The 144,179-nt window shown below is 42.0% G+C and overlaps 1 protein-coding gene and 1 long non-coding RNA gene across 2 annotated transcripts; one reads left to right on the forward strand and one right to left on the reverse strand.

Moving 5' to 3' along the window:
• The first annotated feature begins 5,302 nt into the window (after positions 1-5,302).
• On the forward strand, positions 5,303-119,704 carry LOC139581065 (GPI ethanolamine phosphate transferase 2-like). Its single transcript, XM_071410429.1, has 14 exons — positions 5,303-5,761; positions 6,012-6,217; positions 13,282-13,491; positions 13,766-13,954; positions 44,429-44,567; positions 48,955-49,167; positions 59,078-59,295; positions 62,797-63,072; positions 76,384-76,820; positions 83,050-83,241; positions 98,803-98,937; positions 99,153-99,327; positions 102,262-102,422; positions 116,490-119,704. The coding sequence occupies exons 1-14, from the start codon at positions 5,608-5,610 to the stop codon at positions 116,710-116,712; spliced, it is 2,928 nt and encodes a 975-aa protein (XP_071266530.1). The 5' UTR covers positions 5,303-5,607; the 3' UTR covers positions 116,713-119,704.
• On the reverse strand, positions 106,240-108,159 carry LOC139581066 (uncharacterized). The gene is made up of 4 exons (XR_011676140.1): positions 107,908-108,159; positions 107,721-107,812; positions 107,058-107,626; positions 106,240-106,938 (listed from the first exon to the last, which is right to left on the reverse strand). It is a non-coding gene; the product is annotated as an uncharacterized lncRNA (long non-coding RNA).
• Positions 119,705-144,179: the final 24,475 nt, after the last annotated feature.

The following is a 144,179-nucleotide window of genomic DNA, read 5'->3' on the forward strand; positions in this document are numbered from 1 at the left end:
GTTCAACACCATAGTGGCCTCAAAGCTCATCACTAAGCTAAGGACCCTGGGATTAAACACCTGCCTCTGCAACTGGATCCTGGACTTCCTGACGGGCCGCCCCCAGGTGGTAAGGGTAGGTAACAACACATCCGCCACACTGATCCTCAACACGGGGGCCCCTCAGGGGTGCGTACTCAGTCCCCTCCTGTACTCATGACTGCACGGCCAGGCATGATTCCAACACCATCATTAAGTTTGCCGATGACAGAACAGCCTGATCACCAACAACAACGAGACAGCATATAAGGAGGAGGTCAGAGACCTGGCCGTGTGGTGCCAGGACAACAACCTCTCCCCCATTGTGATCAAGACTAAGTAGATGATTGTGCCATACAAGAAAAGGAGGACCAAGCACGCCCTCATTCTCTTCGACGGGGCAATAGTGGAGCAAGTTGAGAGCTTCAAGTTCCTTGGACAAATTAACATGGTCCAAGCACACCAAGACAGTCGTGAAGAGGGCACGACAAAACCTATTCCCCCTCAGGAGACTGAAAAGATTTGGCATGGGTCCTCAGATCCTCAAAAGTCATACAGCTGCACCATCGAGAGCATCCTGACCGGATGCATCATCGCCTGGTATGGCAACTGCTCGGCATCCAACCTCAAGGCACTATTGAGGGTAGTGCGTACGGCCCAGTACATCACTGGGGCCAAGCTTCCTGCCATTCAGGACCTATATACTAGGCGGTGTCAGAGGAAGGCCCAAAAAATTGTCAAAGACTCCAGCTACGCAAGTCATGGAGTGTCCTCTCTGCTACGACACGGCAAGCGGTACGGAGCGCCAAGTCTAGGTCCAAATGGCTCCTAAACAGCTTCTACTCCCAAGCCGTAGGACTGCTGAACAACTCATAGAATGGCCACCCGAACAATTTGCATTGACAACCACATCCACGGACATTGGTTTTTGGTACGGTCCAGACCAATCGTAGACGTTTATGTTTGATTCAGATTTGGTGCGGTCTGGACCGGCCTTGATTTGGCCCTAACATAGACGTCTATTAATGACTTATTTTCAATTTTCACTCAGGACCAAAAACTAGCCTGATTTCAACATTCGGAAAACATGTATTTTCAACATCCGTAAAAAAAAAAATCTCACTTCTATTCAGAGATGAAAATGAACCTGATTCCAACATCCATAAAAAAACATATTTATTAACCCTCGGAAAAGATGCCGTTTCATCGTCCTGGAAAATATGTATTTTAAACATAAGGAAACTACCTTTTCACCTTTCATTCAGAACCTATATTGAACCTAACTTCAACGTCTGCATGGCTGGCCTCTAGGCCCCTCTATATCAATCACTGAATGCCTCGATCTAATCGAGGGCCTTAAAGACAGTTTCAGTACATTCAGAGACAATTCTAAAGGTGATTTTGATAAAATCGTTAAAGTAACAGATGATTTGATGGTCAAAAATGAAATCTATGACTGGGATGTTAGCTACCAGTTCCTGAAACAAAAAACTGCCAGTAAGGTTTGTTGGACTCGCATGTTACATCTAAAGTGGGAAAAACAGCCCCGGTTTGGCACAACTTGCATTTACAGGCATTACGGAACGAGATATTGAACTAGCAATTTATGGAACTCAACAGTCATTTTCAGAACGAGTCATACGGGATAACGAAGGAGGCTGCATCTGCCTGCCTTCCCCAATCCGACTCATTTGGTCAACGGATAGTGATACAGTCTCCCATTATGCATTATGGCATTTCTGTGGAGGATGCAGAACTAACTGTTTTTGTACAGCAGCTTAAATTAAGTGTACAAGAGGGTCAGACGCCCAGCCAATCTGTTTGGCTACTTTAGATTAAAACATATATCTATTTTTAGCAGCCTATCATGGGATAGATGCACTTGATTCAGCTGCCCGGTATGCGTAGTGTTCCCATTTTGAAAAATGTTATGTCTGAAACTACAAACTCAGCCTACCCAGCGGGCCCTGAGAGCTAAAACAGGTGCAACTGTAGGTACACCACTGGCCAGTCAGATAATGTAGTTTAGGTGTCTACAGCAGTTTCCACACGTCCACAGCAAAGTTGATACTGACTGTAGAGCAGGCTACTGTAATATTTCAAAACTACGCCTAGAGCGAGATTGTCAAATTGTCAAATAATACTGTCAAATAATGGGTGCTGTTTTTATGAATGAGTAAAAAAACACTACAATGCTGTTTTTATGAATGAGTAAAAAAACACCACAATGCTGTTTTTATGAATGAGTTTAAAAAAACACTACAATGCTGTTTTTATTCAACAGTTTTAGAAATCATGAAACATGCTTCCCCACTTCGACCCTCCCTCCACTGAGACTGACCAGTGAAAAAAAAACATTTATGTTCAATTTATGTTGTGCCTCGCAAGTAGTAGGCTACAACAACTGACCTATTATCAGTTGTATCATATAGCCTAGCTTGAGACTCCAGTTTCGACATATAAGGGACTCAATGTTATTTGTAGTAAGGGGTAGGCCTACATCGAGAAAATCAGACCACCTATTACAGTATATATAATAATAGGCAAATGCGTGAAACAATATTTTTTTCCAGTCAATCATTTTTAGGAAGTAAATTTCATTGGAAATAAAACTTTGCCCTGTGCTTCTCCACCCATTCACTCTAGTTAGGCCTCATAGGCTAATGTTCATTTCACTGATATCACACGATACATTGCGCACTTGATCTCCGCGCCCAGAAGATAATTGAACTCGGCTCGCATTTTGTCTCAGAAAGTGATCCTGACTAAGAAAAGGTTGGCGACCACTGATCTAGTCTATATAGGCTGTGGCCTATTATTAATCATATTAGCATACTGTTAGGCTATAATTTATGTTTCCTTTGATGCTGTTTAATATGCAGCGTGTGTCCTAATGCCTTTGGGCCAATGAAGTGTCTTTTGAACGTCAACATTCAAATAGTCTAATGAACACATTTCATATATGCAATTGGAAGAATAATCATTTGGTTGTATTTATTACATTCTTAGGTAACATTAGAGTAAGAAAGTGTATTTCAAATAACACAATAGCATTTTAATTTGTTTATGTAACTGTAGGATACACTTATAAACGAAAACTCAATAAAACACCACAATTCATCATTTAAATAAACACCATCACAAAGACATTTCATTATTTAGTTGCTAAGGGCAGGTCTTAAGGAACATGTTATTTCGAAATTGAAATAGAGCTCCAGGGTTGATTTTTAAAAGTTGACTGGCCATTATCAGCTTAAAAATAGTAAAGTAATAAAAAAATAACATCAGTTTTGATCCCGAAGAAGTTAACTTAATGAAGCTGCCAGTTGAGGACTTGTGAGGCGTCTGTTTCTCAAACCAGACACTTTAATGTACTTGTCCTCTTGCTCAGTTGTGCACCGGGGCCTCCCACTCCTCTTTCTATTCTGGTTAGAGACAGTTTGTGCTGTTCTGAGTAGTACACAGCGTTGTACCAGATCTTCAGTTTCTTGGCAATTTCTCGCATGGAATAGCCTTCATCTTTCAGTACAAGAATAGACTGATGAGTTTCAGAAGAAAGTTCTTTGTTTCTGGCCATTTTGAGCCTGTAATCAAACCCACAAATGCTGATGCTCCAGATACTCAACTAGTCTAAAGAAGGCCAGTTTTATTGCTTCTTGAATCAGTACAACAGTTTTCAGCTGTGCTAACATAATTGCAAAAGGGTTTTCTAATGATCAATTAGCCTTTTAAAATGATAAACTTGGATTAACTAACACAACGTGCCATTGGAACACAGGAGTGTAGGTTGCTTACAATGGGCCTCTGTACGCCTATGTATATATCCCATTAAAAATCTGCCGTTTCCAGCAACAAAAGTAATTTAAAACATTAACAGTGTCTACACTGTATATCTGATCAATTTGATGTTATTTTAATGGACAAAAAATGTGCTTTACTTTCAAAAACAAGGACATTTCTAAGTGACCCCAAACTTTTGAATGGTAAAGTATATATATATATATATTTTGCTGCTGCATTTTGTCCATTTTAGGTTGCTAGCCTACAGTATAGGCCTTGGCCTACCTTGCAATAATTTTTTGTCAACTTTAAATATTTTACATTTCCCCCACTAATAGTTATAGCTAGAATCCTTAATTGAAACAATAGGCTAACAAACAGGACACATCAACTCTGTTATGGTAAAAAGCTCACTGATGGGTCTGGAGAAATGTAACCACTCTCAAATTCATAGACCAAGCTATGGTTACAAGGACTGACCATCCATGATATTAAAATTATAGTTTTAACCATGATTTGGTGCTATACAGTGTTTGTTTACATCTACTTTGTTTACAACCATTGGAGTTAAACAAGCTTATATTTTGGGTTCTGTTGGGGAATGACAATTGAACTATAAGCTCATGATGCATTTATAATCTTCATTATACTCTGGATTGTCCGAGCCCTGAATGCTGATTGGCTGAAAGCCGTGTTATATCAGACCGTATACCATGGGGATGACGAAACATGTATTTGTATTGCTCTAACTACATTGGTAACCAGTTTATAATAGCAATAAGGCACCTCGAGGGTTTGTGGTATACTCTGCGTTGCGTCGTGCATAAGAACATCTCTTAGCTGTGGTATATTGGCTGTATACCACACCCCCTAGGGCCTTATTTCTTAAATAATCAATGGGTACATATACTGTACAATTACATATGCAGAAATGAAATACCGATTCTAACTTTAAGGCTATGATTGGGGAAGGGAGCTGATCTCAGATCTGTAGTGGGGACAATTTTACCTCAAAGCTTTACAAAAACATTACAGTAAACCATGCTCCACAAACTGTTATCTGTTCTTACCAAACATTACATTTTTTTTTACCTTAATTTAACTAGGCAAGTCAGTTAAGAACAAATTCTTATTTATAATGACGGCCTACACTGACCAAACCCAGGCCAATTGTGTGCCCTCCTATGGGACTCCCAATCACAGCCGGTTGTGATACACCCTGGTTCGATTCCAGGCTGTATGTAGTGATGCCTCTAGCACTGAGATGCAGTGCCTTAGACCGCTGCACCACTCGGGAGCCCAAACTAAATATTTTCTATTTTGACCATTCAACATATCACAATAATTAAATACATTAAACTTGTAGTTATTTAAAAAATCATAAATATCAATACAAGTAATCTTTCCAAAGCATATTTCTCTGGATGTATCGTAATTATTCTCGAAGTCCACACAAATCCCAGTTACGTTGTTTGACTGCTTCGGCTATCCGTAGCTAGTTTAAACCAACCCGGAACCAAGTTGACAGCTCCAGTTCCTGAAAGCATCACTTTCAAATGGTAGAAACAAATGTTTTTCGGTGGTGATGAATATGCCACAAAAACATACATTTTGTTATTGTAAATCGATTTTTTTTTTGCAAATTGGGGCGAGTTAGCTCGCCAGTGGGAGAGCCATTCATTACATCAAGCTAGCCACTTCCTTGTAATGCAAGAGTCAGAGGATTAAATCAAACACTGCTGTCAAGGATAACGTTTATCCTTTCATGTCATAGCAGTCAACTAGCTAGGTAGCTAGCCTGTCAGCAAAATGAGGGTACGTTCGTCGGTTTTTGCCTCGTTTTGTCTCATACTCCAAGTATTAAGCGTAGCCTTGTTTCTTAGGGGATTTTTCCCAGTCCCTGTCAAATCATCTTTTTCATCGAAAAGCAAGCTGTCAGATCTTCCGGCTGAACCATTCACAGGTGTGTTTTGTTGACATTCTTTTCTCTCTGGCTAGCTAGCTATACTTACAATTAGAGTGGTACTGTTATTCTTAGCTGACTATATTGATTTTCTGCATTGGATAGCTAGCTACTTGCTTGAATGATGACAAGTCAAAAAAGTTTTTATTTTGTTCACAGAATAAATGTTACCCTACCCATTTGTTCCTCAGTGTTGTCTACAATACCTATAATGTGTTGATAACTGTGGCATTTTTTTTGGCATTTACAGGGAGCTCCCCTAACTCATCCAAGGTCCCAGACCCCCTGTTTAAGAGAGTGGTGATAGTGTTGATCGATGCGCTCAGGGAGGACTTTGTGTTTGGTCCCAATGGGAGAAAGTACATGCCGTACACAAGGCACCTAGTGGAGAGGGGCTCCACACACAGCTTTGTGGCCAAGGCAAGACCTCCTACAGTTACAATGCCCCGAATCAAGGTACGAAGTAAAACACCACCATAACTCACTCTCATTTGTGGTGCAGTTATTTGTAGAAAAAGAGAACTCCCACAACTCACAATATTGCAATAAGTGTGCAGAGGTAATATTGTGTGCAGGATGATCTTTTCTACCTTGAAAATGCTGCTTTGTGACAGTGTCTGGTGAAATGTCGTGGGTTGTCATGTGTTTGGGTTCAAAACCTTGGATGAAGTGTGTTGAACTGACTGGGCACATATGTCGAGCTTTGGTTGATTCATTGATTTGAGTTCTGGCCATTTAAAAAGTCCTAATAATCCTTTTTCTTTGAAATCATCTTCAAAATGAGACACTGTTTCAACTGTTGTCTTGTTATAGATCTATTTGAATATAAATACTTATGAGTATTAGTCTAGCTATAGATTTAATGACATGCGTGGTATGTGGTTCAAAGAGACACAGAATACGTGTACCCTACCACCTTTTTCTGACAGTTGATCAAATTACTCTATAGCTACTTTCAAAATGTCAACGCTCATTTACCATAGCTAATTGGGCCTAATAGATCATTCATAGGTTTTAATTCAACACCTGCCAAAAAAATTGCCTACCCTGAATAAGCAGTAAACAACAATTGGCACATCTTTGTATTGAGACGTTCTCATTCATACCAGAAGGTGGCAGTGCAAGTCTGCCATCATGGAATGCTGCATCTTTCCAAATCACTGCAGTGCACCCAATCAACTGGTATGACATGGCCAACTAACCCAAATCAGAATCACCCAGAGACACAGCCCATTCATTAGGAGTACACCAGCCAGCCTCTGGCTGTGTGACAGGAAATACATCCCAGAAAAGGCAGTTTGGGGAGGGATGTAATTGAGTGAATTGTTGAGGAAAATAAATATTTCAGTGGATATACTGGCTGAATTGTACGCTGTGTATTGCTGCCCTTGTGTTTTGAGGCACACAGGGAATGGCGTGACTTAGGCCCAGTTTCCTGTTGTTGATAATATGTACAAACACACACAGGGCCGGCTCTAGCCTTTGGGCCCCCCACCTCGCGACAAAACATTTTAGTGGCCCACCGCTTGACGGTGGAGAGAGAAATTCAAGTTTTAAAGCAGGTTTCCTGCAATTCTACACATTTTGTAATGACTTATACCATGTTAATGTGATATTGGAGTGAGAATGACTAACAAAATGAATGGGCGCCCCCTGGAGGTCAGGGCTCCTGGGCACGTGCATTGCGTGCCTGGTTGGTATTCGGCCATGATTGCTACAGGTTTAGATACAGTAGCTGGCTAGACTAACTACCAATTTAAAAAATAGTTACCTGACATAGCTAATTGAGTGATTTTCAGAACAAGATAACCGTGTATGCACAACCAAATGTGGAAATTTCACCTGATGTATTCTACTATTCTAACTCTAAATAGTAAGTTGAGACCCCGACTGAGCCTAGCGCTAGGTTGCCCTAAGCGACCACTTATATGGCTTGTACCTGGAACTGGCACTGTGCTCGCACACGCACTCAGAGTCCCATTCCAATTCCTTGACTATTTTCACATCTCCCGCCCACTTAAGTGATAAGAGAAAGTCTTTTCAGGACAAAACAATGCCTTTGCAGGTAAAGCCACAGTGCGTCCAGAAGACCCAATCACCGACTATGCTCACTCACTAACTTTGGCCGACTAAGCTGTGTTGGGAAGACCTTTGCTTTGCAGACAGGGAGTTCTCTTATAGATTAGATTGTGTGGGGTTTGTTCATTTGTCAAAGGTGGAGTTGGGGCCATTTAAAAACTTTTATTTGTATTTTTTTTAAACATAGGTCCTACTGGTAATTGTTGAGGTGAAGACCAAGCCTGTATTTTGACCTCTGTCTATTCTTGGAAGCCTTTTTCAGGGTCACCACACTTTATTGGCTTTGCTGTCTCAAATACTGCAGATAGTAGCGTGTGATGCAGACTTAATAACTCTGAATAACTCTTCACCCAAATGAGGTGAAACGTATGTTATTAAGCGAAGACCAGTGAGTGAACACAAGCTCACCACAGCCCTAGTGGACCAGTGGCGCTTCATGATTCCCCGATGATGAACGATTGGCCAGTGTGACTGCACGCATCATCGACAATGACCCGTTTGCTCATCACTTCTGTTGAGAAAGTTGTAAATGAAAGTTCATCTCTACTTATCACGGGGTCAAGGCTTTCGCACATTCCCTTAGGTTGCATTGTTGAAAACACTGTTCTGTGTGGAGGAAATATTTGGTGTCTTTTGCTCAGATTTTACAAATTGCTCTACACCTGCTCAGACTCGTTAGCATTCCAAATACTTTCCGGTGGCCAGTGGTAGTTTTTTGATTCTGAAGAATTTCCTCACATATCCTTTCATTGGAATGGACACATGAGAAAATATGTTTTTTTTGTGGCCGATTGTATAAGCCGTCGGTTTCACTGTAACAAGAACATACAGCTAGCGGAGAGGAGTTCTGGTGAATCTCTATTGAACACATTTTAATAGGCCTGGGCTAACTCTGGGGAAACTGGGCCAAAATAGTGAAGACCTGTCTGCTCACGATGACCCTAAGTTGGATACAACTTCCATGAGGGTCAGCAAGGAATTGCAGCATTTGGAAATGCCAATATGGATGAGTGGGTCTATGAGAAAGAGGTTTTGACTCAATCAATAACTCAATCAATACGTCGCAGACATTATTCGCCTTTTAATTCCATTGTAATGGGAAGAAGTGGGGAGCTTTTCTTTCTGTCTTTGCTTCAGATACATTTGACATATTCATCTTAATGTACCTTTCCTTTGTGTCGCTTTGTTCACCCGTAGTGATGTGCGTGGGTAGTCATTCTATTTAGTAAATTATGAAGATGACAATTGCTCAGGGACGGGGGGAAATAATATTGGTTTCTGGAGAGTATGTAGGAATATATGAAAATGCCCTGGGAAAAGAAAGCATATGATCTGCATTACTAAGACTCTGAACCAACCAACCATCCAAAAGACCTAATATTTAGTCGTTATCCCAAACACAAATCAAAAATCAAAATCAAATGTATTTATATAGCCCTTCTTACATCAGCTGATATCTCAAAGTGCTGTACAGAAATCCAGCCTAAAACCCCAAACAGCAAGCAATGCAGGTGTAGAAGCACTGTGGCTAGGAAAAACTCCCTAGAGGCCAAAACCTAGGAAGAAACCTAGAGAGGAACCAGGCTATGAGGGGTGCCGGGTGGAGATTATAACAGAACATGGCCAAGATGTTCAAATGTTCATAAATGACCAGCATGGTCAAATAATAATAATCACAGTAGTTGTCGAGGGTGCAGCAAGTCAGCACCACAGTATTTGGTCACGTGTTTTCGGGCTAAACCACATCATGCTTTGAGAGTGCACTTATTGGACCCACTTCTTTTTTCGCCAGTCTTTGACTCCGCCTTATTTAACATACAATGCTAGCTGCATTTTCAAGGCCCTCCCTTAGTGCTAAGCCTTAATAATGCATGGTGCGTTCCAGCGTGTTCCCTTAACATACTGGTGAGGATTACTTTGGGTCTGACACAGACTAATATGTTTTTGTGTCAGGTCTATGCTTCCTCCAGAGCTCAGTCAAGGGTTTCCTCTGTTCCTCCACCAGGTCCCAAAACTGGATCTTCTCTCCATCGACTCCAATGCTCAACCAACATATTTATTTTGCCTACCAGTCATATCCTCTGCAGGAAAGGGAGCTTCTCCTCAACAAGTGTTGCGGTTTTTCCCAGCCTACCAATGATGAAATCGTCAGAAACCCTGCTTGAGACAAACTTTTCTCTTGCATCTGATTTGAGTGTGCGCTTTCTTACCACATCTAAGAACGAGACGGTACAGGTTTCAACTGAGCTCTCTGTCACAGACGGAGGGTTGTGTGGTTCGTGTGAGCTGCCAAGTGAACCATCATAGATGGATAGACTGATGTTGTCTCTCGAGAGTTTGTGTAAATATCCTACGTAAGATCAAAAGTTAAGCATCAATCTAAACTATTCGCTGACTTTTGCAATGTAGGCCTCGCTTGAAAATGATGCATACCTTACCTCCAATCAGGGTTTGAAGCTGTAGCAGAGTAGAGATCTAAAGATATCCATTTGGACCACCTTGGGGTTCTGAACCAGGGGCATCATACACCCCAAAAACCTGAGGGGGCACAGAGTGCGTGAGGATGGCTATATAGGATGGCAACACCTGAAACAGCCTTGTCTTGCAATCTAGAGCCATAATCATTATGCTTAATTCTATTTAAAAAATATGTATGTTTTCCTGCATATCTAAGCATACCTCTTAAGCTGTCTGTATGGTGATGAAAAAGAACTGATGGTTCTTTTTTATAAAGACACTAAATATGCTTCTGTGCATCACTGCTAAATCCGGGTAAAAGATTGAAAGGAATGTGAGCCTTATTCAGTCCAATTTAGTTATTGCTTGCTTATTTTCTAAAGTCTACCAACCTTGCCAGCAGTCATGCCAGCTAAGATAGTTAGACAAGCTAGCTACTCTAACTTGATTGATAGCCTGAAATGTTATAGAAAATGCGCTGACAGAGGGGATGCAGGATTTCTTTTGCTTGACTTTAGATTTGTTTCTGCTTATAATTTCTGACATTTTGGTAGGCTATTTGTTAGTCAACTTAGTCTATGATTAGATACATGCAGCTTCTCTTTTGTCATTATATGTTACCCTACAAGACTAAATTAACCTTTGCAAGAAAAACAAAAACAGGAATGATTTTCTGGGCAAAATGTCCTATTTTACATCATTTTGACCGGTTGTAAGGAAATAGAAAGCTGTGAAAACGACCCAACATGTTTCTGATAAGATTTCAGGTCGCCCTTTATAACGCTGATGAAGATAGCTAGATACCGCCTGGAGAGGTGCTAACTGCGAGTTCACATTCTCTTAAGATGGGGAAATAAATCAATAATATTTCTCCACTCCTGTTCCTGAGTAAAAAGTTAGCCTACATTTGGTGTATCATTTTAATGCAGGAAATGCTTAATTTAGCAGGAGTTAATATTAAGGTTATTTGAGAGGTTATAGACCTACAGTCAGTGTACAGTCATTGTTCAGTCTCCATTGAACCCATCTAAACAGTAGACTTCTGTTGCCTTGACGTGCCATAGGGCCATTTGAAGTCAAATTTGTTTAGCACCTCACAACCATCACACATAACATAGCCGGCACTGCTATCATACTATGGCTGACCCTGTAAAACAACACATTTCACTGCACCTATCCGGTGTATGTGACAGTAAAACATATTTTTTTACCACTTCACCAAATCTTTCCCAAACATGACTTTTCCCCTTTTCTTTATTTTCAACTCTCCATTTCGCAGCTTTTCTCTTGTTGAATTCCGCTCCTATTTGCCTCCGTGGATCAACATGATTAACCTTTTCTGCCCATTTCCAAAAGCAATTGGCATGTAGGCGATTTAGCACGCGTACAGTTAGGCCCTGAAGTTTAGGCTTATGAACTAATGACAGACGGCCTAAAATAATGGGGAAAAAGTCAATGTAGCCTGTACATATACAGTGGGGCAAAAAAGTATTTAGTCAGCCACCAATTGTGCAAGTTCTCCCACTTAAAAAGATGAGAGGCCTGTAATTTTCATCATAGGTACACTTCAACTATGACAGACAAAATGAGAAAAAGAAATCCAGAAAATCACATTGTAGGATTTTTAATGAATTTATTTGCAAATTATGGTGGAAAATAAGTATTTGGTCAATAACAAAAGTTAAATACACTTAAACACTTAATTGAAGAATCCCATTCCTACTCCTACTAGTAGTAGTACTGTTGACCAATCACCGACGAAGGGGCGTAGACTTTGGCAACAGAACTTCAACTTGCCTCAAGTATATATTTTTTCCGCTCGAACAGCCGGAAAATCCCTGCCGGAACACCGAAACGAACAAAAACATCACATAATGTTGTCATAATATATGCATAAACTGTTTCAACTGGGAAGCATGCAACAGCCTTAAATGTAGATAATTCTGATAGTTTTGCTTGAATTACAAAGGCCAGCAGGTGCTTTTGACACTGTGCTTTTGACATGTGCAATTGGACCAAAGCACGAGCACGAGAACAATTTTGTGGAAAAAGAAAGGCATGGAATCCATATCATAGTTTAGTTTAGACTAGTTTGCTTCCTTCTGTGAGGCTGGCTCAAGGTTATTTGCCCCAGAATGCCTGATTGTGAGAAATCACAGTGATTATGCAAAGAGTTGCTGTAAACACTTCAGAGTGAAAACATGTTGATATGCCTCGCTTGTGACAGGCTAGTGAGATACTGCCAACAACATCTTGGCCTATATGTGTTTCTTTATTGGCTTTAACTAGCTGTGGAGGACACAACATTATGTAATACATTATGTGATACAATAAATAGTCATAGTCACTATCAATCCTCCATAGACAGGCTACTATTATGAAAGTATTCTCATTACATAATACAGTATTTCATTTTTTTATCGTAAATAAATGTGTCGTTAAGTGATTGCTTTGAACACCATCTTACACCAGTTTCCCATTGTAATTGCTGTAGCTCCGGTGTTAGCCTTGTTTTACTGCAAATTATAGTTGAGTAAATGGAGATGCTAGCGTAACGAAATAACACTGATACTTTGAATAACGATGATATTTGCTGACTACACCTGACAATTATGTTGCACAATTAGCCTATTGCTAGCTTTACATATAGTACCAGTCAAAAGTTTGGACGCACCTACTCATTCCAGGGTTTGTCTTTATTTTGAGTATTTTCTACATTGTAGACATCAAAAATATGAAATAACAGTGTGCAAAGCTGTCATCAAGGCTACTTTGAAGAATCTCAAAAATAAAATATATTTTGATTTAACACTTTTTTGGTTACTAAATGATTGCATATGTTTTATTTCATAGTTTTGATGTCTTCACTATTATTCTACAATGTAGAAAATTGAAGAAATACCATTGAATGAGTAGCTGTCCAAATTTTTGACTGGTACTGTACCTAGATTGACAAACTCCCTTGGCCCTCCTCCTCCCTCTAGGCCCTGACCACAGGCAGTATCCCAGGTTTCATCGACGTGGTGATGAACCTGAACTCCCCCGCACTGCTGGAGGACAACCTCATCTGGCAGGCCAAGACGGCGGGCAAACGGATGGTGTTCTATGGGGACGACACCTGGGTGAAGCTCTTTCCAAAGCACTTCATGGAGTATGACGGCACCACCTCTTTCTTTGTGTCCGACTACACTGAGGTCAGTCATGGTCATTGTCTGTTTGAAGGTCAGGGTCATGCCCTTTAACCTTTGCACTCTCATTGATTTTGTTTGTTTGATGTGATTTTTTTGTGAAGATGTGAAGATTCCGTATCATATTAGCTCAACTTTAATCTGTTTCTATTACATAATATTTCTTACATACTATACGTAAAGAGTTTCTCAAAGGTCTGATTCAGAAACAATGACACATTCTGGATTGTGTCTTGGTGTTAGTCTTTTGTGTTGACATGTCCCCGCTGACTCTTACCAGGTTGACAACAACGTGACTCGTCACCTGGACGGCACGCTGAAGAGAGACGACTGGGACATTCTGATCCTGCACTACCTGGGCCTGGACCACATCGGCCACATCAGTGGACCCCACAGCTCCCTCATCCAGCCCAAACTAATGGAGATGGACGACATCCTCAAGAAGATTCATGGCTCCCTCATCTTAAAGGTATAGAAGACTACTTTTCAATAGCAAAATAACACATACAGTACCAGTCAAAAGTTTGGATACTCATTCAAGGGTTTTTCTTTATTTTGACTATTTTCTACATTGTAGAATAATACTGTATTTTTCTTTTTATTTCACCTTTATTTAACCAGGTAGGCTAGTTGAGAACAAGTTCTCATTTGCAACTGCGACCTGGCCAAGATAAAGCATAGCAACTCGGCACATACAACAACACAGAGTTACACATGGAATAAACAAAACATACAGTCAATAATACAGTAGAACAAAAGAAAACAAAAAGTCTATATACAGTGAGTGCAAATGAGGTAAGATAAGGGAGTTAAGGCAATAAAAAGGCCATGGTGGCGAAGTAATTACAATATAGCAATTAAACACTGGAATGGTAGATGTGCAGAAGATGAATGTGCAAGTAGAGATACTGGGGTGCAAAGGAGAAGATAAATAAATAAATACAGTATGGGGATGAGGTAGGTAGATGGGCTGTTTACAGATGGGCTATGTACAGGTGCAGTGATCTGTCAGCTGCTCTGACAGCTGGTGCGTAAAGCTAGTGAGGGAGATATGAGTCTCCAGCTTCAGAGAATTTTGCAGTTCGTTCCAGTCATTGGCAGCAGAGAACTGGAAGGAAAGACGACCAAAGGAGGAATTGGCTTTGGGGGTGACCAGTGAGATATACCTGCTGGAGCGCGTGCTACGAGTGGGTGCTGCTATGGTCACCAGTGAGCTGAGATAAGGCAGGGCTTTACCTAGCAGAGACTTGTAGATAACCTGTAGCCAGTGGGTTTGGCAACGAGTATGAAGCGAGGGCCAACCAACGAGAGCGTACAGGTCGCAGTGGTGGCAAAACAGATGGCACTGTGATAGACTGCATCCAATTTGTTGATTAGAGTGTTGGAGGCTATTTTATAGATGACATCACCAAAGTCGAGGATCGGTAGGATGGTCAGTTTTACGAGGGTATGTTTGGCAGCATGAGTGAAAGATGCTTTGTTGCGATATAGGAAGCCGATCCTAGATTTATTTTTGGATTGGAGATGCTTAATGTGAGTCTGGAAGGAGAGTTTACAGTCTAACCAGACACCTAGGTATTTGTAGTTGTCCACGTATTCTAAGTCAGAGCCGTCCAGAGTAGTGATGCTGGACGGGCGAGCAGGTGCGGGCAGTGATCGATTGAATAGCATGCATTTAGTTTTACTTGTGTTTAAGAGCAGTTGGAGGCCACGGAAGGAGAGTTGTATGGCATTGAAGCTCATCTGGAGGTTAGTTAACACAGTGTCCAAAGAAGGGCCAGAAGTATACAGAATGGTGTCGTCTGCATAGAGGTGGATCAGAGAATCACCAGCAGCAAGAGCGACATCATTGATGTATACAGAGAAGAGAGTCGGCCCGAGAATTGAACCCTGTGGCACCCCCATAGAGACTGCCAGAGGTCCGGACAACAGGCCCTTCGATTTGACACACTGAACTCTATCAGAGAAGTAGTTGGTAAACCAGGCGAGGCAATCATTTGAGAGACCAAGGCTGTCGAGTCTGCCAATAAGAATGTGGTGATTGACAAGAGTCGAAAGCCTTGGCCAGGTCGATGAAGACAGCTGCACAGTAATGTCTCTTATCGATGCCGGTTATGATGTTGTTTAGGACCTTGAGCGTGGCTGAGGTGGCACCCATGACCAGCTCTGAAACCAGATTGCATAGCGGAGAAGGTACGGTGGGATTGAAAATTGTCGGTAATCTGTTAACTTGGCTTTCGAAGACCTTAGAAAGACAGGGTAGGATAGATATAGGTCTGTAGCAGTTTGGGCCTAGTGTGTCACCCCCTTTGAAGAGGGGATGACGAAGACATCAAAACTATCAAATAACACATATTGAATCATGTAGTAACCAAAAAAGTGCTATATAAATCAAAATATATTTTAGATTCTTCAAATTAGCCACCATTTGATTTGCCTTGATGACAACTTTGCTCACTCGTGGCATTCTCTCAACCAACTTCACCTGGAATGCTTCTCCAACAGTCTTTGTGAAGTTCTCACATATGCTAAGCACTTGTTGGCTGCTTTTCCTTCACTCTGCGGTCCAACTCATCCCAAACCATCACAATTGGGTTGAGGTCGGGTGATTGTGGAAGCCAGGTCATCTGATGCAGCACTCCATCACTCTCCTCCTTGGTCAAATAACCCTTACACAGCCTGGAGGTGGGTTGGGTCATTGTGAAAAACAAATTATAGTTCCACTAAGCGTGAAAACAGATGGGATGGCGTATCATTGCAGAATGCTGTGGTAGCCCTGCTGGTCAAGTGTGCCTTGAATTCTAAATAAATCACTGACGGTGTCACCAGCAAAGCACCCCCACACCATCAAAATTCCTCCTCCATGCTTCACGGTGAGAACTACACATGCAGAGATCATCCGTTCACCTACTCTGTGTCTCACACAGACACGGCGGTTGGAACCAAACGTCTCAAATTTGGACTCGTCAGACCAAAGGACAGATTTCCACCGGTCTAATGTCCATTGCTCGTGTTTCTTGGCCCAAGCAAGTCTCTTCTTATTGTTGTCCTTTAGTAAGGGTTTCTTTGCAACAATTCGACCATGAAGGCCTGATTCACACTGTCACCACTGAATAGTTGATGTGTCTGTTACTTGAACTCTGTGACGCATTTATTTGGGCTGCAATCTGAGGTGCAGTTAACTCTAATGAACTTATCCTCTGCAGCAGAGGTAACTGGGTCTTCCTGTCCTGTGGCGGTCCTCATGAGAGCCAGTTTCATCATAGCACTTGATGGTTTTTGGGTCTGCACTTGAAGAAACCTTCAACGTTTTTGAGGTGTTACGCATTGACTGACCTTCATGTCTTAAAGTAATGATGGACTGTCATTTCTCTTTGCTTATTTGAGCTGTTCTTGCCATAATATGGACTTTTACCAAATAGAGCGATCTTCTGTATTCCACCGCTACTTTGTCACAACACAACTGATTGGCTCAAACGCATTAAGAAGGAAAGAAATTCCACAAATTAACTTTTAACAAGGCACACCTGTTAAGTGAAACACATTCCAGGTGACTACCTCATGAAGCTGGTTGATGGAATGCCAAGAGTGTGGAAAGCTGTGATCAAGGTAATGGGTGGCTTCTTTGAAGAATCTCAAATGTAAAATATACTTTTTGGGTTACTATATGATTCAATGTGTTATTTCATAGTTTTGATGTCTTCACTATTATTTTTCAATGTAGAAAATAGTAAATATAAAGAAAAACCCTGGAATGAGTAGGTGTGTCCAAACTTTGGACTGGTACTGTATATTGTTCCAATCAAGATTCTAAGAACAGTTTTTAGGGATATGCGGCACTATTTTTGTCTGCCCCAAAACATTGAAACTGCACCTTTCCATTTACACATTTCCACGAAATCTCCTGCTTATTTTCATCCTTTTTGTAATAAGGTTTAGGATATCAGTTATGACAAGTATCATCATTTATTTGTGGGAGAATGTCCTGTTATGATTAGCGCTTTTGAAACACTCAACAGTCGTTTTCTTGTAAAAACATGTATAGGATCATGACTGGAAATGGTGTTCTTGTGCATATTTAACCGCGCCAGCTATTTTACTCTCTCTTGCGCTTAGGCAACAGGGAGCTCTGAATTAAATGTTCTTGAAAGCCTCAGCTCCAAACTTCCCCAGTAAAAGCCTGCTGCTGTTCTTTACACAGTACCGTTGTGACCTAAATATAGTCAGCCCATTGTGGTCCCATAGGGTGTCTTAGAAGCTCAATGAAAAAACCCACAAAGTATGTTCCCTCAGATGGCTGAGATGACTAGTAGACGTTCAACGAGTTTCGAGGTATAAAACATTCCAGTGACTTTCATAGCCTTGCCGAACTAGCGATATCCTTTTTCTTCACTCTGTGTCTGTGCCGTGATATAAGAAATGACGCATTGTGCAAAGTGGTTGGCTGGGATAGGGAGAAAAGGAAACGTAGGCTCCCATGGCTCCACGGTAAAAAGGTAGCCAGAGCTTCTTTTTTAAGATGGAGCAAAACTCATCTGGGACTAACTTTGTTAGCTTGATTGCTAACAGCTTAGCTAGCAGCTTATCAACAGGATAGATCAATAACTTTTATAAAAATAAAAAAAAATCACCTTTATTTAACCAGGTAGGCCAGTTGAGAACAAGTTCTCATTTACAACTGCGACCTGGCCAAGATAAAGCAAAGCAGTGCGACAAAAACAACACAGGATAAACAATCGTACAGTCAATAACACAATAGAAAAATCTGTATACAGTGGGTGCAAATTACATAAGGAGGTGAGGCAATAAATAGGCCAATAGTGGCGAAGTAATTACAATTTAGCAATTTACACTGGAGTGATATATGTGCAGATGAGGACGTGCAGGTAGAAATACTGGTGTGCAAAAGAGCAAAAAAACAAAAACAAATATGGGGATGAGGTAGGTAGTTGGTTGGATGGGCTATTTACAGATGAGCTATGTACACCTGTAACGATCGGTAAGCTGCTCTGACAGCTGACGCTTAAAGTTAGTGAGGGAGATAAGTTTCCAACTTCAGTGATTTTTGCAATTCGTTCCAGTCATTGGCAGCAGAGAACTGGAAGGAAAGGCGGCCGAAAGAGGTGTTGGATTTGGGGATGACCTGTGAAATTTACCTGCTGGAGCACGTGCTATGGGTGGGTGTTGCTATGGTGACCAGTGAGCTGAGATAAGATGGAGCTTTACCTTGGCCAGGTCGATGAAGATGGCTGCACAGTACTGTCTTTTATCGATAACAGTTATGATATCGTGTAGGACCTTGAGCGTGGCTGAGGTGCACCCATGACCAGCTCAGAAACCAGACTGCATAGCGGAAAAGGTACGGTGGGATTCGAAATGGTCGGTGACCTGTTTGTTCACTTGGCTTTCGAAGACTTTAGAAAGGGAGGGCAGGATGGATATAGGTCTGTAACAGTTTGGGTCTAGAGATGAATTAACATCGGCATAGTCATCTTTAAAAGTCTAACAAAACTTCTGTGAAAGACAGTATAAAGTGGAACAGCTGGAGCGGAGAGCTAGAGATTTTTTCTCCTAGCCAAGTTCTCTGATTGGCTCATCTCCAACCTCAGATGGTTGAGTCAAAAACCACAATGTACTAACTAGAAGCCTATTTTTGCATATTTTAGGGTCGTTTTTTGTAACCGCGTGCAGGTTGGCAGGTCTGCAAATGTCACAGTGCTGCAGTCTTTAATCCCTTCCCCTCCAGAAACTGTAGCTCAGATTGTGCGTTGTCCCACACTGCAGGTACTGGCTTCTCCTTTCTACTCAGGGAAGGCCAAAGTAGGACTTCAACAAAATAGGACTTCAACACTTAACAAAGAGCTGCTGTTAGTTTCAGAATGGGTGGCAAGGAATAAGTTAGTCCTAAATATTTTGTATTTGGGACAAATCATTCACTAAACCCTAAACCTCAACCAAATCTTGTAATGAATCATGTCAAAATGTATCAAGTTGATGTGACTAAACTGCTTGGAGTAACCCTGGATTGTAAACTGTCATGGTAAAAACATATTGATACAGCACTATCTAAGATGGGGAGAAGTCTGTCCATAATAAAGTGCCGCTCTGCCTTCTAAACAACCCTATCAACAAGGCAGGTCCTACAGGCCCTAGTTTTGTTGCACCTGGACTACTGTTCAGTCGTGCGGTCAGGTGCCCTTAATTGTACACGGAGAGCTAACATTAATGATATGCATGTCAATCTGTCAAGGCTCAAAGTGGAGGAGAGATTGACTTCATCACTACTTGTTTTTGTAAGAAGTGTCGACAAGCTGAATGCACCGAGCTGTCTGTTTAAACTACTGGCACACAGCTCGGACACCCATGCTTAACCCACAAGACATGCCACCAGAGTTCTCTTTACAATCCCCAAGCCCAGAACAGACTATGGGAGGCACACAGTACACTACATGGATAGATAAAACTACACCTTATTGAACAGCGTGGACTGTGAGGAGACACAGGTACAGACACGCATACGGACATGGACGCTAGCACACCCACTCTACACACACGCACATTGGGGTATTGTTGTACGGTGGTATCGTGCATTTTGTGTTGTGGATAGGTAGTGGTGTAGCAAAGTTACATGATGTACTGTTTTATCTTTTGTTTTATGTTTAATGTAAGTGTCTTGATGTGTTTGGACCCCAGGAAGAGCAGCAGCTAATTAATTGGCAGCAGCTAATGGGGATCCCTATTAAAATCCAAAAAATACAAATATAGCTGTATGTCAACAGTAGGCTGCTAATGATGTCATAATAGTCAGTTCACCAATGACAGCATGTTGAATGAATGGCAGCCTAGTAGTCAGACCTAACTTGATGGATTAGATCAGGGATGGAGATCTGGAACAAGCTCGTATAGGCCTAGTTCCATTGTTTCATATTCCAAGTTGACTACAATTAACTAGATTACTAAATGGCATCCAGTAATTGAATTATTCCGCATGTTCTCGTCCAACAAAATGAAGACGCCACTTTATATTTTCACTCGAATATTCACATAGACACCTAATAATTTGAAAAATGATTATCCCTAAATTAAACTAGAACAATGTGTAGGTGTCATTGAGACCACCTCAATTTCATTTAGTATGAAACACAAGACTTCTGTGTTGCAGAAATTAGTTGATGGCAGGGTCAGCAAAAATGTAGGTGGGCCAAAATGTAGGCACTCAAATCATCATTAAATGATCATAAAAGCATAGCCTGCCCTATACACTGCTGTAATCAAACCCTCTATGCTGCCACACCTGATTCAAACCTGATCTACCTTGATTGGCCTCTGTAACAGTGATTAACATCAGAAAAGCCTGGCCTCGTTGCACCCCCCTTTGGAGCAATGACGTGTATTTTGAACATCAACATTCTAACAATCTAACAAATAAATGTCATATATGCTATCAAAATAATAAATATTTGGTTGTGTTTATGAAGGTCTTAAGTAACATATGAAATCAAATGTATTTCAAAGAACAAAAGAGAATTTTCATTACTTTATGCAACTGTTGGCTACAAAAAAACACAATTCAAGTGTTAAAATTAATTAAATAGACACCAAAGACCATTCATTAATGATTTGTTAAGGGCAGGTATTACAGAATATTATGAATTTAAGAAATGCACCTCAAAAGAATAGAATGGCATATTTTGAGTTTAAATACACTACATAACCAAAAGTATGTGGACACCTGCTAGTTGAACGTCTCATTCCAAAATCATGGGCATTAATATAGAGTTTGTCCCCCCCCTTTGCTGCTATAACAGCCTCCACTCTTCTGGGAAGACTTTCCACTAGATATTAGAACATTGCTGTGGGAACTTGCTTATTTTTCCAAGAAAATGTACTTCCTAAAAAGTATTATCTATTTACATTGACTGGAAAAATATATATTTTTTCATGCATTTGCCTTTTATCATATATGATAAGAGAGGTCCGATTTTCTCCATGTAGGCCTACCCTTTATTATAAATAACGTAGAATCCCTTATATTTCAGAACTTGAATCTCGAGCAAGACTGTATGATAACACTGGTAATAGGACAGTTGTTGTAGCCTACTACATTGCCTTCAGAAGGTATTCATACCCCTTGACTTATTCCACATGTTGTTGTGTTACAGCCTGAATTCCAAATGGATTAAATAGTTTTTTCTCTCACCCGTTTACACACAATACCCCATAATGAGAAAGTGAAAACATGTTTTGAGACATTTTTACAAATGTATTGAAAATGAAATACATAAGTAATCACACAATACATGTTAGAATCACATTTTGCAGTGATTACAGCTGGGAGTCTTTCATGGTATGTCTCTTAAGAGCTTTGCACACCTGGATTGTACAATATTTTCCCATTATTCTTTTCAAAATTCTTCAAGTTTTGTCAAATTGGTTGTTGATCATAGCTAGACAGCCATTTTCAAGTTTTTCCATAGTTTTTCAAGCCAAGTTAAGCCAAAACTGTAACTCGACCACTCAGGAACATTCACTGTCTTCTTGGTAAGCAACTCCGAGTAGATTTGGCCTTGTGTTTTGGGTTATTGTCCTGCTGAAATGTGAATTAATCTCCCAGTTTCTGGTGGAAAGCAGACAAACAGCTTTTCCTCTAGGATTTTGCCTTTGCTCATCTCCATTCCGTTTCTTTTTTTATCCTGAAAAACTCCCCGGTCCTTAACGATTACACCCATAACATGACACAGCCACCACTATGCTTGAATATATGGGGAGGGGTTTCCTTCCTCTCCGGCAACTGAGTTCAGAAGGAGGCCTGTATCTTTGTAGTGACTGGGTGTATTGATCCAACATCCCAAGTGTAATTAATAACTTTACCATGCTCAAAGGGATATTCAATGTCTGCTTTTTTATTTTAACCAATCCACCAATAGGTGGACTTTTTTGTGAGGCATTGGAAAACCTCCCCGGTGTTTGTGCTTGAATCTGTGTTTGAAATTCACTGCTTGATTGAGTGACCTTACTGATAGTTGTATGTGTGGTGTACAGAGATGGTCATGAAAAAATTATGTTAAACAGTATTGCACACGGAGTGAATCCATGCAACTTATTATGTGACTTGTTAAGCACATTTTTGCTCCTGAACTTATTTAGGCTTGCCATAACAAAGGGTATGAATATGTATTGACTCAAGACATTTCAGCTTTTAGTTTTTTATTAATTTGTAAACATTTTGAAAATATAATTACACTTTGATATTATGGGGGTATTGTCTAAGCCAGTTACCAGAAAATTTAAATTTAATCTATTTAAAATTTAGGCTGTAACACAAAATGTGGAAAAGGTATGAATACTTTATGAAGGCACTGTACTTGCGAGGCACATCGGAGCATAAATTGAGAATTTTTTATTTTATTTCACTGGACTGATGGTCAGTCTCAAAGGAGGGAGGCATAGAGTGTGAGTCAAAGTGGAAAAGCGTGTTTCCTTTCTAAAAGGTATTTTCCTGGTTAAATAAATAAAAAAGTGTTCAATAAAAACAGTGTTGTAGGAAAAACAACTCACTCATAAATACACCCATTTGCTGTATTCTCTGACAATCTCTCGCTCTAGGCATGGTTTTGAAATCTTACAGTAGCCTGCTCTACAGCCAGTATTCATTTTGCTGTGGACGCGTGGAAACTGCTGTAGACACGGTGATCTAAGGTATCCGATTAGCCAACGGTATGCCTACAGATGCACCTATTTTACTGTCTGGGCTCGCCAGGAAGGCAGAGTTTGTATTGTCAGACAAATAAAATGGTTCAAAATGGGATCACTTCAGTTACCCGGCATGCAAGGTAGCTGAATTAGGTGTATCTATCGCATTATTAGCACAGAAACAATTTTTATTTATTTAATAAAAATCAAAAGTAGTTTGGCTGGGCGACCAACCCTCTTGTAACTTTCGTTGAAGCTGCTGTACAAAAACAGTTAGTTCTACGTCCTCCACAGAAATGCCATAATGGTTACTGAGTTGCTGTATCGCTGTAATTTTACCAAACGAGTCGGATCGGGGCAGGCAGGCAGCTGCGGCCTCCTTCATGATCCCGTATGATTGTTCTGAAAACGACTGTTGAGTTCTATAAATTGCCTGTCCAATATCTCGTTCCATAATGCCTGTGAATCCGAGTTGCTCCTAACGGGGGCTGCTTTCCCCACTTTAGATTGTAACGTGCAAGTCCCCAGACCTTGCTAACAGTTTTTTGTTTCGGGAACTGGTAGCTAGCATCCCAGTTGTGGATTTCATTTTGACCATCAAATCATCTGTAACCTTAATGATTGAATCAAAATCACCTTTAAATGTGTCTCGTATGTACTGAAACGGTCTTTAAGGCCCTTGATTAGATCGATGCAATTAGTGATTGATATAGAGGGGGACTGGAGGCCCTTCATGGGGAAATCACTAATATCAAATAACTTGGCAAATGCTCCAACATCCTTTTCTATATGCGGTTTCTTGAACAAATGTAACAGTGAGATTTGTTTGGCCATTTTATGTGGTTTTGTTTGCCAAGTCTAGCTAGCTAACAGTGAGTGGCCTACACAGTATAGCCTAGCCTACACAGCTGTAGCTACTGTTTACTGCACATGGTATCACTGTGGAGTGACATGTGCCAGAACCCACCAATAATGTTTTCAAATTGATAAGCTGATTTGTTTTAGTTTTTCCCTGGTAAATAATCAAGCATAATGCAAATGCATTACATTGTCCTACATGGAATAGATTTCATGTACAGCACTAGATTTTATGTAGATGTACTTCTAATGTAAGACGTCTTTGAGTGTCTGGAAAGGCATCTGCCAAATCAAATATATTATTGTTGTTATTATTATTGTTTTATCTGATGGTGTATGCATGTTTAGGACAGTGCTTGACTTGGATAGAAATAGATGTCGGTACTCATTTTAGGTGTCGGTACTGTTTATATTTAGGTGCAGAATTTTCTCAATACTTTTGAGCTAATATTCTATAGGAGGTGCAGGAACTCAAGCAGAAGAACATTTTAGCTGCTGGTACTCATTTCCTGTGAGCTCCTGCTCAAGTTAAGTACTGTGTTTAGATAAAGATACAAATATTGTCCAATCTTATTGGGTGAACTTGGCTCCCAAGTCCACCCGTGCCTACGCCCCTCCTGTGGCTACATTGTTTGATATCATTTAAGACTCTAGGTTTCAGGAAATGGCAGCTACAGGTTTTTTTAAAATGCAAAATGCTCCAACTTCCAGACCTCCACCTACCCAACATTAGGCACCACCTTGTCAGAAAATCTTAGGGAGAGCCCTGGTTGTACATTTAAACGTATTTCCAGTTGTCTACTGAAGAGTAGTCAATTACCAAGCCCCGGTAAGACTCTATTACCTACCATTTCTACTGAGACAGTCTTCTGCCAACATTAGGCTAAAAAGGTGCATTTGCCTATGATTTAAGCAGTGTGGGTGTCGCACGCGTGCCATCGTGGGGTCCTGCCGCCGCTCTGAAGTGGTATTTTAAAAAATTATTCATGGTTGGCATGTCCGCATTCGTTTGAAGACATTTGTTAAAGGACAAGCTAATTGTTACTTATAAAAAGAGAGGTGGAGGGACTACAAAACATGACTGAAGATGATCATGCTGACTAAGGCTGGGTTTTCTAAACCATTAGCCTTATTACTTGAATGATATAATTTGATGTTTGATTTAGTTGAATATATGTTTTCTTGACCATCAAAGGTTGTACAGCGCTGTGAAAAAGTATTTCCCCCCCTTTTTGTGTTCACTCAGGTTCCCTTTATCTAATATTAGATTTTGATTGAAGACCTGATAACATTCAGTGTCTAGAAAATTCTAAAATACAGAGAAAATTTCAAAGGGGACAAATACTTTTTCACGGCACTGTATATCCTAACTAAACAGGATATTGGTTGATGCTTTGCAAGTTGCAGCCTCTTAATCGTTTAGGGATAAAAAATACAAAGAAATCTGCAACAAAACGAATGGCTCAGAAAGCCAACTCCGCCCTGGCACATCTATGGTGTTGTTCTCTCATTTGCACAATTTGATTTCACGGCATGTGTTTTCTACTGTGCTGAAAGCAGCCCTGTCAAATATACTCTTGCTGCTGGGTTCTCACGAGTCTACGATAAAAGGGATTACGGAAGCAAAGAGAACCTGGGCTTGATCAGCGTATGTCAGCTCCCATATACCAGCCACCTTGTTTGTCTGTGTCTGTCACCTGCCATCGCCAAATCCACCCATCCCCGAAACAACAAGAGAGCAAACGTTGCAGGCACAATTTGCCATGTATGTGCGTGTCAAAATCCTGTCCTCGCTCTTTTAAACTGTGTCTGTTCCACTGAGGTTTCAAAAGATGACTCTCTTTCTCCCCTCTGTTTTAATGGCTGCTGAAGGCAACCCCCCTCCCCAGAAAATAAATAACAGGAGGGATGCCACCAAATATACTTATTGTAAGTTTAGGATGGCTGATACATTTTAACCAGACCTAGATGTTCTGCAGATAGTCGAACAAATTCTACAATACGTACCTCATGTAATGTCAGTCATAGGAACCCTGCACGGTGCACAGCTCCAGTCCTTGAAGGACACATTGTATTCCCTTGTCATTCTTGCCAACGCTGTATCAAGGGAATAGTTAATCCAAAGTACACTATTTGCGTTTCGTTTCCTGAGACTGATGTACAGTGCCTTCTACCGTGTACAGTGCCTTTAGAAAGTATTCACGCATCTACATTTTTTCCACATTTTGTTTTGTTACAACCTGAATTTAAAATAGATTCAATTGAGATTTTTGGCCGCTGGCCTACACACAATACCCTATAATGTCAAAGTTGAATTCTGTTTTTAGAAATGTTATCAAATGAATGAAAAGCTGAAATTCAACCCCTGTGTTAAGGCAAGCCTAAATACACAGAGTGTACAAAACATTAAGGACACTTGCTCTTTCCATGACAGACTGACCAAGTGAATCCGGGTGAAATCTATGATCCCTTATTGTTAAATCTTATTGTTAAATCCACTTTAATCAGTGTAGATGAAGGGGAGGAGACAGGTTAAAGAAGGATTTCTAAGCCTTCAGACAATTGAGACGAGTATGTGTGCCATTCAAAGGGTGAATGGGCAAGACAAAACATTTAAGTGCCTTTTTAATGGTGTATTGTAGTACACTTTAGGTGCCAGGTGCACAGGTTTGTGTCATGAACTGCAACGCTCCTGGGTTTTTCATGCTCAACAGTTTCCCGTTTGTATCAATAATGGTCAACCACCCAAAAGACATCCAGCCAACTTAACACAACTGTGGGAAGCTTTGGCGTCAACATGGGCCAGCATCCTTGTGGAATGCTTTCGATACCTTGTAGAGTCCATGCCCTGACGAATTGAGGCTGTTCTGAGGGCAAAAGATAGGGGTGCAACTCAATATTAGGCTGGTGTTCCTAATTTTGGTACACTCAGTGTAAGTTCAGGAGTAACAATTTGCTTAACAAGACACATAAGTTGTATGGACTGAAATAATAGTGTTTAACATGATTTTTGAATGACTACCTCATCTCTGTACCCCACGTACACAATTATCTGTAAGGTTACTCAGTCGAGCAGCGAATTTCAAACACGGATTATACCACAAAGACATGGGATGTTTTCCAATGCCTCGCAAAGAAGGGCACCCATTGGTAGAAAATGAAAAAAAAAGACATTGAAAATCCCTTTGAGCATGGTGAAGTAATTAATTACACTTTGAATGGTATATCAATACACCGGGTCACTACAAAGATACAGGGGCCCTTCCTAACTCAGTTGCTGGAGAGGAAGGAAACCGCTAAGGGATTTCACCATGAGGCCAATGGCGACTTTAAAACAGTTACAGAGTTTAATGGCTGTAATAGGAGAAAACTGAGGATGGATCAACAACATTGTAGTTACTCCAAAATACTAACCTAATTAACAGAATAAGATAAGGAAACCTGTACAGAATTAAAATATTCCAAAACAAGCATCCATTTTGCAATAAGGCACTATTCTGCAAAAAAATGTGGCGAAGAAATGTCCTTATGTCCTGAATACAAAGTGTTATATTTGGGGCAAATCCAACACAAAGAATCACTGAGTACCACTCTTCATATTTTCAAGAATGGTGGTGTCTGCATCATGTTATGGGCAAGGACTAGGGAGTTTTTTATTATAAAAAGAAACAGAATAGAGCTAAGTACAGGCAGATTCCTAGAGGAAAACCTGTTTCAGTCTGCTTTTCAACAGACACTGGGAGACAAATTCACCTTTCGACAGGACAAATTCCTAAAATAAAAGGCCAAATGTACACAGGAGTTGCTTACCAAGACGACCGTGAATGTTCCTTAGTGGATGAGTTACAGTTTTGACTTAAATCAGCTTGAAAATCTATGGCAAGACTTAAAAATGGCTGTCTAGCAATGATCAACAACCAACTTGACAGAGCTTGAAGAATTTTTAAGAACAATGTGCAGATATTGTACAACCCAAGCTTTTAGAGACAACCCAGAAAGACTCACAACTGTAATCGCTGCCACAGGTGATTCTCACGTATTGACACAGGGTTAAATACTTATGTAATCAAGATATAATATGTGTTTATTTTTCTTAAATTCTGTACAAATGTTAGAATTATTCTTCCACTTTGACATGTCTGAGTAATGTGTAGATTGTTGACAAAAAAGAAAATCAATTAAATCCTTTTAAATCCCACTTTGTAACATAACAAAATGTGTGTGTGCACTCTCCGGGCCAATCAGTCTAGTCCTGGATCCAATAGCTCAGCAACACTTGATTCAACTACTCCTAGGGTTTGATGACCTGGGTTGGAACACAATTGTAGAATTAAAGAATGGCAAGTCCCACACTTACCCGTACGCTGAGCATGAAGCAGAAATAATATATTAGACATCGCTGAACAGCTTTTCTTCCTCCCAAGATCAATCTCAATCACCCAGATCGAGAAGACTTGACTGCTCATTAGAGTGGCAGGGGGGGACATTTTTCAAACAAAGCAGTAAAGAATTAGCCATGAAACAAGATCGGACTCTTGTACTCTACACTTTTTTGATAATGCATTTAGTTTTTGCACTTATCCTCCGATGTCAATCAAAGGAGAGCATAACTAGTCTATTTAAACGTCCTGACTTGAAAGGTAAAAACACACACAGGAACTGGAATACAGGAATTGAATTGAGTTTGAATTTAATTGGAAGTATGTTTACCGGCAAGAACCAATTTCTCGTATACACTGAATGTTCGTCCTTCGGTGTATAGAAAATAATTGGTTCTCTGAGATTGAAAACATGCCCCTGCAACGGATGTTTTTGGGATTGTGTTAACGTTAAAAGGTAAGCTCTTACGGCTAGGCTGCATTTTTCTAAAACCTTGAGGAAATCAAATTGATCACCAAATTGTTGCATAGAGCAGGGTTTCCCAAAGTCGGTCCTGGGCCCGTCCCTGGGTGCACATTGTGGTTTATGCCTTAGCACAGCTGATTTGAAATAATCAAAGCTTGATGATGAGTTGGTTCTTTGAATCAGCTGTGTAGCGCTAGGGCAAAACCCATAACGTGGACCCAGTTTGAGGAAACCCTGGCATAGACCACCGTTCAATACACACTGATGGAGAAACGTGCATTTTCTATTAAACGTGGAGAGGTTTGTGCATGACCGATTCACATCCTCAGATGAACTACCGTCTCTTAAAGAACCAGCAGTGCTTCTGTGTGCGGCATTTTGTAATACAGACATAATTTGATACCAGATTGAGTTTCACTTCTCTTGAATGTAACCATGTAGGAATCTAGTCATTATTCAGTGGGCCTCTAAATTACTAAGTCTATGCGCTTTCCGGGGCACCCGATCCAGCCAATCAAATTGCATTTTTTCTTTCACGTACATAATCACTTCATCAATTCTATTTCTTATTGGTCTTTTGGAAAGAATGTAAGTGTTGAGTCTTCAGATGAATTGTGGGCAATTCCATGGTAACGGAATTACGCTTTGACTTATGTGCTAAAATATGTGCTAAACAAAAAAACATTGTTTTCAAAGTTAAACCATACTCTATGCACAAGGACTACTTTAGTGGAATTTAGTGGGAAAACGTTGGTAACGGAATTAGGAAAAAATCTCCTGCAGAAAGAATGGGTGTCAGCTATGACATGGCGCCTTGAAAACAACCTATTGAACTACAGTAAGTGAAGTGGATTTATACCCGGTAATGGAATTACAGTAACAGAGTTACATCATGGCTCCCTGATCTGTACTGCACAAAAATGCAAAATTATGGATATTTGTCTGTCTCCTCGTTTTTCACAAGTTTTGACATCACATTGCAGCAGACCACAGTAGAGTACAGTGCAGTACAATACAGCACAAAAGAGCAAAGTAGTGTTCAGTACAGTACAATATACTGTGCTCTACTGTCCTATACTGTACTATATTGTACTCTACTGTGCTCTACTCAACGTACTGTACTGTACTGCCCCACAAAGACAAAACACAGTAACTATGTATTTTTCTGTCTAGACAGACAGCAATTTCCGATACTATCATAACACAAGGCAAGACTCAGATGCAGACACAGGAGGCAGATGGTTGGAGTCTTAGATGTTTAATAATCCAAAAAGGAGTAGATAAGAGAATGGTCGTGGACAGGCAAAAGGTCAAAACCTGTTCAGAGTCCAGGAGGTACAGAGTGGCAGGCATGCTCGAGGACAAGGCAGGCAGAATGGTCAGGCAGGAGGGTACAGAGTCCAGAAACAGGCAAGGGTCAAAACCAGGACAACTAGAAAAAGAATAGCAAAGGCAGGAGAATGGGGGAAAAACCGCTGGTTGACTTGGTACATACAAGACAAACTGGCACAGAGAGACAGGAATTACAGGGATAAATACACTGGGGAAAACATGCGACACCTGGATGGGGTGGAGGCAATAATGAGGACAGGTGAAACAGATCAGCGTGTGACAGATACTCCATGATATATTCTGATCAACTGGCTTGTTCTTGTGTCTGAACTAAATACCACATTAATCAGACAATATACCTGGCCATTACAACAGATCAAAGATTTTTGACCAAATTCATAGGTACTGCATTTTATCTTTGTAGGGCATTGTACCCTACTGTGCTCCACTAACTGTACTCTAATGTACAGTGTTATCCAAATATGTGAAACATACACTGAGTATATCAAACATTAGGAACACCTTCCTAATATTCACTTGCACCCCCCACCGTTCCACAGGGATGCTGGCCCACAGTTGGCTTGATGTCCTTTGGGTGGTGGACCATTCTTGATACACTTTAAACTGTTGAGCATGAAAAACCCAGCAGCGTTGCAGTTACTGACACAAACCGGTGCGCTTGGCACCTACAACCGCAGTTGTAGGCACTGAAATATTTTGTATTGCCAATTCAGCCTCTGGATGGCACGCATACACAATATATGTCTCAAATGTGTCGGCTTAAAAATCCTTTTTAACCTGTCTTCTCTTCATCTACACTGATTGAAGTGGACTTAACAAGTACATCAATAAGGGATCATAGCTTTCACCTGGATTCACCTGGTCAGTCTATGTCATGAAAAGAGCAGGTGTTCTTAATGTTTTGTGTACTCGGTGTACGTACAGTGAATTCGGGAAAGTATTCAGACCCCTTTACTTTTTCCACATTTTGTTACATTACAGCCTTATTCAAAAATGTATTAAATGCATTTTTTTCCCTCATCAATCGACACACAATACCTCATAATGACAAAGCATAAACAGGTTTTTAGACTTTTTTGCAAATGTATAAAAACTAAGGAACAGAAATACCTTATTCACATAGGTATTCAGACCCTTTGCTATGAGACTCAAAATTGAGCACAGGTGCATCCTGTTTTCATTGATCATCCTGGAGATATTTCTACAACTTGATTGGAGTCCACCTGTGGTAAAGTCAATTGATTGGACATGATTTTGAAAGGCACACACCTGTCTACATAAGGTCCCACAGTTGCATGTCAGAGGAAAAACCAAGCCATGAGGTTGAAGGAATTGTCCGTATATCTCCGATACAGGATTCTGTCGAGGCACAGATCTGCGGGAAGGGTTCCAAATAATGTCTGGTGTATTGAACGTCCCTAAGAACACAGTGGACCTCCATCATTCTTAAATGGAAGAGGTTTGGAACCACCAAGACTAGAGCTGGCCACCCGGCCAAACTGAGCAATCGGGGGAGAAGAATCTTGGTCAGGGAGGTGACCAATAACTCGACCAGAGTTCCTCTGTGGAGACTGGAGAACCTTCCAGAAGGACACCCATCTCTGCAGCACTCTACCAATCAGGCATTTATGGTAATGGCCAGACGCAAGCCAAGACAACATAGGAGTGGCTTCGGGACAAGTCTCTGAATGTCCTTGAGTGGCCCAGCCAGAGCCCGGACTTGAACCCGATCGAAAACCTCTGGAGAGATCAACCCCTTCCAACCTGACAGAGCTTGAGAGGATCTGCAGAGAAGAATAGGAGAAACTCCTCAAATAAAGGTGTGCCAAGCTTATAGCGTCATACTCAAGGATGGAATCACTGCCAAGGGTGCTTTAAAAAAGTATTGAGTAAAGGGTCTGAATACTTATGTAAATGTGATGTTTTTGATTTGCAAAATTTAAAAAAAAAAACGGTTTTTGCTTTGTCATTATGGGGTATTGTGTGGAGAAAGAATCAATTTCATTATACGGCTTTGACGTAACAAAATGTGGAAAAAGTCAAGCGGTCTGAATACTTTCCGAATGCACTGTATATGATAGATTCAAATTTGGTCCAGTCCGGGTCCGTCTGTGGACGTTAGCATCAAGGCCAGGGTGGAATGACCGCATTTCAACTACTTTTTAATGTCCATGGACGTCCGGTGTCGGTTGGTGCTCAGTGGATGATGATGCTGGTTAAGTAAATGGAAAGAGAGAGTAGGTGTCAGTAAGAGCTGGGAGAGGTGACATTAACTGAGGGTGAGAGAAAAGGCAGAGAGAAAGGGAGGGGTTGTCCAGACTGACTGTTTTAACAATCTTGGTTTGACCTCCAGACAACAGAAAGACAGAAAACAAAGTATACCGTGTACCAAACATTAGGAACACCTTCCTAATATTGAGTGAAAAACACAAAAACATGTTTCCACCAGCACAAGTATTTATACCCTTCTTTAGGCGGAGTCTCCTCCTATTTCAAACTAGAACCCAGCAAGGTGTGTGTGAGAGAGAGAGAGAGAGATCCTCTTTGAGTGGCATGCCTATAATTTAAGACCCACACTGGCATAATTAGACCTAGGCTAGAAAATGGCAAATGGCACTCATAGAAAGCTGTGAAGAAGATGCACATTATGGCTGGTGACGTTTCCTCCTGCTATGATTATGTACAGTCTTAGCCCATGTTCTGCTTGGGTAGCTCTATGTACAGTTGAAGTCGGAAGTTTACATACACTTAGGTTGGCGTCATTAAAACTCGTTTTTCAACCACTCCACACATTTCTTGTTAACAAACTATAGTTTTGGCAAGTCGGTTAGGACATCTACTTTGTGCATGACACAAGTAATATTTCCAACAATTGTTTACAGACAGATTATTTCACTTATAATTCGCTATATCACAATTCCAGTGGGTCAGAAGTTTACATAGACTAAGTTGACTGTGCCTTTAAACAGCTTGGACAATTCCAGGAAATTATGTCATGGCTTTAGAAGCTTCTGATAGGCTAATTGACATCATTTGAGTCAATTGGAGGTGTACCTGTGGATGTAATTCAAGGCCTACCTTCAAACTCAGTGCCTCTTTGCTTGACATCATGGGAAAATCTAAAGAAATCAGCCAAGACCTCAGAAAATACATGGTCGACCTCCACAAGTCTGGTTCATCATTGGGAGCAATTTCCAAATGCCTGAAGGTACCACGTTCATCTGTACAAACAATAGTACGCAAGTATAAACACCATGGGACCACGCAGCCGTCATACTGCTCAGGAAGGAGACACGTTCTGTCTCCTAGAGATGAACGTACTTTGGTGCGAAAAGTGCAAATCCATCCCAGAACAACAGCACAGTAAAACGACCTTGTGAAGATGCTGGAGGAAACAGGTACAAAAGTATCTATATCCACAGTAAAACGAGTCCTATATCGACATAACCTGAATGGCCGCTCAGCAAGGAAGAAGCCACTGCTCCAGAACTTCCATAAAAAAGCCAGACTACGGTTTGCAACTGCACATGGGGACAAAGATCATACTTTTTGGTGAAATGTCCTCTGGTCTGATGAAACAAAAATAGAACTGTTTGGCCATAATGACCATCGTTATGTTTGTAGGAAAAAGGGGGAAGCTTGCAAGCCGAAGAACACCATCCCAACCGTTGTGGGGGTGCTTTGCTGCAGGAGGGACTTCACACAATAGATGGTGTCATGAGAAGGAAAATTATGTGGATATATTGAGGCAACATCTCAAGACATCATTCGGGAAGTTAAAGCTTGGTCGCAAATGGGTCTTCCAAATGGACAATGACCCCAAGTATACTTCCAAAGTTGTGGCAAAAAGGCTTAAGGACAACAATGTCAAGGTATTGGAGTGGCCATCACATAGCCCTGACCTCAATCCTATAGAAAATTTGTGGGCAGAACTGAAAAAGCGTGTGCGAGCAAGGAGGCCTACAAACCAGACTCAGTTACACCAGTTCTGTCGGGAGGAATGTCCAAAATTCACCCAAATTATTGTGGGAAGCTTGTGGAAGGCAACCCAAAACGTTTGACCCAAGTTAAACAATTTAAAGGCAATGCTACCAAATACAAATTGAGTGTATGTAAACTTCTGACTCACTGGGAATGTGATGAAAGAAATAAAAGCTGAAATAAATAATTCTCTCTACTATTATTCTGACATTTCACATTCTTAAAATTAAGTGGTGATCCTAACTGACCTAAGACAGGGGCTTTTTACTAGGATTAAATGTCAGGAATTGTGAAAAACTGAGTTTAAATGTGTTTGGCTAAGGTGTATGTAACCTTCCGACTTCAACTGTATTAGCATTGTTTTCACAATCCGACGAGGATACAGTCTGTAGACAACATGTCATGTTTTAATGTTTGCTTTGAAATTCAAGGTGACATTGCTCCCCATTTTTAGTGAAGTGATGATGCATACAGCACATTTCCCCCAGTGTGATTGTTTTCACTCTCATGCAGTATTAATGTTGCACTGTCACTATACAGGACTGAGCATTGCTTATTAGGCGGGTTCCTTAACCAACAATGCTTTCTTATGCATGAAACCATGCAAGAAAAGCGACGGATTGGACTCTATCCCCTTTTCCATTGCCTGTTCCATTCCCTAGTACAGTGGTTTCTAACACTTTTTGTCCTAAGCTCATTTAATGTGATTTCCAGACTGGTGGCTCTCAGATCCCTTCTTAGCACCGGCATGCACGCACACACACAAAAATGCTGGGATTTGCTTTTCATCCTCTATGTTCAGTGAAGATTATTCACTGTTTGTGGCTCATTCTTTTTAGTTGGTTTTGATTCTACGGTTTGTCTCCTCTTGATCTCCTGTTGTACATTTTTTGTTTTCGTTGTTTTTTTCTGGATGTACAGTAGTATATTTATATAAAGCAATTAAAGTACACGCAACTCCTAAATACTGCGTTGAAAATCTGTTTTAAATCATTAATACAAATGTGTTACTATGATCTGTGGAATAATGTAATTTTGAACAGAATTAACCGTTATTTGTCATCTAAGCTAGGAATACCATCACAGTCTCACAGATGACAACATCTAGTGGTTTAGATATCCATCAATCTAGAAACCAACCCAAACTCAGCCATGTCCTTGGAGCTAATCTTGGTTCGGAGCAGAAGATTGCTCTCCCTGCGACCGCAGGTCCAGCTCCACAGAAGCCTCTGAGTGTATTCAAACAGGTTGCTGGTCCACCTCCCAAGACGCCTCTGGGTGCGGTCAAACACTTTGCCGAACAGAGAGTTGACCCACGGTGGCTGGACAGTGACTATGTTCCTGACCACGCTCCTCTCCATGCGTCTACAGTCGATGTGGGACTGCAGACTGAGTGGTGGATGGACGGACAGGCGATTCTAACTCAGACAGATGTTTGGGAAACACCCAGCATCTCAGTGCTAGAGGCGTCACTACAGACACCCTGGTTCAAATCCAGGCTGTCTCACAACCGGCCGTGATTGGGAGTCCCTTAGGGCGGTGCACTGTTGGCCCAGCTTCGTCTGGGTTTGGCTGGTGTAGGCCGTCATTGTCAGAGATCCAAGATGGCGTAGCAGTCAGGCGTCTTTGTCTTCGTCTTGTCGTGTCCCGTGTATGTATCTTTTTTTCTTCGCACATATTTCGTATATATTAAGAAATATATTTTTTAACCTCAACTCCAACATACTCTCCTGCAACCAGCCTCAACCAATGTGGTATGGATCTGCTATTTTATTTTATTTTAGAACCGGAACCCCCAACAAAAGCTAACCAGCTTACTAGCTACTAGCTAGCCGTCATCAGCTAACCTTTAGCCCGTACAACTCCTGCCAGTCTGCACAGCGCGATTCAACCCAGAGCATACCAGACTCTTTTTCCCCACATCTCCGGATTCCTACTGCAAGCTCTGAACCTTTCCACCTGGATCATCGCAGCTAGCTTGCTGCTATCCGAGTGGCTACTCCTGGCTAACATCTCTGTCCCAAAGCAAGCACAAATTAGCCTGGAGCTAGCCTATGCTAGGTCCATCTCCCGGCTAGCTGAAGAGGTCCATCAGCCACTCCTTGGGCTACAATACCTATTTTGCCAATTGGCCTTAACCCCTTTTACTGCCGATACGGAGCCCCGCCGATCCATCACGACTGGTCTACCGACGTAATCTGCCCGAGGGGGTTTTCAACAGGCTCCTCCATTGCGACGTCCCCTAAATGCCATTCTGCTAGCCTGCTAGCCGCGGCCCGCTAGCTGTCTAGAGCATATCAGACTGTTAGCTGAAGAGGTCCATCAGCCAATTTTCTTGGGCTACAATGCCAATTGGAATGGACCCTTTTACTACACGGAGCCCTGCCGATCCATCACGACTGGTCTGCCGACATAACCGCCCGAGGGAGCTACAACTGACTCTTCCATCGCGACGTTCCCCTAAGGCCCTTCTGCTAGCCCTGGCCCGCTAGCTGTCTGAATCGCCGTGTCTCCAGCACACCTAGCTACTCACTAGACTCCATGATCACTCGGCTACGCATGCCTCTCCCTAATGTCAATATGCCTTGTCCATTGCTGTTTTGGTTAGTGATTATTGTCTTATTTCACTGTAGAGCCTCCAGCCCTGCTCAATATGCCTTAGCTAACCCTTTTGTTCCACCTCCCACACATGCGGTGACCTCACGTGGTTTAAATGGTGTCTCTAGAGACAATATCTCTCTCATCATCACTCAATGCCTAGGTTTACCTCCACTGTATTCACATCCTACCATACCATTTTCTGTACATTATGCCTTGAGTCTATTCTTCCGTTCCCAGAAACCTGCTCCTTTTACGCTTTGTTCCGAACGCACTAGACGACCAGTTCTTATAGCCTTTAGCCGTACCCCTATCCTACTGTTCCTCTGGTGATGTAGATGTTAATCCAGGCCCTGCAATGCCTGGCTCCACTCCCATTCCCCAGGCGCTCTCATTTGTTGACTTCTGTAACCGTAAAAGCATTGGTTTCATGCATGCTAACATTAGAAGCCTCCTCCCTAAATTTGTTTTATTCACTGCTTTAGCACACTCTGCCAACCCGGATGTCCTAGCTGTGTCTGAATCCTGGCTTAGGAAGGCCACCAAAACCCCTGAAATTTCCATCCCTAACTATAACATTTTCCGACAAGATAGAACTGCCAAAGGGGGCGGCGTTGCAATCTACTGCAGAGATGTTCTGTAATACTATCCAGGTCTGTGCCCAAACAGTTTAAGCTTCTACTTTTAAAAATCCACCTTTCCAAAAACAAGTCTCTCACCGTTGCCGCTTGCTATAGACCACCTTCTGCCCCCAGCTGTGCCCTCGACACCATATGTGAATTGATTGCCCCGCATCTATTGTCAGAGCTCGTACTGTTAGGTGACCTAAACTGGGACATGCTTAACACCCCGGCCGTTCTACAATCTAAACTAGATGCCCTCAATCTCACACAAATTATCAATGAACATACCAGGTACAACCCCAGATCTGTTAACTCGGGCACCCTCATAGATATCATCCTAACCAAGCTGCCCTCCAAATACACCTCTGCTGTCTTCAACCAGGATCTCAGTGATTGCTGCCTTATTGACTGCGTCCGTAATGGGTCTGCGGTCAAACGACCACCCCTTATCACTGTCAAACGCTCCCTAAAACACTTCAGCAAGCAGGCCTTTCTAATCGACCTGGCCCGGGTATCCTGGAAGGATATCGACCTCGTTCCGTCAGTAGAGGATGCCTGGCTATTCTTTTAAAAGTGCTTTCCTCACCATCTTAAATAAGCATGCCCCATTCCAAAAATGTATAACCAGGAACAGATATAGCCCTTGGTTTACTCCAGACCTGACTGCCCTTGACCAACACAAAAACATCCTGTGGCGTACTGCATTAGCATCGAATAGCCCCCGCGATATGCAACTTTTCAGGGATGTTAGGAACCAATATACACAGGCAGTTATGAAAGCAAAGGCTAGCTTTTTCAAACATAAATGTGCATCTCTAGCACAAACTCCCCAAAATTCTGGGACACCGTAAAGTCCATGGAGAATAACAGCACCTCCTCCCAGCTGCCCACTGCACTGAGGCTAGGAAACACTGTCACCAACGATAAATCCACGATAATTGAGAATTTCAATAAGGATTTTTCTATGGCTGGCCATGCTTTCCACCTGGCTACCCCTACCCCGGTCAACAGCCCTGCACCCCCCACAGCTACTTGCCCAAGCCTCCCCCATTTCTCCTTCACCCAAATTCAGATAGCCAATGTTCTGAATGAGCTGCAAAATCTGGACCCCTTCAAATCAGCCGGGCTAGACAATCTTGACCCTCTCTTTCTACAATTATCCGCCGCAATTGTTGCAACCCCTATTACTAGCCTGTTCAACTTCTCTTTCGTATCCCTAAAGATTGGAAAGCTGCCGCGGTCATCCTCCTCTTCAAAGGGGGAGACACTTTAGACCCAAACTGTTACAGACCTAGAGTTGAAGTCGGAAGTTTACATACACCTTAGCCACACATTTTTAATCTCAGTTTTTCAAAATTCCTGATATTTAATGTTTTAGGTCAGTTAGGATCACCACTTTATTTTAAGAATGTGAAATGTCAGAATAATAGTAGAGAGAATGATTTATTTCAGCTTTTTATTTCTTTCATCACATTCCCAGTGGGTCAGAAGTTTACATACACTCAATTAGTATTTGGTAGCATTGCCTTCAAATTGTTTACCTTGGGTCAAATGTTTCGGGTAGCCTTCCACAAGCTTCCCACAATAAATTGGGTGAGTTTTGGCCCATTCCTCCTGACAGAGCTGGTGTAACTGAGTCTGGTTTCTAGGCCTCCTTGCTCACACAACCCACAAATTTGCTATAGGATTGAGGTCAGGGCTTTGTGATGGCCACTCCAATACCTTGACTTTGTTGTCCTTACGGCATTTTGCCACAACTTTAGAAGTATGCTTGGGGTCATTGTCCATTTGGAAGACTCATTTGCGACCAAGCTTTAACTTCCTGACTGATGTCTTGAGATGTTGCTTCAATATATCCACATAATTTTTCTTTCTCATGATGCCATCTATTTTGTGAAGTGCACCAGTCTCTCCTGCAGCAAAGAACCCCCACAACATGGTGCTGCCACCCCCGTGCTTCACGGTTGGGATGGTGTTTTTCGGCTTGCAAGCATCCCCCTTTTTCCTCCAATCATAACGATGGTCATTATGGCCAAACAGTTCTATTTTTCTTTCAGCTGACCAGAGGACATTTCTCCAGAAAGTACGATCTTTGTTCCCATGTGCAGTTGCAAACCGTAGTCTGTTTTTTTTATGGTGGTTTTGGAGCAGTAGCGTCTTCTTTGCTGAGCGGCCTTTCAGGTTATGGCGATATCGGACTCTTTTTACTGTGGATATAGATACTTGTGTACCTGTTCCTTCCAGCATCTTCACAAGATCCTTTGCTGTTGTTCTGGGACTGATTTGCACTTTTCGCACCAAAGTACGTTCATCTCTAGGAGACAGAATGTGTCTCCTTCCTGAGCGGTATGACGGCTGCGTGGTCCCATGGTGTTTATACTTGCGTAATCTAAATCTTCCCGTTTATGATAGTTTTTTCCTGCATCACTAACGACTCCTTTTACCTATTCCCTGCCTGTACTTTAGCCTTTCGGATTTCCTGTTATCAACCTATTGCCTGATCTCCCTGACGACGTTACTAGCCTTTTCCCTGCCTGTACTGTTGCCTTTTTGGACCCCCTGTGTATGACTTTCTGCCTGCCCCAGGACCCAGCTACCTGCCTCCTCCTGTGGTCCTTTACAAATACACACCTGCTGCGCCCTGCTCTTGAAACCAGCTCTCTGTCTCCCATCGTGTTCATTACACGTACTGCGCTGCTCTGCCCCAGAATCATTAACCTAATATGTTTTACTTGACAATTGTTTCTGGTGTTCTCCCTAAGATCTGGAACGTTACACATATCCACCCCCTATATAAAGAAGGAAATCCTTCTGACTTAGATAACTACCATCCCATTTCTAAAGGATCTTGCCTTTCCAAACGTTTTAGAATCCGTGGCCAAGTCTCAGCTAAGAACTTTTTAAACTTTTCATTCTATTCTTAATGTGCACCAGTCTGGTTTTAGACCTGGGCATAGCACCGTTTCAACTGCTACGCTTGTTCTAGATGATGTGTTAAATTGCTTATATAAAAACCATTGTGCTGCCTTATTTATAGACCTTCCCAGGGCCTTCGACACTGTTGACCATTACATTCTCATTCAAAGGCTGAATGAAATAGGCCTGGATCAGGCTTCTTACAGGTGGTTTGAGAATGATCTGGCAACCCATGGACGTCTATGAGATACCCATAGACTTCGAGTCATTGCGCTAACGCTGGTTAGCATTGGCTCTTGAAACTACCTATAACTTCCTTCATACTGGACATAGAGACATAAAAATGGTATCCACAAGATCATCTGACTCTGGGAAAATCCCAAAGTACCCATTTAAACCACAGGTGACAGTTTTATTACTCACCACTTCATCCTGTATCAAAAGGCTGGCTGGTCCTCATTAAGGTCCCGTAGATCACTTCGTTATTCCCTTTTTGTTTACTCAAGCTTCCCTACTTACCTAACTCTGCTGTTAAAATATAAAAACATGAGATACCAAACCCGTTCACAAGGTTGGTTAACTCTTGACGTTCCTTGAGTCTCCACCGAACTAGATAAATCCACTTTTAGTTTTAAAGCACCTGAAACCAACTAAAAAATACATTGCAATTGTATGTTCTGGTGCTGCTCCTGCAATTAAAATGATTGATTGGGGACCTTCTTATTGACGAATGTAATAGTTTTTCTTAAATTTGTGGTGTAGTGGATTTTACTTGTTTTATATATTTTTTTTGTTGTTGAGAATTTGCTCCTATGAAATTGTATATGCAGGGCTCCCTTGTGAAAGAGACCCTGGTCTCAAAGGTGACTCCCTGCTTCAATAAAAGTTTTTGCTCTCAGTTTGCTCTCAGCCTCAAGTGATGGTGTTTCTGTCTTATCTGAAAGGGCGGAGCGTTCCCTTATCAAACACACACAGGCCAATACTTTTCCCACAGTAAACTCTGGTCTTATCCATGACCCAACACATTCATGGTGTGTTTATTACCGTTAGGCCAAACCAAATGACATTACATTGTCCGTGCACCATGTTATTGTATTGAATGGTTCCAAAGTGTATGTCATTGTTCCTGTATCATATTGAAGCCCAAGTATCAATATGTGTATTGAATCACTAAAGATACACACCCATAGAATTATCTATGGGTCAATTCCATGGACAACTGAGGCAAGGCATTCTCCATATTATTATCAACAAATAAAAGTATACCTTGACTACTTGAAATGAAATATTTTGAGAACTTGAATGTAGAAAGTCAAAGCGGAACCTCTTCAAGGTAGATAGTCTTCACAGAAAGCTTGGCCTGATAAAGGGGTCTCTCATCACTCATGGAAAGAACCTGAGGCCTCTAAGGGGACCTCAAAGAACATGTTTGAAAATGTGATCAATGATTGTTTTGGGAAGGTAAAACATTTTCCTTGCAAAACTCCCAAAGGAATTCTCTGCGGATACTGTGCATTTTTAAAAGGTGAAACCAGAATATTTCAAACTTCAATTGTGAGTCAAAGCACTTTGAGTAGTCTGTTTCAAGCCACAGAACAATCCATAAAAACATCCTCTTTTTGCCACTACCCAGAGAACTTCCATGCATTTATCCATTTTGGTATGACATTCCATGTCACTATGACATTCAAAGGCATGAAGTCCACAGCTTTCAATAGTGGTCTTGATCTGGCGCATTCGCTATGGGTTCCTGAGCAATCAACGTTTCAGCAAAGACGCTCAGACTTCCGAGAACGTTTGTCATTTGGTTTGAAAAGTATTGATTTTCTTCCCATTTTTAAAGCTCTGTTGAGTGCTGACCTCGGTAATAGGAGGTTGACATGCAGGACAAGGCCATCCCTCATCCTTTTACCTTTTCCTTTTTCATTCTTGCCACAATTTGCCTCAGGGTCAGCCCCTATTCTCCTAGGACATCACTCTCTCACGTTATGATCTAAACTCTGTAATGGTGCTGCAAATTGCACTCCCCTTCACCCACACAACTTGCCGTGTGAAAAGTTGAAGACAAATTGTCTTTCATTGAAAATGGGATGAGTTTATTTTTTGTTGAAAAGAAGCAGTTCGTTGGTGTCGTGTTGTTCATTCCGCTTTGTGAAACATTTACAATTTGTTGATTACTCCCAGAAGCTTGGCATTAAATCAATCGGAATAAGGCATGGCAACATATGTATTGGGTAGGCTACAAATGAGCACACTTGCAGTACCGCATCGTAAATCACAATGGCTGCCTCAGTGCAGGGGAGGGAAAGGAGCATTGTTCTCTTTCCCCTGTTTCTTTTGCTCTACCTCCTTAAAGACTCAACTGAATGAATAACCCAATCCAGGGTGATAAGGCCACTCTTTTTCTTCGCCCGCGGTTCATCGATCTTCATTCCTGACAGACTTTTCAACGTTTGTCTCCTTGCCTTCCACCAGACTGCAAATGCAACTTCCGACGTCTGGCAGGTTGACGCTCTCCTGCTGGTGCTAAGCACCCCGCTTGAGGAGGCCTTGGGTTTGTTTAGCAGAAATACAAATTGCCTGGCAGTCAGGAAAGCTCACAGAGTGGTGGTGGCGAGCAGGTCCCTGACTCGCTGCTTAAACACCAATCAAAGTTGGCCAAGTGTTGTGGGGGCTCGAGGCCTCGACTTAACTTTTCTTAATCTCCAGACTTCATCTATGGGAGTTGTGTCCCTTTTTCCGCGCAGCGCAAATGACTATTACGTAAAGCCCAACTGTCTTTGCGTTTGCAGTTAATACTGTTGTTGTGATTCAGTATTGCTTAAGTTCAGTATTGCTTGAGTTCAGTATTGCAGTATTGCTTCATGTATTATTTAATAGGCCTAGACATTTTGGTGAAATGTGGCTTATTGAATTACTTGGATTTACTGCTGCAGTGCTACTAGCTTCCTTACTAGCTACCTGGTGAGTTCTGAGGAGCCTGACATGGGTTTCCCAAAACCCGAAATAACTTTCTATTGAAGACGCAGTCGGAATTTCCCGCCACCCGATAGTTTGAAACTGTGGCTTTGGGAAAAATAAAGCATGTACCAACGAGTGGTTGATATTCATGGTCGCATGACAGCATAATTATATTTGGAATGGCCACAGGTGACTTTGCCAGATCACGTCTCTCTGCCTCCTCATGCATATACTGTACAGTACAGATTCAGCTCTCAGAGAGGGTTAGCTTATTTTTTGGGGGTAGTATAATCTACCAGGAGATGGATATAATAGTCTACAGTAGATGACACTTTTAGCATGAACTGCTCATGAGAGTAGCTGGCTATGCAGGCTGCTGACGAGGAGGAAGGTTTGGAGCGTAGCTCGCTCACTTAAAATGCCATTGATTTGAAAATAGCTGGCTTGGTTAGGGCGAGCAGCTAAACCTGGTAGGGACTCAGGCTTTCGTTAGCTTGCACTGCTAAAGGAGGCAGGCTAGTTTGGAGGAGAGTGCCTGAGAGGTTCTTTGAAGTGAAACGGCGCTAACCACCTTCCATTCCCTGAAGAGAGAGTGAGCCTAGCCCCTCAGGCGCTGTTTAGAAACTCCACTGTTTCGCTCCAGTGAATGGAGGACATGAGGTGAGGCTGCTTCTTCCAGCAGCAGGCCTCTATTTCAAACAGATATTTCCACGAGCCCCATTTCTCCGCTGACTGTGCGTTTCTATTACCTGTTGAAGCCCACACTTTCTTCCTGATAAATCCCTCGTAGGGAGTTGAGTAGAGATCAGATGACCGTGGCTAGAATTTTAAAGTAGCCCTGAATTGACTGCACAAGCGGAACAATTGTTATTTTACAATGTGAATATATGAACCCATTATGCTTACAAACTGCCGAAGGGATACAATAGAATTACTGCTGGCACTTTTAGGCTGGCATTATCTGTGAAGGATAGCCTATTGAGGCTGATGAAGACAGAGTTTTTCCCTCCCCAGACTCAGTCTTATGTCATGGGCCACTTACTGAATATATGCTAAGTTTCTGATAAATGGCCATATGTCAACATTTGGTCTGCTTGTGTCCCATGTGTCCTCAGGAGACAGAGGGTGCACTACCCTACCTGCTGGTGCTGTGTGGGGACCACGGGATGTCCGAGACGGGCAGCCACGGGGGCTCGTCTGCGCATGAGGTCAACACCCCCCTGGTGCTCATCAGCCCTGCCTTCAAGAGGAAAGGTAAGCACTTTCATTGGCTCTCCTGTTATCCTTTAGCCTGTCAGTCTCAGTCTGTCTTGCTGTCAGTGCACAACTAGGCACATTCACACTCGTGTTCAAATCCATACCACAGCACGGCTCCATAACGATATAGTGAAAATATCGTAGCTTCGGTCCACCCCTTTTATATGCATTTTCATTTGTTTTCACATAGCCACATTTTTCCTGAGTGAGGATTAATATATCTTATGATAAGCAGGGGCCTACTCCAGAGTGCCTGAGCCACACACGCATACACGCCTGGATAAATACAGTTGAAGTTAGAAGTTTACGTGCACTTAGGTTGGAGTCATTAAAACTAGTTTTTCACTTCACACTTTTCTTGTTAACAAACTATAGTTTTGGCAAGTCGGTTAGGACATCTACTTTGTGCATGTAATTTTTCCAACAATTGTTTACAGACAGATTATTTCACTTATCATTCACTGTATCACAATTCCAGTGGGTCAGAAGTTTACATACACTAAGTTGACTGTGCCTTTAAACAGCTTGGAAAATTCCAGAAAATGATGTCATGGCTTTAGAAGCTTCTGATAGGCTACTTTACATAATTTTAGTCAATTGGAGGTGTACCTGTGGATGTATTTCAAGGGCTACTTTCAAACTCAGTGGCTCTTTGCTAGACATCATGGGAAAATCAAGCCAAGACCACAGAAAACAAAATTGTAGACCTCCACAAGTCTGGTTCATCCTTGGGAGCAATTTCCAAACGCGTGAAGGTACCACGTTCATCTGTACAAACAATAGTACGCAAGTATAAACACCATGGGACCACGCAGCCGTCATACTGCTCAGGAAGGAGACGCATCTGTCTCCTAGAGATGAACGTACTTTGGTGCGAAAAGTGCAAATCAATCCCAGCAAAGGCCCTTGTGAAGATGCTGGAGGAAACAGGTACAAAAGTAGCTATTTCCACAGTAAAATGAGTCGTGTATCGACATAACCTGAAAGGCCGCTCAGCAGGGAAGACGCCACTGCTCCAAAACCGCCATAAAAAAGCCAGACTACTGTTTGCAACTGCAGATTGGGACAAATATCGTACTTTTTGGAGAATCGTCCTCTGGTCTGATGAAACAAAAATAGAACTGTTTGGCCATAATAACCATTGTTATGTTTGGAGGAAAAAGGGGGAGGCTTGCAAGCCGAAGAACACCATCCCAACCGTGAAGCACGGGGGTGGCATCATCATGTTGTGGGGGTGCTTTACTGCAGGAGTGACTGGTGCACTTCACAAAATAGATGGCATTATGTGGAACGAAAATGATGTGGATATATTGAAGCAACATCTCAAGACATCATTCAGGAAGTTAGCTTCTTCTTAATAGGGGGCGCTGTTTTCACTTTGGGAAAAAATCGCGCCCAAATTAAACGGCCTCGTACTCTGTTCTAGACCATACAATATGCATATTATTATTACTATTGGATAGAAAACACTCTGAAGTTTCTAAAACCGTTTGAATTATATCTGTGAGTAAAACAGAACTCATTTGGCAGCAAACTTCCAAACAGGAAGTGAAAATTCTGAAAATGGGGCTCTGTGTCAGGGCCTGCCTATTCAACTGGCTTATATTTATGGATCTGTATGTACTTCATACGCCTTCCACTAGATGTCAACAGGCAGTAGAATGTTGAATGGGGTGTCTAGCTTGATCTGAGACCGAATGAGAGCTTTTGGAGTGACAGGTCCGCTCTTTTGGCAGTAATCAACTGCGCGCCGGGGAACCTCACATTGTCTTCTGAAAAGCATCAGGTATACACGACGAAATGCTCCGGCTCTGATTTTATTGGATACATATGAGAAGAACATCATAAAGTAGGATTTTCAACCGAGTTTGACCAGTTTATTCGACGTTTATTGGGAATTTTGGAATTTTTCGTTCCAGGCGCAAAGATTTTTTGGACATGTGCCCTCCACATGGTTAGCCAAGTTTCTAATTCGACAGAAGAAATGGACATTCTAAAACAAAACAACGATTTATTCTGGAACTAGGACTCCTTGCACAACATTCTGATGGAAGATCATCAAAAGTAAGAGCCTTGTTGGCTCCAACAAGGCGGAGAATAGGTGAGCGCTGTCTCACAATATTGCATGCTGTATGTTGTACTAAAGTTATTTTTTTAAATCTAACACAGCGCGGTTGCATTAAGAACCAGTGTATCTTTCATTTGCTGTACAACATGTATTTTTTAGTAAAGTTTATGATGAGTTCTTTGGTTAGATTACATGACTGTCCAAAATATCTCCGGACAATTTGGTGCATCATGGCTACATATTCACAATGTAAAACCAGGATTTGTACCTCTAAATATGCACATTTTCGAACAAAACATAAATGTATTGTATAACATGATGTTATAAGACTCTCATCTGATGAAGTTGTCCAAAGGTTAGTGATTAATTTTATCTCTATTTGTGGGTTTTGTGAAAGCTATCTTTACGGTGAATAAATGGCGTTGTGTGTTTGGCTATTGTGGTGAGCTAATATAAATATATATTGTGTTTTCGCTGTAAAACACTTAAAAAATTGGAAATATTGGCTGGATTCACAAGATGTTTATCTTTCATTTGCTGTACACCATGTATTTCACGTTGCTCTCTGTAATTATTCTGGCTGTTTTGGTGCTATTTGTGATGGTGGCTGCAATGTAAAACTACGATTTATACCTCAAATATGCACATTTTCGAACAAAACATAAATGTATTGTATAACATGATGTTATAAGACTGTCATCTGATTAAGTTGTTCAAGGTTAGTGATTAATTTTATCTCTATTTGTGGGTTTTGTGAAGCTACCTTTGCGGTGGAAACATGGTGAAAACATGGCGTTGTGTGTTTGGCTACTGTGGTGAGCTAATATAAATATATATTGTGTTTTCGCTGTAAAACATTTTAAAAATCGGAAATGATGGCTGGATTCACAAGATGTTTATCTTTCATTTGCTGTATTGGACTTGTGATTTCATGAAAATTATATTATATGATATCCCTGTCGCGTTAGGCTAGGCTATGCTAGTCAGCTTTTTTGATGAGGAGGATCCCGGATCCGGGAGGGCGACTCGTTAGAGGTTAAAGCTTGGTCGCAAATGGGTCCTCCAAGCATACTTCCAAAGTTGTTGCAAAATGGCATAAGGACAACAAAGTCAAGGTATTGGAGTGGCCGTCACAAAGCCCTGACCTCAACCCTATAGAAAATTTGTGCGCAGGACTGAAAAAGCGTGTGCAAGCAAGGAGGCCTAGAAACCTGACTCAGTTACACCAGCTCTGTCGGGAGGAATGGGCCAAAATTCACCCAACCTATTGTGGGAAGCTTGTTGAAGTCTACCTGAAACGTTTGACCCAAGTTAAACAATTTAAAGGCAATGCTACCCAATACTAATTGATTGTATGTAAACTTCTGACCCACTGGGAATGTGATGAAAGAAATAAAAGCTGAAATAAATCATTCTCTCTACTATTATTCTGACATTTCACATTCTTAAAATAAAGTGGTGATCCTAACTGACCTAAAACAGGACATTTTTACTAGGATTAAATATCAGGAATTGTGAAAAACTTGAGTTTAAATGTATTTGGCTAAGGTATGTAAACTTCCAACTTCAACTGTAAATATATAAACACACACATACTCTCTCTCACAACGGAGCTCTGACTGTGAGAAACGATGACGTATTTCACGTACACACAGACACCACCATCTCTCAGCTGAGCTCTCACACTGTGAGAAGCGGTGACGTCTTGACACCGTGTGAAGAGGAGCTCGTTAACATCTCGCCGCTCCGTGACGAACGTGTCGGTGGCCGTCCATGTGAATGTGATAATTGTTTCCTCATTCGCCACATATATTGCCGAGATCACTCCTCATCTACGTGGGTTTATTTCAGGCTGATCAGATTGTCCTGAGAGACTGGCTGAGAAATGATGGACAGGCTCATGCAGTAGCTTGTACTGTAGGGCCTCTGAGACGTGAGCAGAACACCAGAATTCATCTTCTGGATTAACCTGTCAACTCAACTGTCAGTATTAAGATTGACCTTTTATCAAACCGAGAAACTGGACACAGCATTGATAAAATATAAATATATGTTGTTGTTGTATTTTAAGTTGTGCTCCACAAACTAAATCAATAATTATTTTAAAAATATGGCATGGTAGGGGTTGATTAGGGATTCAAATGTTCTGCCCTGTAACTTCTCAAATGATTTTGAATGGGACTGAATTGTGTGTCCCCAGAAGGTCATTTATACAAGACTGTGTGTCTTTGCCTGTATGCCTCCTTCCAGGCATGTGTCTCTATGTCCTGAGATACTCCCCTCAATCTATCTCCTCTCTTTACTCCTTATAACCAGTGGGGATGGAAAAGCCGCCAACAGTAGAGCAGGTGGACCTGACCCCAACCTTGGCCCTTGGTCTGGGCCTGCCCATCTCCCAGAACAGCGTGGGCCGCTTCATCCAGCCCGTGGTGGAGGACGCCTCGCTCAGGGACCAGCTACGCTTCCTGCACCTCAACGGCCACCAGCTGAGCTGCCTGCTGAAGGACAGCATGCCAGCCTATGAGAAAGGTAAGAGGGAATGGTGCAGTGCAGTGGTAGTGCCAAATCAGAGCAGAGAAAGGTTAAATCAGCTCCCAGCCTCCCAAATCTACAGAGTTGTCCGTGTCTACAAAGCTAATCAGAAAAAGCCAAGGACAAGTAGCTAAATTCAAGTGTGTTACTAATACAAACACAAGCAAGTATACAGGCGCTTAGGCACATACATACCATTTGTGGCGTGGGCACACACACACACACACACACACACGCACGCACGCACGCACGCACGCACACACACACACACACACACACAGCATCTGGCCCTGGAATCCTTTAAGTCTGTAAATAAATGTATTGACACCCACAAAGGATTCAACAGGGTTGAGTCACAAAGATTGCCTTTGGTTGCCTATCTCCAGAGGACAATCCGGCCCTCCTTTCCCCTCTCTCTCTTTCTCTGTCTGCACACACACACACAGCCCCCCTCTGCAGGGTTCTACACTCTCCTACTTCTATTATCTTACTGAATCACTGTCAAAGAAAGAAACAAATAGAAAGGATACGATTATCCACCTTAAGGGGTTCTTCCTCTCACACACACACACACACACACACACACACACACACACACACACACACACACACACACACACACACACACACACACACACACACACACACACCGCCCCCGTAGTTCCATTTCAATCTTGGCTGCTGTGTTTAGGCTGTGTTGTTTACAGGTCAAAGTGAGGCTGTGAGACACAAAAGAAGAAGCCTGGGCCCATATCCACAAGCATCTCAGAAAAGGTCCTAGGAATCCCTTTTAAGACAACAAACCTCCCAGCTCAGAGTAGGTTTTAGGATAATGTTAAGACACTGCTCAGACAAACTCTGAGCCAGGAGTAAAATTATGTCTTAAAAGTTTATCTCATCTGGTAATCACGACACTTTGAGGTACTGCGAAGGAAAGATAAGGATGTTTCTCATTGACATTGTTGCAAATGATGGGGAATAACCAATCGTGATGAGGCATCGCCAGCTGCAAACTCTGTATCACGCTTTAGACAACCACAGTGAATGTGACTGGACATCAAATATTGCAATGGTAAAATGTTTGATAAGCTGTCTGTCATTTTCGCCTGACATGATCACTTTGCCTATTCTTAATTATTGCCTAATATGTTGGCATGCATACTTTTATTTATTTTTATTTTACAATTCTGATGTTTTGAAAATGTTACCATTATATCAACACACTCGTCACTCTCATTTTACAACTCTAAATCGCTCTGGCACAGTAGGCATCAAATCACTTGCCGATAATGTTGTATATAATGTTCCATACAACATTTGAAAGGCCTATCATTTTCACTGAACACAATCAAAGTTAACATAAGCTCTAGATTTCCTTCAATTGCCCAATTTATAGGCATGTCCAATTTAGGCATATTTTTTAACAACGTGAAATTGCGCTCCAAATGGATAACTTGAAATAACATGATAACAAAAAAAATTACGAAAAACATTAGCGTAATGGTTATGACCATTTAGTCGTGTCATGTGAAATGGGCCTTCTGAAATCATTGTCAAAAGCGCCAGAGATACTGTTGCATGTAGGTCTACATTATTTATGGGTTGATCATATAGAAAAATCAAAGCATTATTTTAACAACACCATTTTTAGATTATCAAGACCTGATTGTAACTCCTGACTGCTCATGAGCTATCCTAAATGTCTATTGACTAGGTGTGACTCTTATGACCACAGATGCCTCATGCTTACCTTTTATTTCTGCCCATAAGAGTAGGAGTAAAATGTCTCTCTTCTCAGCACTTAGGACCAATTGTCTACTCTGAGATGCTAATAGACCCTGTGCTTGGTCTATTACAGTGGACGATCTGTAATAGGTCATTTAGACAGTCTCTCTTCCCAGTTTTCAAAATTGCTCCTGCACTTTTATGTGGTTCATCTTCTAAAAAAGGGAGGTCTCAAATGTGCAATATAAATGTACAGAAATAAAGTGGTACAGAGGTAAAAGGGGTTCACATGCAACTCCAGGGTTGTGGGTTTGATTTCCTCAGGTTCCCCATGCTGTGTATGTTAATTTAGGCGCTATTTGACATGTCAGAATCCCTTGATGATTCTCTGCGGGTGTTCCAACTCGACAGTATAGGAACATATTCCATATTCATTGGAGGCACGGTTCCCACTTCAGAATGATCTGTGATCTGGATTTTGAAAAAGGAAGATCCTTGTCGGGGGAGAGATCCGTAGAGCGCGTGTGGGGCGTGTCTGTGTTTGCATGTGTCTCTCGTCGGAGTACTTGAACCTGATCAAAGCCACGTCTCACAACGCAGATTTGTGTTGGCGAACGTGGCTGCATTTACAAAGGCAGGCCAATTCTGATATTTTTTTGTCACCGATTAGTCTTTTGACCGATCGGATCTGCTTTGAGAAAGATCTGATAGGATTGGTCAAAAGACAAATATCAGAATTGGACTGTGTGTGTAAACGCAGCTTGTGTCAAAACAAGCCCTCTTGCGACACACATGTTCTTTCACTGAGTGCTATGCCACATACACTCCTCTCCATATGTATTTGGACAGTGAAGTGAATTTGTCAAAATACTTATGACATCTTCAAATGTGGGTACTAGATATATAAAGTGCTTTCATTTAAAAACTGTAAAACAGTTTTGTATGAAAATACCCTCAAATATTATGTGACATTCTGTGCTGTTGCTTCATATGAAACATGGTATCTCAAATCCAGAATGCTGGAGTATAGGACCAAATAAAAATGTTTAGCTTCACTGTCCAAATGCATATGGAGGGGAGTGTAAATAGACGCATAGATACACACGGACATACACACGTGCACACACACACACACACACAGTTCTACATAGTTAGAGTGTAAGATTGTGTTTAAATTAAGTATGTATTTTAACAGTGACGAAAGGTATTAATTATGGAATTTGACGACAACAACACATACACCACACCTGTGTGTGTTACCTGGCAGACTATAGCATAGAGCAGTATTTCTCAATTTATTGCATGTTCTTGCATAATTTAATGTGATTTATTTTATTTAACCTTTATTTAACTAGGCAAGTCAGTTCAGAACAAATTCTTATTTACAATGACAGCCTACCAAAAGGCAAAAGGCCTCCTGTGGGGACGGGAGCCTGGGATTACAAAAATGTAATAAATAACATATAAATATAGGACAAAACACACGGCATGCCCAATGAGACAACACAACACTACATAGAGACCTAAGACAACAGCATAGCAAAGCAGCAACACATGACAACACAGCATGGTAGCAACACAACATGACAACAACATGGTAGCAACACAACATGGTAGCAGCACAAAACATGGTACAAACATTATTTGGCACAGACAACAGAACAAAGGGCAAGAAGGTAGAGACCCCAATACATCACACAAAGCAGCCACAACTGTCAGTGAGAGTGTCTATGATTGAGTCTTTGAATGAAGAGATTGAGATAAAAACTGTCCAGTTTGAGTATTTGTTGCAGCTCGTTCCAGTCGCTTGCTGCAGCGAACTGAAAAGACGAGTGACCCAGGGATGTGTGTTAAACACTGCCCTAAGTAGATGGGATGTCAATCCACTTGTATTCCCTCTGCAGTGGTATTCTGACTGCATTGTGAACGTTTTCCTTGAATAATCATCCTAGATGAACTGGAGAATTTGGGGCACCGATGTACCATAAATCAACCATAGCAGCTTCAGCTTATTATTTTAGCAAGAGTGTGTCTTCTCCTCCTCACAGATTTCTCAATCATCTTTTAATCACAGCTTTTTGTTCCGTAAGTGAGGTGCGAAGAAACTATCTTCAGAATGCCTTAAAGTTCAGATTGTTGGTAGAGGACTTCACTGAGGAATGAGGTAGTTTTTTTTTTGATTTTGTGTTTAGATTTTTTTCTTTATGGGTTCCCTAATGCTCCTGCCTTGATTGTGTAATTGCTTGGTCTTGTCATGCAGGGCTCCCTCAAAAAAGAAACCTTGGTCTCAATGGGACTCCCCCTGCCTAAATAGAGGTTAAATAAATATATGTTCATAATTTGATCCAAGTCACTGTCTATCAATTCACCGCAACCCTTTCCCCTCCATCTCTTTCCTCCTTTTATTTTGGGACTCCGGTCTTAAGTCACACTCACACCCACAACCACCCATGGGCCTCTAAAGGATGAATGCACATTACTGTAGAAAAATACATGCTAATCAATCACAGTGGCTGCTTATTGCCACTGTAATTTAAAACATATTTATATTGCAGTACAGTAGCTCAAGAGAAAGGAGAACTCACACAGGCCTTAAATTACTATTCCGAGTTTGATCTAAAATTGCTGCCAGGAAGGTCCTTGTCTAAACTACAGATTATTCAGCTACATTTTTTCACTCGCTAGTTTCCATAGTGATTCTGGGACAACTTTACAAGCAGTGGACCTAAATCTTGAGTGTGAAATCTGGCCATTACAACTGAGATATTAACCGCAAAGCATCCTTGTGAGATTGTCCTTACTATATATACGATGGACATGCGTAGACATCTACACAAACAACCATCTCACACCTACAGCAAATGTCTTGACAAAGCACAGACAAGACATGATGAAGATGCTAAATTCAGTCAGTGGCGTGCGTACCTCATCTATTTTTTTCTTCTTCTTGTCTTTATCACATATTTAAATTACTGGACCTCCTTTGAGAGGCTTTTCATTTGTCCTCAGTAAAAGGAACAGAGGACCATATGGACTTGTTAATCTATGAGAAATCTCTGATAGAGAGAGTTGGGCGATTGGAGAGAGTGGCTGCTCTTAAAAGAGAACTCTGCAAGGTTGTGGTTATTGCTGTCCCTGTCAGTCACCTTGATTAAGGCAGCCTTAATGCAAGTTAAATAAAGGTTACATTTACAAAATAAAATGTCACATCCAGCCGAGGACCAAGCAAGTAATCTGATCCTAAATTCAACCACTCGCTGTAGTAGGCTAAATTACAGTGTGGCCGAACAAATTGGACTGACACAGTAGTGCCTTTATCAAGGCTTACACATGTGCTTCTCAAGGTGAGCATACATGAACAACTACATACAGTGCTGGAATGAAAAAGATGCTGGTACACACTTTTAGATGTTCCCATTTTAGTGCGATTGGGAGTTCATGGAGGGGCGGACATTGGGATTTTGTCATGACTGTGACCTCTGACTGATGTGTGTCACGAGTGTTGATCTCAAACCGAACACTTGGCCCCTAAGCCCTTTAGTGAGTGGCCGTTTGTTTTTGCTGTTGTGTTCGATAGTGATCACTCGACTCTGCAAGTGTTTTGGCCCAAATGAGCATTGAGATGATGAACACTCGACATCCCAACTGCCACTTATGAATATTCCAAAATGCAAAATCCATCCGTGAGCATCTATCTTGTAGCATGACTCACTTGCTATGAAACACGGGCAGTGAGGACCCCGGGGCAGACACAAATGCATAGTCTGATAGACAGTGAGAAAGTTGTCAAAACAACAACATCTCTCTACTCCTGCATAAACTATGTGCAATTATGTTGGTCACCAGTGATTTCATCTGCTGGTTTTAGCTTGTTGTAGCCTGCCTGCTGCAAGCTAGCTTCACTGACAAAAACAGGGATGGAATTGTATTTAGCGCTAGCTAAGGATGTTGGTCACTTAGCTGATAAACAGCATATAGGTTGTCACTATACTACGACAGTTTGACAGCTTGCTGAGGAAGTTGTAGACATGTTTCCAAAGCGCCAATCGTTACGGTGTAATGTTGGGGTCAGCTAAACACACAGCACAGCAGCAGACGCCATACTGTACTGACTCCGGGCAGAGAAGGTTGTTTTCTGTTTCATTTCCAGGCTGTGCCCATGGAGATCCTGGTTCGAGTCCAGGCTCTGTCGCAGCCGGCCGCCAACGGAAGACCCATGGGGCGGCGCACAATTTGGCCCAGCGTCGTCCAGGTTAGGGGAGGGGTTTGGCCGGCAGGGATGTTCTTGTCCCATCGCGCTCTAGCGACTTCTGTGGTGGGCCGGACGCATGCACGGTGACACAGTCGCCAGGTGTACGGCGTCTCCTCTGACACATTGTGTCAAGAAGCAGTGCGGCATGGTTAGGTCGTGTTTCGGGAGGACGCGTGGCTTTCGACCTTCACCTCTCCCCAGTCTGTATGAGAGTTGCAGCGATGAGACAAGACTGTAACTACCAATTGGATACCACGAAATTGGGGAGAAAAAGGGGTAAAAGTATAAAAATTATAATAATTTTAAAAAATGTCTAAATCCCTATCCATGGATAAGTTCATCTAGTCAGTTGTGCTGAATGCCTTCGACTGAAATGTGCCTTTCGGTTACTGGCCCAACGCTCTAACCACTGAAAGGGCCAAATATAGCTAGCTAGCTAGTCACTGGAAGACAACAACACAATGAGATGCAACAATTAAAGTTTTTTCTTTCAATAATGAAGTTTGACTTGTGATGTGATTGGTCTGAAGCCAAATCAAAACTACCTTTCCTTGACACTTTTTCTTTTGGTGTGCCAGAACCATTCACAGCTGTGTTCAGTCAGTTTAGCTCATTGGCTATAATTAGGGAGGCCAAATGCTTGCTGGCTTCCCTTGCATTCAATGCTACGGGGGCAACAAAGTCATAGTCTTTCTGACCAGACAACACCAGATAGATACACAACACAGCGGGGGGCTGTTTCGTTCGCTTGGCTGCTTTCTCCGGTGAGATACATTCAGCAGCCTCTGGCAAATTGAAGAAAATTTGTGAAACACAGAGAGCCGAAATATACAATAATTTGGACGTTTTTAAAAAAAAAAAACGTTTTTCTTTCTCATAGATTTGATGCCACTGTAGCTAACTAGCTAGTTCACTTGCTCATGGAAGGAGCATAGCATTTAGTGTTTCACTAGATGGTTTGTTAGTTTCTCTTTCGTTTCATATGAATTGAATGGCTCAGGCTTAGCTAGCAAGTTAATAATGGACAAGGTTTTGTGTAACGTTACATGATCAAACTTCAAATATACACTAAACTCCTAAAGCCTTCCGCATGCTTCCGTTCGGCTGGCGCCTAACCGAAAGAGTGTGCTCGCATACTCCTTTAATAGAAAATAGTACTGTTTGTCCATCTTGTCCTCAAAATAGTCAGAATTAATCTAAGATAACTCAAGAAATCTGTCATTAAATTTGTCGTTTTTCTGTGGATATTTTAGTCGCGCAATTTTACATCTAACTAAGATGTTTGGTGCAGTATTTCTCAAGTGAAAAAATGTGCATGAAAACCATTTGTCTGTTGTTGATTTGACAACAAACACTTCAATGAAGAATCCCATTGAAGAAAACACTCTTTACTTACTTTTAAATGTTCATATTTTTAAATATTCATTTGGATTCTTGCCGAACCTAATACTCTCAGAGAATCTCTGTATTCTGTGCACCCGAATGGAACAGAGGAGCTGGAAACTAAACCTTTTGATTAGGAGATGAAACAAACACAATCCAGGGCCAAATTCAATCAACTCAACCATATAACACTTTATTCTTACTCTGCGGAGATGAAAGTTTGCTTTCTTCACATGCTCAAAACCAGCGCTTACAGTGCGATTCAAGAAGTACACTCCCGCATGTTAGGCCTAGTTCAAACATGCTTTCTTCCTGAAGGGAAATAGTGTTACTTTAAAACAGTTACAGGCCAGTTTATATAACCTGTACTTCTTATTGCAATACAGCGCTTTTCCCATCTAATTTCTTTGTTCTCCAACTGTCTGTCTCACTGGCGGCTGGTCTTTGATTGATTGAGCTTATTTATTTGTTTCTCTGGAGTGGAGGAGGTACAGAGGTACGAATGAGGGGAACAGGAGGGCACCAGAGGTTTGTGTTCTTGCTGACGTGGCTCATTTCTGTCCTAAGTGCCGTAGCATCCCCTTCTCCGAAAACTTGGCCAGCCACCTCAGTGGGAAGGCAAAAATAACACTGATGGTTTCATGACTCAGCAATATGACAGTGGATTATTGAAGAAGTCCTCGACTTGTTGGATTTATTTGTACTACAAGTGAAGTACCGCCCTCAGCCTCATTGACAACTCCCACTTCTTTTGATATCTGTTCTTCAAATGATTAGATCATTTTTTTGTGTGGATTCAGCTAAAGCTGAACCATTGTTTCATTAAAATATATATTGAACTTTGCATTTCGCAAAATTGGGATAACAGAATAATTAAATGATTAATAGTGAGCGTTATCAATTATGGCTGTGACGATAACAGTATCTCAATACTTTTTCCATGGCTAAAATTAAATCACAAAGCAGAGCAGTAATAATCGTATTAGGAGACGATGGGGAGGTGATTAAAAAAGCTTGTCCATGCCAGGCCAGGGCATTCATCTCTCCTAACCTATGATCAATTCATTAAATTACAGTTTCATTATGAATGGATGGCGTGTCATTTTCGCTTATGTTTGAGGAATTTGTCACCTGAGTAATCAAAGCGGGACATAGGGTGGATCCTGTGTGTAGTATACAGTAACTGAATGAGTAAATTAATTAGTTCTTATTGTTTCTGTAATTGGTGTTTAGCAGTATAATTGGGTACATTAACTGCAGTGTTAGTGTCTGTTGAAGAGGCAGCTGTTGTAGGATGGGGATACAATTGTAGAGTTTTGGCAGTATAGCTAGTAAATAATTAATAAAGACATATACTGTATATGATCTACTTTTTAGAGCTAGTCTCCTCGAAATATGTCATATTTATAGGCTCTATGTCTGTCAACCAACAATGGGTCACGTTCATCAAACTGAATTACTTTGTTACTTTTTCGTGTCCATCAGAGATGAACTGATGAAAGTGTAATGACAGTTCATATTAGAGTATACAGCCCATGTCTATCACTCTCATTTACACTGTATTTTTAATATCTTTGATTTGCTAATAACTTCAGGCATCTTGTGGATACCTAAAAAGGCCATCCTCTGACCAATCCCTCTTTCACTTTAACTCTGACCAAGGACCGTTTGTATTGTTTGATTCATGCCTATGGCGGAAGGCTCGTATATTTCCACCTCCGTTCCTGTGTCCGACATAATCACAATCTCCATTTATCATAGTTACGCTCATATGACTCAGATAGAGGCGCCAGAAAACTTGACGCCAGAACGCGTCAAGTTGTACGCGTTCTCGAAGAGTTGGACAAAGCCAAAGCGAAGGGTTGTTTTTTTATACTCTACTTTTGAATGTTATTGTTCCCAAAATTAAGGCTGTGATGGTCCTGGACTTTTGGAACGATCATGACGGTCATTTTGTTTTCATGGCGGTCTTCATCCATAATCGTTGGCTACATGATTATACAATTACCATGCCAGCCATACCCAACATGCAATTTTGGGAGGTTCTTAAAATGCTTGAATGAAATGAATACAGAAAAGTTAACCATGTTGAATGGATTTATTTTAATATCCTGGCTATGAGTTGGCGATGTTAAGTGAATTACGAGTGGACTAATGGAGCTATAAATCTGCATACAAATGATATGGAGTGAACGTGCTGTTGATTGGTTATCGATTATACTTTTCTCCAAGTCTCCGGCGCAAATGATTTGAGCATGTTTCGTTAATTAAATGTGTGTAAATCATTACCCGTGGTTTCTTACTAACACGGGAGTAACTATTATTGTGTGATTGCCGCTGTACAACATATACAACACATTCTTGAAAGGTGCCTCTGTTAGTTATTGTGTGTCTACCTTTGCAACTACTACCACCACTAGTAGTAGTTAGTTTATTGTTCATGTGAAATTGATTGACATCTTATATCACTCACACTTTGGCATAACACCTTCCTTTCCTCGCCCTCCTCTCATAATTGTCTCCCTCTCTCCTCTCTCTCGCCCACAGAGGAGGGTTATGAGCAGTTCCGCATGGCGGAGAAATCCCATGGTAACTGGTTGAAGCTGGTGGTGGAGGGCAACACGTCAGAGGTGCTGAACAACATTGGGAAGAAGGTGCTCAAGCAGTACCTGGAGGCCCTCAGGGTCATGAGCGCGGCCCTCAGCAAGCAGATGGGCAAATACGACATGTATTCCATGGTGGTGGGCATGGTCCTCGTCTTCCAGGTGGGTAGTGGGGTGTTGCCCCCCAGACGCTTGTGTCAGTTTGGGATTTTCCCCACGAATGGTTAAGGTTAGGATTGGGGGGGGATGGGAAACCTGACCCTAGGTCTGTACCTAGGGGAACTTCACCCCAGAGCTGGGAGTGAGGGACAGGAAGTGACATGATGATGATGATGATAGTGGTGATGATGTAGTCGGTAATATCTTGTGTGTGTATATAAATATTTATATATATATATACATATATATATATATACATACACATGTACTTTGCATGCAACCCATAATAAGACTATATGCAAAGTCTATTAAAATATTATCTGACTCCATAAAGACAATTTAGCAGTGTGCAAGCAGGACTGTTGTTGAGTTACAGGAATAGGCTATCAAGAAATGTCTGAGAATTGAATGATCAATGCTAGTAGATTTAAATTGCAATCTGAATCAATTCACATGCAAGGCTAAACCACAAGTTTCAAGTTATTACTGGCATTATTCTAGGCATGATCGAAGCGGGAGAGAGAGAGAGAGAAGTCAAGGTCCTAAAGACCATGCCACAAAAGGTCCATGGGGAGGAGCTAGAGAGAGGCAGTGTAGGTACCTCACCAAAGCAGGACATGAGCAAAAGAGAGAGACAATTCATCTAAGACCAACGTATAACCATATGACCTGTTTGAATTCAAAATCCGAGTCGTTGACCAATAGCAGACTCTAAAAGTGAACTTCCAATCAGATATCAGACGTGCAGCATGTTATCACAACAGCACCTCTGCTTCCCAGAGATGTGACAGAATGGGGGGTTGTTGAGAACAGCACAGATAATTCAGCATGACTGAGAAACACAATTGAATACTTGAATACGGTGTCGTCAGAGACATGTCAGGGGCTGCCACTACATGCTGATCATGATGACGATGAACACTTGTATGCATTATACCAAAAGTGTTATGTACAGTACATATGCATGCCAGTGCATGGTATGTGTGTGGCCGTGGTGGGATATTGCTGATGTTTGTCATATTGAATGGTATTAGCCTAAATGAGCACGTTGCATTGTAAACTGGTGTTATGTGGTACATATCACACACAACCCACATCCAAATATTAGCATTTTAAGATGCCAATTCTGCTGCTGAAGAGAACCAATATCTAGGGAATATTCATAGAACACAATACATTTTAACGAACAGTTTTAATGTTGATATAAGGCTTGACTTGACTTAATCCCATGGTTTACTTTTACAGAGAGTGTCGATATAGCCTTCAATTATTAAAATGACCTCGAGCTAGCGTGAGAATAACCATACAGTTGGAACAGCACTTCGCCAGAGTTCTGATTGGATAACAGATCGTTCTGTTTCCTCTGTCTGTGATAACTTTAGATGCTGCCTTGATCTTCATTGCCGCTACCAAACACTTGAACAAAAGGTCTCTAATGAAGTGAGGTGTGTGTGCGTGCATGGGTGCCATATTGTTTAATTATCGGGTTCAAATCTAATCAAATGAAATGTTTTTGTCACGTGTTTCTGTAAACCACAGGGGTAGACTAAAAGTGAAATACTTACCTATGGGCCCTTCCCAACAATGCATAGAGAAAGAAAATGGAGAAATAATTGAAAAGTGATAACACGTAATAACAAAAGTCATAATAAATATATTGTGAGTAACGATAACTTTGCTATATCATGTTACATGGGATACCAGTACCTATTTGATGTGCAGGGGTGCAAGGTGATTGATTTAGATATGTACATAACTATAAATAAAGTGACTAGGCAACAGGATAGATAATAAACAGTAGCAGCAGCGTATGTGAAAATAAGTCAAAATAAGTTAGTGCAAAAAGGGTCAATGCAAATAGTCCAGGTAGCTAATTGGTTCACTATTTAACTAACTATTTAGCAGTCTTGTGTTTTGGGAGTAGAAGCTGTTCAGGGTCCTGTTGGTTCCAGATTTGGTGCATCGGTAGCAAGTTAAATGGTTTAGCGATGCTTTAAAGGTCAAAACATCTTTATACTGCTCTTTGTTGAGCAAGCATTTCTCCAAGTAAACTTTTTCTGGGGGCGAAGGGGCACTCAGTAACAATACAACTTTCCAACTTTCCTGGGCTTGTACGACAAATCTTCCATGTGAACAATATTGGATGGGGCAATTCCCATGCGTTCCCTTCAAAACAAATTAACAGAAAAATCTGCTGTGCTCTCATGCTGACTGTTGCAGTCACAACTTACGTTCATTTGAATGCGTTTCATCTTGGAGACGGGGCTTTCATATGCAAAGAGGTCATTTGCCGGTAAAAGCGGATAACAATAATCATAAGAAAATCACAGAACGTGTTGGCATTTGCTCACTTTTTGTGTACACTATTTGTGTAAGGGTTTGACTTAACGTTGGACCGTTTTGGATCATTGGTGGAGCTGTGAGATGTTTTTTATGAATTGTTTTTATAGAATATACTGTATGTTGTAGCCTCCTGGGTTTAGAAGATTGCCTCCGCTTTTAGAATTTGCTTAGCAACAGTAAATACTGTACGCACCATAAATAAGATATGAACGACAAAGGTTTAACCTATAAAAATGCTTTGCATTTATTCCAGTTTGTACTCAAATTTCAGGTCAGTTTCCGTTGAGTTCACTGGGTTTGTTGTCATGCTCTTGCGCTTTAAGACCGTTTCCCTACAAGTTATTTACTTCTTTTCAGAAATAAAACTGCTAATTGCAGCACGACATAGAACGCTCTGCATAGACTCCCCAGCGAGTATTATTGGGAGCAGTTGGGAAAGTTGACAAAAATATCCCAAACTCTGAATAGAAACTAAGAAGTGTCCCTCGAGAGGCGACTGCCTTCTATCAGGAAGAGAGAAGCAGAGAGAGAGAGAAAAGAGGCTGTTTCCAAAATAAAAAGTTGGACTTGTCAGCAGTTGGTCCCAGTCGATACTCAAGGACAAGGCATCTAGTCTTCTCTCCACTGCACGGTCCCTGATAGATTTAGTCCGTAGAGAGGGGAAGAGAAAGGGAACTACGTAGTAAAAGGACCTGGAACTCTTGTCTCTTGTGTTCCACGTACTTGTTTACTTTGAAAAGAAAGAGCTTCCATATTTGCTTCCAAGATGGCACATTGAAAGGTTCCAGTTGAAAGACTTCAGTCAAGCCAAAATCCAAATGCAAAGATAGGGAAGTACACAAATTATGCTTTTGCTTGGACTCAATCCAAGCCACATCAACCACAGATTGACAAATGTCTGTACTCTGTTCACACATTGACTCCAGTGTTACCTCGTAGTTTGCCCATCTATCCAGCCATCTCTCTCCATCTTCTGTGTCCTTTACTGTATGACTCATTGACCTCATGCAACATATTGCAAAGACTTGTAGCTATAAAGGTGAGCTCGGTCTGTCCGGTGTTTTTGCATTATGTATGTGCATATTTGCACACCCTTGTGAGTCTGTTTTTGCTTACATCCATGACTGGACTGAGTGTGTCCGTTCCTCATTCTCTCTCCAGCTCCTTCTCCTCCTGCTGCTGGCCATGCCCGAGGCACTGAGCGGCGCGTCAGAGGTGGATCTCCCTGTGTCCTCGGCTCTGCTTTCGCTGCCCTTCTACCTGCTGTGCCTGCTCCTCTTCTCCGTGCACATGCTGGTGTGCACGTCGGCCGAGAGCGCCTGCTACTTCTGCAGCCTCTCCTGGGGCCTGGTGTTCGGGGCAGTGGTCCTCTACTCTGGCCTGCTCTGCATTCTGGTATCCATGGCAGCCAGGAAGGGAGCAAAGCCCCCTGGTAAGGTGAGTACATTGTCTGAGAGCCATCTCCAATGAGACACTAGTAGCTATTGGTCTTCTACAGACTGGTCAAACTTTACGCTCAACCTAGTAATTAATGGTCGTTTTCAGACCACTTTTGACGTCTGACCTTGGAGAGAACTATCACTTGAAGAATTAGGCCAGTGCATTTTCTTCTCTGACCCTCCCCGACCACAGTAGCCTATTCCCTGCCATCGACATTATACAGACGTTCTCAAATTTGTTGGTATACTTTCAGCTCATTGAAATAATGCTTCGTTCCTCCTGAAAAGTGATGAAATTCATTTGATCATGTATACTTGCGTGCCTTTGGTATGTCATAGAATAAAGCAAAGAAGCTGTGAAAAGAGATGAATTATTGCTTATTCTACAAAGATATTCTAAAATGGCCTGGACACATATGTTGGTATCCCTTAGAAAAGATAATAAAGGATTTGATTATAGTGATATAACTAATTTAATTAGTATCACACATGTCTCCAATCTTGTAATCAGTCATTCAGCCTATTTAAATGGAGAAAAGTAGTCACTGAGCTGTTTGGTATCGTTGTGTGCACCACACTGAACATGGACCAGAGAAAGCAAAGGAGACATTTGTCTGAGGAGATCAGAAAGAAAATAATAGACAAGCAAGGTAAAGGCTACAAGACCATCTCCAAGCAGCTTGATGTTCATGTGACAACAGTTGCAAATATTATTAAGAATTTTAAGATCCATGGAACTGTATCCACCTCCCTGGACGTGGCTGTAAGAGGAAGACCCCAGATTGAACAGATAAAGAACCAAGGATAACTGCCAAAGAGATACAAGCTGAACTCCAAGGTGAAGGGCATCCTGACTGGTTGCATCACTGCCTGGTATGACAACTGCTCGGCCTCCGACAGCAAGGCACTACAGAGGGTAGTGCGTACGGCCCAGTACATCACTGGGGCCAAGCTTTCTGACATCCAGGACCTCTATACCAGGCGTGTCAGAGGAAGGCCCTAAAAATTGTCAATGACTCCAGCCACTCAAGTCATAGACTGTTCTCTCTGCTACCGCACGGCAAGCGGTACCGGAGCGCCAAGTCTTGGTCCAAGAGGCTTCTAAACAGACTTCTACCCCCAAGCCATAAGACTCCTGAACATCTAGTCAAATGGCTACCCAGACTATTTGCATTGCCCCCCCGCCCCACCCCTCTTTACACCACTGCTACTCTCTGTTGTGATCTATGCATAGTTACTTTAATAACTCTACCTACATGTACATACTACCCCAATTAACCGGTGCCCCCTGTACATTGACTCTGTACCGGTACCCACCTGTATATAATCTCGCTATTGTTATTTCACTGCTGCGCTTTAATTACTTGTTACTTTTATCTGTTATTATTATCTGTATTTTTTGAAACAGCATTGTTGGTTAGGTGCTCTTAAGTAAGCATTTCACTGTAAGCTCTACACCTGTTGTATTCGGCGCATGTGACTAATAAAATTTGATTTGATGTCAGTTTCTGATCGCACCATCCGTTGCTTTTTGAGCGAAAGTGGGCTACAAGGAAGAAGATCCAGGAGGACTCCACTTTTGAAAGAAAAACATAAAAAAGCCAGACTGGAATTTGCTAAAATGCATATTGACAAGCCACAATCCTTCTGGGAGAAATGTCCTTTGGACAGATGAGTCAAAACTGGAGTTTTTTGGCAAGTCACATCAGCTCTATGTTCACAGACGAAAACATAAAGCTTTCAAAACATTAGAGGAGGCTCGGTTATGTTTTGGGGTTGCTTTGCTGCGCCTGGCACAGGGTGCCTCGAATCTGTGCAGGACACAATGTAATCTCAAGACTATCAAGGCATTCCGGAGCTGAACGTACCGCCCAGTGTCAGAAAGCTCTGTCTCAGTCTCAGGTCATAGGTCCTCCAACAGGATAATGACCCCAAACACACAGCTAAAAGCACCCAAGAATGGATAAGAACAAAACGTTGGACTATTCTGAAGTGGCCTTCTATGAGTCCTGATCTGAATTCTATTGAACATCTATGGAAAGAGCTGGAACTTGCAGTCTGGAGAAGCCACCCATCAAACCTGAAACAGCTGGAGCAGTGTGCTCAGGAAGAGTGGGCCAAAGTACCTGTTAACAGGTGCAGAAGTCTCATTGAGAGCTACAGAAAACGTGTGATTGCCTCTAAAGGTTGCGCAACAAAATATGAAGTTAACGGACCCATCCTTTTTGTCCATGCCATTTTCATTTGTTTTATTATTTACAATATTATGTTGAATAAAAAAAATCAAAGCAACGTCTGATTTCTATTAAATATGGAATAAACAATGGTGGATGCCAATTACTTTAGTCAGTTTCAAGTTATTTCAGAGAAAATTGTGCATTCTTCGTTTTTTGTGGAGGGGTACCAACAAATTTGAGCACGTCTGTATATATTGAGCAGACAGGTTAAATAATTGCATTGCATGTTGATAAAAAATACACCGTTTGAGACAAAAGGTCTTCGAAATGATGCTGTTCTTTCTTTGTAATTACTTATTTCTGTCCCTGCAAGTCATACTATTAAAACCATGCAACATAAACAGAGGTGAATAATTAAAATGAATTAGTCTTTCCAGAAAAAGTTTTAAAGACAAACTGTTTTTTTCTACTTCTAAGTCACCAGTGTCATTAAGCTTTCTTAATTATGTTTGAAAAAGTGGACTCTTCTCTCTCTCTTCTGGGAACTAACAGAAACATATATATATATTTTTTTTTTTATCATTAGGATAGATACAGTGCATTCGGAAAGTATTCAGACCCTTCAATTTCTTTTCCACATTTTGTTACATTACATCATTATTCTAAAATTGATTAAATAGTTTTTTTTTCACAGTACCCTATAATTATGAAGCAAAAACAGGTTTTAAGACATTTTTGCAAATGTATTAAACATTAAAAATGGAAATACCACCTTTACATAAGTTCAGACCCTTTACTCAGTACTTTGTTGAAAAACCTTTGGCAGCGATTACTTCCTCGAGTCTTTTCGGGTATGATGCTACAAGCTTGGCACACCTGTATTTGGAGGAGTTTCTCAGATTCTTCTCTGCAGATCCTCTCGAACTCTGTCAGGTTGAATGGGGAGCGTCGCTGCACAGCTATTTTCAGGTCTCTCCAGAGATGTTCGAACGGGTTCGGACTCTGGCTTGGCCACTCAAGGACATTCAGAGACTTGAACCGAAGCCACTGCTGCATTGTCTTGGCTGTGTGCTTAGGGTTGTTGTCCTGTTGGAAGGTGAACCTTCACCCCAGTCTGGGGTCATGAGTGCTCTGGAGCAGGTTTTCATCAAGGATCTCTCTGTACTTTGCTCCATTCATCTTTCACCCGATCCTGACTAGTCTCCCACTCCCTGCCGCTGAAAAACATCCCCACAGCATTATGCTGCCACCACTATGCTTCACAGTAGGGATGGTGCCAGGTTTCATCCAGATGTAAAGCTTGGCATTCAGGCCAAATATTTCAATCTTGGTTTCATCAGACCAGAGAATCTTGTTTCTCATGGTCTGAGAGTCCTTTAAGGTGCCTTTTGACAAACTCCAAGCAGGCTGTCGTGTGCCTTTTTAGAGTGGCTTTTGTCTGGCCACTACCATAAAGGCCTGATTGGTAGAGTGCTGCAGAGATGGTTGTCCTTCTGGAAGGTTCTCCCATCTCCACAGAGGAACTCTGGAGCTCTGTCAGAGTGACCATCTGGTTCTTGGTCACCTCCCTGACCAAGGCCCTTCTTCCCCAATTGCTCAGTTTGGCCGGGCTGCCAGCTCTAGGAAGAGACTTGGTTGTTCCAAAGTTCTTCCATTTAAGAATAATGGAGGCCGCTGTGTTCTTGTGGACCTTCAATGCTGCATAATTGTTTTGCAACCCATCCCCAGATCTGTGCCTTGACACAATCCTGTCTCAGAGCTCTATGGACAATTCTTTCGACCTCATGGCTTTGTGTTTGCTCTGACATGCACACAGCTTTGGCCTACTACGCTTTGACCTACTACAGTAGCTTTAATGGTATTGTACTTCAAACTATATGTAGGCAGGTTTCTTAGGTTTCAAACCTCATCAAACAGCCTACTTCATACTCTTCAGAGGGATAATGGACATTACAGTGTACAGCTATTAAAATGTATACAATATACAGTACCAGTCTAACGTTTGGATACACCTACTCACGTAAGAGTATTTTTTGTTGGTGCTATTTTCTACAATGTAGAATAATAGTGAAGACATCAAAATGATGTAATAACACATATGGAATCATGTAATAACCAAAAAAGTGTTCAACAAATAAAAATATATTTGAGATTTGTGATTCTTCAAAGTAGCCACAAGTAGCCACCGCTCGCTTAGTGGGACTATCATTTGTTTTCGTCAGGGCAATGACCCAAAACACACTGGCTGTGTAAGGGCTATTTGACCAAGAAGGAAGTGATGGAGTGCTGCATCAGATGACCTGGCCTCCACAATCACCTCACCTCAACCCAATTGAGATGGTTTGAGATGAGTTGGACCGCAGAGTGAAGGAAAAGCAGCCAACAAGTGCTTAGCATATGTGAGAACTTCTTCAAGACTGTTGCAAAAGCATTCCTCGTGAAGCTGGTTGAGAGAATGCCAAGGGTGTGCAAATATCTTTATTTGTTTACACTTTTTTGCTTACTACATAATTCCATATGTGTTATTTCATAGTTTTGATGTCTTCACTATTATTCTACAATGTCGAAAATAGTAAAAAATAAAGAAAAAACTCTTGAATGAGTAGGTGTGTCCAAACGTTTGACTGGTACTGTATATTGTATACATTATAATAGCTGTACACTGTAATGTCCATTATCCCTATGAAGAGTATGAAGTAGGCTGTTTGATAAGGTTTGAATCCTAAGAAACCTGCCTACATATAGTTTGAAGTACAATACTATTATAGCTACTGTAGTAGGTCAAAGCGTAGTAGACCAAAGCTGTGTGCTGGAAAACATTGGTAGAGCATGGATGGAATAGGCATTGTGGTGCTCATGTGAATTTTATGTCTTTTTTGGCTTCAGACCATGCCTACTTCTCACTTAAAACATATTTTTTTGTTTTTAAATTTCCATATTTTTTACACAATATTATTATACAACATTATAATACAGCATAACACAGCAATAAAAGTTAGTTAAAAGTAAACAGTAATCACAAATGTCAACAGAAATAATGTAGTTGTTAGTATTTATTTAATATTAACAGCTGATTTTCCAGAGGGAAGCAAAAAAACAGAAACTCACTTAAGCCAATTTGGAGTAAACTGGGGTAAAACATGTCCTGATTTCTCTTAAGACAATCGAGCAAGCCCCTGGAACCTAAAAGTTTACTGAAGAAAGTCCTACATAACCTGTAAACAAAAGTGAATTATCACTAAATATAGCATTTACAACCAAATGTACATTGGTCAGATATAGTCAACTTTGTAAATACAATTCAGGGATGGCCACAATTGCTCTTGAGAAGCTGCAGTTTTATGCAGGCTTTTTTTGTTCAATCCCAGTTCTAGCACACCTGATTCTACTATTCATGGTCGTGATGAACAGCTGAGGTCTTGATGAACAGCTGAGTAGTAGAATCAGGTGTGGTACCACTGGACTTGAGAAAAAAAACATGTATAACCCTGTGGATTGTCAAGAACAATTTTGGCAACTCCAGATACAAACAATGCTGAGAAACCCCTGTAAAATACAAGTACCAAACACTCTTAAGAAAAATATATACACATTTACAAATCTGCTCTAAATCCTTTAACTACAAATGTTCTTAGTCATTTTGTACACAGCTGTCCAACTCCAGTGAAAGAGGACACATTCCCTCATTTATATATGACAGTATAAATATGAAAACAGATGGGACTATGCACAGATTTGGAACAGAACATACATTTTAAGTATTGATAGTGTGCGAATGACCATGTGTATGGTGTGCATTGGAATTGGCATAAGTCAATTGTCAGCTCCACATGGGCCAGCTTGCATGTATTTCTCTGTGACAAGCGCATGCCCACAATCCTCTACTCTGCCATAAAGCACTGTGTCCTTGGGAAGTACCGTAGAGATGGCGTGCATCTCATGGATGAGGGCAACAACCTCTTCCTTTAGAGTCTGAAAGCTGGTCTCTCCTCCATTCTAGCAAGACACACGCAGTAGTACACACCACCAACACTCACTGCCACTTGTCTGCCACTCTACAAACCCAAAGGCTCTTTTAAGAGCCACCTAATTAATGAAAGTGTGTGTGTGTGGGAGGGGGGCTGTCAAAACTATAACTAAATGATGGTCAAAATGTTTCCTCTGGGAGACAAACCCACAGTCTTCAGATCCACAGGCGGTAACTCTAACCGTTAACACACCCTGTTCTTAAAACATTGATTTTGACAGACCATTTAAATGGACGGATTGGAAGCGTTCATTCCAAAATGATGTTGGTCATTCACTCAGTACTGATTGAACATTTATTTAGCCTTCTTGGTTAAAATCTTCTTGTTGAAAACAGACTCATTTTATTACGTAGCTGACCAAGTTAGCAAGCATGTCATTTTCTTTTGACTGCGCACAGCATAGCGTACAATTTAACTTAGCGACATTTGTGGGTTTTCGAGCATGAACTGCTCTTTTCAGGTCCTGCCACAACATCTTAATCAGGTTTAGGTCTGGACTTTGACTAGGCCATTCCAGAACTTTAAATGTGTTGCTTTTGAGCCTTTCTGATGTAGAATTGCTTGTGTGTGTTGGATCATTGTCTTGCTGCATGACCCAGCTACGCTTTAGCTCACAGATAGATGGCCTGACATTCTCCTTTAGAATTCTCTAATACAGAGCAAAATTCATGGTTCCTTCAACAAGGGAAAGTCATCCAGGTCCTGAGGCAGCAAAGCATCCCAAACCATCACACCACCACCACCATGCTTGAATGTTTGTGTGAGGTTTTTACTGTGGAATGCGGTGTTTGGTTTTGCCAGACATAACAGGACCCATGTCTTCCGAAAAAGGATTGGCGGGCAATGATTTACATTGGCTCGTTTGATGTTCCCGGACAACTTTTAGACACAGTGCCAACGGCGGGGAACACTGCATCGCTTCCAATTATTGACCGGATGTGTCTGTGATGAACTGAAGTGAGGTCCCGCCGCTGGATGCGCCGCGACAGGTTTACTTTTTGTGTCTATGTCTGTGTCAGCATGCCTTCAGAAACCGAAGGGGGGGGAGGAGGGAGCCTTGTGGGGTTCCTTTTGTGTGACAAAGCCAGACGGTCTGGCAAAAAAAAGTCGAGTTATAATGGTTATGTCCTGAATGGCACCCTATTCCCTATTTAGTGCCCTATGGGCCCTGGGCAAAAGTAGTGCACTATATAGGGGATAGGGTGCCATTAGGTAAGCAGGCAAAGACTTGGGTGACAAACTGCCCTATTGATGATAAACGCACGTAACGACCAGACGAGATCTCCAGCAGTGTGCCAGTCTGCTATTGGATTAGCATATACAGTCAGGTCCAACATTATTGGCACCCATGGTAAAGATTAGCAAAAAAGACTGTATAAGATAAATAATTCAAATATTGAGCTATATTATATGCAAAGAAATTGTGCGAAATTATATTAGTTTTTACTAATACAATTGCTCAGAGAAAGAGATTTTGTTTCACAAGTAAATATTTTTCTCAAAAAGATATGGGTCAAAATTATTGCCACCCTTGTTTTCAACACCTTTCAATACCTCACCTTGCGAGGAGAACGGCACTGAGCCTTTTTCTAAAACCTTTTATGAGATTGGAGAACACATCGGGAGAGATCTTAGACATTCCTCCGTACAGAATCGTTCCAGATCCTTGATATCTTTCGTCTGCGCTTATGGACTGACTCCTTCAATTCAAACCACAATTTTCAAGTGCGGCGACTTAAGATGGCCTTTCCGAATGCTTATTTTGTGGTCAACTAACCATTTCTTTGTGGATTTTGATGTGTGCTTCGGGTTATTGTCTTGCTGGAAGATCCACTTGCAGCCAAGATTGAGCCTCCTGGCAGAGGCAACCAGGTTTTTGGCTAAAATGTCCTGGTATGGGTAAAGTTCACCATTGACCTTAACAATGGTCCCAGGACCAGTGGAAGCAAAATAGCCAATAACATCCAAGATCCTCCTCCATATTTACAATAGGTATGGGATTCTTTTTGCATTTGCATCTTTCTTTAGATGCCAAAACCCACCGCTGGTGTGCAAAAGAGATATATTTTCATGTCATCCAACAAAGGTAAATGCTTGACGTTTGCTAAACAGCATTGGCACCTGGATCAGAACCGGTGCTATGTTTAGATGACATGAAACTAGAGCTATTGGCCGTGCACACCAGTGGTGGGTTTGGCGTTGAAAGAAAGATGCAAATGCAGAAGATACCCCCATACCTACTGTAAAATATGGTGGATCTTTGATGTTATGGAGCTATTTTGCTTCCACTGGTCCTGGGGCACTTCAACGGCCTGGATGCCTCTGCCAGGAGGCTGAAACTTGGCTGCAAGTGAAGAAATGGTTAATTGACCGGGGGGAAAAATTGGCCGTCTGTCTCCAGACTTTAACCCCATTGAAAACCTGTGGTTTGAATTGAAGAGGGCAGTCCATAAGCACAGACAAAGAATATCAAGGATCTGGAAAGATTCTGTATGGAGGAAAGGTCTAAGATCCCTCCCAATGTGTTCTCCAATCCCACAACTAAGGTGAGGTATTAAGAGATATAAAAAACACAGGTGCCAATAATGTTTACTCCTATTAAAGGACCTCCTATTGGAGGACCAAAAAAAGCCGTTACCGATTATTCGGCCGATTTTTATATATATAATTGTAATAATGACAATTACAACAATACTGAATGAACACTTTTATTTTAACTTAATATAATACATACATAAAATCTATTTAGTCTCAAATAAATAATGAAACATGTTCAATTTGGTTTAAATAATACAAAAACACAGTGTTGGAGAAGAAAGTAAAAGTGTAATATGCGACATGTAAAAAAGCTAACGTTTAAGTTCCTTGCTCAGAACATATGAAAGCTGGTGGTTCCTTTTAACATGAGTCTTCAATATTTCCAGTTAAGAAGTTTTAGGTTGTAGTTATTATTTGACTATTTCTCTCTATATCATTTGTATTTCATATACCTTTGACTATTGGATGTGCTTATAGGCACTATAGTATTGCCAGCCTAATCTAAGGAGTTGACAGGCTTGAAGTCATAAACAGAGCTGTGCTTCAAGCATTGCGAAGAGCTGCTGGCAAACGCAGGAAAGTGCTGTTTAAATGAATGCTTTTGAGCATGCTGCTGCCTACCACCGCTCAGTCAGACTGCTCTATCAAATATCAAATCATAGACTTAATTATAATATAATAAACACACAGAAATACGAGCCTTATGTCATTAATATGGTCAAATGCGGAAACTATAATTTCGAAAACAAAACGTTTATTCTTTCAGTGAAATACAGAACCGTTCCGTATTTTATCGAACGGGTGGCAACCCTAAATCTAAATATTGCTGTTACATTGCACATCCTTCAATGTTATGTCATAATTATGTAAAATTCTGGCAATGAATTACTGTCTTTGTTAGGAAGAAATGGTCTTCACACAGTTCGCAACGATCCAGGCGGCCCAGACTGCTGCATATACCCTGACGCGAATGCGCTTTTGTTAAATCATCACCCGTTTGGCGAAGTAGGCTGTGATTCGATGATAAATTAACAGGCACCTCATTGATTATATGCAACGCAGGACAAGCTAGTTAAACTAGTAATATCATCAACCATTTGTAGTTAACTAGTGATTATGCTAAGATTGATTGTTTTTTATGAGGTAAGTTTAATGCTTGCTAGCACCTTACCTTGGCTCCTTGCTGCACTCGAGTAACAGGTGGTCAGCCTGCCATGCAGTCTCCTTGTGGATTGCAAGGTAATCGGCATCCAAAAATGGCGATTACCGATTGTTATGAAAACTCGAAATCGGCCCTAATTAATCGGCAATGCTGGTCGACCTCTACTACCAGTAATTGTGTACATTTTCCTATCAACGGAACATGAAATACGGTAATATGCTATGCCTCCCGGAGTCATGTCTGAACAAGGACATGGATAATATACAGTTAGCTGGGTTTTCTATGCATCGGAAAGACGGCAGTGTCTGGTAACATCGTGGGGGTGGTGTGTGTCTCTTTGTTAACAACGGTCTCTAATATTCAGGAAGTCTCAGCTTATCTTGAGATGTTCTAACTCGCCTGAGTTGGATTACCTCATGATAAGCTGTAGACTATATTATTTACCAAGAGTTTTATACCATATTTTCCCATAGCGGTCTATTTACCAACACAAAACTATGCTGGCACTAAGGATGCACTCAACGAGCTCTACAGGACCATAAGCAAACAATAAAATACTCATTCATAGGCGACACTCCTAGTGGCCTGTGATTTTAATGCTGAAAAACTGGAATCTGTTTTACCTAATTTCTACCAGCATGTCATCTGTGCAAAATAATAAAACAACTCTAGATTACCTTTACTCCAAACACAGAGTGTTTGGAGTAATACAAAGCATTACAAATACAAAGCTCTCCCTCGGCCTTCATTTAGAAAATCTGACCAGAACTCTATTTTCCTGATTCCTGCTTACAAGCAAAAACTCAAACAGGAAGTGGTCCGATGAAGCGGATGCTAAGCTACAGGACTGTTTTGCTAGCACAGACTGGAATATGTTCCCGGGATTCATCCGATGGCATTGAGGAGTTTACCACATCAGTCACCGGCTTCATTAATAAGTGCAGTCTGTAATAACTACATGTTTCAAGCAAACCACCGTAGTCCCTGTGCCCAAGAACGACAAGGTAACATGTCTAAATGACTACCGCACCGTAGCACTCACATCTATCTGTAGCCATCAAATGCTTTGAAAGGCTGGTCATGGCTCACATCAACACCATCATCCCAGAAACCCTGGACCCCCTCCAATTCGCATACCGCCCCAACAGATCCACCGATGACACAATCTCTATTGCACTCCACACTGCCCTTTCCCACCTGGATAAAAGGAACACGCACGTGAGAATGCTGTTCATTGACTTAAGCTCAGCGTTCAACACCAACTGGATCCTGGACTATTTACATTGACCCGCTTTTATTATAATAATGAATTTGTTTATATTTTTTGCACCTACACGTACATATTACCTCAACTACCAACACTGCTGTTACTCTGTTTATTATCTATCCTGTTGCCTAGTCACTTTACCCCTACCTACATGTACATATTACCTCAACTACCAACACTGCTGTTACTCTGTTTATTATCTATCCTGTTGCCTAGTCACTTTACCCCTACCTACATGTACATATTACCTCAACTACCAACACTGCTGTTACTCTGTTTATTATCTATCCTGTTGCCTAGTCACTTTACCCCTACCTACATGTACATATTACATCAACTACCAGCACTGTTGTTACTCTGTTTATTATCTATCCTGTTGCCTAGTCACTTTACCCCTACCTACATGTACATATTACATCAACTACCAGCACTGTTGTTACTCTGTTTATTATCTATCCTGTTGCCTAGTCACTTTACCCCTACCTACATGTACATATTACATCAACTACCAGCACTGTTGTTACTCTGTTTATTATCTATCCTGTTGCCTAGTCACTTTACCCCTACCTACATGTACATATTACCTCAACTACCAACACTCCTGCTACTCTGTTTATTATCTATCCTGTTGCCTAGTCACTTTACCCCTACCTACATGCACATACTGTATTACCTCAATTGCTTCAACTACCTGGTACCCCTGCACATTGACTCGGTACTTGTACACCTTGTATATAGCCTCATTATTGTTATGTTATTGTGTTACTATTACCTTTTATGTATTTAGGTAGTGTTTGTCTTTGTAACTCTGCATTGTTGGGAATGGGCTTGTTAGTAAGTCTACACCTGTTGTATTTGTCGCATGTGACCAATAAAATGTGATTTGATTAGAATGTTGTTCCTGACTGTATATAGCCAAGGTTTGCCACTTATTTTGGATAGCCATAAGCAGACAGTACATTAAATCCCGGCCCAACCCCAAGAAATCTGATAAATTGGCAGATGTGAGACCATTCCAGGCAATTCAAGTACCCTCGGTCCCTCAGCTCAGGGACCTTGACGCAACAGAGGGAAAGAGGGGTGATGAAGGAAGGAGAGATGAACAAAAGAAAGGGTGTTTTTTTCCCCCCCTTGACTTGGTTTACACAAACAGAGTTCTGCTTACACATTCCGTTTTCCCCTCTGCTGAGCTTGCGGCACGGTGCGTCCCTCCCGCTGATGCGTGAGCGGCACTTGGCGAGGAAGAGCCCCTCCCTGTGGAGCAGCGTGTTACCGTGACACGCTACGGGAGGCCGTCATTCCCCCTGTCCTGCACACAGCTGTGTTTATGGAAAGTGATCACCGCACCTTCTTTTGTTTGTTTAATAATTCATTTTATAATGTTTCCTTCACTCGTACCATTTTGAGGGAGTGTGAGAGATGGGAAATGAATACTAAAATACAGACAGTCAATAGATTTCAATAGTCAGTCAATAGATTTGAGTGGCCCTGAAGCACGTTGCACACACTCTGTCTCTGTGTGTGTTAGCTGCTGTCCCCAATGACAGTGTGTTAACTTAGTGGAATCAGAGTAGTCCACTTACTCACTCTGTCAGGTTCCCCCTGAGTACTGAGTCAACAACAAGCCACAGTTCACAGGACCAGGGGGAGTAATTTACAACTCAGTGTGGGGCCGAAAACACACAGACACACAAACATATGCATTGTCCTAGAATAGAAATAGACTCTCTCTTTGTTGTTGTTGTTTTGCTTTCTAACAGCTTAGGTCAGGATTTTGGGAACGCCATCAAAAAGCCTTCTCTTTCTAGGTTGGGGCATCTGTGCTCCCTGATATGTTATTGTGTTAAAATGACTTATTTTTTATACCATCCCTCCATCTCCATTCACTTGTGTTACTCTATATAGGTTTACAACTAGAGCATGTATTGGCCATGATTTTAGTTGCAGCCTTTATCTTGATTGTTTTGGTAAGTTTTTGTTACTCTGTGTTAATTGTATTGCTTTGATGTGAAGTCAACTCTATGCTGTGGTTTGGCCAATGTGTTTATGTGTGATTAGTAGTTTGTATTCCAGTAGCGACCATCTTCTCTTTGTCTCCTTATCTCCTGTCCTCCATTCCTCTCTCCTTCTCCCCTAGTCTCCATCCCGTGCCGGCGGCGGTGGGTGGTCGCTGTCGGAACTTGACGTTCTGCTCCTGGCGGGCACAGCTGGCCACACCCTCAGCCTGTCGGCCAGCAGCTTCGTGGAGGAGGAGCACCAGGTCTGGTACTTCCTGCTCAACACCCTCTGTCTGGTCGTCTTCCAGGACGTCTGTCGCAAGTACTTCCGGGAGCGCAGTGCCAACATTGGCGTCATAGGGTGTTCGGAGGACGAAGACCGCCTCCCTCCCTCCAAAGAGGGGGATGAGGTCGCCTCAACGTTGACTAATTTGGGGGTGACGGGCGCAGATTCAGAGAGGTGGCTGGCCCTGGCAACCCCGCTGCTTACCCTGGTGTGTTGTCGTCTGCTGCGCTCACTCAACCAGACCGGGGTGCAGTGGGTTCATCTGCCTGACCTGGGACACTGGCTCAACAGGTGGGTGTGCTGAGGTTTGAATAGACTGGAATACTTGCTATTTATTGTTGTGTGTTACTTCACACAGGATAAATGTTGTCATGTAAGTGGAGTGCCATACACTACCATATAGTGGTAGTTGAATATATTACATTTTCTTCATTTGAAGCGGCCTTTTGGATAATATCAGCGTTTTTGTTAGTTTGCTTTTTGCCAGTTCAGATCCACTATTTGATACGTAGATCAGTTCATTAAAGCAACATTTTGCATAATTCTGCTTTGTAAGGCCTTCGGCAGGGCTTTCATTGAGAAGCGGTAGAACAAGTCTACTGCTTGAGTATAACAGTTCCTCCATCTTTTATTCATACCCCGATCATACACTCAGATCTGGGCCTGGTTTCCAGCTTTTCACGATGCATCGTTACTGAAGTGCAACTCTACTTCTGAGTAAAATCTGTCGTTCTGCCCTTGAGCAAGACAGTTAACCCACTGTTCCCCGGGCGCCGAAGACGTGGATGTTGATTATGGCAGCCCCCCGCACCTCTCTGATTCAGAGGAGTTGGATTAAATGCAGAAGACACATTTCAGTTGATGCCATTCAGTTGGACAACTGACTAGGTATTCCCCTTTCCCCTTTCCATTCACACAACACAGGAGTGCCTTATTAGCTTGTGAAGGAACCATGTAGGGGATTACAGTTCTAGAGGGCTGACTCACAGGCAGTACTACGGCTGTCTTCCCAGTCAGTTATGACTATGTTGTATAAAAGGTATACATATAGCTCATGGTAATACTGTTCCATAGGTCTCAACCCGCATGGTCTCAAGTCTTAGCCTGTCCAATGGACTTCAGGTCCTGAGCTCATCCTCGTTTCCAACATGATTTTTCCTCCTTCCTGTTAGAGTTATGGTAGTACAAAAACTCCCGCTATGACCTCTGCTGAGTTATCAAATGAGCAAAATGACAATGTAAATTACGCAGGCTCCACCGCTCGCCGCATGTGGCAGGGGCTACAGTCCATTACGGAATACAAAGGAAGACTCAACCGTGATCTGCCCAAATGATGCCTCTCTACTAGACCAACTCAATGCATTTTATGCAAGCTTTGAAAACAGCAACGTCGTGCCGGGTGGGATGGCCGTCACCGACCCAGAGGATTGGGTGATCTCGCTCTCCGAGACCGACGTGAGAAACATCTTTAATCAGGTCAACACCTGCAAGGCCGCGGGACCGACGGTAATCCAGGGAGCAATCTCAGAACAGCTGGCAGGCATATTAGGGTACTTTTCAACCTCACCTTGTCCCAGTCTATAATCGCCACATGTTTAAAGAAGACCACTATCATTCCTGTCCCCAAGAACTGAATTGCTTTCCACACTACCCTCACCCACTTAGATAAGAGGAATACCTGTTAATTGATTACAGTTCAGCGTTCAACACCATTGTCCCCTCCAAGCTCGTCACCAAGCTTAGGACTCTGAACACCTCCCTCTGCAACTGGATCCTGGACTTCCTCCGCCACGCTATCCCTCAACACAGGGGCCCCACAGGGGTGTGTGCTTAGTCCCCTCCTCTATTCCTTGTTCACCCACAATTGCGTAGCCACGCACGACTCCAGGACCATCATCAAGTTTGCTGACGACATGACGGTGGTAAGCCTGATCACTGGCGACGATGAGTCAGCCTACAGGGAGGATGTCAGTGACCTGGCAGTGTGGTGCTAGAACAACAACCTCTCCCTCAATGTCAGTAAGACCAAGGAGCACACCCCCATCAACGACGGGGCTGCAGTGGAGCAGGTCGAGATCTTCAAGTTCCTCGGTGTCCAAATCACTGAAGACCTAAAATGATCCAAACACAAGCGCACGGTCGTCAACATGGCGCGACAGCCCCGCTTCCATCTCAGGAGGTTGGAAAAGTTTGGAATGGGCCCTCAAATCCTCAAAAAGTAAATGTCTGGTGTGGCAATAGCACCGCCCAGGACATCACTGGGGCACATCTCCTTGCCATCCAGTACATCTACACTGAACGAAAATATAAACGCAACATGTAAATGTTGGTCCCATGTTTCATGAGTTGAAATACAAAATCGCAGAAATTTTCCATACGCACAATAATCGTATTTCTCTTCAGTTGTGTGCACAAATGTGTTGACATCCCTGTTAGTGAGCATTTCTCCTTTGCCAAGATAATTCATCCACCTGACAGCTGTGGCATATCCAGAAGCTAATTAAACAGCATGATCATTACACAGGTGCACCTTGTGCTGAGGACAACAAAATGGCACTTTATAATGTGCAGTTTTGTCACATAACACAATGCCACAGATGTGTCAAGTTTTAAGGGAGCGTGCAATTGGCATGCTGACTGCAGGAATGTCCACTAGAGCTGTGTCCAGAGAATTTAATGTTGATTTCTCTACCAAAAGCCGCCTCCAACGTTGTTTTAGAGAATTTGGCACTACATACAACCGGCCTTACAACCACAGACCACGTGTAACCACACCAGCTCAGGACCCCCACATCCGGCTTCTTCACCTGCGGGATTGTCTGAAGGGGCTGAGAGAAGTATTTCTGTCTGTAATAAAGCCCTTTTGTGGGAAAAACTAATTCTGATTGTCTGGGCCTGGTTCCCCAGTGGGTAGGCCTATGCCCTCTAAGGCCCATGGTTGCACCCCTGCCCTGTTATGTGAAATCCATAGATTAGGGCCTAATGAATTTATTTCAATTGACTGCTTTCTTTTTATTAATTACAATCTTTGAAATTGTTGCATGTTGCATAAATCTTTTTGTTCAGTATATATCAGGCAGTGTGGGTCGGAAGGCCCAGAAAAATTATTAATGACTGCAATCATCCAAGCAATAGACTATTCTCTCTGCTTCCGCACAGGAATCAGTACCGGTGCATAAAGTCTGGCACCAACAGGCTCTTGAACAGCTTCTATCCCCAAGCAATAAGACTGATAAATAGCTAACAAAATAGCTGACACGGACGATCTGAGTAGACCTTGTATCTTTATTGACATTTTATTGTTATTTTTGCACTTTCTCTATGCACACTCACTGGGCCCTACACACACTCTCTCACACACACACACACACACACACACACACACACACACACACACACACACACACACACACACACACACACACACACACACACACACACACACTCCATCATCATCTGCTCACTCACACATAATATGCACATACATTTATAATGACTCTACACACGCACACACACAGCCACTCACATACAACCTGCTGCTACTCTGTTTATCTTATATCCTGTTGCCTAGTCACCTTACTCCTATACATATCTACCTCTATCACTCCAGTATCCCTGCACATTGTAAATATGGTATTGGAACTGACCCTGTATATAGTATGCTTACTTACTTATTGTGTTCTTCTTATTTCAATTTTTTTATAGTATTATATTGTCATTGATTATTGCATTGCTGGATGTTGTGTTAGCAAGAAAGGCATTTCATGTGACATTGAAACTTGAAACTTTCATATGCTGGTTTTCCAATCGAGTCTTTCACCTAGTTTGCTTAGCTGCACCGTACTCACTCCCTCACAAATCGGGTCAACGTGCTTCATTGTCTGCCCATGTATTGTATACACTCAGTCATTATTCGTCCTTGGAGAGCTCCCTCAAGGCTGCAGAACTGCCACACAGACAGATGGCTAGTCCGGGCTTGTCTCCCAGTCTAAACCAGGTCCCATTCCACCCCATTAGATATGTGCTCTGGCCAGCACAGTGAATCAAGACTCAGTTAATTGCTTGGTTGGATGCGAGAGGAAGGAAGCCTAAATAAAGAAAAACACGCAAAAAACTGCGGGTTTTTTTTTCTTCCCACAGGATTATGTGACTTGGACGTAGACACCCAGGGAAAGTTAATTTGAAGTATATGGTCAGCCCTGGAATGACTCTTCACATAATATCATTGAATGATTTGCTCCTTTAACAATTTTGCAGCATCATAACAGTTAGAGCACTCAGAGGTTAAGTCTTAAAAAGATACGACCAGTGAAGTTCCGACAGGCCAGAAAACTTGCAATATGTCAATTTTCTTACCAAGCTTCTTTGCAGCATTGCCTAGGCAAAGTAGACTCTACAATATATGGACAAATGTGAAATCCAATCTACCTCAGGGCTCCTATTCATTTTAGCAGACACAACATGGCGTATAAAGACTCAGAGGTTATACTAAGCATGAAGTGCTCAGACATGACGTGCTCATGACAAGTCTTGACCATATTATAGTGCATTGCCCGCATGGCCTCCAACTAAATTGTCACCATGTTTCAATAAAACGTCGACATTCAATAGTCTGACTTCAAAGCGAGTGAGATTCTGAACATACAGAAAACTTGGTGAACCTACGGTACTATACCTTGGCAAAGGATTTAGGCTAATGAATGAAATAAGATTCATTGTATAGACCAAGAGAAAGTGCATTGAGTGTTATCCGTTAGAGCCTGTTGTCTGTTAACTTACCTTATTATCTCTACAGCACCATAATGGTGGCTAGTTTCCGCACAGCAAGGATATAAATACAAGTGGAGGAACTCCCGTAGGAGCTAAAAGAAATGAATCATATCTTTGGCTGTCTCTGCAGGTAGCATTAGTCTGTTCCTTTCCTTTGTATGTTAAAAACCTCTCTCTGACTTCCCTGTAATTCTTACATTTTACATTTACATTTTAGTCATTTAGCAGACGCTTTTATCCACAGTTAGTGCATTCATCTTAAGATAGCTCTTTGAAGAGGTAGGGTTTAAGATACTCTTTGAAAAGGTTGGGTTTTTAGATGTTTTCGTTGAAGATGGGCAGGGTCTCTGCTGTCCTAGCTTCAGAGGGAAGCTGGTTCTTCAGTGAAAAAAAGCTCAAGACAGATTTTAGGGCCAAGATAACAAACCGTAATTGCCTCCGAATCAGAGCCGGAATAAGATTGTTATCCATGAAGCATCGTACCCTCGGATTCTCGGAGAGATGTACAAAAACATTCCGTCTGGCAGAAAGTTTGAGGAGCCGTCGGTGAACCCGCTGTTCTCATTGTTGAACCCAAGGTTTTTCTGTTCCATTAGCATTCTCGCGGTGACACAAGTAACAAGATGAATGCCTTGCGCTGGGGGCACCAGGGTCAGCGTATTGTGGATTTAGAATTTCCTTCTCGCCGTCATTAGCTGGCCTTTACCCTGCCTGGCGCTGCCCCTTTTCCCATATTCCCCCTGTTCTCTGCGGAGTGGGTACACTGGGTAATGAGCTCGGGCATCGTTCCTCCTTCATGTTCCCCCAAGGTGTCCGCCTGTTCCCCTTCCCTGACCCAACCCCCTGCCCCGATACTAGGGCTATACTGTTCTTCTGGCGTAGCTGGGCTACATCTAAAAAGTTGAATGTGGTCTCCTCTTCCTTGTCTCCTCTCTTTCAACTGCAGTGATATGAATGCAAAGAAGGGTACATGCAAATAAAAAAAGTAGATGCTTACTGGGAAGTTGCTATCACCAGTACAGTTCTTTCTCATCAGAGTAGATGATGTGGAGGAAAGGAGACAAAGAAGGAAGGTCCCTTCAAGCTATTGTACCACACACCTTCTTACTCTATTGCTTGCCTGAGATTTTCCCATTCTCAACTTGTTTAGGATTAATTTCCCTGTCCCAACTAACATTGAATGGGTGTGTTTAGACAAGAAAATGTAGCCGAAACAGCTTTACATCAGCTGCTGTAGCCAACATCATTACAGACTTTTCCCCTTAGAATACTATGGTGATTTGATTTGAATATGGCCATGTTTTGCCCTTGAGTGACTTCTATTAGAGTACTTGTGAGAAATGGACTTGCAGATGTGTGATCTTTCGCATTACTCTAATGAAGGTGTAAATCTTGAGCCAAGGACTTTCTCTAATTTCCACTAGCCCTTCCTTCCTACATAGAGAACAGTGGGACCTGAGTACAGTGAATGTGCTATTCTTAGTTAGTACCCCCCTCCTATTTTTCAATGTATGACTGAGGTGTGAGTCCAAGGAAATAACCTCCTATGGAAAGATAAGGGCAACATTTTACCAACGCAAAATGCCTCTGAGTTCTGCAACAAATAGCTTAATGATTACAATATTACAGCCCTAAACTGCAATATTGCTGCACTAAACTGCAATATTGTTCGAAAACGAATTACTCTAATTACTGTGTAATTAGTGCAGTTTTACAGTGGTTTAAATGTTCATCTGTTCTGTCTCTACAGCTCAGAACACAAGACGGTGCTGTCCTTGTTGGCCGCCATGTCATTGGCTCTTATCTACTTCCTGGTCCAGGGGCGATGTTCCTGGGTCTCCAAGATTGCCCTGGCCCTCGGCCTTCTGGGTGTCTACAGCTACCGGGCGGCTGTGGGCAACGTTGTGTTACCATGGCAACATTCCGGTGGAAACATGTCCAAGTAAGTTTTCGACGACTATTATGTGGCAAGTGATTACTCCTTCCCAATCGCCTTTTAATGCAATTGAGGTTTTGCATCAAATCTGAAGAAATGCTGTATTGCATTTATCTGTGTTTGTTGAGCCTTTTGATAGGTGATCACATCATACTAGTTAATGAAGGCTATTGCCAAAACGGGTCGCCGAAAAATGTGTACTATGTCATCCATTTTGTATGATATGTTTCGTCCTCTAAAAAAAATTTGAATTCCAATTCGTACAATATGTTACAAATTTGTAAGGGCTTAAGATCCCGGACTGCATCTTTAAGGCCTACATCGGGATAAAATACACAACAATACACAGAGGAAGAAAAACTAGGAAAAGAAGACGAGCACTTTGTTTACCCCTGTGCTTTTGATTTCTAAAATCACCAAATGTGGAGCTCCTTCGCCCTGCCACTCGGATCAATGCCTCCCTGCTTGCCTGCCTGCCTTACTCCCTCCCTGCCTCTCACCAGCCCACTAGCCAGCTGCAGCCCGTCTACAGCCCCCCTGCAAGAACACAATGAGTACGCAGGTGCTACTGCCCAGTTATCCTGCCCCACTGCCCAGTTATCCTGCCCTATATTTGACAACGCCACCATGCAAAGTCGCCCAGTCATTAATCACCACAGGAAGTTGTTTATGCTTGCGCCGTGGCAACCTCCTGGCATTCCCATTAAGTTGAGTCCACAACAGCAACGGCCCCAGCTCGATCACTCGCAGTCAGGCTAATCTGGTAGCATGAGACCCCTTCATCCTTTGTGCCTCATCACACTGACCCACATTGCTGAAAGAGGGTCTTCCACACTGACTCGCTATGATAGTTCAGGCTGCATCTTTTTGTGTGTGCTTCGTAAGGCAGTTGGGCTTGACTGACAGCAAAAAAAATTGGCAAATTGAGATTTTTTAATGAGGAAACAATTCTTGGTATAGCTCTCTATGCAGTAGTTTTTTCTCCCAATAATAACTTAATCATCCTTCTCCTGTCCTTAGCTTTAAAATCATACAGAATACCCTGTGACATTTTCTGGTATTTGCTGTAAGTAGCTGGTAGGTAGGGATTGAATGCCCACATTTATTCCTCCCTCTATTTCTCCCTCCTTTCTTCTATTATTTCATCTGTTTCACGTGAGGAAATGTTCCATCAAATGCCTCCAAAAGAGCATTGTAGAGTCAACAAAAAACGGAGGGAAAAGGGGCCTTGGAATTTATGGGTCTCCTGCTGTCTTGCGTTTCGCTGTCGTGCCGCCCGTCCTCGGCCTGATGAGTGGCCATGATTGATATGGCCCGGCAGACGCTGTCGAGTCATACCCCCTACCAGATGGGGTCATCAATCAGACCGTTTTTGTCATTTAGAAAAAGCGGAATTGTCATGTACCTCCGGCATAAGGAAAGCCATTCTGGGAAGTAATGTGGTTTAAGAGGCACTTTGAATCATCAAGCTTTTTTGTAATAGTCACACCTTCTTTTATTTTTTTATCACTTGTGATTTTGCTGTTGTTCATTTTTTGTTTTCCCATGTAGTTTTATACCGTATAACATTTTACCTCACACCATTATAGCGTCGGTAGGCCAGTATTAAAACTGGTCTGTGTATGTTGTACCACATTTTAACATTGACATTTTAGTCATTTATCCGACGCGCTTACCCAGAGCCCCTTGCAGTTAGTGCATATATCTTAAGATAGCTCGGTGAGACAAACACATATCACAGTCGTAGTAAATACATTTTCCCTCGAAAGTAGCTATCAGCAAAGTCAATGCTAGTAGGAAAATACTGGTGCGGGTTCCCACACATTGACTAAGGTGAGACTACTCATTCTCACTAGTTCAGCTAATCCTAAATGTAATCAAAATTGTTGGTTTTTTTGGGCTACATCAGGTGTCACAAAACACATATGATTGGCTCTCAATGTGAATGTAATTTGTGACATACATACAGTACTGAATGTATTTGGAGGGTGGAGTACTCCAGTCTTTGTGACCAGCCTTTATCTGCCCCACTGATATGACCCATCCTCTTGTTAAATGACAACGTGGAATCATATCTCAGCCCAGTGCAGTTAATGTGAATTACAGGAGTGGCTTAAGGGCCGGCGTTGTCTCTGTGATGAAATACATCTCCCGGGCAACCCTGCGAGGCTTCTGTGTTATCTGAACACACCTGAGTTGCGGTGAAATGCATGGAAGCGTTTGTGTTACAGCACCATACTGAATAGAATAGTACTATAATACTTTATATATTATATCAGAAATGTGTACTTTGTGGTTCTACTCCCAACTCGCCCAGATAACACACAAACACAGTCCAATCTTGAGAGCAGCACAGGGTGTCCCGAATTTTGACACCCCTGTGTTTTGGGGTTAAGTGCCTTGCTCTATGGCACAACAGCAGTGGATGTTGCACCTGGGATCTGAAACCAACAACTCCTCAGATTCTACTTTTTAGAGAAATAGTGTAGTCAAAATCTGTATTGTAGTCAAAGCGAAATCTTATTTTCTTCAGCAGCCACTGCAAGACGAGTATGTACTGTCAAATGTTACTCGTGATAAGATATGGGACTGGAGCAAAAAGTCCCTTTTAAAAATGAAGCGAGGCACCAGAGGTGACACAATGCTGGCAAAAAAATGTAGAGGATACTTGCATTGTTCCAAATAGCATTATTGCATAGTTACGTTACTAGTCCCTGAGATGCCATAACAATACAAATGTTCTCCCGAACATCACTTAGCTCCCAGCTGTAATTCATTTCCCTTGTTCTGGAGATTTTGTTTGATATCCCATCTTTTTATAATCCCCTTCCTGTGAGGAAAGGTAAAGATTGAGAGATACTTAAGCAATGTCATATTTCTCATTATTCTAGACAACCACCTTGTGTTCAGAGAGTGGCTGAGTAGCTAGGAACGTTTCAATGATATGTCAAGGTTATTGTTTGATAGTTTGGACCTTTTAGTATAGGAACACTTGCTTCGAAGCCGAAGAGTTACCACTAAGTCTGATTTATTTTCCAAAAATTACTCACAAAAACTCCACTCCAGAGCACATAGAACTGACGCATCACATCGGTTGTGCATCCCTCATGAAGATGCAAATTAATTCTGACTCTCATCGGATTCTCCGAGTACACATGCATGCACTTTGCACATTACACACACACACACACACACACACACACACACACACACACACACACACACACACACACACACACACAAATACACACACGAGGTGATTTCAGGTGTCGTGGATGAGGGGTTCAAAGTAAGGCTGTCTCTCTGTCTTTTAAAGACATGCCTGGATAAGAGTGAAGCTCTCATTGTTCATACACACATTCAGCCTGTAGCCTTTTCATGATCTCCTGTTCTAAGCTTCCCTCTGTCACAATCATAGAATTAGTTCAGAATGTTCATGTTATATACAGTGCCGGCAGAAAGTATTTAACATTTTAAGTGGATTACATTGAGATGTTGTGTGACTGATCTACACACAATACCTCATACCCCATAATGTCAAAGTGGATTTTTTTATTAAATTCAATTAATGAAACATGAAAATGTCTTGAGTCAATAAGCATTCAAACACGTTTTCGTCATTCCTAACTCAATTTCCGGAAATGAATCAGGAATTTCACCATGAGGCCAATGGTGACTTTAAAAACGTTACAGAGTTTAATGGCTGTGGTAGGAGAACTGAATATGGGTCAACAACATTGTAGTTACTCCACAATACTAACCTAATTGACAGAGTGAAAAAAAAGGATGCCTGTACAGAATAAAAATATTCCAAAACATACATCCTGTTTGCACTAAAGTAATACTGCAAAAAATGTGGCAAAGCAGTTCACTTTTTGTCCTTAATACAAAGTGTTATGTTTGGGGCAAATACAATACAATACTGAGCACCACTCTCCATATTTTCAAGCATAGTGGTGGCTGCATCATGTTATATGTATGCTTGTAATCATTATGTACTGGAGAGTTTTTCAAGATAAAAAAGAAACAGAATGGAGCTAACCACAGGCAAATTCCTGGAGAAATACCTGGTTCAGTTTGCTTTCCACCAGACACTAGGATATTAAGGCCAAATCTACACTGGAGTTGCTAACCAAGAAGACAGTGAATGTTCCTGAGTGGCCTAGTTGAAGTTTTGACTTAAATTGGCTTGAAAATATATGGCACGACTTGAAAATATATGTCTAGCAATGATCAGCAAACAATTTGACAGAGCTTGAAAATGTTGAAAAGAATGATGGGCAAATATTGTACAATCCAGGTGTTCAAAGCTCTTAGAGACTCACAGCTGTAATCACTTTCAAAGATGAGTCTAAGATGTGTTGACTCTGGTGTGAATACTTATGTAAATTAGATATTTCTGTATTTAAATGTCAATACATTTCCAAACATTTCTAAAAAAGTTTTCTAAAAAAGTTTTCACTTTGTCATTATGGGGTATTGTGTGTAGATGGACGAGAGGAAAAAAAGCAATTTAATAAATTTTGAATTCAGGCTGTAACACAACAACATGTGGAATAAAGGGGTATGAATACTTCCTGAATTCACTGCATTTCAACATTCTCTTCAATTTTTGTTCAATTGTTCACAAAATGAGTTCATTTTTGTGTGGCTATGATCTCTGTCAAAACCAAATCTATTCTCAAAATTGAAAGGCCTTTGAGCACCCAGGATACTACTGTTTGTCAGTTTCTCACGTTGTCCCTCTTACCGCATGCTACTCATTAGCAAGTAATGAACGTGCAGGTGACTATTTAAACTGTTCTCCCGAAAAGTGACAGAAAATGATCATTACCTAATCATCTTTCCAATCCACTGATACTAATGTGAGGTGTCTTGGCAGGTGTCTCTGATGGGTTTGGCGACACGTCCTCTCTCGAGTGATCCATTGTGCTTCACTCTCCTAGATGGTAGGGCCCGGGACGACACCAGTATCGGGAATATTTTTTCCCATGGCAAAAATGAAAACACGAAGCAGACGCATCTATTTGGTCCTTTAACTTTTACTGCCTCAGAAACCCGGATCCGGGAGCACCCCCCACCCCCCACACACTGATTAGCATAGATAGCATAGCTTCAGAAGTAGATAGTAGCATCTAAATATCATTAAATCACAAGTCCAAGACACCAGATGAAAGATACAGATCTTGTGAATAAAGCCACCATTTCAGATTTTTAAAATGTTTTACAGGGAAGACAAAATATGTAAATCTATTAGCTAAACACGTTAGCAAAATACACCACTATTCTAACTCCATCAGTTTCTTACTCCTTCAGGTGCTATCACCAATTCGGCTCAACTAAGATATTGATAGCCAATAACCTATAAAAAAAACCATCAGATGACAGTCTGATAACATATTCATGGTATAGGATAGTTTTTGTTAGAAAAAAGTGCATATTTCAGGTAGAAATCACAGTTTACAATTGCACCGACCATCACAAATCCACTAGAATTACTAGATAGAGCAACGTGTATGACCAATTTACTCATCATAAAACATTTCATAAAAATAGACAAAGCATAGCAATGGAAAGACCCAGTTCTTGTGATTTCAGACCATATTTCAGATTTTCTAAGCGTTTTTCAGCGAAAACACAATAAATCGATAAGTTAGCATACTACATGTTCCAACGTTACCAGAGCATCGATTCCAGCCAAAGAGCGCTATAACGTAACCACCGCCAAAAGATATTAATTTTTTCACTAACCTTCTCAGAATTCTTCCGATGACACTCCTGTAACATCATTTTACAACATACATATACAGTTTGTTCGAAAAGGTGCATATTTAGCCATACAAAACCGTGGTTACACAATGAAAATACTAGGAAATCAAGCCTCAATATGTCTGACGTCATCTATCAGAGTGATCTAGTTTAATTAAAAGCTAATCATATACTTGACTAAAAAATACAGGGTTGACAGGAATCGAAAGACAAATTAGTTCTTAATGCAACCGCTGATTTACATTTTTAAAATTATCCTTACTTTTCAATACAGGGTTGGCCAAGTGAAGCTATACCAAACAAAATGGCGATGTATGCGTTTAAAATATTTCGACAGAAACACGGTTTATCATATTAAATATTGCTTACTTTGAGCTGATCTTCCATCATATTCTTGGGCAATGTATCCTTTCTATGTTATAAACGTCTTTTGGTCGATAGATGTCCTCTGTCCTTCGAAATGTCCATCACCAACGACCGACACCCTAAAGCGTGTCCAAACTTTCAGAGTGCACGACAAAGAAATTCCTCAAAATCGCACTAAACGGATATAAATTGATATAAAACGGTTAAAATTCACTACATTATGATGTTTTTAACAACTATAACGACTGAAAACATGACCGGAGAAATACTGCTGGTTAGAAAACGATTTGGAACGAGGCAGGTCCGATGGCCTTCACGCTTGAGGCGCACGTTGAGAAAGAGGGGTCTCTGTACATTTTTGTCATTTATAATGGCTGTGAACGTCCCATAGACTTCATTGAAAACGTGATGACGTACAGACACCCAGAGGAAGACGTAGGTAGTGTCGGTTTCTTCATAGCATTCACTGTGGCCTTATAAACAGACCCCAGATCAGAGGTAAAAATTTCTGAAATCTGAACCCTGTCATGAAAAGTGCTGTAGAAATTGTTCTGTACCACTCAGAGACAAAATTTCAACTCCTATAGAAACTATAGACTGTTTTCTATCCAATAATAACAATAATATGCATATTGTACGATCAAGAATTGAGTACGAGGCAGTTTAATTTGGAAATGTAAAAAAAAAAATAATGCTAACAGCTCCCCCTATTGACAAAAGGTTAAAAACCTATTTTATGAAAAATCGTGTGTGCTGTAGCTTGGAAAATAAATAAATGTGACTCTGGATGACAACATGATGATGTTTGTTTCCAACATTTGGGCTGTTTTCCTAAAGAAGTTTGGTATTTTATTAGGATCCCCAATCGCTTTTGCAAAAGCAGCAGCTGCTCTTCCTGGGGTCCACACAAAACATGAAGCATGACATAATACAGAACATTAATAGACAAGAACAGCTCAAGGGCAGAACTACACTAACAAGTATTGCGATGCTGGTATCGTCCCGGCCCTACTAGATGGCTGTTCTGGCTTTTTGATGACTGACCTCAGGACACACCCTTCTTTTCATTCAAGACTGTGGGATGTTCCCATCACTGTCATCAGTCAAGTTAACTAGGATACACACCTTGTTCAATAACCATTTATTAATCCAATTTTTTTTACTTTTAGATTGTGGGAATTGTGAGCTACTACTGCACTGTTGGAGCTAGGAACACAAGCATTTAGCTACAACCGCAATAACATCTGCTAAATATGTGTACTGTATGTGACCAATAAAATGTGATTTGATTTGATTTGTACCAGTTATACAGGTACTGTAGGAAAGCAGACAGACAGAAAAACACAGACTGCAGTCCATGGTGTCCAGAACAATACAGAATCTTCCTCTTGTTTTTTGGTATGGACTGTCAGTTTATTAATGTGTTATTAGCATGGTTGTTCTGCCGGCGTCTAAATGCCAGGGTTACATTTCTGTGTGTGGTTTCCCCCGAGAGCATTTGCCTCATCGCTGCAGAGAGCGAGAGGAGGCTGGCATCACGTCTGCATTTGCTCGTTCTGTACCCATCTGTGCCGCTCACCCCAAACCACACACACTGGCCTCAACGTGGCATTTGTTCGCCATAATCACAGCTCATTTAATTTGCTGATTGTGTTGCTCAGAGCAATAGCATCCAACTTAAGCCCGCACACAGGCACCTATAGAAAAGCCAAGACACCACCACATTTACCTTCACACACAAAAACAGACTCCTCTACCTCCTCACATAGTCAACCCAGCTAACAAGTCAGCCCAGCCCCCCCAGCCATGCTTAGAATAAATACAACAAAACAAGGATTTCAGCTATGCTTAGCATAACAACCAAGAAGGGCAGGGATTCTCTCCACATCTGATCTGTGTTTAGATAAAACATTTGAATAATATAAAAGTGAGAGATGTAGCTAGGGCACAACTCCAGGGTTGCAGGTTGCAATACAAACCCAGTGAATGAATAATACATTGGCAACACCTGCTTGACTCGCTCTCCTAGTAAACCAGACCCTTATTCCACTGCTATCACTAGAGGCTCCTTAAAATTCAAGGATGTTTGGCCCCTTTTGGGGACACGCTGTCAGTCTAGTGCGTGTTTGACAATAAGGCGGCACTTGAGTGTTTATACTTTTATAGACACCTTGTGAGGAAGTGAGGTTTGCCTGGTGACGTCTTTCCCAGCAGGCTAAACAGGTTTAAATGACATCATAAAACCAGTTGTACTTTCATTATGAAGTCATTTCAAGCATGTTTTGCCCACTAGGTAAGAGTAGTTTTATTGATAATTACTCTGCCTCTCCTTCCCTAGGTACAGCAGCTAGCAGTAAAAATGGCCTAATCCATGCTTATTGTTTAGGTGCACATGTACATCTCTCTATCACACACGCACGCCCGCACGCACGCACACACAGACACACACACACACACTGAACTAAGGATTGCAGGGGGTTTGCTGTTTGGCAGACTGACTCTATCTGCACCCTGTCACTCCTAAGGGTCCTCACATTAAAAACTCCTGACTCTTGTTCACACAACCCTGTCTCCATGGTTACCTGCCAGGAGGCTACGTGGCATCTACTGTTGTCGTACCTTTTCCCGATGAGCGATGACGCAGAAAATGTTCTGCGTGCCATAATAATAGGCACAGAAATTATGATTCATTCATCCGTATGGATTTTAGTCAAAGCAGATGTCCTTGCGACTTCTGCTATTACTAATAGCACACATGAATTTGAATCAAGAGGCTGGGAAACTGGCTTGTATTTATCTTTTTGGACTTATCTTTTTTACGAGGTTGTTGGTGTTTGTCAGAATTGCAGAAGTGTGTAATCAGACCAGTCTAGTTTGGTCAGTGTCAGAATTAGAGGGCACACCTCAGCTGAAAGGAGAAATGACTGTACTTGCCTTCATCATATCAATTGCTAGATTGGCTTGCCCTTCAACTCCCCACCTTGTCTAGAATCCAGCGGTATTGTATCTTGTGTACATGGTGCTCGCTCAGGTCTTAAAATCTGAAAACGTTATGGACAAATAGCAATTTTTAAGACATAAAAAAATATGGAATTGTACACTACAGTCTGGAAAAAGTCCAGGGCCTTATTTATAAACGTTGCGTAGGCATGCGCCACTTTCTAAGCAAACTTTGGGATTTATACAATTTTAAAAAACTTGCTCGGAGAATGTGTGGTCCTCCACGGACACTTTGACCCATACGTACGCACATAAACTGGATAAATTAGAACTGCGACTCCGATGGCGGAAGGATGAAACTAGAAACGCTTTGAAATTGATACCATTGTGTTAAATAAATCGAAATATTACCTCTGACGTATTATATATGAAGAGTTCCCTGGAGTGCACACAAAAAAACACACAAAAAAACAGATTTAGGATAATAAATACAAACGGAGATATCTGTTTTTGCAAAAGAACCCCTCAAATATGTTGTACAGTTTAAATTGGGATCATATTTAATTGGATCTGTAATTATTAAACAATACATGCATGTTATGAAATGTATTCTCATAAATAATAAGGTGAACATTAGGACAAATTACGTTTAAACTGATGCCGTTTTCGATGCCTTTGTCGGGCAGATCCGAGTGCACAGTTTCATATATTGTTATCACATGTTCGTTGCGCAGAACTGTCAATGTGATAATGGCCCTGTCATTGTCAGTTACAATCAGGGTAATTACCACACCTGAAGGTGTTACGCAATTGGGTAGCTTTGACAATCAAATGGATGGGTATTAAAAGGCATGCAATTACAATGCGTAATGACGCACAATGGCTGCTTTGGCACTGTTGGAAGATTTGGCGAATGGAAGAATTCGGAGAGAGCAAATTCTCAGAGACCAGCAAGATTTACTGGCCAATGATGATGAGTGGCTTAAGAGCCGGTTCCGATTACCAAGAGCTGTTCTCTTGGATCTATGTGCTGTAGTGGGACCAGCTTTACAGAGAAGCACCCGCAAAAACCAAGCCGTGCCTGTCCCACTTCAAGTCCTAACAACCCTCGGATTTCTGACACTTTTCAAAGGGATTGGCTGACAGGTCAGGGATCTCTCAGCCAACCTTTAGCCGCGTTATGCCAGACGTGTTAGGAATTATAATTGGATTGACGCACCTCTACATAAAGTTTCCTTACACGGTGGGTGAACAGGCAAATAAAAAAGTGCAATTTGCAGCAATGTCCTGGTCTCCCAAATGTAATCGGTGCTATAGACTGCACTCATGTTGCTATAAGGGCACCGAGTGATGATCAATTTGCTTTCATTAATCGAAAGCGTTATCATTCCATTAATGTCCAAATCATATGTGATGCGGACATGGTACTGACTAATGTAGTGGTTCGGTGGCCTGGGTCAACCCATGACTCATTCACATGGAGCAACAGCAGTGTTGGGTGCAGCCTTGAGACCGGAGCTGTGCGTGATGGCTGGCTTCTAGGTACGGATGAGTAATGTAGAAATTCTAAATCAATTGCAACTTTTCTCTACTGCAGTGCCTAACCAATTCACTAACTTTGCAGGCGACAGTGGATATCCTCTCAAGCGGTGGCTGCTCACCCCTTTCACCAATCCACAGAGCCCCGAGGAGAGGAACTACAACGTGCGTCATTGCCAGGTACGCGCTGTTGTGGAGCGCACCATTGGGCTTCTGAAGGGCAGATTGCGCTGCCTCGATTCCTCAGGCGGAAACCTTTTGTACAAGCCCGAAAAGGTCTGCGACGTTGTGATGGCGTGTGCTGTGCTACATAATGTGGCACAGCTAAGGAATGTGGCTTTACCCCCTGACACTGTTGGTTGTGTTGGCCCCGACCCCTATCCCCAGGCGTTTGAACCAAACGCAGCTGCCGTGCGGCAGCGTGTGGTTGTGATGCGTCGCTTGTAAGAACACAATGTATGGAAACAAATAACACTATTTATTGAGTAATTCTTTCAATGTACAGCTTATGTCACACACAACATTTTTTATTTGCTTCAACTCCTTGGCAACTTCGTTAATAGCGTCGATGGTGTCTCTGCATTTGCAGCACTGTGTCTGTGAAGACACGGCCATTGGTGGGTTGTGACGCACAAGGTGCTGTGGAGACGCCAGGGCTGGGCGCACTCAGCTCCTGCTCAGCTGCAGCACCAATGACCCCGCTGGAACACTCAGCTCCTGCTCAGCTGCAGCACCACCGACCCCGCTGGAACACGCAGCTCAGCTGGAGCACCACCGACCCCGCTGGAACACGCAGCTCAGCTGCAGCACCACCGACCCCGCTGGAACACGCAGCTCAGCTGGAGCACCACCGACCCCGCTGGAACACGCAGCTCAGCTGGAGCACCACCGACCCCGCTGGAACACGCAGCTCAGCTGGAGCACCACCGACCCCGCTGGAACACGCAGCTCAGCTGCAGCACCACCGACCCCGCTGGAACACGCAGCTCCTGCTCAGCTGCAGCACCACCGACCCTGCTGGAACAAGCAGCTCAGATGCAGCACCACCGACCCTGCTGGAACACGCAGCTCAGCTGGAGCACCACCGACCCCGCTGGAACACGCAGCTCAGCTGCAGCACCACCGACCCCGCTGGAACACTCAGCTCCTGCTCAGCTGCAGCACCACCGACCCCGCTGGAACACGCAGCTCCTGCTCAGCTGCAGCACCACCGACCCTGCTGGAACAAGCAGCTCAGCTGCAGCACCACCGACCCTGCTGGAACACGCAGCTCAGCTGGAGCACCACCGACCCCGCTGGAACACGCAGCTCAGCTGCAGCACCACCGACCCCGCTGGAACACTCAGCTCCTGCTCAGCTGCAGCACCACCGACCCCGCTGGAACACTCAGCTCCTGCTCAGCTGCAGCACCACCGACCCTGCTGGAACACGCAGCTCAGCTGCAGCACCACCGACCCTGCTGGAACACGCAGCTCAGCTGCAGCACCACCGACCCTGCTGGAACACGCAGCGACTAAAAACAATAGAAAATGTCACAATTGTTTGTGTAAATAAATGTTTAAACAACTTGAATGCATTTGGTTTATTCTTTTCAAACAAGGGAATACTAATTACATACCTGGATCATCCAGTGCGTCTTGCATGTCCGTGACCCCCCCACTCAGGAGGGATTCATTAATACCGCCAAGTCGCTCATCAAGGGAGGTTGAGCTCCGGTGTCCACTTTCCCCCACCCGTGGCACAAACACTTTGTCTGTGTAAGGCTATTCGCCTTTTGGCCTACACTTATATCGGACCATTTCGTTTTTATTTCTGAAAGGTTCCGACCTTCTGAGCCAACAGCATTCACAGCGTTCACATGCTGCCACTCTAACTTTTTGGCATTTGTAATGCCCACACTGCTCCGGTGTCCAGCAAACAATATATTTTTTCTCGCTTCAACCTCCCCTACAAGAACACTGGGTGAATTTTTTTTTAATTTTTCTTTCTGTTGGGATTTGTCGTCATGCAGTCAGTAAGGATGAATATTAATTAGGAGCGTTTCACTGACTATTTATAAGCAACTATGGGCGTTAAAAGGATGGGATAAGACGCTCGCTCACGTGTGGCAAATTTCAAGTTGATTGTGATTTATTAAGGGAAACCGGCGTGTTATAAATCAGAATATTTTTGTGTGTAAGCACTTTCTGTGTTTCGTCCGTACGCCACCTTTTGACGCGAATCCTCCGCACAGTTTTATAAATGAGGCCCCTGGACTTTTTTGAACGAAATAGATACAAGATAGATGAATATTAAAATAGTCTATGCCAAGCAAGATGGGCCTAAAACATTTCAGTTCTTGAAGAACAAAATGTGGCATTCGATCAGCACTCGCATGAACAATGAATCAGTCATCTCCGTCAATAATTGCTGCAAACGAGAAAGGTCGAGGTTTTGACAATGTGTCCGTTAGCTTGGGGAAAAGTCTGGGAAAAGTCTGTATTTTTATTATCTGACATGGGCAAGCTCACTTTGTATTGGGCCTCAGTCCAACATTCTTTTTATTCACCTTTCCCAGGTTTAATCAGAGTACACTAAGCTCTATCCACCTACCCTTTATACTGTCAAATGGATTGATCATTGTTATTTTCCTCTGGGCCCATGGGAGAGTAAAACACTCTTAAATAAACACATTTTACTAGCGTTAGCGCAATGACATGCTTGCTGTTTCCATAGACTTCCAGTCATTGAGCCAACAACTATCCATTTTAAAGCACGTCTCGGCAGAAATATACAATATAAAGTATTCAGACCCCTTGACTTATTCCACATTTTGTTGTGTTACAGCCTGAATTCAAAATTGATTAAATATGTTTTTTTTCTCACACCCATCTAGACACAATACCCCATAATGACAAAGTGAAAACATGTTTTTAGAAATGTTTGCAAATATATTGAAAATAAAATACAGAAATATCTCATTAACATATTGAGCTCAGGTGCATCTAATTTCCTTTTGTCTTCCTTGAGATCTCACTACAACTTGATTGGGGTCCACCTGTGGTCAATTCCATTGATGGACATGATTTAGAAAGTGACACACCTGTCAATATATGGGCCCACAGTTCACAGTGCATGTCAGAGCAGAAATTATACCATGTCCAAGGAACTGACCGTAGATCTCAGATAGAATCTTCTTGGATATGTCTGTATCAGCTTTGCACATCTGGATTTGGGGATTTTCTCCCATTCTTCCTTGCAGATTTTTTCAAGCTCTGTTAAGTTAGATGGGGAGAGGCAGCATTCTTCAAGTCTTTCCACAGATTTTCAATGGGATTCAAGTCTTTGCTTCAGCTGGGCCACTCAGACTTTCACATTTTTGTTGTGAAGACATCCCAGCTTGGCTTCGGCTGTATGCTTGGGGTCATTGTCATGTTGGAATGTAAATCTTCACCCCCAGTCTAAGTTCTATGCACTAAAGCAGGTTATCGTCAAAGATTTGCTAGTATTTGGCTCCATTCATTGTTCCCTCTATCCCTGCCAGTCTCCCAGTCCCTGCTGCTGAAAAGCATCCCTATAGCATGATGCTGCCACCACCATGCTTCACGGAAGGGATGGTGTTAGACGGTGATGAGCTGTGCCTGGTTTTCTCCAGACATAGCACTTTGCATTCAGGCCAAAGAGTTAAATTTCTGTTTCATCAGACCACAGAATCTTTTGCTTGATGCTCTGTTTTTTGCGTGACTTTTTGCTACCTCCAGGCATGCTGTCATGTGCCTTTTTCTCAGGAATGGCTTCCGTATGGCCACTCTCCCATGAAGTCTAGATTGGGTAAGTGCTGCAGAGCATGTTGTCCTTCTGGTAGGTCCTCCCATTTCAGCCAAGGAATTCTGTAGTTCTATCAGAGTGGTCATTGGGTTCTTGGTCACCTCCATGACCCAGGCCCTTCTTGCCTGGTTGTTCAGTTTGGTCGGAAGCCAGCTCTAGGCAGAGTCTGGGTAGTTCCATATTTTTTTCAATTTCCCAATGATGGAGACCACTGTGCTCTTGGGAACTTTCAACTCTCTAGAAATGTTTTATATATGATATTTTTTAGTTTTCTACTCCGCTAGCCAGCACCTCGCCTAAATAGGTGTGCGTTTCTTTTTCTTCTAGTTTATTTATGATATATGCCTCATCACAATATTATCTCTGAGATCTACGGACAGTTCATTGGACTTCATGGTATAGTTTCTGCTCTGACAACTGTGTGTAGTTAGTTGTCAAGTAGTTATATAGACAGGTGTGTTTCTTTCTAAATCCTGTCCAAACAATTGAATTGGCCACAGGTGGACTCCAATCCAGTTGTAGTGACAAAGGAAATTGGATGCACCTGAGCTGAAAGAGTGCCATAGCAAAGGGGTGTGAATATTTATGTAAATTAGATATTTCTGTCATTCATTTTCACATTTCTAAAAACATGTTTTCATTTTGTCATTATGGGGTATTGTGTGTAGATGGGTGAGATTTTTTTATTTATTTAATCCATTTTGAATGCAGGCTGTAACACAACAAACTGTGGAATAAGTGGGGGGTATGAATAAGGGGTATGAATACTTTCTCAAGGCACTGTATATATTTTTTAAATTACATATTTTTTGCAGCAGTGGCAACAATTTTTTTTATGAATATATGTGAAACACTGCTGCCATTCTTCACCAAAACTGCTACTGCAGATGCTTCTGTATTTTTAAAGTGTTGTGTTAGCAGTAGAAACTGGAGAACAGCTAAAAAAAAACATGTACGGACAAAACATGTTCCATCGACAAAAAAGACTCAAGAGAAAGTAAGACAAAACTAAATCTGAAAACTGGACCTGGGGTTAGTAACAGGCTCTTGGGCATGCAGATGGAGTGGCCAGCCCTTGGACACTCGCGTTCCTTGAGCAATGTTCTCGACAGGCTAACCACTTCATCTGATCTCTTTTCTCCTCAGGGGGACGATGAAGGCGCGCTTCGTGTACGTCTTCATCCTGGGCATCCTCTTCACGGGCTCCAAGGACCTGCTGAGGTCCCAGGTCATCACAGCCGACGCCCGGCTGAAGAGCAGGGGATTGTGGGAAATCTACAGGTAGGTAGCCTACACGGCAAGTAGCCTACAGAATAGAGAGGCGAGCTAGCAATCGGTAGATGGCAATTTTGAATCGTGTTCAGATTTTCGTCTGATATTCGTGTACATTGTTTTATTCAGACTTTATTGAACCATGCGAGTCAGTTTAGAATAAATAATTGTTCTTATTTATTCATATTGCATAGTTATTGGACAATAAATACGTCTTCTTACAGTGGTGTGGTTCTGTTGGTGGCCCTGTTGTTCCGGGCACACAACCTGCCGGTGCTATGCTGCTGCCTACTGGTCCAGTCTCTGATGGCCCAGTTCATCTGGAAGAAGCTCCACTACGATGCTGCCCAGACCACCATCATGCACTACTGGTTCGGACAGGCCTTCTTCTACTTCCAGGTAACAGGCGGTTAGATTATAGAGTATTCATTGTGGAGTATGTTTCTTGTAACCTGGCTATGACTTTTTAAGAAAAAGTTTGTCGCCTTGGCATGTGCGAGCCATAAAGGCTCATACAGTGTTTTTCACTAGCGCCGGCTGTCGGCTATACAACCTATTACAGACTCATTTTCAGCCTGGTACTTTTTCCACTTAAATGAACTAGGCTACTTTTCAATTCGCTAGTCAGAAAATAGTCTGCCGAGCCCGGTCCCGCTAGAATGAACGATATGCATCTTCTATTGATAGGAAAAGGCGCCTGTCAATCACAAAGTGAGCGATGACAGGGAAACACTGCTGGTTTGACAGTCTGCTGTCTGTCCCGCCTCTCGGTACCTGGGTCTGTGTGTTGTGTGCGCTGTGGTTGCAGGCACATTTCTTTACACAGAGGGAGAGAGTGTGAATTTGTGCATCCTAATGTAATGTTAGTGAATTTGCACGTCCCATATAATGTGGTAATAATTAGTCGAAATCCATTTAGCCTATTGTTTTCTTGCACATTAATTTATGTTCTTTCGCGTGCAGGGTACGACATTAACTATGGCCTGCTGGCCCGAGGCCAATGGAAAATTTGTCGGTAGGGCTAGTGGATCTCCTCTGTCGGGCCAGTAACTTTTCAGCACATTTTTGCATTCCAGTACAACATTTACCTGCTCTGTCACAGTCTACCATTGAAAACCATTGAAGACTACACAGGTAAATGCCATGCTATTTGTATTTGAGCAATATGATTGGCCATTTATAACCACGCTCCTGCGAGTCACATCTTCTCGAGCACTTGAGCAGTACACGAGTTGATGTCTTCACACAGCAAACGCGAGCTGTCCAATGGAAAAAGAAGCACCCATCAATCTACTCACTGAGCTTATTTATTTTAGGGAAAGTGATTCACAAAAGTAAACCTTCAATAGGGAACACACTAGCAATATGCTGGCTACTGTTGATAGAAAGCTGGAAAAAAACACCTAGCATTCCTCTTGGCTAGCCTACTGTAGCCGTGTCGTTATCTAGTGGTGGAGAGTCGACTCCAAAATAATAGATTCTTTGACTCCTTTCCCGTCAACTCCCAAGATTCACTATTTTTGCAACGGAGGAGAATGAGTAGGGTGCCGTTGGCTCTCTTTCAACTGTTCCCGGGCAGATGTAAGACAGCGTGTATGCCATGATGTGGGCAAGGGGTTTGCTGGTATAGGCAGGCATAAGCTATGGAGAACGAACACAATTGCCCACATCATGGCATACACGCTGTCTTACATCTGCCCAGTACAGTTGAAACCGGGATTCATCCATGAAGAGCAAACTTCTCCAACGTGCCAGTGGCCATCAAAGGAGAGCATTTACCCACTGAAGTTGGTTACAATGCCAAACCTGAATCAGGTTTACCTCTAGGAGTTTGCCTGTGCTTAGCTCTATTCCGTTTCTTTTTTATCCAGAAAAATTCCCCAGTTCTTAACGGTTACATGCATACCCATAACATGATGCAGCCACCACTATACTTGAAAATATGCAGAGTGGTACTCATTAATGTGTTGTGTTGGATTTGCTCCAAACATACCACTTTGTATTCAGGATATAAAGTTCATTTCTTTGCCACATTTGTTGCACTATTACTTTAGTGCCTTGTTGCAAACAAGATGCAGGTTTTGAAATATTTGTATTCTGTACAGGTTTCCTTCTTTTCAGTCTGTCATTTAGGTTAGTATTGTAGACTTACTACAATGTTGTTGATCCAGCCTCAGTTTTCTCCGATCACAGCCATTAAACTGTAGTTGTTTTAAAATCACCATTGGCCTAATGGTGGAATCCCCGAGTGGTTTCCTTTTTCTCCAGCAACTGAGTTAGGAATGACGCCTGTATCTTTGTAGTGACTGGGTGTATTGATACACTATCCAAAGTGTAACTAATAACTTCACCATGCTCAAAGGGATATTCAATGTCTGCTTTTTACATTTTGACCCATTTACCAATAGGTGCGCTTCTTTGCGATGCATTGGAAAACCTCCCTGGACTTTTTGGTTGAATCTTTGTTTGAAATTCACTGCTCGACTGAGGGACCTTACAATTATCTGTATGGGTGGGCTACAGAGATGAGGTAGTCATTCAAAAACCATACATTTATTTTGCAAACTGAGTCCATGCAACTTATTTACTCCTGAACTTATTTAAGCTTGCCATAACAAAAAAGTAAACGACTGTGATTACTTTCTGAAGGCACTGTACATGATCCACTCAAATATGGTGTTGGGTTTGTCCGTTGGAGGGTGGCGTTGTCATGCTCTTTGACAGAACGGGCCTTGTCACACACGGGTCCTTTCACACACACACATACACACCCAGGTGAGAGAGAGGGGAGCTAGTGGCCTTCATCAGCCAGTGAATTAATTCAGCTCCCGCTGCAGTTGCCGAGAGCTCTTCCATCACATCTGTGTCACTCCTGAGCCCTCGTCAGGAAATGGAAAGGGGAATGAGACGGAGCCGAAGAGAGTGGGGAGGAGGAGAGATGAGGTGGAGGGGAAGGGAGTTTTCACCCAGTCACTGCAACCCTTACAAGGCCAGAGAGTTGACAGACAGCGAGCTTTGAATAGCTAGCTACCTGGGAAGTGGAGGAGCATGCAGGAGACTGACACATTTTATTCATATCAGCTTCTGACTTCTTTCAAAAGTTAACATTGAGTGTATTGTGCAATCTTTGTATATATATATGTTAATTTTACCCAAGGTCAGCTACACTAGCTACATTAGCTAACTTCTGTACTTTGTCTAACTAAGTTCCTTTAGCGACTTTACTTAGCTACTTTGTCTACTTAGTAAGTTAGCTAAGTAAGTTAAGGTTAGTTGTGAAAATGAAGCTTAATAAAATGTACGTCTGCTGTTTGGCTGTATGTCTGTCTGTAGGGGAACTCCAACAGCATAGCCACTGTGGACATCTCGGTTGGCTTTGTGGGACTGGAGAGCTACGTAGAAGCCCCGGCAGTCTTCCTCACCGCCCTCAGCACATACGCCGGGCCCCTGCTCTGGGCTTCCCACCTCGTCTGCTACCTCAGCTCCGAAAACAGGTCAGTTACTGTACACTCACGGCAGTGAATGTCATTAGTGATGATTCATTCAGAAGTTAATTCATTCCAACTTACACTGATTCACAACAGCCCAGGAACCAGCTAACCATAGAAGAAGTAGAAGATTTGGCAAGATTTTTTCAAATTAGTTATTATTCCAGTATAAAATGAAAAGCCTTGAAATTGATTATTTAGGATGCCCATATACTCACAACATTGATTCTGCTGTCGAAACAGTCCAGTTATGGACTTTCAATTAATTCACAGAAATTTAATTGAGCACGACCACACCGTAATACATAAAGCCAATAGGGGGAAGAAACCCAAAAATTTCAACAGAGACAAAGGAGTCTGTATATTCCTCCCATCTAGCATGAAACTGCAGTGTGTAATTATTGGGACAGGATCATAATGCGATGACGATGGTGAAGACGTCGACGCCTTGGCCACGCGCCAATTTATTATGGAATTAAAACAGCAGTGCAGCAAGCTACCCCTGGATGTTATATGTAAAAGATGCAAGAGATTGTTTCGAACATTTTGTACATCGTTGTAATGCTTGCGCCTCTAATAGATTTTCTCCTCAATTCATACGAAAGGTTAGTCACCTAGAGCACAATTCAAAGAGCATAACTTAAAAGAAAGAGAATATTAATAAATGAGCAAAGTGTGCTACCCCACGTCTTGAATGTAGATACATTACACTATGCATCACAGATTGTGTGTTAAAGAGCGCTGTTAGCAAAGTTATGGAATGGAAAGAAGGGATGGGGGACGCAGATGAAATCAGAGAGCTGTTTGTGGGTGGACGTTTATTTTTATTTTTTTTAAAGGGGCCTTTTATCATTAAGCTCCTGTAAGCCTCTTTGTTACTGGCATCTAATTCCAATTAGGCTGAGTGATAACTATCTTCATACTGCAATCAAAGCAGTGTGTAAAGCCCAGTCCAACATGGGGGCCTCCTTCTCTCAACTCACGCCAGCCTTTCAATAATTGATAAAAACGATGGCTGCTGAGTCGATCCTCCCTTCAGGAGCCCTCCTCTTGGTGAGGGGAAAGACGATTTACGCACACACACATACAGTGCCTTCAGGAAGTATTCATACCCCTTAACTTATTTTGTTGTGCAACAGCCTGAATTCGACATGGATTTATTTGATTTTCTTCTCACCCATCTACACACAACACCCCATAATGACAGAGTGAAAACAGGTTTTTAGAAATCTTTGCAAATTTATTGAAAGTGAAATCGAGAAATATCTCATTTACATAAGTATTCACACCCCTGAGTCAATACTTTGTAGAAGCACCTTTGGCAGCGATTACAGCTGTGAGTCTTTCTGGTTAAGTCTCTAAGAGCTTTCCACAACTGGATTGTGTAACATTTGCCCATTTATTATTTTCAAAATTCTTCAAGCTCTGTCAAATTTGTTGTCAAATCATTGCTAGACAACCATTTTCAGGTCTTGCCATAGATTTTCAAGTAGATTTAAGTCAAAACTTTAACTTGGCCTCTCAAACATTCACTGTCTTCTTGGTAAGCAACTCCAGTGTAGAGTTGACCTTTTGTTCTAGGTTATTGTCTAGGTTATTGTCCTGCTGAAAAGGGAATTCAGACTGAATCAGACTGAATTTTGTCTGTGCTTAGATCCATTCCATTTTTTTTTATTCTCCTGAAAAACTCCCCAGTCCTTTAACAATTACAAGCATACCCATAACATGATGCAGCCACCACTATGTTCAGCAAATTTTTACTCCTGAACTTATTTAGGCATTCCATAACAAAGGGGATGAATACTGATTGACACAACACATTTCAACTTTAAATGTTTTATTAATTAGTATTTTTTTTAAATGGAAAACACAATTCCACTTTGACATTATGGGGTATTGTGTGTAGGCCAGTGATAAAGAAAAAGCTATATTTAATCCATTTTAAATTCAGGCTGTAGCACACCAAAATGTGGAAAAAGTCAAGGGGTGTGAATACTTTCTGAATACTTTCTGAAGACACTGTCCTTGTCAAATCTGTGCAGACTGCACCCAATTGGAAAATAGATAGTGCAAACACATTGCCAGGGCTGGGATTCTGAGTGTCAAAAGGGGTCAATTCTCTAAAGATTAGTAAATTCAACTTCTTTAGCTCCAGAGATCTAGAGGTGGTATCCCTTAACGCACATCCTGTATCCCACACTCCTTTACAAGCAGTCATCCCTCTTTAATCCTGCTCCCTGGAGGATAGGGTCAGGATAGAGGTAGCGCACCAGATGAATACTAAAGCCAGCCCAAGAGGAGGACAGGAAGTAAAGTGAGAGGGGGTATGGGACAGGCTTGGAAGCGCATTACTAATGCCTGATCTCATTTCCAAAGAGGGGATGCCCTTCAATTACTACCTCTTCAGATAGCTTCAGGTAGAAACCTTTGCCTAGGACATGACATTAACACTAGAACTGTCTTAGGCCAACAGCCACCGACGTCTGATTTTGTAAAAAATAAAAAATAAAAAAAAAATGCGCCAAAAAATAAAAATGCCCTCCTCCTTCCCTGACTTTTCCTAAATATTTATGTTTTTTTAAATAAGACAAATGTGCCAAAGGGCATTGGTACCCATGCGTCTCTCTCCTCACGGAATGAATGTCGTCACTGGTTGAATCTACAATTGAACTTGATCAAATGGATTACACTGTAGTGTTTTTATTGTACGAGAAACTAAAATAGGCTTACGTTTTTCACTAGGACTTTGTGGAATTATACAAAACATATCCTTGAGTCCATCTTAACTATTTTAGTTGTATTTTTAGATGGATATATTTCCACTAATAATTGCCTTGGTGCATATCCTTGAGTCCATCTTAACTATTTTAGTTGTATTTTTAGATGGATATATTTCCACTAATAAAAGCCTTGGTGCTTATGATTGCGCGTCTTGCAGGTTGATATGCATCTGATGCGTATGCTGAAGGGGACGCCCGGCAACGTTCTCTAGCGGGTACTTATAGGCTGAAAGGCCGTTCATTTCTAGTGTTAACAGACAGCTAGTTTGCCAGATGCCAGGCAGGTGTCTCCTGCGGCATAGGAATGGGGATGTATAGAGATGAGAGATGTGACCACCACAGCAAAGAGAAGACAAATGTATTTCTACTGGTTATGTAGTTCTGTTATGTAATCATGCGTAGTGTTCTTCATGACACCTGTGTATTCTGTTAAAACATGTAGATGTCAGGCATAAAATTAGGTGGAAAAATCTGAATCCCTTGATTAATTACATATCTGATAAATCCGACCCCATGTCTGAGTAATGTGGCCTGTTCTGCATTTCAGGAAGTGATGTCACTGAGTACTGCCCCTATATATGTAACCGACCGGCTCAAATTGGTCTTATGTAGCAACATTTGAAATTGTGTGTTTTACATTGGATAGAAGTAGAGACTCAGAGCTACAAAATGGTATATCATACACTGCATTTTTTTTTTTACAATGACGGCCTAGGAACAGGAGATTCGGTTTAGCGACCTTTCGGTTACTGGCCCAACGCTCTAACCACTAGGCTACCTGCCGCATTTGAGGAACAATGGGGAAGTAATTCTGGTTTGAAAGTTGACAAACTTGTAAAACTCACTTTTGAGAAAATGGCCTTTGAGTATTTTGGTATCTAGTGAAGAGCTCTCCTTTGTCTACACCAATTCAGCATTGCTCACACCCTCTTAAGCTAGCCCCACCCATCTCTTTAAGGATTCACATATGAGGTCATGTTCTAAACAGTGAGTAGTGTAGTAAAGATTAAGACTAAAAGTGTAGTAGTCTACAGTAAGAAAAATTCCAGGTAAACAGAACGTGTCCAGGTAAAAATATTTAATAAATATTAGATGACACTTACCCAGACACACTTGTCTAAATTGATGGGTCATGTGAAAGAAATGCTAAAACTGCCAGCCACATCTTGCCAAAGTGGATGGGTCTCTACAGAAGGTGTAAACGGTACAGCCAAATGGTTACTTGTATAGTAGTAATATCAGAAATAGATAGTGTCAATATAAAGAAAATATACAGTATGTACACAAACAATATCAATAACGATAGTGACAGATGAAGTGGTTGTATGCATACAATCAGAGGTAAAGTGGCTGAGCAGCAGGATAAATAAATAATATAGCAGCAACGTATGGCGTGTGTGTTAGGAGAGAGTCGTGTGAATAGAGGTACTTCAGATAGTGCTGAGGACTGCTCCGTCCGAACCATGCATGAAGAAGGGAATCTACATTCGGAGAGCCTGTTTCTGTCCTGCCCTGCATGTTTCTGTCCATGCAGGGCATGTGATGTCCATAGCCTCTTCGTCGCAAAACTCCCTGATCTTCTCAAAAATATACATTTGTCTAGCTGTGTCCAGTCTAGGTGGTGCTTGTACAGGCAGACCTTCTATGGGAGGAAGGATGTCAGCGTTGCGCAGCAGCTGAAACCTGGTCCCGACTGAGAACGCTCCTTGGCGACAACAACACCAGGCTCCAGAGCATCGAAGCTGTAAAACAGGAAATAACAAAAAGAATTAAGACATTACAACCTTGCACAACATCAATTCATCTCCCAAGTTTAGATAAGAAGAACAACCTCATACAATGCACTGAAAAGGATATTCACCTGAAGTGCTGGTACTGCTTGAACTGTGGCAGCAGCCTGAAGTACGGAGTCAGGTGTTGTTGCCAGACATAGCTTTCCACCAGCAACGTACCATCCTCCAGTCCAACCAGCTGTGGGATGTTGACCCCTGTCACAGTGCTGTCTTTCACAACACCAATAAATCTCAGACACAGTGTTCACTCTGGTCTTTCTGAAGTGCTGCTTGATGAGGGCGAAGCACCAGTCGGGGGCAAACTTGGTGTGGCCTGTGATCAGGAAGTGAAGGTCCAGACTGTGGTGGAGCTTGTGCATGGTCGCCAGGCACAATACCAGAGCACCAAATTGTTGTTTTGGCCACTGCAGCTATCACAATTCAGGTCCACACGTGTTTCCACAACTCCGCAGTTGGTAAAGAAATGGTGCATGTAGTTGATGACTGAGCTGCTGCCTTTGCTGGATGACATGCCTTCATCAGTCAAGTAGTTGACTTGTTGTGGTATTCCTTCACAGCAGACACCAAACAAGCCACACTTGCGAGGAGTTAAAAAGTAGATGGGACCTGGCTGCATAGGGTCAGAAGGATAGTGCACCTGCAAACAACAAAAGAACATTAAGATAATGAAAAGAAAATGTAATGTAAAACGTGATATAATTTTGTAATGCATCATTACAGGTTTCACTTACCTACAAATGTGCAGAGCAGCAGCACTGCCTACAGAAACACCATCTTGGAAAGTGGAAGTTAAAATGATCACACAGCCCGACTACACGTACCTCTGGAAAATACAGAAATAATGTGAGATCAATAAAAGTAGTGCCAGTCATGTTGGTCAGTTAAATAATGAAAACGTGTTGTTTGTGCTTTACATACCAAGTGTTCAATTCCTTGTAGACGCCACACTGCTGCTTTTGTCACATGGGATGGCAGCAGCTTTCCACCAAAGTGTTTGTGTCCTGGGTGGCGTCCTTATAACACTATTGCATTATCCTCTGTGTAGTTGTTGATGACGTTCACCACTCGCTGCAAGTCCTCATGCTTCAGTGTAAGCTGTGCTTGCTTGGGCCAGCTCTCTTTTTGATGGGAGACATTAGACCAGTCTCCTTGAATGACTGGTGGAAGGGAATCAGGCGTGTTCTACTGATGCTGAAAGACAAATTCCAGAAACAAATATTATTATACAGTAGATCGCCGTAATCACCGTCAGACACACCTGGCCAACTTGATGGCTCATGTAATCATCTGGCGTAGTGGAGTCTTTTGTTTAGACATGCTAGCTAAACAATGAATCTGAATCTTAATCCTAATCCATAGAGTACTAGCAATACAAACCGATTGTCATAGCTAGCTAAAGTTAACCAAATAGGTGCAAAGTTAGCTAGTAAACATTAGGCCATAACTAGCCATGTGAAATGGCATTCTGAGATAACGTTACTACACACAGATCATAAACATAATGTTAGCTAACGAGCCAGCCATCTAATGTCAGCTAGCTAGCTAACAGTATTCTTGAACTTGCAATGAAAACAACTTTCTGACAAAATTAGAAACGTATCTGATGATACTACATGGATGAGTGCTTCACGGCAGACTGCAACCCCTTTCATTAAATAAGACGTCCTGTGCCGTTTCCGTTGCTTGGCCCGTTGTTGTGTCAAGTCACTCTGGTTCAAATTGACCGTGTACAATGCCATAAAAATCATCTTAAGCTTTAGCCCCCACCCAAACTCTGACCATTTAACTCGCCCTAGCAGAGCTGGTTAGGCTGTTTTCATGTTATCCAGAGCGTTGGTGACTAACTGTGCTCCTAGCAACAATTTAATTACGCTTTTCATAAATTCATCAGTTATTCTGCACTCTGGCACACAGACGAGTGCTCTGAAACAGTTGTTGCAGTGATGTTCTATTGAAATGGATACTTGCATAGTGGAGTCTTAAGTTTTAATACGTGATTCATAAAAAAAAAGCTGCGTTAGACAGGATTACCTATTGGCCTGCTAAAATAGACAGAAGCGTGCTATATGGCAGACCAATCCAAACTCATCTCTCGGCATGTCCAGCCCACACCTTATCTCAGCCAATCATGGCTAGCGGGAAGGTTTTTAGCTTTTTCTGTGGCTTCACCAACTAAATCAAATCAAATCAAGTTTATTTTATATAGCCCTTCGTACATCAGCTAATATCTCGAAGTGCTGTACAGAAACCCAGCCTAAAACCCCAAACAGCAAGCAATGCAGGTGTAGAAGCACAGTGGCTGGGAAAAACTCCCTAGAAAGGCCAACTAGGCTAATTTAAATATTTTATTCATATTTACAGATGGCATACAAGTTTGTTATTAAGGCACGTGAAAGTTCCCATGTTCGAGAAGGCATTTCTGCCCCCCCCCCCCCCCCCCCAAAAATAAAGGTTACGTACAAACGCCTCTCCTGTGAAGTAGTGACCCGCGACATACGCCTAGTTTCCTGAAACGGGTCACATATAGGACCTTCCACCCCCACCTGGGATATGGATGCCTGATGAAGACCTACGGGTCAAAACTTTGTTATAAATAAATATCACCTGGGAGCATGAGAAGCAGTGTGCAGCACCTGCGGAAAGTACCTGGATTTGCTGTTGTAGAAATTCTTACACAGGGACACTCAATGTCAATCTTAAATTAGTCATTGATTATGGTCAGCGCACTGGAGAGGTTCCAACCAACTTAATGCACCATAGTGAACGTCTGTCAGAAGCTCTGCTGTCTGCTATACGGCTATACACAGACAAGTTATATTTGCATGATTTAGCATGATTAATTCATCATTACCGTTTTGTTTCATTCATGTGACCGACCAATACTGGTTCATAACATGTGACAGACAAGGCTTCTTCTCTCTAAGCTGAGACCTTGAAACTGAGATATCTTTCGTTCTCAAAACAAGGTCTGGGCGAACTGCCAAATTGCAGATACTGATAAGTGAGGATTCGTTCAATCAGTCACTTACATGAACACAGAAATTGGTTATTAGAACAGCACATGTATTAAATGTCCATCACAGTGCGTATGTTCTTCAGCTTTTGCACATGAACTCTCTACCATACAGCACTCATTTTTGAGACTCCCTTTTCACAAGTCTACCTGTCTTCTGATATTATGGCTGAAATAGCAGACTCTATTCTCAGACGATGATTATTCCCAGATCATAATGAAGGACTCGCTTTTTGATGAAACTGTCCCAACAACAGATTGCAATGCAGACTCAGTTATCACATCTCTCAAGAATCTACAGGTCCATGAGACAAAACAATATTATCATGATGTCACCTTCAGTGATTATCTAAGATAATCAAATGAAAGGCAGAAATGGATTATAGATATAGAAAGAACCGGTTCTTGGTTTGAACAATCCCTCTTTTTGTGACCGATGGTGCGAGATTCTTAATAAATGCTTGTTTGATTCAATGTCGCTCACCATACAAGAAGTGAGAGAACAATTGAGCACGACTAGAGATCAAGTGACACAGTTAAATGTTGATCTAGAAGGCAAGATCACCCATAAGGACAAAAGAGAGAACATTCTGACCAATATGGAAAACATTTGTGATAAACTTGCGGAGGAGACAAAGACAAGTGGAAAAAGCGGAAAAAGTTTGAGCATGATACTGCGGAGCAGAAGGTATAATTCTGGAGGGATGGCCGGAGACAGCCAATTGGCACTCCCCCACGAGCAAGCTGGAAGGGTAAACGCCAGCCCAGCCGTAATCCTAGAGGGCCACTAATGTGGCAATCAACCAACTCCCTCACATCTGACTCCAGTGACCAATCTAGAGCGCCTTCTTTTTTGGGGAATCGAATAGGCCGTCATCATGACCACCGCCAACCCTGCTTCCCCGCAAGAAATGCAGGAGAGGACTACGTAGGAAGATGGCAACACCCGAAGTCCCCGCCACATACACAGAGCAAGACATGGTAATTAGCTTAGGGACTATCATTTGTCAAAACATCACAGGCCAATGACTTTGATACAGTTATAGACTTTCAAAAGTTTTTCCACAGTCTGAAATTGACTGAGTTTTTTTTTGTAATGGAACCCCATTATGCACCTGCCAATTTTAATCTATTGAACAATATTAGTAATCAGACAGGAAATAGTGCTGTTTTTCCCATTGATGTTTTATTTTTTAAGAACAAAGTCTTATTTACAATGACGGCCTACTTGGGAACAGTGGGTTAAACTGCCTTGTTCAGGGGCAGAACGACAGATTTTTACCTCGTCAGCTCGGGGATTTGATCCAGCAACCTTTCAGTTACTGGCCCAACGCTCTTACCACTAGGCTACCTGCCACCCCATTGATAACCTGAATGACAATGAACATTATTGATACTTACCCACAATTGAAACCCATTTTTAAATATACCCCACATATGGTCTTTAAAGGACCCCCAAACGTGAGAGACATTGTGGTTAAATCTGATTACCCACCAGAGAAAAGAGAAACCTTATTGGACAAGGTTCCGGAGGGTAATTACAAATGTGGCCAATGTCCTCAATGCAGCTTCATGTACAAACGCAACTCATTTACCCACCCCCGCACAGGACAAAGATTTAAGATCAAGGGCCTAATTACCTGCATGTCCTCCAATGATATTCACATGTTGAAATGTTCTTGTGGTCTGTCTTACATAGGGAAAACCCATAGAAGCCTTAAGACACGGGTCAGTGAGCACCGCAACAATGTGTAAGGGCTATTTTTATCAAGAAGGAGAGTGATGGAGTGCTGCATCAGATGACCTGGCCTCCACAATCCCCGACCTCAACACAATTGAGATGGTTTGGGATGAGTCAGACCGCAGAGTAAATGAAAAGCAGCCAACAAGTCTTGGCGGACAGAAGACACAGCTGAGGACACACATTCCCAGTGCAGTCAATGCTACCTGCTACATAGGCAGCATGAGCAGCACTCAACACATGCCTGGAGGCTTGTGTGCCTGGAGCGTATATTTAATCTCAGAGTTTATTTCCTATGAAGAAACACTTGTCTCTGAAGAGTACACTACAAGTACACTACACACATAATACAGCAACTTGTCATATGCCTCTGGTGTAGAAGTAAAAACAGATAGACAGTACCAGTCAAAGGTTTAGACACACCTACTCCTGCAAGGGATTTTTCTTTATTTTTCCAATGTTCTACATTGTAGAATAATAGTGAAGACATCAAAACTATGAAATATCACATATGTAATCTTGTAGTAACCAAAAAAGTGTTAAACAAATAAAAATATATTTGAGATTTGAGATTCTTCAAAGTAGCAGCAAAAACCATCAAGCACTATGATGAAACTGGCTCTCATGAGGACCGCCACAGGAAAGGAAGACCCAGAGTTACCTCTGCTACAGAGAATAAGTTTAGTAGAGTTACAAGTTTCAGAAATTGCAGCCCAAATAAATGTTTCACAGAGTTCAAGTAACAGACACATCTCAACATCAACTGTTCAGAAGAGACTGCGTGAATCAGGCCTTCATGGTCGAATTTCTGCAAAGAAACCACTACTAAAGGACATCAATAAAAATAAGAGACTTCCTTAGGCCAAGAAACACGAGCAATGGACATTAGACCGGTGGAAATCTGTCCTTTTGGTCTGAGATTTTTGTTTCTAACCGCCGTGTCTTTGTGAGACACAGAGTAGATGAACGGATGATCTTCGCATGTGTGATTCCCACCGCGAAGCATGGTGGAAGAGGTGTGATGGTGTGGGGGTGCTTTGCTGGTGACATGGCTACCACAGCATTCTGCAGCAATACGCCATCCTATCTGGTTTGCGCTTAGCGGGATTATCATTTGTTTTTCAACAGGAGAATGACCCAACACACCTCCAGGCTGTTTAAGGGCTATTTGTACAAGAAGGAGAGTGATGGAGTGCTGCATCAGATGACCTGGCCTCCACAATCACCTGACCTCAACACAGTCGAGATGGTTTGGGATGAGTTGGACTGCAGAGTGAAGGAAAAGCAGCCAACAAGTGCTCAGCATATGTAGAAACTCCTTCAAGACTGTTGGAAAAGTATTCCAGGTGAAGCTGGTTGAGAGAATGCAAAGAGTGTGCAAAGCTGTCATCAAGGCAAATGGTGGCTACTTTGAATAATGTCAAATATAACATATATTTTGATTTTTCTAAAGCTTTTTTGGTTACTACATGATTCCATATGTGTTATTTCATAGTTTTGATGTGTTCACTATTATTCTACAATTTAGAAAATAGTAAAAAAAAAAAAAAAGAAAGAAAAACCCTTGAATGAGTAGGTGTGTCCAAACCTTTGACCGGTACTGTATATACAAACAACCTTCCTGATGAAGTTAAGCTGTTAGTGTTGGAGACAACATTTTACTGATGTCCCGCAGGGACTGATTCTTGGTCCACTTCTTTCCTTATACATGGCTGTACTGGTATTACCGGTGTTCCATGGAGATTGATTCTTGCTCCACTTCTTTCCTTATACATGGCTCCCACTAAGCAAAATTATTTCTGAACATTGTGTCGACCTATGCAGATGACACACAGTTTAAAATGTATTTAGTACTTGATAATGTTTAGGTTCTAAACCCATTGATTAACTGTTCATCTAGCATTGTCATTGTCAGAGTAGATGCTACAAATGTGAATGTCAGTTGATATAAAACAATGTGGTTTGTGAACTAAAGAGATTTGAGATGACACATCAGCCAGTGCAGTTCCAGACTTGCTTTAATACTTTTCCTCTGCCTAAAAAATGCAAGGGTGTTTGTGTGTGCGCTATGTGCATTGATCAGGGTTTGTGAGAGAGAGAGACGGACACATTCAGTGTGTGTTACTGAGTACAGTCATTTATGTTGGCACCTACAGGGGTGCTTGTGTAGGGACTCTCACTGATTATGCGAACACACACCCAAACAATCTCACACACACCTTTTGATTCAACACCTACCCTAAATTGATTGCACTACTGAAAAATGGTGCCACCATGGGATGGTCTCCTATAGAGGTGTCAGTCAGTCCCTCACCCCCTGGTCAGTAAGGGACAAGGCGCTCATAATGTGCTCGGTCTGGTAATGGGCCCAGGTTGATGCTGGACTTGTTCTCCGGGACGGCACTGAACATCGGGACCAGAACTGGGGTCTGGTCTGATGCTGGCAGGTACAGGAGAGATAGTGAAGGATTGGACGCCGACTGGGACTCTGACTGTGGAGTCAGCTTGTATGTTAGATCCAGGCCAAGCAGGTCTGCAAGAGCAGAGGGTAGTGTAGCGACCAGCACTGGAGTTGAGTCTGGTCATGTCTGGTCCAGGAGAGACACTAGCAGGAGTGTCTGTTGAGGTGGTGGCTTGGGCACCAGTGGCTACGAATCTGGTCCTGCAGGTTGATAAGGTTGGATCACTGGCAGCTGCTGGTCGGGCTGCAGCTCTGGTATCGTCTTTGCTTCTTTGAACTCTGCTGGTCATAGGGCAGGGTGCAGCACTGACAACGGCTCAACTGGCTCAGGTGCTGCTTGTGTTGGCACCGGCTGGGGTGCGGAGTGAAGTTCAGCCAGCTGGTGGAAGACTTGGGCCTCGGTATCCATCGTGGGGCAGGCTCAAGCACTGACAGTTGCAGGTCTTGCTCCACCTCTGTCATCGGTTTTGGCGTCTGAAGCGCATTGGATAGGATTGGTTGAGGCTCTGGCAACTTCTTGGCTGGCTCAAGGACAGGCTATGGGAGCTGTTGAGGCTGGGTTGGTCGTGGCATCAGTCTGGGTGGCAGGTCTGGCTCTAACTCTGGCAGCTGCTGGCCGGACTGGCACGTTGGGACCGCATGGTTTGCTTGAGTGCAGGGTGCTACGTAGCTGTCTGGACGTACTGGAGTCCTGTTGAATGTGTGTGCCTGACGTGCCAAGGAGCTGGTGAGAGCACCGGCTGAAGAACCTCCTAGGGCTCTTGTGACCACTGGACATGCTGGAGTCCGGGTGGCAGCTGAACTGGTTGGCGGGCCGGTTGCCACTTGACACGTGTGAGTGGTGACTGGACCGGTGGCCGTGGCACCCAAGCCATTCGAGGCTGCCGCAATACCTGGTACACAGGACACAGTTGGTCGATCCTGTGGTACTCGAGGACAAGAGGTGCAGTCCCTGATGGCGACAATGTTGCAGCAGGGGGACAGTATCCGCATGGGGGGCCTCGATCTGCTGGACTCCCCGGTCCTTCTGTACACGCCGGCATGTGCGCCTGGTCTGGGGCATGGCATACAGCATGAACCGCATCCTGTCAGTAATGGTCTAATCCAGGACAATTGCATCTATCCAGACAATGAAAAAGAGCGCCACCATGTGGTGGTCTCCGATAGAGGTGCCGGTTTAGATATATAGTAGGTGCAACTGTCCCGGTGTCCCAGTAAGAGGACGGAAAGTAACAGTAGGAGACAGGGATACAATTCACACTTTATTACCACACTCAAGACAGGCACACACCCACAGCAAACAGGAAGTGGACTAGGTAGAAGTGTTGTAGTGATAGTGTTCAGGAGAGGGACTGTAAGAGTTTTCTACAACTACCACCCACTGCCTCAGTGCAGCACTTTAGCGTGCCTTTATTTGTTTGGGAGGGATGACTTCCCAGGCTTGAACTTCCTCCCCCATAGCTTTGCGATTTACATGGCTGCAGTATCCCAGCCTGAATATGGAATGATCTGTGGCTCTACTCAGACGTAGGAGCTTTTGGATGCTGTGTGTGTGTTTGTGCGTATGTATGCGCGCACACGTGTTTGTGGGTGCAGGATTGTGCACATGTGTGCTTTTGTGAAAGAGAACAAATGTTGAAAAAAGAGTGTGAAGAGACAGTGTGTGCGAGCAGCTTGTACACACTTCTCTGTATTTCCGATTGTTTTGAATGAGAAATTCTCCCACCATATCTGCCTTTCATTTGAATTGAAAGGCTGTCGTGGAAGGTCATATCCTATACGTCCTACATGCGCTGGCACCCATCCAGCCCTATCTGAATAGACAATTAGATCACATTCTTTTCAGAGGTACTAAGGCCTTCTTCATGTTAGAGTCGATGGTAGGCTAAAGCAACCATAAGCATTGAGACGGCCGAGATAGTCCTCAGGAAGAAATGCTGATGAAAGCATGTGCCTCAAGGCTAAGAGAATTGCAATAGGCTCTGTCTATGAGTCCAGGAGTTCAATAGCGTTTGTTTTCTATCAAGTACTTTAGATGTGGAGGTTGAATGTACACATGGTGTTAAAACGTGACCTATGAGATGCGAACCTCCAAACCTGTGATGTCCCATGTAGTATTTATTTATTTTTGTCAGGTGCACATTTGTGGTTTTGACTGCTCGTGGCGTCTGTTTTTCCATTGTTCTGACAACCAAATGAGATTCAAATCTATTTCTCTCCCTTCTCTCTCATTGTATCTCTTCACCCTCTCCCATATCCCCCTCTACCTCTCCTCCTCTCTCCAGGAGCTCAGTGGCGGTCGGCCATGGCTGCTACTGCTTGGCCCTGCTGCGCTCCGTGCCGGTGGCAGCCTACGTGGTGCTGGTCACGGCTCTGCGCTACCACCTCTTCATCTGGAGCGTCTTCTCGCCCAAGCTGCTGTATGAGTCCATGCACACACTGCTCACCGCCGCAATTTGCCTCTTCTTCACCACCATGGAGCAGAGCCGCAGCTCCAGCAGGCCCTAGGGACCCCACGTCTCCGAGGACTCTCAGCTTTCAGGAAAATGGGTTAAGGAGAAGGGCCAAAGGGCAAATACTATGATAATGGGTGGTCCTGATACTGTCCTCGTTGACTTCTGGATGCCCTACTACACCCCGGAGGAGTAGGTATGAATGTACTGTCCCCTGCACTGGAGTTCTAGGACAGCGGCATTCACCTTTTGGAAAGCAATATATTTTCTCTATGGTCTAAAACAAAACTTATTTAGTAAGATTATTATTTTGATGTGTTGGTTGGTTCTACTGAAGTCTGTTGTGGTGTTTATTGAGCAGAGCTGAACATGAAAGGTAAATTAATTAATAATTTAATTTGAATGTGTCAAAAGCGCAATCGTGAAGGTATACTGTCCCTTGAAATTGGATTGAAATTGGATTTGTATTCATTATTTTTTATGTGTTATTGTTTGTTTTGTTTCCGTAGACTAGTAAGTGCTTCTATTGACCACCGTTTCTCTGTAGTGCTTTATGCCAGTTGCATTATACTGTATTTCCTCCATGCACTTTAATCAATACAGTGACCACATTATCAGCACAGGGACTTTGTCGATATGCTTTCCAACCGGTCTGTATTTTCCATCTCTTCAATGAACTAACTGAGTTGAATGGATTCTCTTTGTAGATGATATAGATCTGCTCCAAGCTAATAACAAGCCATACTTTCCTCCCACTTTACTTTCAGGCATATATGTATATATATTTTTCTTTTTACTCTCGGGGAATATATTGAAATTCAGTCAACGCTTTGTTAATACAGTGGATTATTACTAATTCTCAGATGAGAATTGATTCTGGGTGAATGCCGTTAATGAAAAGAGAATTTAGATTTAGCCGCTGTGTGGGGATAAAGGTTCATTGTTGTTGGGTAAGGTGATATACATTTTCCATCTAAAAGTGGTTATCTTTTGATAAATATATTGTGTATGAGGCAATATTTCACTTATATTTCTGTATTGCTCATTTGATTTCTAATGTTAAAAAAGGGTTATGTATGCCAATCGACAATTTGATTTCTTACCTACTTCTGCCAGACTTGTGAAACCTAATCATTGGCAATTGGGAGACCTTCCCCTGACACACTAATTCAATTACATAATAAAATAAACTTACAAATTGCTTACTTTAAATACAATTAAAGTGGGGTTTTTTACATTTATGAAGATATCCCCTAGGGAAATCTTGTGAATACTGAATGTAAAAAGCGGTTAATTCCAGTCACACAATCTGTTTGGATAACTTGCAAAGAACTTGAACGGAGATCCATATTCTGATAAAGGGCTCTCAATGTACAATAATAACATTACTGTAGCTGTTTGCAAGTCTGGTAAATAAGCATATGAGATTGCAGCAAATCACACAACTTTATATATATGACCTTAGATATGTGATTGTTGTGTATTACTTTTCATTTTCCAACTATTCATGTGTTATTTAGGATAATGTTGATTTTGTTTTTTGTTCAAATATTTTGTTACAGTACCAGTCATAAGTTTGGACACACTTACTCATTCAAGGGTTTTTCTTTATTTTTTACTATTTTCTACGAAACTATGAAATAGTATGGAATCATGTAATGACTAAAAAAAGTGTTTAAACAAATCAAAATATATTTTGGATTCTTCAAAGTATCCACCCTTTGCATTGATGACAGCTTTGCACACTCTTGGCATTATCTCAACCAGCTTCACCTGGAATGCTTTTCCAACGGTCTTGAAGCAGTTCCCACATATGCTGAGCACTTGTTGGCTGCTTTTCCTTCACTCTGCGGTCCAACTCATCCCAAACCACCTCAATTGAGTTGAGGTCAGGTGATTGTGGAGGCCAGGTCATCTGATGCAGCACTCCATCACTCTCCTTCTTGGTCAAATAGCCCTTACACAGCCTGGAGGTGTGTTGAGTCATTGTCCTGTTGAAAAACAAATGATAGCGCAAACCAGATGGGATGGCGTATCGCTGCAGAATGCTGTGGTTGCCATGCTGGTTAAGTGTGCCTTGAATTCTAAATAAATCACTGACAGTGTCACCAGCAAAGCCTCCCCACACCATCTCACCTCCTCCTCCATGCTTCACAGTGGGAACTACACATGTTGAGATCATCCGTTCACCTACTCTGTGTCTCACAAAGACTCGGCGGTTGAAACCAAAAGTCTGAAATGTGGACTCAACAGACCAAAGGACAGATTTCAACTAGTCTAATGTCCATTGCTCGTGTTTCTTGGCCCAAGCAAGTCTCATCTTCTTATTGGTGTCCTTTAGTAGTGGTTTCTTTGCAGCATTTCGACCATGAAGGCCTGATTCACGCAGTCTCCTCTGAACAGTTGATGTTGAAATATGTCTGTTACTTTAACTCTGTGAAGCATTTATTTGGGCTGCATTTTCTGAGGCTGGTAACTCTAATGAACTTATCCTCTGCAGCAGAGGTAACTCTGGGTCTTCCTTTCCTGTGGCGGTCCTCATGGGAGCCAGTTTCATCATGGTGCTTGATAGTTTTTGCGACTGCACTTGAAGAAACTTTCAAAGTTCTTGACATTTTCGAGATTAACTGACCGTCATGTGTTAAAGTAATGATTGACTGTCGTTTCTCTTTGCTTATTTGAGCTGTTCTTGCCATAATATGGACTTGACTAATATGTCCTCACTATTATTTTACAATGTAGAAAATAGTCAAAATAAAGAAAAACCCTTGAATTATGAGTAGGTGTGTCCAAACCTTTGACTGGTACTGTATATATATATTTTTTTTTCTTCTTTGATCTTTCACTACTTATATAGGCAAATAAGGTCTGACAGTATCCAGATTTCCATTAAACTGATCTCATGTGAATTAAATCATATTGTATAAAAAGTTAATGTAGACATTGAAACAGGAAAGTACCTACTGTCACCAGCAAACAGCCAAATATTTGCAAGTTGAAAATGAAATATATTATACTTTACTATATTAAAGTGTACATTATTTATACTTTATTATATCATCATTTTATAATTGAATCTTTAACTTGAGGATGTTCTCTCAAACATTGCAATTTCACATACATACAGTATGTTTTGTGTGTTTGGAGAAAGAAAACAGGGCTTTTGCAGGAAGTGATGAGATGTCACTAGGTCCAACTAATATAAAGAAGGGATACGCCATCCATTCTCGTTTGCGCTTAGTGGGACTATCATTTGTTTTTTAACGGGAAAATGACCCAACACACTTCCAGGTTGTGTAAGGGCTATTTGACAAAGAAGGAGCGTGATGGAGTGCTGCATCAGATGACCTGGCCTCCACAATCACCCGACCTCAACCCAATTGAGATGGTTTGGGATGAGTTGGACCGCACAGTGAAGGAAAAGCAGCCAACAAGTGCTCAGCAAGTACTGATGTCTTCACTATTATTTTACAATGTAAAAAATGAAGAAAAACTCTTGAATGAGTAGGTGTGCAAACTTTTGACTGGTACTGTATATATAAATATAAAAAATATATACAGTTGAAGTCGGAAGTTTACATACACTTAGGTTGGAGTCATTGAAACTAGTTTTTCAACCACTCCACAAATGTCTTGTTAACAAACTATAGTTTTGGCAAGTTGGTTAGGACATCTACTTTGTCCATGACACAAGTCATTTTTCCAACAATTATTTACAGACAGATTATTTCACTTATAATTCACTGTATCACAATTCCAGTGGGTCAGAAGTTTACATACACTAAGTTGACTGTGCCTTTAAACAGCTTGGAAAATTCCAGAAAATGATGTCATGGCTTTAGAAACTTCTGACAGGCTAATTGACATTATTTGAGTCAATTGGAGGTGTACCTGTGGATGTATTTCAAGGCCTAGCTTCAAACTCAGTGCCTCTTTGCTTGACGTCATGGGAAAATCTAAAGAAATTAGCCAAGACCTCAGAAAATAAATTGTAGACCTCCACAAGTCTGGTTCATCCTTGGGAGCAATTTCCAAACGCCTGAAGGTACTATGTTCATCTGTTCGGCCCTCCATTCTGTAGGAGACAGAATGCGTCTCCTTCCTGAGCGGTATGACGGTTGCGTGGTCCCATGGTGTTTATACTTGCATACTATTGTTTGTACAGATGAACGTGGTACATTCAGGGCTGTATTCAATTAACAGCATTCTCAGGTAGTCCTCTTATCTAGGTGGTTAAGTGCAGTGTGGAGTGCAATTAGGATTGTGTCATCTATGGCTCTGTTGGGGCGGTATGCAAATTGGTGTGGGCCTGGGATGATAGAGGTCATGTTTGCCATGACCAGCCTTTCAAAGTACTTAAAACTTCTTAGGGATAGCCCCCCTTTTTTCAATTTTCGTCTTAATGACATACCCAAATCTAACTGCCTGGAGCTCGGGCTCTTTGGCAAGGATATGCATATTCTTGGTACCATTTGAAAAGACACACTTTGAAGTTTGGAAATGTGAATTGAATGTAGGAGAATATAACACAATAGATCTGGTAGAAGAGAATACAAAAGAAAAAACCAACCCGTGTTTCTTTACCACCATCTTTGAAATGCAAGAGAAAGGTCACTGTTAAAGCCATCTCTCTGGTTGTAATTCCGATAGTGTTCACAACATGGTGGCAGTGTACGTGCAAAGTTTCAGATGGATAACTTGGATTATGACTGATCCTCAAGACTTTTAGTGTGAAGTCCCCATGTACTTTTGGACAAATCGCAAAGGAGACATTCATATTCCATTTTTCTGCAAGAATATCGTCAAATCTGTATACTTGGACTTTGATTTAGCTTTCCAAGTATTTCTAGCCATATTATAAGTTCAACATTTGCAAACAACCAGTTATCATAACTTCATAATTCTGAATATCCTTATAATTTTTTCCAAAATGTAAAGGCATGCTGTCGTACAAGATTAGAAGCTACATTTTATGACATATACTTGGGTCCGATACTCCCGTAAAGCCCAACTCATTGGCTATCTAGCTAGCTTTGTTTGACCCCGATTGGTGCTTATTTGACAAAGATACAGTCGTTCAAGTGATGGCCGCCCGCGTCATCGGCGTGCCATGAAGGCGTCGCTCTCTGACCAAATATGGTGTCCTATAGGATATACTACACCCCTAATGAAATAGTGTCTTGTTACCTTCTAGGATCTCTGAGGAATAGATACAATTGTGATTTGACTGGTTGAAACAACGTTTAGCGTGAGATTTTCACAGATTCCTTTCTTTGCAAATTGGAACGAGTGGAAATACAAAATCGATCGTGCATGCTATATGGACTTTTTTAGGATATGAAAAAGGATTTTGTCTAACAAAACGAAACTTCATGTTATCTCTGGGACACTTTTGATGATAAATCAGAGCAGAATTTCAGAATGTAAGTAAACATTTCACCTTCAGAGGTGAATTTATCAACCTATCGGGGTGAAAAATGTTTTTGTTGTTAGGAGTTCTCCTCAAACAATAGCATGGCATTTCTTCACAGTAATAGCTACTGTGAATTGGACAGTGCAGTTATATTAACAAGAATTTAAGCTTTCAGCCGATATAAGACACTCCTATGTACCGACATTTGTTGTTACTCTAAAATCTGCGATCTTGACATAACGCGCTGAATGATTTTCAACTGTCGGGACGCCAATCCCTATTAATGATTACAGATGTGAGTGCTACAGGGCGGTAGTCATTGTGGCATGAAGCCTTAGAGTTCTTGGGAACAGGAATGATGGTAGTCATCTTAAGACGTGGGGATTAAAGACTGGGACAAGGAGAGAATTACCATGAATTTGCCTGCCAGTCGATCTGTGCATGCTCTGAGAACACGCCCTGGAATACCGTCCTGGCCCTGCGGCCTTGTGAGTGTTGACCTGATTAAAGAACCTACTCAAATCGACCTCGGAGAGTGAGGTCACCCAGTGGGGGCCCTCACGCACAGTACGCTGTTTGTTATTGTCGAAGTGTGCATAGAATGCTTTTAGTTTGTCTGGAATAGAGCCATCGTTGGGCAGGTCACGGCTGGGTCTTCCTTTATAATTCGTAATGGACTGTAGCCCCTGCCACATGTGGCGGGCGTCCATGCTTGTGTACAGTAGTATGATTCCATTTTATTCCTATATTGTACTTATGCTCATTTGATAACTCTGCGGAGGTTGTAGCAGGACTTCTTGTACTTGTTCCTATCTTCAGCCATAGTGTCAGGGTTGTCTGCGATTGCTGTAGCCCTGTCCTTTAGCATAGCACCAACCTCCGTGTTAATCCAGGGCTTTTGATTGGGGAAGCAGCGAACCTTCACTGTGGGGACAACGTCGCCGATGCATTTCCTTATGAAGCCGGTGACGGAGGGGGTTAGCTTGCCGATGTTATCAGCACCGATCAGCGCTAGCAAAGCAGTCCTGTAGCATAATCTATGATTCTGATGACCATTTCTCAATGGAGTGAGTCACGGTTACTTCCTGTTTGACGTTTTGCTTGTTAACAGGAGCAGGCGTACGGAGTCATGATGCTATTTGCCAAATGGCTTGCTTGTGTGTAAAGTATAGTTTCCTAAGACTTTATCGCCCCTAGTGGTGAAGGAAACGTGTTGATAGAAGTTGGGCATCACATGTTGTTACGACGCAGAATTAAAATCACCAGCGACAAGAAAGGCATCCGGATGTATGTTTTCCTGCTTGTTTATAGTACTTTGATAAGTGCCAGCTTGTTATATTTCTTGTTCTGATGTGGAATGTATCCAACAGTCACGTTAACAGCTGAAATGCCTGGCCTGCTGAAGAGTGACAGACTCCATCCTAGCTGGAAGGTTGCTTTCATTTTATACATCAACAAAGACAGGGCTCTAACTCCTCTCGGTCCATAATGAGATAGGGAGCAGTCTAGGCAGCAGGCAGTTAGCCAGCCTGCGAGCTTAGTTGACTACAGTCAGTGTAGTCAGCTCAGTTTTCCCAATTGAGATTGTGTATGTGCCTCGACCTACTGTAGGTCAGGCAAAACTAAACATGGAGGTGTTTGCCAATCTCACTGGAATAAAGACCAGTCCTGTCATTTCTGAAAGAGATTGTGATAATACCTCATCTCAAAATTGGACTACTTAATGTTAGATCCCTCACTTCCTAGGCAGTCATAGTGAATTAACTAACCACTGATCTTAAACTTGATGTGATTGGCCTGACTGAGACCTGGTTTAAGCCTGATGAATTGACTGCGCTAACTGAGGCCTCTCCTCCTGTTTACACTAGTGACCATATCCCTTGCTCAATCCATAAAGGCGTAGCTAACATTTAAGACAGCTATTTACACAGGAAACAAATTACTGTGTTTTCATCTTTTGAGGTTTTAGTCATGAAATATATACAGCCTACTCAATCACTTTTTATAGTGATTGTTTACAGGCCTCCTTGACCATATATAGAGATCCCCATGGAGTTCCCTGAATTCCTATCGGCCCTCGTAGTCATGGCAGATAATATTCAAATTGTTAGTGACTTCAATACTCACAGGGTGTAGTCCACAGACCCACTCCTTTCAGAGCCATGTCCAACATGTCTCGGGACCTACGCATTGCCACAATCATACCCTGGATCTAAGTTTGTCCCGTGGAATAGATATTGTGGATCTAAATGTTTTTCCTCATAATCCTGGACTATCGGACCACCATTTTATTACGCTTGCAAACGCAACAAATCATTTGCTTAGCCCCAACCAAGGATTATCAAAAGCGACACTATAAATTCTCAGACAACCAAAAAATTCCTAGATGTCCTTCCAGACTCCCTTCACCTACCCAAGGACGTTGGAGTGCAAAAATAATTTAACCATCTAACCGAGGATCTAAATGTAACCTTGCGTAATATCCTAGATGAGGTACTGTAGCACTAATATGTATTTTTCAATTTTCACAAGAAACTAGCTCCCTGGTATACAGAGCCCTGAAGCAAGCTTCCAGAAAATTGGAACCGCAGTGGCGCTCCACCAAATTGGAAGTCTTCCGACTAGCTTGGAAAGAAAGTACCGTGCAATAACGAAAAACCCTCACTGCTGCTCGATCAGACTACTTTTCCAACCTGATTGAGGAGAATAAAAAACAATCCCAAATGTATTTTTTTATACTGCTTTAAAGCCAGCTAATGTGAAGTTAGCCTTCACTTCAGCAGTGATGAATTCATTAACTTTTTCGATTAAAAAGTTAATGAAAACTCAGTTGTCCTGAGTCTGCACAGAACTGTCAGGACCTCTGAGCAATGGAGAAAATCAAGTTTTTTTAATCCTGTATCTCTCGATACGTTCACTAAAATAGTAATTGCCTCTAAACCTTCCAGATGTCTACTGGACCCTTTTCCAACTAAACTACTGAAAGGGCTACTTCCTTTGCTTGGCCCTCATATGTGGCTCCCTATACTCCAGATGTGTACCAAACTCACTAAATGTAGCAGTAATAAAGCCTCTCCTGAAAAAGCCATACCTCGACACAGAAAATGTTATATATCGCCTATATCGAATCTCCCTCTCAAAATGTTTCGAAAAAGCTGTTGCTCAGCAACTCGCTGCCTTCCTGAAGACAAATAATGTACACAAAACGCTCCAGCCTGGTTTTAGACCCCATCATAGTACTGAGACCACACTCGTGAAGGTGGCGAAGCTTTAATGGCATCAGAGCAAGGCTCTGTGTCCTCGTGCTCCTAGACCTTCGTGCTGCTTTCGACACCATTGATCACCATATTTTTGGAAAGATTGTAAACCCTAATTGGTCTACGCGGACAAGTTCTTACCTGGTTTAGATCTTATCAGTCAGAAAGACATCAGTTTGTCTCTGTGAATGGCTTGTCCTCCAACCTCTCCCTGTCCTAGTCAATCAACTGCCTGGGCACAGCCTGGAACACAACGGACCTCCGTGCTCTCTGGATCAGAGCTCTGTCCCTTTAGCTGTTGTGGCCTGCACGCAGCCGGCGTCTCAGCAGCCCTCTTCTCAGGTGAGTTCTGTGGCTCTGGCCTCGCAATCAGCTTCGAGACACAGCAGAGGCCGGATCATTCCGGCTATTGTGATAGGGAGTTCGATGGTGAGGCATGTATCTGTATCTGGGTCAAAGACTTTGTTTTCCTGCGGCAAAAGTTCAGGATATCACCAGATTGCGCGTCAGTCACCGGGGGCTCATACTGTCATGGTTCATGTGGGGTCGAATGACATGAAGGGCAGCTCAGAACAGCTGAAGATGGATTTTAAGGAACTGATTCGGTCACTACTTGACACCAGCAAACCCTCCATAATGTCTGGCCCTCTGCCCTCCCTAAATCGTGGCATTGAACGGTTCAGCAGGCTTTTATCCCTCCATAACTGGCTACGAGACTATTGCAGCTCTGTGGGTGTCACGTTTATTGACAATTTTGAAACCTTCTGGAAACAAAGCTAGTATTATAAGGAGGATGGGATCCACCCAAATCATGTCGGTTTCTGGATCCTTTCACAGCATTATAAGGCTGTGTTGAGACAATGACTTATCAACAACCCTCAATTAATCCCTACAATTGTGTCGCTGAGTTGTCATAATGCTTCAGCAAATGGCCATTATTCCAGGGCCGTTGGAAGACACAAGGTAAGAAACCTAATGTATGTCCCTCTTACAGCCCTGAATGTCTCTGCTGATCCTACAGCTATTGTATGCAGTACTCATATCCCTATGAACCAGAGTTATACTGTTAGCACTGAGGTGGTGTGTCCTAGCAGGAAGTCCACTGTGTGCAGCTCACCCTGCACTAAGATAAATAACCTAAGCATGTCTACCTCTGCTAAGCTTTCCAGTAAAGCAAGAAAAAACATTCCAGAAAAGTGTTAAAAATAGCCCATGTTAACATATGTAGCTTAAGAAACAAGGTTCATGAAATCAATAATTTGCTAGTAACAGATGACATTCATATTCTGACAATCTCTGAAGCTCACTTAGATAATACCTTTGATAATACAGTGGTAGCAATACATGGTTATAAGAGCTACAGAAAATACAGAAATGCCAAAGGTGGAGGTGTGGCTGTTTATATTCAGAACCACATTCCTGTGAAGCTTAGAGAGGATATCATGTTAAATACTGTTGAAGTAATTTGGCTACAGGTTCATCTGCCTCAGCTAAACCCCATTCTGGTGAGAAGCTGCTATAGACCACCAAGTGCTAACAGTCAGTATCTGGATAACATGTGGAATGCTTGATAATGTATGTGATATCAATATAGAGGTATATTTTCTGGGTGATTTAAATATTGGCTGGCTTTCATCAGCCTGCCCACTCAAGGGAAAACTTCAAACTGTAACTAGTGCCTGCAACCTGGGTCAGGTTATCAATCAACCTACCAGGTTAGTTGCAAACAGTACAGCAATGAAATCATCAGCACATCTTTACTAATGCTGCAGAAATTTGTTTCGAAAGCAGTATCCAAATCCATCGGATGTAGTGATCACGATATAGTAGCCATATCTAGGAAAGCCAAAATACCAAAGGCTTAGCCTAATATTGTGTATAATAGTTACAAGAAGTTATGTAGCAATTCCTATGTTGTTGATGTCTTGCTGGTCCGTGGTGTGTAATAAGGAGCAACCAGACACTGCACTTGACACATTTATGAAATTGCTTATCCCAGGTACTAATAAGCATGCATGAATGTAAAATCTGTTAAATCCACATGGATTGATGAGGAATTAAAAGAATAATGGTTGAGAGGGATGAGGCAAAAAAAATGGCATATAGGTCTGGCTGTACAACCGATTGGCAAACGTATTACAAATTGAGAAGTCATGTGACTAAATATGAATAAAAAGAAGAAACTACACTATGAAACAAAGATAAATTAATGAATAATAGTAAAAATAAAGAATGATGGTAAAAAGCTTTGGAGCACCTTAATGGAAATTTTGGACAAAAGGGCCGATTCATTCATTGAATCAGATGGCTCATTCATCACAAAACCCACTGATATTTCCAACTATTTTAATAATTGTTTCATTGGCAAGATTAGCATACTTAGGCATGACATGCCAGCAACAAACGCTGACACTACACATCAAAGTATCTGACCAAATGATGAAAGACATGCGTTGTAATTTTCAATTCCGTAAAGTACAGTAAGTGTGGAAGAGGTGAAAAAATGATTGTTGTCTATCAACAATGACAAGCCACCGGGGTCCGACAACTTGGATGGAAAATTACTGAGGATAATAGCGGACCATATTGCCACTTCTATTTTCCGTATTAGCTCCTTAGCTGTAAATATTTAGAAAAAAATGTCATACATTTCTAGAATGTCATACATTTCTATGAGTTCTTCAAATGACATAAAAATACCTTCTTTATACAGGTCTCAAACTTTCCTTAAACCCTTGCTGGCCCATAGTTGGAAACCCGGATCAGCTCTCCCAAGAGTGAAACTGTGGTTTCCCCAGATTGAACTAAAACATGACAAAGAATGCGTTTCATCAAGGTTACATTTACATTTACATTTAAGTCATTTAGCAGACGCTCTTATCCAGAGCAACTTACAAGGTTCTTCCACACCTCATCCCAAACGTTGCTCGTATTAAAATCAAAGGGATTATTTGTTAGTTTTTTAGTGTCTTGATATCAGCTGAGTAAATGTAGAGGTTAAGGGGTAATTTGGGTACAACTGAAGACATTTCGATTTTCATCCACGAAGGGAGAGACTCCGAGGTAAAATAGTACATAGCAGTGCGAAGCTGAGCTGCCCAGTAGTACCACTGGATATTATGCAAATGAAGCTCCCCTCTGTCATACGGTAGGTACCATAAGGACAAGCGAACTCTGGTACGTCTGTTATTCCAGATAAATATATAGTGAACATCTTTTTAAGCCTTGTAAAGAGGGATGGTGGCGGAGGCAAGGGAATGTTCTGAAATAGATTCAACAGTTTCGGGAGGACATTTATTTTCAGAATGTTAATCTGGCCTATTAAAGATATAGGTAAAGATGACCATCTATCTATTGATTGAGTTATTTAATCTACGACAGGGTCATAGTTAGTTGAGAATATGCGGTCAATCTCTGGCACAACATGAATGCCGAGATATGTAAAGCATTCTGTTGCATTAAAAAAAAAAGTCAGAGGTGTAGGTCTGTCTTTCCTCCTCCTTTAGCATCATATTTGAGGATTTAGCATTATTTATTTTGTATCCCGAGAACACCCCAAACTCTTTGATAAGGTCCCGAAGTGCAGGTATGGAATTGCACAAGTCTGTAAGAAACAAAATTACATTGTCTGCATAAAGGACAATTCGATGTTCCATCTGATCTATTCTGATACCTGCAATATTGGGGTGGGACCTAACAGCTATGGCTAGAGGCTCAATGGCTAGGATAAACAGGAGAGGAGAAAGAGGGCAGCCCTGCCTAGAACCCCTGCAGATGTCAAAAGGTTTAGATACTGTATTAGTAGTAAGGATCTCTGCAGTGGAATTTGTATATAGTATCTTTATCCATTTACAAAAGCTCTCACCACAACCAAAACAAGTTAACACTTCAAAGAGGTAGGGCCACTCAAACCTGTCGAATGCCTTCTCTGGTCCAACGACAGGATCGCAGTGTCTGACGACCCAATTCTAGCATGTAGAACATTTAGCACTCTCCTAACATTATGAAATCCTTGACGACCTTGAATAAAGCCATTTTGGTCTCTACCCACCACATCCGGGAGAAAACCCGGATTTGGTATGCAGCTTCCCAGGTTTTAGGAGCAGAGTGATCGGAGCTCCACTCAAAGAAGGGGCCAGGAGTCCATTTTCGTAAGATTCCAAAAACATCTCCAGGAGGGTAGTGCACAGTTTGTTCTTAAATCTCTTGTAGATGTCAATGGGCAGCCCATCTGGGCCAGATGCCCTCCCCGCCCTCATGCTATCAGTTGCATTGGAAATTTCCTCCACAGTCAGCTCAGCATTAAGAAAATCCTTAGATTCATCTGACATATTGGGAAACTCCAATCTATCTAAAAATCTAGCCTGGGTATCAGTTTCAAGAGGATCCTCTGATGCATATCATTTTTCATAAAAGGATTTAAAGATATTGTTTATCTCCCGAGGGTCTACCGTCACAGCTCCCCCTGAATCCTGAATTGATTGCTCTCTCTGCTTGCTGCTGTTTGATCCGCCAGGCCAACAGCTTCCCAGCTTTTTCACCCTGGTCATAGTATGATTGGTTTAGTCTCAATAAGCTTGCTGCAGCTCTACCTGCAGAAATGTGTTAAATTGAGCCCTGAGCAAGAGCAATTCCTTGTGTGCACCTGTGGAATTTGTGAGGAACTTTCTCTCTCCAGAGTTTTAATTTTGGTTTCAAGAAATTTCATTTTTTGATGAGTAGTTTTTGACTTTGAGCTGGTGAAATTTAGAATTTGACCCCTTATGAAACGTTTAAAGGCTTCCCATCTAGTACAAGCTGAAGTCTGTGTTGTATTAATTGAAAAGTATAGGGCAATTTGCTGTCCAATGTATTCTGTAGAATGTGTCTCTTGCAGCCATTTAGGTTGGGAGAGCCATTTAGGTGGGTCACCTACTAAATTTGTATTGGAATGTATAAGAGATGGTCAGAGATGACAATGCTATCATAAAAGCAATTTTCAATTTTAGAGCGTAATGCTGCTAAGATAAAAAAAATAATAGATTCGGGAATAGGTCTGGTGAGCGCTACAGTAACAGGAGTATTCCACATCATCTGGTTTAATTTCTCTCCAAATATCTAAGTTTAAATCCTTCATAAAATGCTGTATGGTTTTCCTAGATTGGGTGTGGGAGTAGTTTGAACCTGAGGTGCGATCTTTAACAGGATCTAAAGTGCAATTAAAGTCTCCTGCAACAATATAAGTGTAACGTCTGCTTCCAACTCACACTCTCAAACACGTAGATCCCCTGAACGCAGCTTACTTTCCAGCCCACTTTCCAGCTCACACTCTCAAAGACATAGATCCTCTGAACGCAGCTCACTCTCCAGATCCCAATCACCTGAATTCTGATCACCTGTATGTCATTATCACACACTATTTAGTTCAGTTCTTTGCACCCCATCATTGTGAGGTGTTGTTTGTTTTGTGACACACTTCTATATGGAGCTCTGTTTTTCCCGTAATTTAATCCTCCCATGTATGATAGTTTTTGCCTGCCTCACTAACGACGCCTTTTGCCTATTCCCTGCCTGTACCTTAGCCTATCGGATTTCCTGTTATCAACCTATTGCCTGATCTCCCTGACGACATTACTAGACTTTTCCCTGCCTGTACTGTTGCCTTTTTGGACCCCCTGTGTATGACCTTCTGCCTGCCCCTGGACCCAGCTACCTGCCTCCTCCTGTGGTCCTTTACAAATAAACACCTGCTGTGCCCTGCGCTTGAAACCAGCTCTGTCTCCCATTGTGTTCATTACAATAAATACCTGGAAGTTTGGAAAGGTTTAAAAACAAATCATTAAAGAATTTAGAGTCATCTTCGTTGGGACCATACACATGAATTAAATTCAACTGCTCAGACAGCAAGGTACCCCGTATAATAATACATCTGTCGGCAGGATCACAAATTGTTTGCAATATCTGATATGCAATGGACTTGTGGATAAGAATAATAACTCCCCTTGCATGGGAACTAAATGAGGCTACAATGACCTGCCCAGGCCACTTCTTGTGTATGTTAGGAATGTCGCCAGATAATAGATGTGATTCTTGCAAAAATATGATCTTCGCCTGAAGTTTTAATCTACTTATTACCAGTTTTAATTTGGTGATTTTATTTAATCCCCTACAGGTCCAGGGTGTAAATTTAACCTTAACACTATGAGTCATCGAATTTACCAGGGACACTTGAACTAGAACATTGCCCCATAAGAGCACATTGGATCAGCCCAATATACCAATAGACCTCTGTTACCACCATAAACAAAAACACAACGCTTTAAAGCACGTCATTGTACAAAAACACATGCCTGACAATCAACCATGAATGTGTGATTAACCCTCTTACTCCAAAGTCTCTAACAGACCTCCCCCTTCCCCTCTCTGTGGCACTCCGTATAAGGTGCTCAACAGATCACACACACGTGAGGAGCCGCCTCTGCGGTTTATTCCCCTCTACACCTTCTGACCTGCCACTTGTCATTACATTATATTGTGTTCACCATATAAGGGCACAAGGCGAGACCCAGATGCAGACACAGGAGGCAGATGGTTAGAATCTTTGTTGTTTATTTATAATCCAAAAGGAGTAGGGAAGAGAATGATCGGGGACAAGTCAAAACCAGAGTCCAAGAGGTAAAGAGTGGCAGGCAGGCTCGATGTCAGGGCAGGCAGAAGGGTCAGGCAGGCAGGTACAGAGTCCAGAAAAACAGGCAAAAGTCAAAACTGGGAAGACTAGAAAAAGAGAATAGAAAACAGGAGCATGGGGGAAAACATGCTGGTTGACTTAAAAACATATAAGACGAACTGGCACAGAGAGACAGGAAACACAGGGATAAATACACTGGGGAAAATAAGAGACACCTGGAGGGGGTGGAGACAATCACAAGAACATATGGGCCTAGATAGAACAAACGCGCACCAGGATGTTCCGATGCATAAAAGCAAAGTTTCATGGTACATCAAATTATAATAAGGCTTACTTGTAAACTGACCATGTTATTGTCATGACGTGGCCCTTTCTGGGTATAGACTGTGGCCACCCCCCCCCCTCTCTCTCTCTCCTACACCCAGGTTCTGTTATCTCAGGTCGTAAATTCCTGGAGAAGACTCTCTCTCCCCCTGGCACTGCAGAAAGAGACACATAGAGAGAACAAAGGATTTCACATGGCGAACTCCTAAATCCCCAAAATGAGGATTTGATACAAAATGTCCACTTGTGAGAAGGTGGGAATGGTCTGTGGACACTTAATATGGGTATGACGAGTGTGTTTCATTTGGTGACCTCAGAGAGGACAGAAAACACACATAACTATATCTCTGAATATATACATTTCTAAATGATGGGGTTTGCATCTAATTATTGTATAAAATTAATGGGTAAAGATTCAACTATTTGTGAAATGATGTAAACCGCTAAGGTTGCAATGGTTGTTGAATTGCTAACCGTACTGCGTTGAGCATTGGCTACGCGGGTGGAAATGGTTAAACTCTGAGACTATCAATCCCGACAGAGCAAATCTTAGATACTAATTACTAGTCTGCAGCTAGAAATTATGTCAACCTGGGATGCGAAGACCGACAACCGCCGAAACATCTATTCTATGAGAACATTTCTGATCACGAAAGACTGATCTTCAGGGATGCAGAGAGAGAGAGACAATGATGAACTGACTCTCCCACAGAAGGACTGATGATTCCAACAGAGATTACGTCAACACACTGTGCGTAAATATATATTGATTGCAATTATTCCCGAATGAGTGAGCGTTCATGTTCAAAGGATTAGCATTTCAATTAATATAATTATCAATTGTGTAGTGTCTCCTTTTGTTATTTCCCGCCTTTTCAGTCCACACCCACTTCTCTTCGTCCACCAAGCCGTCATATCAGCTTAGCCCACTAGGGAACCTCCCCTATCATTTCCTTGTAACCATATCTACTGTGTTTGTTTACGCAGTTCTGTGATTAGTTAGTTAGTAAATAAATGATTAAGACAATTGATGTATGGATGATTCATAGTAAAGGCTGGGTTCGTGCAGATAACCAACAATTTATGACATTTGGAATGAGACTAACGTGAGGTAAAAAATAAATAATTAATTAGAAGACTAATTGATTAGATTTTAAAATATCTGAAGAGTTAAATTACTTTGTAATTTGTAATCTGACGATTTGCTTTGGTGCCCCGACTTTCTAGTTAATTACATTTACATGATTAGTTTAATCACGTAATAATAATTACAGAGAATTGATTTGGCAGTCTTCACTTTAATGATGGCAAAGACACAACGTTATTATAGTTCAATAGACGGTGCTACTATGTTACTAGATAAATTATAACATGATGAACTGGCACAAACTTTAAATACCTGTTTAGACAAAACCAAAAGCAACAGTTCGAAAAATGTAAAAAAATTGGTCAAAGTTTTTAACGTTGCTATTGCCTCTTCTTCAACATTGCTCCGATTCCACACCTCTGCCTAGCTTCTCAAGAAACTGCTCCGCCTCGGCTGGTGTTTCAAAAATGTAGGAATGATCGCCGTGGCGCACTGGGAAAATGATTCCATACCGGATAGCCTTAGCCCGTAGCCGCTGCTTGACACTGTCAAAGCGTTTCTGCTGCTTGTGGACTTCCATGGAGAGATCTGGGAAGAACATAACTTGCCGATTCTTATAGAGTACTCTTCCTTTCGCCCTGACTGCATTCACCACGTGCATCTTATCCTTATAGTTTAAGAACTTCCTTATCAGAGCCCTCGGGGGTGCGTTGGGGTTGGATCATGGGCCAGAAATCCGATGAGCTCTCTCAATGATCAAAGGAGAGCGGAGTGGCTCAATCTCCAGAGCCTCGGGAAGCCAACGCTCTAGGAATGAGCAAGCATCGCTCCCCTCAGCGCCTTCGGGGAGATGTACTAGTCTCAAGTTTGATCTCCTGCTGTGGCCCTCCAAATCAACTAGTTTAGAGGTAAGCGATTCAACCTTTTCCTTAAGAGCTGTGGTCGTTGCCTGCAGTAATATGTTGTCTTCGGTTCCAGAGATGCGTACCTCAGCCTGAGAGATTTGCCAAGCACATTCTTTGACTTCCTTTTTAACGTTGTCCACTGCAGACGGTACATTTTCAAATTTGATTGAGAATTCTGCACTCATATCTTTGATGGCCTTGAGGATTATCTTCGGAGCTAACGGCACTGCACGTGTTTTTTGCCTCAGTCCCGCTTCCACCACTAGCACATGAAGCTAGCACGGCGCCTTCGTCCTCAGACTCTAAACTTTCACTCGTTACGTCTGGCTTTTTGTTGTGACCTATCTTTGTCGGCATTGTGGGTTTCAGAAGCTAATACACTATTACTGCCTTTCCTGGTACATTAAGGTTAAGGGTGAACTTATTTCAGGATTTATTTCGAATTTGTAGAGGAGCTGAAAAAGATGTGACTGATTAGATCTGCGCCATACCGGAAGCCCCCTGCTCTGCATTCTTAATAGCACTATCAACAAGGCAGGTCCTACAGGCCCTAGTTTTGCCGCACCTGGACTACTGTTCAGTAGTGTGGTGAGGTGCCACAAAGAGGGACTTAGGAAAAATGCAATTGGCTCAGAACAGGGTAGCACGGCTGGCCCTTGGATGTACACAGAGAGCGAACATTAATAATATACTTGTCAATCTCTCCTGACTCAAAGTGGAGGAGAGATTGACTTCATCACTACTTGTATTTGTGAGAGGAATGCACCGAGCTGTCTGTTTTAACTACAAGACATGCCACCAGAGGTCTCTTCTCAGTCCCCAAGTCCAGAACAGATTATGGGAGGCGCACAGTACTACATAGAGCCATGACTACATGGAACTCTATTCCACATCAAGTAACTGATGCAAGCAGTAAAATTAGATTTTAAAAAACAGATAAAAATACACCTTATGGAAGAGTGGGGATTGTGAAGCAACACAAACATAGGCACAGAAACACGCATACAAACACACGATAACATACGCACTATACCCACACACACATGGATTTTGTATTGTAGATATGTGTTAGTAGAGTAGGGGCCTGAGGGCACACACTTAATATGTTGTGAACTCTGTTGTGAATGTATTGTAATGTTTAAAGAAAATGTATAACTGCCTTAATTTTGCTGGACTCCAGGAAGAGTGGGGATCCATAATAAATACTAATACAAATCAAAGTTAAGTTTCAGTGTTCCTCAAGGTTCCGTTCTAGGACCACTATTGTTTTCACTATATATTCTACCTCATAGTGATGTCATTCGGAAACACAATATCAACTTTCACTGGTATGCAGACGACACACAGCTGTACATTTCAATGAAAAATGGTGAAGCCCCTTCCCTACCCTGGAAACCTGTGTTTAAGAAATATGTTTTTTTAATGTTTTACTTTTAAATTCTGACAAAACAGAGATGCTTGTTCTAGGTCTCAAGAAACAAAGATACCTGACAATGAATCTAGATGGTTGTACAGTCGTCTCAAATAGAACTGAGTAGGACCATCTCGTTACTCTGGACCCTGATCTCTCTTTTGATGAACGTATCAGATATTTAAAGAGCCACTTTTTTACAACTTTAACATTCCTAAATCTGAAAATGTTTGTCAACAAATTATGCAGAGCAGCTAATCCATGCTTTTATCACTTCAACATTAGACTATGCAATGTTCTACTCTCCGGCTGCCTGGATAAGGCACTAAATAAACTTCAGTGTAAAATAGTGCTAAATACGGCTGCTAGAATCTTGACTAGAACCAAAACATTTGATCATATTACTCCAGTGCTAGCCTTGCTTCCTCTTATGGCTAGGGCTGATTTCAAGGTTTTACTGTTAACCTACAAAGCATTACATGGACTTGCTCCTACTTATCTCTCCAATTTGGTTCTGCCGTACATACCTACACGTATGCTACAGTCACAAGATGCAGGCCTTCTTACTATTCCTAGAATTTCCAAGCAAACAGCTGGAGGCAGGGCTTTCTTAATTTTTCTGGAATGGTCTGCCGATCCATCTGAGAGACCCAAACTCGCTCTTAACCTTTAAGTCTTTACTGAAGACTCATTACTTCAGTAGGTCCTATAATTGAGTGTAGTCTGGCCCAGGTGTGCGAAGGTGGATGGCAAGGCATTGGAGTGATGAATCATCCTTGATCTCTCTGCCTGGCCGACTCCCCTCCCACTGGAATTCTCTGCCTCTGACCCTATTACAGGGGCCAGAGTCACTGGCTTGCTCATGCTCTCCCATGCAGTGGGGGAGATCTTCGTGGGCTATACTCTACCTTGTCTCAGGGTAGTAAGTTAGTGGTCTGTTGATATCCCTTTGGTGTTGTGGGGGCTGAGCATTGGCAAAGTGGGTGGGGTTATATCCTGCCTGGTTGGCCCTGCTCGGGGGTTGATAGCCCCCCCCCGTCTCAGTCCCCAGTTTCTATGCTGCAATAGTCTATGTGCTGGGGGGGCTAGGGTAAGTCCTTTCTATTTGGAGTAATTCTCCTGTCTTATCTGGTGTCCTGTGTGATCTTATTTCCTCTTCACACTTACTACACTTTTGGTAAAAATACTGTCAGCTAGACATATTACTCAAATGTAAACTTGCGTACTTGCTACGTCTCGACCGCTGCCTCTGGAGATACTGCGCGACACTTGCCCGACAGTTGCCCCACTTGAAGCAAGGCAGTGTAAATAAAATTGTCTCGTTGAGCAAATACCACTATAGTCATAGCAGAGCAATGTTTTTGAAACAGCTGAAATGTATAGACATTTCCTATTATTTGAGACTTGTAGTGAGTTTGTAGCTGAAATTGCAGCAACAGCCTTTTACATTCAGAAATTGTTGCAGTAGCTGCCGGCTGCACTGAGCCACCAAAACATGTCAAATGTAGATCAGACAAATAAGATATGTTTTTTCATTCGTAACATTGTGTGGTGATTTCAAAGGTGGCACCACTGGTCACAGAGAGGTGGGCGGGGAATTGTTTTCCTCGGGCCCAGAGTTTTTCTGGATCTGGTAATAACTTATTTTTTAACTAATTTTGTACATAATGTGGCTGCTACCATCTCTTATGACCGAAAAGAGCTTCTGGACATCAGAACAGCGGTTACTCACCTCGAACTGGACAAAGATTAATTTTTTAAGAGTCTGACGTGAAGGATGTACTGCTTTCTCGAGAACAGGCCCAAATCCCCATGATTTGCATGAAGAAAATATGGAAAAAAAGGGGGCGGAGGTCGGGCTGCCTTCTGAGAATTTGTAGGCGAGTGAGTAAACCTCGACTACCATCCGTTCTATTGGCCAACGTGCAATCACTGGAAAATAAAATGAATGATCTACGATTCAGACCATCCTACCAACAGGACATTAAAATCTGTAATATATTACGTTTCACCGAGTCGTGGCTGAACGATGACACGGATAATATAGAGCTGGCTGGGTTTCCTGTACATCAGCAGGACAGAGAAGCTACGTCTGATTAGATGAGAGGCGGGGGTGTGTGTCTATTTGTCAATAACAGCTGGTGCGCAATGTCTAATATTAAAGAAGTCTCGAGGTATTGCTCGCCTGAGGCAGAGTACCTCATGATAAGCTGTAGACCACACTATCTACCAAGAGAGTTCTCATCTATATTATTCGTAGCAGTCTATTTACCACCACAAACCGATGCTGGCACTAAGACCGCACTCAATGAGCTGTATAAGCCCATAAGCAAACAAGAAAATGCTCATCCAGAAGCGGCGCTCCTAGTGCCCGGGGACTTTAATGAAGTGCTTTGAAAGGCTCATGAAGTGCTTTGAAAGGCTGGTCATGGCTCACATCAACACCATCCTCCCAGAAACCCTAGACCCACTCCAATTCGAATACCGCCCCGAACAGATCCACAGATGACGCAATCTCAATCGCACTCCACACTGCCCTTTCCCACCTGGGAAAAAGGAACACCTATGTCTTCCTGAGTGCCGCAGCGGTCTAAGGCACTGCATCTCAGTGCAAGAGACATCACTAGAGTCCCTAGTTCGAATCCAGGCTGTATCACATCCGGCCGTGATTGGGAGTCCCATATTGCGGCGCACAATTGGCCCAGCATCGTCCGGGTTTGGCCGGGGTAGGATCTCATTGTAAATAAGACTTTGTTCTTAACTGACTTGCCTAGTTAAATAAATGTTAAATAAAAAATACAAATAATTATTTTTGAGAATGCTGTTAATTGACTACAGCTCAGCGTTCAACACCATAGTGCCCACAAAGCTCATCACTAAGCTAAGGGCCCTGAGACTAAACACCTCCCTCTGCAACTGGATCATGGACTTCCTGATGGGCCGACCCCAAGTGGTAAGGGTAGGCAACAACACATCAGCCACGCTAATCCTCAACACTGGGACCCGTCAGGGGTGCATGCTTAGTCCCCTCCTGTACTCCCTGTCCACCCATGACTGCGTGGCCTAACATTTTTCCAACACCATCATTAAGTGTTGACACAACAGTGGTATGCCTGATCACCGACAACGATGAGACAGCCTATAGGTAGGAGGTCAGAGACCTGGCAGTGTGGTGCCAGGACAACAACCTTTCCCCCCTCAGGAGACTTAAAATATTTGGCATGGGTCCCCAGATCCTCAAAAAGTTCTACGGCAGCACCATCGAGAGTATCCTGACCAGTTGCATCACCACCTGGTATGGCAACAGCTTGGCATCTGACCGTAAGGCGCTACGGAGGGTAGTGTGTACGGCCCAGTACATCACTGGGGCCAAGCTTCCTGACATCCAGGACCTATATACTAGTCGGTGTCAGAGGAAGGCCCAAAAAATTGTCAAAGACTCCAGCCACCCTAGTCATAGACTGTTCTCTCTGCTACCGCACCGCAAGCGGTACCGGAGCGCCAAATCTAGGACCAAAAGGCTCCTTAACAGCTTCTACCTCCAAGCCATAAGACTGCTGAACAATTAATCAAATGGCCACCCGGACTATTTACATTGACTCCCCCGTTGTTTTTACACTGCTGCTACACACTGTCTATTATCTATGCATAGTCACTTTACCCATACCTACATGTACAAATTACCTCGACTAACTTGTACCCCCACACATTGACTTGGTACCGGTACCCCGTGTATAAAGCCTCAGTATTGTTATTTTATTGTGTTACTTTTTATAATTTTTTACTTTAGTTAATTTAGTAAATATTTTAACTCTATTTTCTGAACTGCATTGTTGGTTAAGGGCTTGTAAGTAAGCATTTCATGGTAAGGTCTACACTACACCTGTTGTATTCAGCGCAGGTGATAAATACGATTTGATTTGATGCTAACCTAACCACCTCCGGACCCTAGTTGTAGCGTATGACATCAATACATCAGCTGGAAAACAAAAATAATGTACAACATTTTATACAGATTAAATGGGCTATGATGGGAACAGATCATTTTTCTAATCAGGTCTTGTAGTTTTTAAGAAAAACTCCTGGCCCGTGAGAGGATGAAAACAATAAAACCCTTTTCACAGACAGAGTGAAACAAATGCGATTGGACAGGGATCATCAAGCACAGTCACGGGCCGATTTTTATTCTTGAGAGGATGGTCGGGGGGCCGGAACATAATTACTAATAATTTGTAGACTGCTAGAATCCCAAACAGATATAACGTTTGACTTAAACATAATAATTTCAAACCTTCCTTACATTTGTATACGATCACGTCTCTCTATTATGCGTGGCATTATTTGGGAACAGATTTCTTACATTAAAATCACTTGGAGCTGATTTCTTGGTGTCTTGTATGTCCAACAGAAAACGTGGGGGGCCAAATAAAACCACCCGCGAGCCGCCAGTTGGGGAACCCTGATGTACGCCTTTGCATCTGTAATTAAAAAGATACCTATAGAGTGTCATCACTATTGTGGTGATTGATTCATTCCAGTCAATCATTTTTTACTATTGAATGGATGTGTGAATATAAACCAAATTTGATCACATTTTCTCAGAACACAAATAAATGGGCCTATTTTAGGTTAAATACATAGCTTAGGCTATAAAAACATGACGTTGCGATTTTATTTAATAAAAACATGTTGGTGGTGGTTGTGAGCTTCCATATAAAACAGCTTGAGGCGGTGAATTCACTTATACCCACAATTTCAGTTGCACTTTGTTTTTACCACGTAATGACTTGCATGATATTGATAAAAATGAAGCCTGGTTTGTCGTAATTTTGTAAGGTCTGCCTACTGTACTTTTATATTCCTATTGTCTACACATGAATTGTTGCATTATTCAAAAGTGTAAAATGGTTTGGTTGCATTAATCAATAGTGTAATATATTTTAGAAAAACAGTTTCAGTAATTTTTGTAAATTTGTGCTTACTGGCTGGTGGCTACTGTGATATTTACTGTCAATTTGAGCTGCGGACCATGTCGCGTTGCCAGTCACAACAAAAGGTAAGGCAAGGATGTAATGTGATTTGAAAAGTAGAATTCTCTTTCGCCACCCCCGCTCCTCAGACTCTCCTTTATATCTGGTAGCGGGAATAGGGCCTCAGGCATGCTCCTTCTTCTTCTCCTCCTCTCTCTCTGATGCTTGCAACTCCAGAATAGTGGATTATTTTCCTAGGACCACCTGTGTGTTAAATGTATGCAAGCATGACTGTAAGTTATTTTGGATAAAAGAGTCCACTAAATGGCATATCCCACTGCTCACACACTGGTTGAATCGATGTTGTTTCCACGTCATTTCAATTAAATTACGTTAAAACCAACGTTGAATTCATGTCTGTGCCTAGTGGGATATTATTATATTATCGTACTACATCAGAACCCAAAATACGATGTTCGTAAACAAAGTAAATGCAAATAGGCCTCAAATGATTCAAAATATCATTTGGATATCAGTCCTTGCATCCATAACACTTTCTATGAATTTGAGAGTTGTTACATTTCTCCAGCCACATCCTTCAGCTTTTTACCAAAATGGGTGGGAAATATGCTTTGTTATTGTTTCTACTGCTGGCTGCTGCTTTAAGCCCTGAGCACAAATCTATATTCAAAGCTTTCTCTATAACGATATGAACAAACTCCTTTTCTACTCGGAACGCTACATCAATCAACACCGCCTACTTATTCACTATCAATGATGTGTAACTGTTTTTTTTTTACTATGCAACACTATGCGTCTCCCACAGTTCTCCCCCTGTGAGTAGATAGACAGGTGCACCTGGGTTTCCATATTCCCTGCTGTAGCCTCTTAGCACTCAGCTGCCATCCAGCATTGTCAGCTCATTAGGCTACATCAGCGACTGATGTGGGAACCCAATGGCGTTCTGCAACCCTTAAGTATGTTGAGATAATGGACCGAGCAGATAGCATGTGATGTGTAATCTAATGATCAGCTAAGAACACAGTTAGTTTTGTACTGAAGGCGGTCCAAGTGGAGGATGATGTCAGTATAAGTTGTAATTACAATGTGCATGAAAGGTGCATGGCACTGGCAACATATGAATTGTACTTTAGTGAGAATTTATGACATCTTGTTCTTCTCATGGCTGCTATGAAGGGGTAAAGGCCAGACCATTACGATGTCCATTTTAGGACCGCATGTACAACAAACTCCTTAACTTCTCTAGGATAGGGGGCAGCATTTTCACTTTTGGATAAATAGCGATCCCAATTTCTTCTACTCATCCCCAGAATATAAGATATGCATATTATTAGTCGATTTGGATAGAAAACACTCTGAAGTTTCTAAAACTGTTTGAATCATGTCTGTAAGTATAACGGAACGGATATCATAAGGTGAATGCACCAATTTGTAAGTCGCTCTGGATAAGAGCGTCTGCTAAATGACTTAAATGTAATGACTTAAATGTAAATGTAAACTTATGTAGCAGGCAAAACCCCGAGGACTAACCATTCATTTGCTTTTTTAGGTCACTGTCTGTTCAATGATATTTCTTTGAGATACTGGATTTCTAATCACCCTGTTTTCAGTTCCTACCGCTTCCACTGGATGTCACCAGTCTTTGGAAATAGGTTGAGGTTATTCCTTTGTGTAATGAAGAAGTAAGGCCATCTGGAAACAGTGTAACGTCATGTGTACTTTTTGAGAGTTGCGCAAGACTAGAAAAGTAGCGTTAGTTTGTTGATCTCCTGTATTGAAAACAGATAGACCCGTCTTCAATTTGATCGATTATTAACGTTTACAAATACCTTAAGTTGTATTACAAAAGTAGTTTGAAATGTTTTGGCAAAGTTTAGAGGTAATTTTTGAGATATTTTGTAGTGACGTTGTGCAAATTGGAAGCAGTTTTTTTCTGGATCAAACGTGCCAAATAAATGGACAATTTGGATATATATGGACGGAATTAATCGAACAAAAGGACCATTTGTGATGTTTATGGGACATATTGGAGTGCCAACAAAAGATTCTCGTCAAAGGTAAGGCATGATTTATATTTTATTTCTGCGTTTTGTGTCGTGCCTGCAGGGTTGAAATATGCTACACTCTCTTTGTTTACTGTTGTGCTATCATCAGATAATAGCATCTTAGGCTTTCGCCGAAAAGCCTTTTTGAAATCTGACATGTTGGCTGGATTCACAACGAGTGTAGCTTTAATTTGGTATCTTACATGTGTGATTTAATGGAAGTTTGATTTTATATATTTTTATTTTATTTGGCGCTCTACATTTTCCCTGGCTATTGGCCAAGTGGGACGCTACCGTCCCACATATCCCAGAGAGGTTAAGTAAAGTCAAGTGTTTACCAATCCAGGCAGTGTCAGACACCAGTGTAGACTACACATCATGACCAGCTCAATGATGAGAAGCACCATCCGTGATACAGAGAGCGTGTGTAAAGGTGCTGCAGCAGCCTCTCCAATTGCTATTGCAGTCGATGGAATTAGCCGGTGCAACACCGGCGAGATCCAACTGTGCCTCTGAGGCCAAGCGTACTTTAGCGGCGCCGCTCCCCCTTGACTCTCCTCACTCTCCTTTGATCCCCGAGAGCTGACTGTCTGCCAAGTGGCAGCGGGTGGAGAGCCAAACAATTTATGGGAGGCAAAGCTGTGAAGGAATTTGTTCTAAGAATACTGAGGCAGCATAAAGTAATGATCCAACGGACAGCTCATTTGCGCCTGCCTGGGGGTCGACCTTGCTTCTCCCAGGCCTCTTCTATATGCAGTGTATTTTACTTCCCAGTTAATGTCTTTCAATTGAGGGTAACATGGCCTTGGAAGACTGTTTAGATGTTTATTTACTGGTTTTTTTTATTTATTTTTTATTTCACCTTTATTTAACCAGGTAGGCTAGTTGAGAACAAGTTCTCATTTGCAACTGCGACCTGGCCAAGATAAAGCATAGCAGTGTGAACAGACAACACAGAGTTACACATGGAGTAAACAATAAACAAGTCAATAACATGGTAGAAAAAAAGAGAATCTATATACAATGTGTGCAAAAGGCATGAGGTAGGCAATAAATCGAATAATTACAATTTAGCAGATTAACACTGGAGTGATAAATCATCAGATGATCATGTGCAAGAAGAGATACTGGTGTGCAAAAGAGCAGAAAAGTAAATAAATAAAAGCAGTATGGGGGATGAGGTAGGTGAATTGGGTGGGTAGTTTACAGATGGACTATGTACAGCTGCAGCGATCGGTTAGCGGAGAAGGTGGAAAGTTTTAAGTTCCTCGGTGTACACATCACGGACAAACTGAATTGGTCCACCCACACAGACAGCGTTGTGAAGAAGGCGCAGCAGCGCCTCTTCAACCTCAGGAGGCTGAAGAAATTCGGCTTGTCACCAAAAGCACTCACAAACTTCTACAGATGCACAATCGAGAG

This window comes from Salvelinus alpinus, chromosome 7 (assembly GCF_045679555.1).
Source record: "Salvelinus alpinus chromosome 7, SLU_Salpinus.1, whole genome shotgun sequence".
In the NCBI taxonomy this organism is placed as follows: Eukaryota; Metazoa; Chordata; class Actinopteri; order Salmoniformes; family Salmonidae; genus Salvelinus; species Salvelinus alpinus.

Coding starts and splice junctions, on each gene's coding strand:
- LOC139581065 (XM_071410429.1), top strand. CDS start 5,608: ATGAGGGTACGTTCGTCGGTTTTTGCCTCGTTTTGTCTCATACTCCAA. Junction 13,955..44,428: donor ATGGCTCCCTCATCTTAAAG/GTATAGAAGACT, acceptor ATGTGTCCTCAG/GAGACAGAGGGTGCACTACC. Junction 98,938..99,152: donor GGATTGTGGGAAATCTACAG/GTAGGTAGCCTA, acceptor GTCTTCTTACAG/TGGTGTGGTTCTGTTGGTGG.